The 144,179-nt window shown below is 36.7% G+C and overlaps 1 long non-coding RNA gene across 2 annotated transcripts; it reads left to right on the plus strand.

The window, feature by feature from the left end:
* Positions 1-6,524: 6,524 nt before the first annotated feature.
* LOC109276559 (uncharacterized) lies at positions 6,525-101,625 on the plus strand. 2 transcript variants are annotated; one of them, XR_008424549.1, is made up of 5 exons: positions 6,525-6,629; positions 26,417-26,515; positions 68,130-68,282; positions 98,377-98,548; positions 99,926-101,625. It is a non-coding gene; the product is annotated as an uncharacterized LOC109276559 (long non-coding RNA). The 2 variants fall into 2 exon arrangements; XR_002084725.2 differs by lacking the exon at positions 68,130-68,282.
* Positions 101,626-144,179: the final 42,554 nt, after the last annotated feature.

Consider the following 144,179-nt stretch of genomic DNA (forward strand, 5'->3'; position numbering starts at 1 on the left):
CACAATTCAACCTATAACAGGTATGGCCCTCTTTTGAAAGGAAAAATACGCTAACAGATAACCAACATTGACAAATTACTTTTATGTTAGTGTTATCTAAATAAGGAACCGAATAAATATGTATTTTATACTTCACATAATACTAAATAGCCAAAAACAAAATTTTAAATGTTATACAAATAAAATAAATTTAAATTAACACTAATTTATCATAATAGAAGTGCCATTTGCTGCAGCCATATCGCACTTCAGAATATGAATGTGCTTTGGAAAGCTGCAGTATTAGTTCTTTTGATTTCAATATGTGCCATGGATAACTCCATTTTTCCACTAACTTCTTCTATTTGAACCTCCAAAACAGAAGTGGTCTCAGTAGTACATGGCTTCCCCTTTTTGGACATCTGGTATGTTAGAATTAAGAGACAGTATTATCTCTTGCTCCGAATCTCGTTTGAGTTATCAATGTAATATGGTATCAAATATATCAAAATCTTATTTCTCTCATTACATAATCCACTCATTCGTTCCTTTGCCCTCAACTACTATTCCTACTTTTCTTCATTTATGCCCCAACTTTTCCACTTTTGGAAGGGACACTAGGTTCAGCCACTGTGCTGGTCTAGATTGCTAGTCTAGTAAATACCTTCAGTCCCCTTCCATTCATGTTAGGGTAAGGTCACATGGGTACAGAACTGGTGGGCTCTCTTGACCAGCAGGCATTACTGCTGTAGTCACTGTTAGTCCCACTTTTGCCAGATGGGTAAGGCAGAGCCCACCCCCTCAGGCCCTTAGGAATTCCGACATAAAAGTTTAAAAATATCATTAGACTGTCTTGTTTGGGAGTCATCCCTGTTCCCAACACTTATATTTGAAGCCCTGGTCCTCACTGCATGAGGAGGAAAAAGAAAACTGAGTGATGTGGGAAGGAAGGAAGGAAGGAAGGAAGGAAGGAAGGAAGGAAGGAAGAAGGGAGGAGGAAAGGAAAGGAAAGAAAGAAAAAAGAAAAAGAAAGAAAGAAAGAAAGAAGAAAGAAAGAAAAAAGAAAGAAAAAAAGAAAGAAGGAAAGAAAAAGAAAAAGAAAAAAGGAAAAAGGGAGGGAGGAAGGAAGGGGGAGAGAGAGAGAGAGAGAGAGAGAGAGAGAGAGAGAGATGAGAAGGAAAGAAAGAAAAAGTATAGTCATACCTGTGTTCTCCTCAACCCCCTCTGCTACAGACCCACCAGAAAAACAGAGGAATCTATCCAGGGGATACTCCTTTGGTCCCCATTATGTTGAATGTGAGCTCACACCAGTGAAGGTGTGTAAGCCAGTCCTTCATGCCAATATCTCTTCCTGTTTTAGACAACCAATGTTCCAACTGCCCATTCCAATTTCCTATCAAACTATTATTCTGAGAATCTCGCTCTGCCCACTGTTGGACTCTGGGCTGCAGAGTGTGTTCCTTGTTCTCAGGAAATGACAGAACCCGCAGCTGCAGCTCACTTTATAGCACAGAAGTAACTGTAGAACTGCACTAGTAGAACTTGCTGGAACTGTGTCCTTTAGGATGCCAGGTAAAGCTGTTCTCGAGGAGACCTCTTACCAGACCCATTCTGCTGTAAAACTTCCTACAATGGTGCCAAGGGGAAGCTGCTGGCCGCCCTGCAGGGTAGGAACCAGGCAAGTAGGAACTGAGGCAAGTATGCACCATCGACTGGCAATAATTCAGTGCCAGCTGGCAAAGGAAAAATATTTAAAGGGCCCCTGTCTATTTTCACAGATCAGACAAAAAGGATTAATTTAGAGTGTAGAGGCAATAAATCAATGAGCACCATACACTCTCTATCATTAACACCATCATTGAGTGCACAGGTCATTTGTATATTAAGATTACTCAGTTCTTTTTTTTTAAATATTTATTTATTTTTGAGAGAGAGAGAGAGACAGAGATAGAGACAGAGCACGAGTGGGGCAGGGGCAGAGAGAGAGGGAGACACAGAATCCAAAGCAGGTTCATTTTATTGCTTTAGCATTTGAAAAGAATTTTTTTTTAATTTTTTTTTAACATTTATTTATTTTTGAGACAGAGAGAGAGAGCATGAACAGGGGAGGGTCAGAGAAAGAGGGAGACACAGAATCCGAAGCAGGCTCCAGGCTCCGAGCTGTCAGCACAGAGCCCGATGTGGGGCTCGAACTCACAAACCACGAGCTCATAACCTGAGCCAAAGTCAGATGCTTAACCAACTCAGCCACCCAGGCGCCCCACGATCACTCAATTCTTTTCCCATTTGCCAGTGAAAACAAAGTACCACTGGTTTACAATCATTATCCTCACTTTCCACTCTTGAAATGATTTGAAAACCAAATGATGATAACTCATGTGATGGCAAAATCTGACCTGACCCAACAGGAAGAGAATATTTATAGTCTTTATCTTCCACTTACTCGAATATGCAAATTTGTCATTGTAGAAATGTGAGTGTGTCGATTTCACGGTCCTGCTCCACACTCTCTGGGGAAATGACACGGCACCGCATTACCTTTCTCAACGCTAAAAATATGAAAAACGTCTGGCCTCAAGGGTTTCAGGTAAGGGATTGTAGACCTTACCCCTTAGAACCAGTTTTGATCTTAAATACAGAAGCAGATACAGGGAGGTGACATCAATAATTTAGCAGAATAGGAAGCCCTTGACCTCATTCTCCAACAGAAACACCAACTCAACAACAATATACAGTCCAAGAAGACTTTACAACTCCAGAAACCAGTTAGGAAGTTGCAATACTCTAAGCAAGCTCAAAGCCAAGACCAGTCACACTGAAATGGGCAGGAAAAGCCATTTCATGTCAACTATCCCTAAGCTGTCACAGCTGTAGATAGGAGGAAAAGCCACACTCTCCTTCCCAAGGAGGGAAGGAGAAGAGTGGACAGGGGGTCTAGCATTTCAGCTTTTGGTGGGGGAGGGGGACAGAGAGGACTGTCCTAAGGACTGGTTTCTGACTCAGAGCACTGATGAAATCAGCGTAGCTGGAAATCTGGGGGTCAAGGAGAACAGAAGAGCCTTCAGCAGCTTGATGCACTGGAGGAACTGCAGTACCACAGAGCGACACCAGAGGGAGCAAGAGGCCACAAACTCCTAAAAAAGAACCGAGCAAATCCCTCCTGTGGAAAATCCTAAAACAAGTGCAGTGAGGACACGTAGCCATAAAAGGTTTGAGAGGTCCCCAGAATCTGTAGCCACACTGATTGGTGGGAGTTTTCCTCTGTCTGAGGCCAGTCCATAAGTACGAGAAGTGTCTTTTTTTTTCCGACTGCAAAATTCACAACAATAACAAAAATAACAACGCATGTAAGGAAAAAAGGAACATGTTCCAATCAAAGAAACAAACTAAATCCCCTAAAGAAAACTGAGATCTATAAATTACCTCAAAAAGAATTTAAAATAACCATTTTAAAGAAGCTCAAGTACAACAACACAAGTAGCTAAATGAAATCAGTAAAAGAATGCATATACAAAATGAGAATACCTTCAAAGAAATAGAAACCGTAGAAAAGAATGAAACAGAAGTCTAGAGCTGAAAAATTCAGTAACTGAACTGAAAAATTCACTGAAAGGAATTAACAACAGACCTGGTCAAGGAGAAAAATCATCGAACTTAAAAAAAAAAGTCAACATGCTAGAACCTGGATGAAACTTGAGGGCATTTGTATGGTGAGTGAAGTCAGCCAGTCACAAAAACACAGATACTGCCTGATTCCACTGCTCTGAGCTATCGAGAGTCAAACTCACAGACACAGCAAGTAGAACCCTGGTTACCAGGACCTGGGAGGAAGGAAGAGAAGGGGAGTTGCTCAATGGACACAGGGTTTCAGTTTTGTAAGATGAAAAAGTTCTAGAAATGTTGCACCATGTGCATATAGTTAACACTACCTTGCCTTACACCTGTATATTTTATGTTATGTGTTTTTGACCATAATAAAAAGTAATAAAACAGATGTGAGGTCTGAAATGATCTAACTGTGCTCAGTTATAGTATGTTCATTCAGGTGATTCAGAATATGCTTGCATTATTTTGTAGGTATCTGTATAAATTTAAATTTTTTTTTAATTTTCTCATGAAGAGCCAGAGTCCTTTCTGCAATAGGGGAATTGAGGAGGGGTTGTGTGAAGGAGATGGAGGGGGCACCTTCATACCCCAGTTTGAGAAACCGAGTGCATGTGGTTAATTTGTACTTTATATATGAAAGAGTAGAGCTTTATACACTGCTACATTGTCCTTCCAAATGTCACATCACCAGGAGGAAGCAAATCTAGGGTGTCAGCTTCAATAGTTAACCCTAACCTGATCCTAACCTTAGCTGAAGTGAATTCTTAATATTTTGATAGTAATAAACTTTATTTTTAAATGATAACCTTGCCGTAAATGGAAGCGATGATAAATAAAGCCATTTCTATTTTTTTAACGTTTATTTATTTTTTGTGAGAGAGAAGGGGAGAGACAGAGAAGGGCAGAGGATTTGAAGCAGGCTGACAGCAGAGAGCCCCATGGGCCCTTGAACTTGCAACCGGGAGATCATGACCTGAGCTGAAGTCAGACGCTTAACTGACTGAGCCACCCAGGCGCCCCTAAAGCCATTTCTAATAACAAGAAATTCAACTGCTCTTACATTAATTTCTACCACTATCTAAAAATTTCTAAGCATTAAACAGTCTGCTAATATTTTCCGTGTTTTATTTTCTTCGGTTGCCACTCATTTTTTTTAATATACTAAATGCCAATGTAGTTACTTCATAATTCCTGTGAATTTTAATTGAAATTAAGAGTGTAAAGCAATCCCATACAGTTCATAAGTTCAGAGCACTACCATTTTACCACAAACTTAGTGCAGAGCAGACGTTGTTCATTTCCTTTATATATATTTTATCAAGTCCATGGCTCCACTATTTCCCGTAACTGCTGTTATAGAAAAGTATAACATCAAGTGTAACCTCTTGTGCTAAGGGAACCTGATAGATCGATTCAACAACACCGAAATCGTTCAAGTCACACCAAACCTCCACTAAATAGTGAGCATGCAACATGATGCCTCACAACTTTAATTCAATAATTTCATTAAAATGCCATATGGAATAAAATAGTGGCCACAAACTTGGAAATAATGGAACATTAAAGAAAAGGTTTAACCACCATCTAAAGCGAGAACTTCTCTATCATACATTTGGCAGGCAAACAAAGACAGTGACATCCCCAGCTAATGGCCAAATATCGGCATTGTTAGCACACTGATGCCTGCAAAGATGGCTCAGATAATTGTTATAAACCTCTGAGAGCACATAATGTCAAGCATTCACGTACTTGACCCCTAGCCATTAGAATGATTTTCTGCTCTTTGAAAATGTAACTGGCTAAGGTTGTGTCCACCTGTAACAAAAGTACAAGTATGCTATTTGAAAATTAAAATACAGCCCACACTTTGCTATAAATTACTTTTAACGCATTTCATGAGAAAGTTTGAAATAATGGAAACCTCAAATAATTTTAACATTCAGTCGATAATGTTAAATTTGCAAAATTGGCAACCCACATGGATTATCAAGTCTGCTGAAACCTATGCCTCCCGTGGAGGTAGCACTTTTGCTGCTAAACAGAAATACCCACTTCTAAACTTTTACAGTGTCTTGTGATCCAAGCTGTTGTTTATACACATAGGAATTTTTACAGATGATTTTGGTTACCACTGTGCTATTATTTTAACATGAAATAACATAATCTTTTTTAATTCTAATAATATCATGTAAGCATTCGTCAAGTTTAAAATCAATAACTTTGGAATGCAAGTTAATATTAAAAAAAACAAAAGAAAAGAAGACATAATGAGGATAGCCAAAGAGCCAGCACGTCTCACTGTGCTATTAACTTGGAAAATTGTATTCTGTGATATTTTAGAGAGTAAAGCTGAGAAAATAAATATACTATCAAGGCAGGCACACTTTTAAGATAGCCAGAATCACATTCCAGGCAAGAAAAATAGGGAATATCTAAGCAAATTGTTGGAAACATGATTGTAAGATGAACCACTCCTTATAAAGTGCCCCTAAGTTTAGTCTTAAGGGAAATTAAAACATGTTTGGTCTCTTAACATTCCCCTCAGTTTGACTTAACTTTAGAATCCAGGCCCCTGACCTCCCTTTTCTTAGAGCATTTACTTGAGAAATCTTGTAATTATAACTGCAGTCTCTAGAAGTAACTGGTTTTTAAAAGCCTCTTGTCAGTTTTACAACCAGGAATGTCTTTCTCAAGGACCAGAGAGTCATTCCTTTGAAATGTAATCATCATGGTAAGATTGCACTCTGATCTCCCAGTCTCTATGGAAAGTAGGATATTAACTTTGGTGGACATCTTCCTTCAAGTTGTGACACTACCCCTTGTCATGAAGATAGGAGAAAGTTGACTTTTCCTTTGGCTAAGGTCAACTAGCAAACACAGAAGGCCTGCGTTCCTTCACCCCAGCTCTTAAAAACTCCTGCCCTTTGATTCAGTGGAGATGGTATTCAGAATTGGTCTTGCTGTCTCTCCTATTGCTGGAAACAGGGTTGGAAACAATCAGCTTCTGTCTTCATCTTCTTCAGTTCAATTTTCTTCTTTGGCAGGTGAGTTTTGAGGAATGTTCTTCCTCCATAGAATGTGGCTATACAGTAGTGGTGGGAGTTGGCAGCTGAGCAGATAAAACAAGGGCTCAGAAAGTGGTTCTGGAAGAAAGTGGAACTTCTCAAGGATTTAACTGTCAGCCCCAGAACTAAAAAGCAAAAAACAAAAAGAGAGAAAGAGAGAGAGGGGGGACAGGGAGATGATGTACTACTGAGGAAAGGTTGTGGTGAAATGTTCCAGTTCCATGATACTCTGGAAGCTATCAGGTCTCCACATTCCTCAGCAGAAGAAGCACATTCAAAGGTAAACAAGATTTAAATACCAAAAGGGGAGAAGGAGGGGCATTTGGGTGGATTTCAACTCAGGATTTCAGCTCAGGTCATGATCTCCTGTTCATGACTTCAAGCCCTGCCTCGGGCTCTGTGCTGACAGCTCAAAGCCTGGAGCCTGCTTCAGATTCTGTGTCTCCCTCTTTCTCTGTCTCTCCCCCCACTCTCTCTTTCTCTGTCTCTCTCTCAAGAATAAAAAAAAAAAAACATTAAAAAAAATTTTTTTAAAGCGGGAGGTGGAGAGAAAGAGCACAGAAGAGAAGAGGAACAGAGTCTTATTCATTGGAACACAAAGTCTTTAAGGAGGGTGCCTGCATAATGGACAGATTCAGAGGGATCTCAGGGCAGGACCTCAGGTTCACATGGTACCCCTTTGGTTTTATTAAAAGGAAAGGTGGAGAATAAATTGCTGTTCACGTTAGAGGATATTGGATACTTCTTCATTTATGTTCAATATGAGGAATTAATGGTATAAGAATATTTGAATCAGATGTTTTTTGAAGCCAAAAAATAGGAAATTTAGAGAATAAAATAAAACACTTGTTCCAGGTACATAGCTCCCCTCAAGCCTTGTTAAGTTTTAGAATCCCAGCAGATTTCCACTGCCACATTGAGGGCACCATCAGCCAGCATGTCTTGGGCCTGCTGACGGGATTAGCAGTCCCTCTGGGCAGCTTCCCTGTATCCTTTGAAGGAGAAAGAGTTCATACAAGTCTGATGAAACTTATTTTTCTCTTTTTATCCAGTGGTGCTCCTTCTCGGTAGACATGAGGTAATTTCTTATTCAAAACTTTTGTTAAGAATCCTATACAGAAATCTGAATACACAAGCATCACATTTTTAATTTATTCCTTGTTGACTAGAATCTCAAGCTGCCTCCATTCTACACTGAGTCTGAGTGGAGAAAACTTAAATTTGGTCTCTCAACAAACTAAGCAAGAGCAGGAGGAGGAAGAGGAGGAGGAGGAGGAGGAGGAGAAGTAGTTAGCATTCAACTCTCAGTTGAGAGAAAAATGTCCTCAGAACGTCCTGAAGAAATCTGAACCTCCCAGTCTCAGTGGTGGGAGATTCGTGTTTGACCAGAGGAGGGAGACTTTCCCACAACTTAGACAATGCAAATGTAACACCACAACCAGCTTGCACTAGAAATTAATTCACCTAGAAAATATTTACTGAGCACTTAGTAAGCCAAAGCACCTGAGTAGATAGAGAAGATACAGAAGTGAAGACTAACCAGGGAGAAACAATCAATACAACAAACAAGAAAATACAAGTCAGTGATAATTGCTGGCGGAAAATTAAAATTGGGTGATTTGCTAGGAAAGATTTTTATAATTTTATAATTAGATTGGATGCTCACTCGGGACATCCTAACAGAGGGGGAGGTATGTAAGCTAAGAACACAAGAAGAGATCACTCATTTGAAAGTCAAGGATGCGCTGGTATAAAGACCCGGAGGCAAAGAACTCAACTATAGGAGGAATGGAAACACCAGTGGCTCATCCACTGGGGATGAAGTGAGGGACAGTATAAAATGGGATGATGGAGGAATATGGGAGGGTTTCAAGGATAGGAAGAATCCTGATTCAAGGCATCTGTATTGTGGAGTAGGTCTGGACAGCCAGCTCCTGGGGTACTGGGTCCTTAGGAGACCTGGCTAAGTAACAGTTACAACAACTTGATTAACAGATCAAGGAATTCTTCCATAAATGTTTTTGCTAAGCCTGCAATTACCCAACAATTCACAATTAATCCCTTTTACAGCTTGAAAACCAAAACCTAGGTTACATGACCTTATCGAGGCCTCAAAGCAAGTGATTGGCAGAATCAGAATTTGCAATATTTTATGAATTTCCTGGATTTGATTCCTTGGTGAAAATATGGGGAGACCCAAGAAGGGTTTAGGAGACACTTCCTGTTTCCTAGGTTCCTTTTTCTCTTTCTCTCCTCCTACCCCAGGAATGAGCTCCCATTCCAGATTCCTTGACGCTTTCTTACCTGAGTCTGCTCTGTGTTATGATTTGGTCATCGCACGGATTGAGCTGTAACTCACAGTGAGACATCTGCTCCTTCAAACAATTGCTGGAACGCACCCCAGGGAACTCATCCTCAGAGGGGCAACTCTTTATGAGTTTACTTTTTGAAATTTGCTCCGTAATCATTAATTTACACATATCAAAAGGAATAGAAACTTTAAATATAAGTACATTTTCAATATAACCTAAATCTATCACATGTAATATTTTGCATATAAGTATGGTAAAAAAAAAAAAAAAGTAATCAGAATATTTGATTAGAACATCTTAACACTCCCAGTTTACCGGAAAGCCTTTTCGAAGCATAAACTATCCTGCCCATTAGTCCACTTATCCGGGTCATTACTGCTTTTTCATACTAAACACAAAATGTAGCCTCATAAATGCTACAGGACACACTAAAAGCAAGATTGCAAGTTTAGCACATTAAAGATGGAAAACATTGCAAAGTAACTTTCAAACTGCAAGAGTTTCTTTAAAACCAAAGCAAGCTTATTAAAGTCAACTCCTACTTATGATGAGACTGTGTAAGAAAAAAATAAATTGCTCTACTTTCCTTCTGAATAGGAAAAACTCATTTTATATAAGGAACATTCCACAGAGTTTTATTTAACCACATGCATTTGACTGAGTGTGTCTGAAGTACTTCAGCACCTCTTGGTATGTCATCATTCTGAACTCGTTTAGAATTCAGTGAAACATCACAGAGCATAATATATTCATTTGGTAACCATTTGGATGTCACATTTATTCCCATAGGTGTTCAATTGCAATTTGACGTTACTGGGCACTCAGGGAAAGCGTAGCCTTAATTTCTATAGTTGCCCCACTGTTAGAACCCATCCCTCTGCATCCAAATCAGCACATTTGCATGTACAATTTATTCTTAATCTGAGTTTTATATTTTAAAGAATCTCTTTTTCCTGATTATCACGTTTAAATGCAAATTGTTTGATACACAGCTAGTCTGTTACAGCTGTGGAGAAATCTTATAAAGCAAGATACCATAGGTTAGATATAGCAGCAAACTTTATATAAGCTTGTGTTGTTTTCTTTTTTTAAAAAAAAAGTTACATTGTACCTAAATAACATGAGCCTATTTTTGCCATTTTTCCCCCAGCTCAACCCGACCAGGCTGTGTTAAAATATAAATATCCCATAGGAATGGGTCTTAAATTTTGTGAGTTTTGAGGAATGCTATCCTTCACATAGAATGTGACCTCTTCATATTTTAGTGAAAGGAGCTGAGCAATAATACAAGGGTCAGAAAATGTTTCTGGAAGGGTAAAATGCCTCTGGTCTCTGATTCTCAGAGACTGAGCTGCCAGCACAAGAACTGAAAAGTAGGAATGAGGAAGCTGCGGATGAAAATGCTCTCATTCTAAAGATAGATATTAACAGATATCCAATCAGAATTGCAATTATAATCTGTCAAATTAATTCTACAGGGTCATAGTAAAATATGTGTGTATGAGATTAAAATGTTTCCATTATTTATCAGGTAGCAATATTTTTAAAAATCATAATAATTATGACTTATTGTAAATGACAATGTAAATTTCAATCTACATGAACTAAATTAAAAAATACATGTAAAATATATGTAAGTGTGTATATGTGTGTGTTTTATGTAGCTAGAGTGGAATTATTTATTATTAGTTATATAGCAATATTATTCTTAATTATAAAATAACCAACTGTAACTAAGATCTAAAATAAAATCTCAAAAATAAAATCTCACACAGCACTTCAATATAACACTTCTTCAAAGATATTAGATCAAGTTTAAACCCCATTTTAGGGGTACCTAGGTGGCTCAATCGGTTAAGTGTCCGGCTAGTGATTTTGGCTCAGGTCATGATCTCATGGTTCATGAGTTAGAGCCCTGCATCTGGCTCTGAGCTGACAGCCCAAAGCCTGCTTAGGGTCCTTTGTCCCCCTCTCTCTTTGCCCCTCCCCCACTCACTCTATCTCTCTCTCAAAATAAATAAATTAAAAAAAAATAAACCCCATTTTATAGAAGACAAAATAGAGGTAGATTTGGGGGGGTTGTAATGAGGTAAGCCCATAGTGAATAAGCAAGGGCTGACTCTAGGGGGTCTGGGTGACTCAGTCCTTTGAGTGGCCAACCGCTCAGGTCTTGATCTCACCGTAGGTGAGATTGGGCTCACTACTGTCGGTGCAGAGCCCACTTTGGATTCTCCGTCCCTCCCTCTCTCTCTCAGAAATAAACATTAAAAATTTTTTTTTGGAAGAAAGGGCTGACTTCTCATATAATTTTCTTTGGGTTTTAAATATGTTTGGTTGTCCCCAATTCTCAAAGGCAATATATTTTCTACTGAGAAAACAGAATGAAAGACAGTAAATCATTGCTGAATCAAATTAATTTATTCATGTTTTTGTTGGTTTTGTAAAGGCTGAATCGTGAGTGAATAAATGAAGTGTAAACAGATGAAGGCATTGGTAATTACATAGCTCTGGTTTCAGATTCTGGCAGAGTCATCAACACATGTGGAAGGACCCACAGTGCCCTGGTCAACCCTTGACCATTCCCCCTGAGGGAACCTCAGCTTTTATTAACTGACCCTCACCTTAAACCTGAGAAATGCTACTTCCTGAGAATACCGAAAAAGGTCTTAACTAACAAGCAACTGACGTGGCAAATTGTCCGTTTTTAATAGCTTATCAGTCATATAATATAGAAAACAAATGTATGATCATTTAGACTGTATAATTACACCCACTGAGACAAAATATTTTTGGAAAGAAGGTTTGATTTAAGAGAAGTGGTAAGAATAGACTCTTAAAGAATCATGGATTCTTGGGGAGTCTGGGTGGCTCAGTTGGTTGAGCGTCTGACTTCAGCTCAGGTCATGATCTCACAGTTCGTGAGTTCGAGCCCCACGTTGGGCCCTGTGCTGACAGCTCAGAGCCTGGAGCCTGTTTCAGATTCTGTGTCTCCCTCGCTCTCTCTGCTCCTCCCCTGCTCACACACTGTCTCTCTGTCTCAAAAATAAATAAAGATTAAATTTTTTTTTAAATAAAAAAAAGAATCGTGGATTCTTTTTACGTCTACTATTCCTAACCAAAATGTCTGTTTTACCATATGTTTGCAGATCTAATTTTTAATTCTTTTACACTGTAAATCCACCAAATGGTATACAGTTATCACAAGTTCACATCATTCAATACATGAAAGAAAATTTTCTGTTTCACATTTTTCAATGAGAGATATTCAGGATTCTGCCATGCAGTTTTTCATTTGGAATTTTTCTTGACAAACAGTACCCAACAGTATTCCTAAGTAACAGAAGAAGAAATACATTTCAGTGAATTTTATGTCATTTGGAATTTGTTATGACATATAAGCATCTCTGAGTAACTAAATAATAAGCCGACTGTAGAGATAAAAAACATTTTTTCTTGTCTTTCAAGGAGGAATTTTATTCTTTGACCTCGAGATGACTGTCATACCATACTAAAACTTCCAACCTTATCAAATATAATGTTATTGGCCTTAGATGCTATTTAAAACCACTAAAACTTCCTTCAGGTGGGGTAGAAGAAACAGCATTTCTAGCAAGCAGATATTAACCCCTTGCTTAATGAGATTAATTTGTTTCTCTGTGGGTTGGAGATATCTATCCAGAACAATTTCTTTTCAGAGGATTTCTGCTTTATCGGAGATGGCAGACAAATATTTAATCACCCCCTCATCTCTTCTCTTTTTTCCTGACCTGCTTCCTAAGAGGGAAGGACTAGTTGCTGAGCAACAGACATCTCTGAACAGCATACAGCTCCCCACCTCCTTTAGTTGGTAAAATGAAGGTGGCTGAAACCTAACTGAGACATGGGCACCAGGAAGGGGTTTTGGCTGAGCCACCTTCCTCAGGCTGTGACAACATTGCAATCAGTCATGGAGTTTGGCAGCCATATACTTTCACAGCTGCAGAATATCAAATGTCTTGTAATAACGGTTACTAAATTAGAGTGAACTAAACGTTTGGGAGCTAAAAAGAATCAGCCTAAGTCAGAACATTGAATATCTCAAAGAAGTGTTGTTTAGTTGCAAGACAACTTGTGTGCTCTCATGTGGGCTAGACTGGAAAACAGAGCAACATCTAATTTATACATGTTATGTATTTACTTATTTACCTATGTGTCTATTTGTTCATCTATGTCAGGGAGGATATTTTGGTTTGTTAATAAACACATATAACAAATTTCACCTGAACATTATTTATTAGATTTTCCCTGACTTCAATTGTGCTGTCCTGCAATTTATATAATTGATTTTAAATTGAAAGTTCACTTAGGGTTCTAGTAATTAAGATATTTCTTGTTGTTCTCTATGAACAGGAGAGTAGCCTTGTCTGTACTACCCCTAAAATGTATAGAACTTTAGCATTTTTTTTTTTTTTTTTTTTGTCATCAGAAGTAAGTTCCCAGTTCTTAGTTCTCTGGTAAAGTTGCTACTCCACCCAAACTTTAAAACAAATCAGCAACACTCAATAAACTTGTTTTTGCTTGGTTTCAGCACTTAAATAAGTCAAGATTTCATTAAAAAAAAAAGATTTAGGGGCGCCTGGGTGGCTCAGTCATTTGAGCGACTGACTTTGGCTCAGGTCATGATCTCACGGTTCATGGGTTCGAGTGCCGCATCGGGTTCTGTGCTGACAGCTCAGAGCCTGGAGCCTGCTTCAGATTCTGTGTCTTCTCTCTCTGCCCCTCCCCACTCACACTCTTGTCTCTCTCTTGCTCTCAAAAATAAATATAAAAAACATTAAAAAAAATTTTAAAAAAAAGGTTTAGTTTCTTTGTTGAAAGCAAAAAATATGGTAAGAATCTTGCAAAAGTGCTATATTCAAAGCACCTAAAAAAGTGAAGTCTTTGCACACTATTTGCTGAGGCATGAAGCATTTCTCTGAATCACTGGAATCAACACAATAGGAATAGGCACAATAGGCACAATCTGGCCTTCATGGGTCACATAGTCTAGTAAAGCTGACGAGCATTTCTAAAAAATTATCATGTGCTTATTTTTCCTGCATTGTCTGGGTGCTGAGGATACAGCAGTAAAGAAAACAGCCATAATCATAGCTCCCAGGAGCTTACAGTTGCAGCTGGAAAAGACAAACAATAAACAGTCACACTCATATGTCAGATTGGGACCAGTTCCATGAAAGGGAAGGAAGGAAGGAAGGAAGGAAGGAAGGAAGGAAGGAAGGAAGGAACCAATGGAGGGAGGGAGGGAAGAAGGTAACAGCGATAGACAGATGACAGTGCAAGTGGAGTGAGGGACATTATAAGGGTCTGATTTAAAAAGGTAGTTTTCACCGCTGTTGTAATCAAGAGTTTGACTACATTTTTCATGTTTAACCACTGACAGCTTTTAAACCCCATATCTTTCTCTTTCCTGCTTACCCTACATCTGGGCAACCAGTAAGGAAACCCTGTGCATTCCTTCCCTTAGCACTAGTGGCAAGTTCAAGCGAAGTCCCTTCCTCCCACGCCCTCTTCACCATAAACCCGCACCTCACCGTCTAACTGCCCCCCTGGCCCCCACCCCTGCAACAAAGCCATGTGCCTCTCCTTTCCCTCGAGTCATTTTCAGACCACTTTAAGAGAGTTCCCTGCTTTCCCCAAAAATCCTCTTTATGTAAGTAACACATGTCTTCACATCCTCATAATGTTCAAGTTTTGGGTGGGGAGGGGATCCCAGCCTCCAAGGGCAACAGCAGAGTAGCCACTTAGATATTTCAGTTATTCCACATTGTAGGAATTTACAACGTTTAGAGAAATGATTTGGTCCCTGTACATGAACTAATTGAGTCATTACCTGTTTAGTAGTTACTAGTGTTTTAGTAGCTACCAAATATTTTTTTTTTTTAATTTTTTTTTTTTCAACATTTATTTATTTTTGGGACAGAGAGAGACAGAGCATGAACGGGGGAGGGGCAGAGAGAGAGGGAGACACAGAATCGGAAACAGGCTCCAGGCTCTGAGCCATCAGCCCAGAGCCTGACGCGGGGCTCGAACTCACGGACTGCGAGATCGTGACCTGGCTGAAGTCGGACGCCCAACCGACTGCGCCACCCAGGCGCCCCAGTAGCTACCAAATATTAACATTAAAAAAAGACACAGAGAAGTCTAGAATTTCCCCTGAGCACAGCTAGTATGTCCTAAACTCTACCTTCCTGTCTTCACGTTTGTTGTACTACTTTCTTGTAAGTCTCTTAAAGTTTTCATGAAATGAGACTAAATAAGTAGTTTTCCTGGCTTATTCAAACAAAACATCCCTATAGAATACTTGCCCTCATGTCAAGAGATGCCTGAGGAGAGAGAACAAAATCGCAAATATTTATTCCAGATGCAAAACATTCCAGACAAGGGCCCACTGTTCATGTTTTGTTTTTCTCTCCAAACTTTTCTCTTGAATTTTAATTCTTCTGATTACATAAAGAAGAAAGCCTAATGTAGGTGCTAATCTAACTTTAGCCTCTGAGTTCTATAAAGTGTGTGAATCTCACGTTGACAAGGAAGGCACGCTGCCCAATCCACTTCGGAGTCAAGAGTGGTGTTTTGGAGCAGTGGGACTGAAATTCCGAGGGAAGATGGGAAGAGCAAGGGAGAGAATGGTGAGCAGGGGACCCACAGCAGTAAAGGTTCCAGGAATAGGTGGCAGTTAAATCCACGGGGCCTTCTGAGGCAAAGAGCAAATATTTGAAACCTCAAGTCCTGAATCTAAAAATCAAGGGTATTTCCTGAATACTATCCCATTACATAAAACAAATTGACCTCTTTATCTGTAGAAGCTGTAAAGTGCAGCTGTTTCAATAGGAGACACATGGAGTGAGAGAGTTTGCCCTGAGGTAGGCATTTCATGCATTTTTAAAGCAAAATCAAAGTTCTAAAATAAGAACTATAATAAGAGAGAAATGTGGCAGGGCCACTGGGAATTTCTCATGATCCCTCATGTAATTGAACAGCATGAATACAAAACCAGCTGCATATTAGTTGTCCTGACATGACTGTCTTAGCGCCTTTCAAAACAAAATGAATATTCCCCATTATTACTTTACCCTTTTCTGCCGGTTTTATTCTGATTTAACACTTTCACAGTATTTTTTTCAGGTGTCTTCTCTGTATTCAGAATTTTTCTTAACTTCAAAGCAAGTTCTAAGCATTACAGTGTTCCAAGGAGGTTTCAATATTGAAAACATCCTTGCCCTAAACCATAATTATGTAATATATGATCATTGTAAAAACAGAAATTTGTATTAAAATTGGAATCTCCTGCTTGGCTACACAAGCTAAGTGTGAATTTATTTCTTTTTTCCCCATACTCATGATCTAAAAGGAACCCCCAAATTATATCAATTCCAAGGAGTCTTAAGGGACCTAGAAACAGAATAGGCTTTGGACCTCAGTATAATTGTATTACCTGCAAATAAGAAAAAGTACAAGATTATGAACTTATAATTTCTTTTCTTTTTTTGTTAATTTATAATTTCCTGTGTGAACCGAGATAATATGCTCCTATACATGACCACGTCAAACTCTATTCGCTTTTTTGTCCAAACAGAAAAAGAAGCACAGTAAAAGCGATTAGTTTAACATATGAAATCGTGTCAAAGAAAAAACCATATGAAACCTCCCTGTCTCCTTTACCACACTTGTGCGCATAGCTGGATGTACAAGACAATTAAAACCTAAATAGGGATGTTGATATTATGGGGAATTGTCCCTGTCTCCACAGTGAAGCCACTAGAATGGTTTTGTCTTATTGTTACCTTTTTTAACTCTGAAAATCCTGACGTAGGCTCTAATGTTTCATAATGCCTTTTCCATTGAATGTTGTGCCTTTCAAGGAAATAATTAGAATTTTCTGTTGAAACTTTAATTCGCCACTCTTATTCTGACCCCAAAGAATAATCAATTTTGCTTTCTTTGTTTCATATAAATATTCTCAACATTGTACATTCTAATTCCTAGGCCATACGATCTCCCGAGAGATTTTAGAGGAGATTTTTCCTTTTAATGTTGGAGAATACGATATGAATTTAAAAAGAAAAACTAAGGCAAGAATTTTTAGAACAAAGAGTAGAAATTAACTTTGTGGTAGTTTTCAGTGAGTCTCACCCGTATTTTGATTCTCTTCCCTGAGCACCTAAGTCATCAATCAACACTGACAAAATTCTCATGAAATTAGTCATATCTGTGAAATAATGCATATAAATATAAAACAATGAATGGAGATATAAATATATCTTTTTAAAATTTTTTTAATGTTTACTTATTTTTGAGAGAGAGAGAGAGACAGAGTGTGAGCGGGGAAAGGGCAGAGAGAGAGGGAGACACAGAATTTGAAGCAGCTCCAGACTGAGCTGTCAGCACAGAGCCCAACATGGGGCTTGAATTCACAAACTGTGAGATCATGACCTGAGCCAAAGTTGGACACAACCGACTGAGCCACCCAGGCGCCCCGAGATATAAATATATCTTGATAATTATTGCTATGACTTCTACTAGTACTACTATTATGAACCCTCAAATTGTCTAATAATTTACATATCAAACGAGTTTGGTTTGTTTGTAGATGACTACCAAATACCACTCCAAACACAGTCTTTCCGAATGGAAAGCTCCCACAGTGTTTCCACCAGACAAATACATCTACACAGAGGGTCTCCATCGTTATCTCAAGCATGTCTTATACACACTAAATTTGACAACTGCATAAAAGATTATTGCAAATGAGACACACAAAAGGAAGGTGTAGCATCATAGAACACTGCTATATGTGTTCTGTATGTATCAAAAAATCATCTATTTGATGAGAATAGATATCAATTAATAAAGTATGCAAAACTCAGCCAATGTGAGTCTATGTCAATAAGTGCTCAAGGACTAAATCTTGCTCCCCATTATCATTTAGTATGCTGAATTGCCATAAATTTCCTTTACCTTGCAATTAGAATGCAATCTACTACTAAGGTGGTTGACGAAGCAGAATGCAGTGTTGTATGGCCATGAACTGTAAGAATATTAAGATCAAGAGTTTTTTCCCCAGAATGCCAAAAATCTCTCAAGTAGAAATTCAGAATGGTATTTTTTTTAATTCTCTTTCTTTTCTTAAGTTAAAGGATTATATAACAACAACAGCAAATCTGAGTTTGCCAGAAAATGAATTTTTCACTAGCAGTATTTTAATTGGAGGCTGTCACAGTCTATAGACACAGGGCATCCACGATCAAAAGTAGTTGTCTCTCAGGCATGATCACATTCAGCACATAACAGTCATTACATAATTATTTAAAACTAATTTTGGAAATTAAACTAGAAAGGCAACATTACAAGTCATTTTCTCCTGTTCTGATATCTATTGTACTTTAGACAGATATTAATATTACCTACTGTCTTCTTATTATTTTAGAGTTTCACATTTCTGCTTGAATTTTCTATAATATAAAAATATGCCATCAATAAACGTATTCAACTCTAACAGGTCACACCTATTCACCCTACACTTCAAACTTTTCCATATTGTATATACAAAAAAGAAATGTGATATCTCTAATGGGGTATTTAATTACCTACTCTTTAGTTGGTTATTTTTATACACACACACACACACTCACACACACATACACCCCACATAAATACACAAATTAGGATGTCAGAAAAAGCAACATTTTTTAATGTGAAAAACTGAGAGCACTGTTAATACCCAACCATTTCCCAGACCTTTTAGAATTCCTCTAAGACAATTTTGACGGAGATTTTAATCTTAATGACATAAACAAAGCTGCTATTCAATAATTTATTTCATAAAACCAGAAGGAAAGAGAGCAACTGCATGACAGTAAATCACTGCTTGGATCTTAAGTACTACTCACAATAACTAGCCTGGCCATTCTTTATGAGTGCATGATTTCCTTTGAGAGATGCAAATTTTAATTTCACTGGCCTGGCGATCCTATCTTTATAAATCTGCAGATCCCTTGGAAAGATACACATTTTAATTTTAGATGTATGGAGAAAGAAAGCTGTGTACATATTTACTCAAACTCTTGAAGACTTGTAAGACCTTTTAGAACATAAGCTCTATTAATTCAAAATTTATGGTAATAACCTGGATAGAGAATGAACTAAAATTCATCTATGTTCAATCTAGAAAGAAAACAATGTTAAATAAAATATCTATGAATAAAATTTCACCAGTTGATGGATTCAATTGTTTTCCAAAACCTTTAAGTATTTACATTTCATATTCAATACATTTCATAACATGTTTGTAACAATACCAATTCATATGTGAATATCAGGCCTAGAAGTTAATTAATAATCATTCTTAGCTAACATACTAAAGATAATGATGTGAATTTTAGTTGAAATACACATGAAATAATATTTCCTCTGGCTCATTGTTTATAGCACTCATTTCACAATTAATCATGTCCTAACTTAAAAAAAAACAATTTTTATTTCTAACAAAATTTTCTGTTACTTTTTAACTTTTTGGTTTTTTTTATTACTTTTTGAGGCAGGAACTAATTTTTTTTTTTTTAATTTTAACAGGAACTAATTTTTGTATATACACTCCACAACACTTACAAAGAACAAATGTTTGATGCGTCTCGGTGGCTCAGTCGATTAAGCAACGGACTCTTGGTTTTTGGCTCAGTTCCTGATCTCTTGGTTCATGGGTTTAAGCCTCTCATGAGGGTCTGTGCCGTCCCTGCTTGGGATTTTCTCTCTCTCTCTTTCTCCTCCCATTCCCCGCTCATGCTCTCTCTCTCAAAGAAAGAAAAAGAAAGAAAGAAAGAAAAGAACAAGTGCTTATTGATTTAAATTTGTTCCCTTAAATTTTATTAAAATACATAATTATATAATAATTATAATTTAATTTTTATAATTATCATTTACATAATTATATTGTTTTGTATCTAAAGGTTTTTTTTCCTATACATACCACATATACACGGTTTATCTACATATACAATGACTCACTAAAGTTAGCTTTTTGGTTCATTTTTCTTGTAAAAAACTGGAGTATCTTGACTGTTTCATTTGTAAACGAAAAGTATATAATGACTAAATGGACTCTCATTGAATGCTAACCGACTGTCATTGCTAACTAAACTCCATTTTAAATGGAAAGATGGTGAGTGTTAAGCTAACAGCCCAGTGCCAGTAAAATCAGGAACCAAACATAACCCTTCCGATGATCTCACTTCCTGCAACTTTGTATTGGTTGTTCTCCAGTCCAACAATAAGCACGTGAGTTTCTGTTGTTTATGCCTTACACCGGAGCAAATCAACAATGTTGACAATTTAAAGTCATTTGCAGCCATATTACATGTAAATAAAATAGGGGCGCCTGGGTGGCTCAGTCGGTTAAGACTCCGACCTCAGCTCAGGTCATGATCTCGAGGTCCTCGAGTTCGAGACCCGCCTCGGGCTCTGGGCTGATGGCTCAGAGCCTGGAGCTTGCTTCCGATTCTGTGTCTCCCTCTCTCTCTCTGCCCCTCCCCCGTTCATGCTGTGTCTCTCTCTGTCTCAAAAATAAATAAACGTTAAAAAAAATTTTTTTTTTTAAATAAATAAAATAACCAGTCCTTCTAATGTTGACAATGAACTCTAATTTTTCAGACAAGCACTTAATTGGTTGTTTCTGCCTTTCTATATTTCTCAACATGTGTAGCAAAAGGCAACTTCAGGTCTGATAGACAATACCCTCCCCATTTGAACAGTAGTTTCCTAACAGTACTATCAAGCACTGATGATGTCATTTAAAAATAAGCAATTTCTGTTACCTTTTGATCAAGATATTATCTTGGTTTGTTTTATGCAAAATGACCCAAGACAATAACCACAGTCAGGTCCTGTCTACACAAGAAAAAAACAGGTATAATTTGAGATTCGTCTAAAACCAGATTCCATCTACAGCACAGTAAAACTAATGAGAAGTAATTTTAATGAAATAATTACAAATTTTCAAAAAGAAAAGAAAATTTAATGGCACCTGGGTGGCTCAGTCAGTTGAGTGCCTGACTCTTGATTTTGGCTCTGGTTAGGGCAGAGCATGGAGTCTGCTTGAGATTTTCTCTTTCCCTGTATCCCTCCCCACCATTCATGTGCTCTTTCTCTAAAACAAACAAAAAAACCCAAAAAACAAAACAACTACAACAACGACCCAAATTTAACAATTATTGATTGTCCACTATGCAGTCATTATAGAATATGTAAAGGACTATAAAAATTATTGTTTGAACTCAAGAAAAATTAAACAACTTTAAAGTTGGTAGAAAAGCTTGCTAGCAGTAAAAAAATTATAAAAGAGATGTCACAAAATAGCATAAGATTAAATTCAAAAGAGGAAGCATAAGCAATGAGTCAAAAGAGATATTCTTTCATATATGTTCCATAATTAAAATTCATGACCTTAATGTTAGCTGAAAATGATTAATAATAATAAGTCAGGTATTCACATATGAATGGACCCAGAAATGTTTAAAGTTTTCTGAAAACTAAAATATATATTTATATATAGTTATATACTTTTATAATAAATATTATATAACTTTGTCTTTTATATATATAAAATGAATAAATAGAATGAATAATTTTTAACAGCATATTTTGTTACTGAGATTATTTAGTTTTTGGTGAACACTGATACTTTTGGTGAGTTTTTTCTGCAGGGTTTAAATCAAATAATTTTTTATTTAATATTTATTTAAATTATTTCTCCTTAAAAAACTTATTTTGTGGGGGCACCTGGGTGGCTCAGTCAGTTGAGCATCCAACTTTGGCTCAAGTCATGATCTCACAGCCCATGGGTTTGAGCCCCGTGTTGGGCTGTGTGCTGACAGCTCAGAGCCTGGAGCCTGCTTCAGATTGTGTGTCTCCCTTTCTGTCTGTCCCTCCCCTCTCTTGCACCCTGTGTCTTTCTCACTCTCAAAACTAAACATTTAAAAAAACCTTATTTTGTGGAACTTAATTCCATTTATTTCAGCATTTTTTTCCAAACAATCCAAACAGGAATTGTTATATTTAGCCTTCTGGTGGATTATACATTTATTTGCATTTTGGGGCACTAAAAGTAACACTGTAGAATATGGTGTTCTCCTTGACAACAAATCACAGATTCTGTAATAAGTTATATGTGAGGGGGTTTTTTTGACAGAAAAAATCTTTAACCCTTTTTAACAAACTTTATTCTCTATGTTAACCCTGGGATTCCTTCAATTCTGTTATTTATTGTAGTAAGTAAAATTTCCCTCTTTTTTTCATTGCTAAAGGTTTAAAATATGTGCATTTATTCTAGCATTTCAAGATTTTTGTAGGAAAAGTTGTTTGTTTCATCCATGTCATTCATGGTTTTGTATATCAAAATTTGATTTCTATTCAGTTTGGGTTTTTTAGACTTCTGAGCCTAAAAGTTGATAACACCTCTGTTCGTTTTATTGCTTTAGCATTTGAAAAGAATTTTTTTTTAATTTTTTTTAACATTTATTTATTTTTGAGACAGAGAGAGAGAGAGAGAGCATGAACAGGGGAGGGTCAGAGAAAGGGGGAGACACAGAATCTGAAACAGGCTCCAGGCTCTGAGCTGTCAGCACGGAGCCTGAGCGGGACTCGAATCCACAGACCGCGAGATCGTGACCTGAGCCGAAGTCGGATGCTTAACCGACTGAGCCACCCAGGCGCCCCTGAAAAGAATCTTTCTGAGTAAATGATTTTTTGTTTGTTTTTAAGAATTACACTAGCTCTATTGGTTGCTGTCACTGTAAATTAATACCTTAGGACACCATCTCTGAATCTACGATGCTTTCCACTGCCGACATCAATAGCTATTAAATATTTACTTTTAAAAATCTGTAGTTGTACCATTTTACCAAACATAAAACGAACCTGACGCCTTTCTACTGCTGCAAATGTTGGTGTGTCTCTCTCATAGAATAACAGTGTCTTTGCCCTTTATTTTCCAGCTGTGGGCTGTTATCTCAAAAAATATATATATTTATGTTACACCGATATAATATATTAAACCCTAGTTCTTTGTGGAACTCCAAAGTTACTCTTTGGAAATTCAAGTAGATTACTTAAAGTGAGTTCTGCTTTATTTATATAATTAACTTAAACTAGCATGATTTGTCATTGGAGTGAAAAATCACATAATCTATTTTTTCTAATTTGTCTTTTTTTTTAACATTCAGGGTTTTTTTTTAATTTTTAGTTTATCCACTGTGAAGATGATGCTAAGTACTTTCTTATATTGACTTAAATTGATGATAAAGTTTGAGATATGTCATTCAGCTTTGTATAAATGCAAATTACACATGTTGTCTTATAAAGCCTGTTTTCTCCTTGGATGGCTTTTCAGAAAGACACCATCCAGATATATTGATTTTCTATTTGGATTTTGTTAGATTGGCTTAAAAGCATCTTGTGAACTGGCCACACCAAGCCAATTTAAAAAATAATTTTGAAAAGAGGCTCCATCTATTACACACAACAAATGTAGATATATTTCAGGTAATTATGGCTCTAGGTCTGTTCTTTCTCAAGAATGCAAACTTTATTCTCATTTCTAATTCCAGTTTTATGTCAGTTATTAACATAATGAAGATTCCTTCTCTCATCTCTAGATTTCTAGATTATTCCTGAACAAAATGACTGATTCAAAGTTTATAATAATATGATGCCTGGGATGACTTTAAACTAGTATACAATCATCTCTCAATTGTGTTTAATTTAAAATTCCACTGTCTCTTTAGATGAAAACGTTCCTTCCAATCTTTTTAAGAGCTTCAAGATTTTTCCATCTAAGCATTTCAGGTTCCTCCAACACAGCCTCTGTAATTAGTGGCTCCAGGCCAGTAAATTCATCCTGCCTGTCAGTGCCTCTGTTTCTGCTAGCTTCAGCCCATGATGTGAAAGTAAATCATTACAACTGGCTTCCCAGACTTGAAATTGAATTTGACAAACAGTCTTTGGGAGTTATATAGGATGAGAATGTGAGATACAGATAGCAATCACACCTGTGTAACCTCATTACACATATTCAATTCCCACTGACTTCAAAGAGAGTCATGAGTATATAAGAAAAAGCAAAAGTTGTCACTGGATTCCTAGATTCCTAATATGTCTCTAATGGCATACAGAAGGCATCATGCTTCTCATTGAGCACTGGGAGTTCCAGGTTCCAAGTAATGAATATCTTTTATTTGCTATTTAAATAATGTCCACTGCGGTATATTATTCCAAATAGATCTCATTTCAGTCCACAATGCCTCAAGAGTGTAATTTCAAAAGCGTAATTATGAGAGATAAAACGTTCATGAATTTACGGTACATTGCGAAAGTTAGAAGTAAAGTCAGCAGAAAATGATGAAACAAACTCAGAAGATATTAGAACAAAGAAAATTAGAGATCTTTTAATACCATGCCTTCATTTTACCTACGAGAAAGCTCAGGTTGCAGGAAGAAAACGAAAGCCTAGGTCAAAGAACTAGTCACTGACTGACCTGGAATAAAAATCAAGTCTTGTGATTTTCATTTTAATGTTGTCCATCTCATATTAGTGATTTTCAGGGGAAACAAACATATAAATTAAAATTTTATAATTTCTAATTTCCTCTAGTATAAATCCCAAGATACACAAATTTAGGATTTTTTTCCCAAGATCGTTATTTTATCAACAATGTTTTCCTTCTTTACAATTATAAATTCCAAATGATTGGCATGTTAATGTGGATTTTGAAGTCCAAGTTAGTTACTTTGAAAAAGTAACCCTATTAATATGTTTATTAGTTTACTAAAAGTTACTGCAATGATCACTTTATAAGTCCTGTTTAGAATATTTTTAGCCTCCTCTTGTTCTTTCAGAGTCGCTTTTAAAATTCAAAAAATTACAGGCAGAAATGCGCTTCACTTGCAAAAGAATGATAAGCTCGGCCGTATGTTCCCCTCAAGCTTCCTTGTCATGGTGTCCTCAAGTGTGCTATAGCCAGAAGAAGACACTGGGGCAGTGTAGCCTTTGGTCTCTAATTAGTTTCATGCTTATCATTCCAGCATTCAAATACAAATGAATTTTCAAACTTCTTTTAAAACTGAAGACACTGATTGACTTTTGGCTGTTGCTTAAAAAAAAACATCCCGAGGAAATGCATCCTTTTTACCTGCACATTCCTGACCTCATAAAAGAACGAGTACTCACAATGGCTTGCAGGTGTTATTACTTGTAAGGAGAATAAAGCATCTTGAAAATGCACACACCCCCATAATATCAGTACTTCCAGTGATATAAAATGAAATGAATGAATGAATAACAAACAAAATATCACAAATGTATTTTCCTTGTCTTCTCATATAAATTAAGACGGGATAACAAAAGTCTCATAATAAATTCAAATATTTAAAAATCAGTGTTAAAAAATATGGATGCTTAGAGAGGGCTACTTCTAGAAATGCAAGGATTATTTCAGATCAGCATCTGTAAGGATTCATTGATTAATTTCGCCTATGACTACATCAATACAAATGGGTTTTATGGCACCTGATATATTTATTTTCACTCTTTTGCAGTTGAAACTCCTACTTCTAATAACGGTTGAAAACTTGGTAGCCACAATGTTTGGATTCCAGAAGCAGAACAAAAATGGTGACTTCATATCTCAAAGAGTCACAGATTTGTCTTAATTTGGAAACTGGAGCTAAATAATTTACGAAATGTGAAAGAGTAGTATCATGTCAATGACACTGCTTCAGATGATCTTTCCTAAGCAGCTATTGATAATTTACATGTAAAAGGCCAAATGCTAGGCGCTTTCTTTAATATCCTGTTTACTCTTTACAGCAACTGTATGAATAGAGGTTAGTTATACCTATTTTATAGTTTATTTTATTAAAAAAAAAAAAAAAACCTTAGAGCCCGTAGGATTAACTAACATGACCAAGGTAACACAACTAGTGAGAGTAGAGATATTTTTTTCAAACAAAATTGTCTATTATTTATTTATTCTTCAGCAAAGATAATAGAATATGTTGGAAATTCAGTCATGAATTCAATCTTTCAAAAACTATAATTTTTATTGTTCTATAACTGAATGGGATTTGATCTACAATATATATATTTTTAAGCAGAAGAATTTATCTTCCCAATTCAAAGTAACACAGAACTTTCCAATATAAAATGGAATCAAATCAAGTTGTCTCTTTCCCTCTCTCTCTCTCTCTCTCTCTCTCTGTCTCTCTCCCTGTTTCCCTTTCCTGTCTTCCTTTCCTGGCTCTTTCTTTTCCTTTCCTTGAAGTAACATAAATTCCAAGTGGCCTTATTTTCCTGGAACTGAGGCAAGGACATCTTAGCCATGTAATGTCATGTCCCCTGAGTCTAACTGACCCTTCTTTGCCTAGGTATTATCTTCTGTTTCTGTTGCATCTGTTCTGGATGTCTCTGATCCACCATGACCTCCAGTTGACTGATCCATAGTCTACATATCCATTCTTCCAATGGTAAGGCCCTCACTCACACTATTTCCTACCTTTCTTGTAGACAGAGTAAATTTATAAATCTCAACATGCTTAGCCTGGATGTGCAGAACTCTATAATATTGCTATGGTTCAAGCTAGTCCAAAAAGTATCTCAAGCAACCATTGATAACCTGAGACATTTACCATCTTGCTTATCTGTGTCCTGAGACTCATAAGTCATGGCATGTTCAGCTCTGAGATACCTCCAAACTTATCTGGTGTCTCCAGAGACATTTATTCTCCCTAGACTCAGCTAAAAGCATATAGCAAAGACTAAATCTCTTTCCAAAGACCCAGCAACCACTAAAAAGAATGCACTTTTCCTCCAGTCTCTTTCCTGCCTTGTAGTTGAACCCATCTCCAAAAATGGCTCCTGGGGAGAAATCATAAAGCAGGTTGTCTGCAATCCATAGTCTCCCTGGTGGCAGGAGGAGGGAGATAGGGGAGACACCCTGAGAAACTAAGAAGTTCCTTTAGCCAAATCTCCTTGTAATCATGCTGATGACAGTTCTGGTACACAAACTAACAATATTCACTCTCAAGAGAGTCCATATCTGTGAAAATATTTTGGTATGCTATGCTTGGTTTGTCTAGGAATGTTTGTACTAAACAAACATGGAGTCTATGAAATTATAGCACATGTCTCTCTGGAAAATGTCAGATAAACTATGCAACCATCTGGGAACGTGACAATGTATCATAGCAAAATGGTCCTCTTCTGTGTCATTTATGTAGCCACGAATATCACACAGAGTCCCATACAGTAATCTGAGCCGGAGCACATCCTGACTGACAAGAAGTCACCCAGGCAACTACATTGAAGGTTCTGGTCTCTCACTTTCACCTATGCTTCATGATTACTTATCTTCCTGAAATTATTGGTAAAGTTTGCTATTAGGTAAGATTTCTTATTTGAGTGAGTCTGATTTGACAGTACAGTCCTTGTGTTATCTCAATCCATTACCATCTTCTCTCACTGGTATAAACCCTAGGTTCTGAGTCATCCAGATCTGGTCTTTGGTATTTTTAAATAAGATTATAGATTTCACTAAAATGCTTTTCTCTTTAAGGCACCTCAGTCTTACAATTAAAAGTAGGAATATCTGTGACTATTGTATGCTTGAGGCCGTGGACATAAAAGACCCTTATTGATTCTTGAATGATGACGACAACAGTAAGGATAATGCAATATTAAGATATGAACTACTGCTTTTATTTGAGATGTTTACTGTGGCAGCACCACAACATCATCTTTGGTACATTACAGTCACAATTTTGTTACTCTTCTCTCCTGAAATCTTAAGTGAAATGAGTACTTAACTATTTTAGCTAGATGCCAAGGAAGTATTAATAAAAATTATATTGATAATTTTTGTTAATAATAGTGTGAATAGTTTGATAAATTCCTATGTCATCTTATTTTTTCAAGTATTGTTTTAAAAACAAACACAAAGGATTAGCAACCTCTGCAATTGTGCCTCTGATACGTACAGACAGATTGAGCAAAATATTCAATTATAACAATCAAATTGTGAGAATTGAATTTGTTGAACTCTTATTAAAAAGGTTCTAAAACACTTTATCAGATATTATTTGAGTACCAGGAAAGCCACGTGCGCAAATATATTGCTAAATATGCCACAAAATGATTGACTATTTTATAAACAAAATATGTCATATTCAGTGATTAAAGTCCAACAAATGTAAGATTCTAAGGTTTACATAGGACAAAATTTAATACAAAAAACTCCTTAGTAATCTACACAAATTAGGTACTTGCCTTATGATATAAATAATATTTTCAACTATAACTGAAATTAACTATAAATGAATAAAAAACATTATTATTACAGAAGAAAAAGACAAAACATTTTGAGTTTTCCAAATGAATCTACTATTATGGACCAAACTATATGGCACTATACATAAGAATTAAATTATTTTCCTATTAAAATTAAGTATATTTCAACTGATAACTATTAGTCTATTTTTAATGTGTCTTTTTGGTATCTTTATCAGTGATATAAAAGAACTAAAAAAATTTTATGAGTATGGAAAGAGAAAAATACAAATAATTTATTTTAAGGTAAGAGTTAATGAAAATAGTTACTATTATTTTCTATTATTGAAAATTTTTCCAATTTAAAACTTAGAATTTCTGTGAATTCAGTTCTGCAAATATGCATTGCTTATGAAAAATGGAATTTTTATTACTAGAAGAAAATTTCAGAATATAAAATTTTAAAATCTAGAGCTTCCTACGGGACCTTGAGGAGACGTATTATGATAGTGTTTCCTAAGGCAATATATTTTAGGAAGTAAAAGTGACAGTGTGGCTCTTGGGCAAATCTATACATTTAAATGAAAACTGCATTGATGGTGTTTCTATACAAAACATTTTTTGTACCAATGATGTTTTATTATATGGTGCCAAGTGGACCTTGTATAATATTTATCTTCATGACTCAGATCTAACTATAAAGAACCAAACCAGCAACTGCTCAAATTTACGTTACTTTGTGTCATATCATTAGAGAACACAAAGTACTCCAAGCGTCATTTAGACAAGATACTTTGCTAGATAGAACCTGTTCTGCTTTTAAGGCAGAGCTGCCCAGGCAAAAACCTCCTCAAGTGAAATAATAAACCAAATGTGTGTGTTACTAGAATGATGTTTTGTGTAAATATATCACACAGTGTAGTGTACAATTTAGAATAACTTCAATATAGTGTTATCGGTCACACTATGGCATATATTAGGCTTTTGGCTCTTTTTTTTAATGTTTACTTATTTTTGAAGGAGGAGAGAGAGAGAGAAAGAAAGAATCTGAAGCAGGATCCAAACTCTGAGCTGTCAGCACAGAGGCCTGTATGGGGCTCAAACCCACGAACCGTGAGATCGTGACCTGAGCCGAAGTCAGATACTTAACCAACTGAGCCACTCAGGCGCCCCTAGGCTTTTGGCTCTTTTATACGTGATCTTATTTACCAAGAATTTTTATATTGTATATATGACTATAAAAAAAACACACAGAAAAGTTTCTATTCTTTATTACAGTTGGTTACATAGTCCAAATGCATGCAGCATCCTTTGGCTATAGAAAAACGAACTTACAGCTATTAATATAAAAAATAAAAAGAAAACACTGCTGAAAATTAAAAAGAAAAGTGATTTCTGGATAAAATAATGACAATTCCAAAAGAAAAAATGTGTTTTCCAGTCTGTGGTATCCCTACATGGAAAAGTTTTCTGTGTATTAGGCAGCAAATAAGCCTTTTTCCCTGATGAATCTTTGTCAGTTTACTGTCAGAACAGAATGGGGCAAATTAGTTTGAATTAACCACTTAGACCACATATGCACAATGCCTAATAGTCTGTGACTTGTCTGATAAACATTGAAAATTTTATTTTACAAATTCTTGTTTGACCAATTTTAATTTTTTTCTAAATTAAAATTCAGTTTAATGAGTTTATGAGTTTAGATCAATGGTTTTCAATCTAGAACCTTGGACCCCTAAGTTCACACCAAAATGGACTCAAAACTAACAATAATGATGCTAATGACGATATTGATAAAATAATCAGAAACAACATTTATTGTGTGCCTACTGTACTCCAGGAACTGTTCCATATGTTTTACGTGTATTCAATATTTAATCTTTACAACACAGCTGTGAAATTAGTATTTTCATTTTACAGATGAAGCGATTAATGCAAAGGTAGATGAGGTAGCTTTTCCCAAGATCATTTAGTTAGTAACTGGCTAGTTAAGATTCGAACCCAAGCAACCTAAATATTTTAATCATTATGCATATTATCTTCCAAGATAGTCATGGGAAGTCCATGAACTATTTTCAATTCTAAACTATCTTATAAATATTGCATATTTTTCTATTTTGGATAAATTAACTTAATTGCTATTTCTTTTACTTTGGTCAAAATTGTGTGAAATCAGAGTGATAACACTAATTGATTACAAATAATAATCAGACGTCCACAGACATCTTGGGACATAAGGAAGATTATGACTTTTGTGTTGTCTCACAACCATTTGATAAGAAAGTTAAAACAAGAAAACCCAGATTTCTTGGTTTCTTTCCAATATGTTTCTGAACCTCTATCTCTCTAATATAATACTATATCAGAATTTCCTTCACACAATGTTTTATATTTTTCCTGCACTTTCTAACCTTAGCACATTTAAAATATCTGGAGCTAATGCTTTAAAGACTTGCAAACTTTTAAAGTGGCTTCTATGCTCAAAAAATATGAAACAAGGTATAAAACCCACTTTTTATCCAGTCAGCACATCCTTTGGTAACATATTCTATTTCTTCTATCTAATTTTAAGGTGCCCAGTTGCAATGGTGTATAACAACCTGATAAGGTTTCATTGCAAAATTCAGTCACAGGGTAGGTCAATCTGAAAAAAATAATGTTCACATAAATCCAACCTGGATCAAAATTTTTATTGCAGACATGAAAGTAAGCTAGGGTTGGGGTAGAAATGAAAGAGCTATAGAAATGTAGCACACTCATAATCTTTCATTTCTGCCCTGGAGAGGCTTGAAATGTTGAAGCCAGGAAATAGAATATGATCAAACAGCCCTGCTTGTATGTGACTAAATTGATAAAAGCCATGAAAACCTCAATCTAAATTATAAAGCACATTTATGAAGTCCTATCAAACTGAATTGTTATCTTTATGTGTTTTAAACAAATTCTGAACACTGAATAATGGACCAATAAATGCTTAATGAAAGAATGAATATATGGTTCTACCAATCCACACTTTATTTTTTGAGATACTTACTTTCACATCTCTAAAATCCACATGAAGCCAAGACTTGAAATTTTTTCTGAGTGATTTGTGGGAGAAAGAAAAGGTGCTGTATTACCAGTAGAGAAAATCCTATGCATTTTGAATATTAATAAGTTCTTTAAATGTGAATACAAATTATGTCATAACATTTGTTTATAGTAGTGAATTGTCATGACATCCCCTAAATTATCCACTAATCACAATTGGCAAGGCAAAAAAAAAAAATAAAATGGTGACAGATTTGACATGCAAGCGATTAAGTTAATTTTAAACTCAAACTCATCTGCTAGGTTTTAAAAAGTGGAGACATAAATTCTAAATGGAATGGCCAATGTGAATAGCCATTTCGAGTTTAAATGCCCAACTTGAGAACGGGTTATACAGTACAGAAAATTGTTCAGATTTTGAGAATCTGGAAATTTTGTCACATATAGATAAGGAGAGAAAAAAGAAAGAATGTAATCTCTTATCTTCACACACTTGAAATTTTATGTCTGGCATTGTTTGAAGAAGATTGGAAATCTAGAACTATATCCATAATGACAGTTTTAAGTTACAGATGTTAGCTTGCAAATTCATGCACAAATTATACACCGATTGATCAACACTCCCTTAAATTACCTAATTAATGAAATGAAACACTTTGCATGTACTTATCATGGCAACATATCATAACACTTTTAGCTCTATGTTTTTACTATGAATAAACAAGCAAATTGATAAATGCATGTGTATCTCCAAATGTCCTTTCTGTTACTACTATTTGACATAAAAAGTTAAAATTAATTATCATCCAATAAATATATCTTTTAATAAACAATTTACAGTAAAAGTTAAAGATTCAACATTGGTTGTTGTTAAAAAGGAACACCACGTGGATATTTTTTGAATTGAGGAAGTGAAGGGAATGAAGTGAGAATATCCATCCATGTGTGCTGAAGGTAGCTCTTCCATAGCTGCTAGAGAAGTAAGTGACTCTTAACACAATTCCTGTTTTTTTGCCTTTAATTTGAGCCAGAGTGCCAACAATAACAGCAAAATAAGTAGCAGAAAAAGCATTCTCTACGTTGGGAAAAAAATGGATTTAATGTAATGATAAATTGAAAAGTTTTTAGAGACTGCTATATGAGAATAAGCTTGAGCAATGCTACTCAAAGTATCCTGTATGGAGCAGTGTTGGACAGAAAACTCTTCCCAGTACATGGTGAGATAAGGAGCTTATGACATCATATAAGTCAACTCTATAGTCACTAAACAATATTTAATTCAACTGATATATTTTTTATAATAATACTTCCTCAATGAAGAAAGCACTGTGTAGATTTATATTTGAGTACAAGCTCCTGATCTTATTCTAGACTGGTAATAACTATGAATAGTAATGAGCCAGCACAGGGGTCAGCAAATTAAGGCCTGCAAACCAAATCTCACCCACCACATTTTTTTGTAAACAAAGTTTTATTGGAACACAGTTATGAGCATTCTTTTCTTTTTCCATGACCCAACTACAAGACATAGTTGAGTGCTTGCAGCAGAGACCATCTGGTCCTTCAGAATTTTGAACATCTGGCCCTTTAAAGAAAATATTTGCTGACCCCTGAGCTTGAGCATCCATATGATCTTGAAAGCTTTTGAAAAGAGAAGTTGAAAATCAAAAACAAGGGCTCCTGGATGGTTCAGTCAGTGAACATCTGACTCTTGATTTCAGCTCAGGTCATGATCTCACAGTTCATGAGTCTGAACCAGTGTCAAACTCTGCACTGACAGTGCAGATCCTGATTGAGATTCTTTCTGTTTTCTTTTCTCTCTGCCTCTCCCCAACTCTCTCTCTTTTTCTCAAAATAAATAAATAAACTTAAAAAAAAAGAAAATCAATAGAGCATATCTAAATGTGCATGTTAAGGCACATATTATTCATTGTGTGCCATTCTATGGGAAGAGGTGGGACCTCATGAATCCTGACAATGTAAGCCGATTACGATTACAACTACGATTTGAGAACTGTGTATTCTAACCAGACTCTGACTTGGATGGCAAGAATAATTAAATATTCCCAAGGAAAACATGATGATTGTTCAGGTTTTAACCTGAATATTAGTCAGTCTGGAATTTTATAGAAAATAGGGAATTTCTATTCCGTATTCAGTGAGTGGTAAATACATTCTACACCTAATATTTTTACTCCTGTTTAGAAAGGCAGAATATCTTCCAACACTAAAGGGATATTTTTAAAATGTAAAAAAATAAGGTTATACCATGGATATACAAAACCATATTTTGAGGATAGGTAAATTTACAAAGGTATAAATAAGAATGAACAGGCCACAAATACCATTTCCCCATTAATTTGAAATGTTACTTAAATTATGAGATATTTTTGCTTTCAAGCCATATTACAATATGTGGTTCTTTCTATTTCTTACCTAAAAGGAAAAATATACTCTGAGAAAATTTTTTTAATTGTATTTAATTTGAAGAAACAGCTATTTATGTACATAAACATTCATATGTATATACAAATGTATCTAGAAAAATAGACAAAAAGAAAAAAACTTCATATCTTGATTAGTCAAAATAAATGGAAAAGAAAACTTAACACAATTTCTCACATACAGAATAATTGAATATGTTAAATGAGCACCAATTTACATATAACATCTGCTAAATGTTTAAACAATTTAAACAGTTTGATTATATTTATAGATGTGACTTTTAAATATATAGGCCAAAGCAATTATAGCAAGGTTGCAGGTATAAAGCTAATATACCAAAGTTCAACTGCTTTCTTATATAACAGCAATGAACAAGTGGAATTAGAAATTAAAAATGCAGTACAATTTACATTAGCATCAAAACACTGAAATACTTAGGTATACATTTAACAAAATCTGTACAAGATCTCTATGATGAAGACTATAAAACTTTAATGAAAGGAACCATAGAACTAAAGAAATGAAAAGATATTTCATGTGCATGGATAAGACCCAATATTGTCAAGATGTCAATTCTTCTCAATTTGATCTATAGATTCAATGGAATCTGAATCAAAATCCCAGCAACTTATTGTGTGGATATTGACAAACTGATTCTAAAGTTTATTTGGAAGGCAAAAGACCCAGAATAGTCAAGACAATATTGAAGAAGAACAATTAAGATTGATACTATTTGACTTCAAGACTTACAATAAAGCTAGAGCAATAAAAAAAGTGTGGTATTGGGACGCCTGGGTGGCTCAGTCGGTTGAGCGTCCGACTTCGGCTCAGGTCGTGATCTCACAGTTCGTGAGTTTGAGCCCCGCATCGGGCTCTGTGCTGACAGCCTGGAGCCTGCTTCGGATTCTGCGTCTCCCTCTCTCTCTCTGCCCCTTCCCCGCTCGCATTCTGTCTCCGTATCTCTCAAAAATAAACGTTTAAAAAAAAAAAAAAGTGTGGTATTGACAAAAGAACAGGCAAATAGATCAATAAGACTGAATAAATAGCCCAGAAATAGACCCACAGAAATATAGTCAACTGATCTCTGATAAAAGAGCAAAAGCAATACAATGAAGCAAAGATAGTCTTTTCAACAAATGGTGCTGAACAATGGGACATTCACATGAAAAAAGAAATCTAGACACAGACCTAATATCTTTCACAAATGTAAACTCAGAATGGATCACAGATATTGGTATAAAATGCAAAACTCTAAACTTCTAGAAGATAACACAGGAGATAAATCTAAGTGATCTTAAGTTTTGGCAATGGCTTTTAGATGCAACACCAAAAGCATGATTCATGAAGGAGATAAGATTAATAAGCTGGGCTACATTAAAATTAAAATTTTTGTTCTGCAGGAGACACTGGCAAAAAAAATTTAAAAAAAACAAGCCACAGACTGAAGGAAATATTTGCAAAAGATATGATTGATAAATAATTGGTGCATAAAATATCAAAGAACACTTAAAACTCAACAATAAGAAAACCACCCAATTATAAAATGGACCAAAGACCTTAATAGATGCCTCACAAAAGAAGATAAACAGGTGGTAAATCAGCACATAAAAAGATGCTTCTCATTCTATGTCATCAGAAAAATGCAAATTAAAATGAGATACCATTGCACACCTGTTAAAATGGCCAAAACCTAGAACATTGACAACACCAAATGCTGACAAGGATGTGGAGCAACAGAAACTCATTGCTGGTGGGAATACAAAATGGCACGGCCACTTTGGAAGCCAGTTTGTCAGTTTCTTCCAAAAACTAAACATATTCTTGCTATAGAATCCAGCAGTCATGCTCCTTGGTATTTACCTAAAGAAGTTGAAAACATGTCTACACAGAAACCTGCACATGGATGTCTGGGAGAGCTTTACTCATAACTGTAAAAACTAGGAAGCAACTAAGATGTCCTTCAGTAGGTGAATGGATGGACTATGTTCAGTGCAGACAATAAAATATTAAGCACTAAAAAGAAATGAGCTATCAAGCCATGAAAAGACGTGAAGTAAAATGAAATGTATATTACTAAGTGAAAGTAGTATGATTCCAGCTATATGAAATTCTGGAAAAGGCAAAACTATAGAAACCTTAAAAAGATCAATGATTGGGGCGCCTGGGTGGCTCAGTCGGTTAAGTGTCCAACTTCAGCTCAGGTCATGATCTCACAGTTTGTGAGTTCAAGCCCCGCATCGGGCTCTGTGCTGACAGCTCAAGAGCCTGGAGCCTGCTTCAGATTCTGCGTCTCCCTCTCTCTCTGCCCCTCCCATGCTTGCACTCTGTCTCTCTCTCTCTCAAAAATAAATAAACATTAGGAAATTAAAAAAAAAAAAAAAGATCAATGGTTGCCAGGGGCTGGGGAGAGAGATGAATAGGCAGAGGACAGAGGATTTTTAGGACAGTAATTCTACTCTGTAGGATACGATAATGATGTATACCATTATACATTTGTCCAAACCCATAGAATGTACTACACCAGGACTCAACCCTAACTAAACTGTGGGTTTGGGTGATAATGTGTCAATTTAGGTTCATAGGTTATAACAAATGTACCACTCTGATGGAGGAACGTTGATAATGAAGAAGGTTTTGCATGTGTGGAGGCAGAGGTATATGGGAAATCTCTGTACCTTCCTCTCAATTTTGCTTTAAAAATTAAAGTCTATTTAAAAATATGTAGGCCATTAGAAACCACTAGTTACTGTTACGAAATGCAGATGCTCTGACAAGTCAAAGACCTTTCTTTCAAATCACCAGAGAATGGTATGACTCAGTAATCAATATTTAAAAAGAAAAATATCCTACTTTGTTTTAAAGCTTACTTTTGAATATTAGAGATGACCAGTGTATTGTAGGAAAGAACATTTTGCACTAAAACAATGTGGGGTCAAAGAGCAAGAAGCAAGGACCCCTCCAGGGAATTGTAGGGTAATATAAATACCACCATGTTCACTGTTTCAGTTTTGAACGTACTCTTCCAAATGGTTGGAAAAGTAAATATGATTAATTTAAACAGACCAGTCTTGCAGAAGACACCCTCTGTAACCAGAGGCATATGGAAGATGGAAGCTAGGTATTGACATTGAAGGGATCCATGACATATTCTGGAGTAAAAATAATAATTTGAAGAATGAGTGGAATAGCATGAATATATCTTACACACACTTACTCTCTCACATCTGAAAAAATATAACCCAAAAGGTTAACAGTTACCACTCACGGAAATAATAGTAGAGGAACAATGGAAACTTTCGTTTTGTTTTATGTTGTTCAGTGGTGTTGGAAAATACACACACATACACACATATATACACATATATACATTTTACAAACACTACTTCTGTAATTTAAAAACAAACTAAAATTACTATGAGAAAGGCTTAGAATCATATGTCACTATTGAGAGGGAAAAGGGGGGCCTGTTCACTAGTTTTTTTTAATGTTTTATTTATTATTTATTTATTTATTTGAGAAAGAGAGAGACAGAGACAGAGAGCATGATTAGGGCAGAGGCAGAGAGAGAGGGAAACACAGAATCCAAAGCAGGCTCCAGGCTCTGTGCTGTCAGCACAAAGCCTGACATGGGGCTCAAACTCACGAACCATGAGATCATGACCCTAGTCAAAGTTGGACACATAACTGACTGAGCCATCCAGGTGCCCCATGTTCACCAGTTTTTAATATGCCCTAACCTTTAAGACCTGGTCATAACCTCCAGTGACTTATTGTATCTAATCATCAAGCAGAACACAGGGAACTGGAAAGATAGAAAAAATATTGGTCAAGATACAAGCAGTAATTAGCTCATGACTTCCCCTTAATTTCAGTAAGAATCTGTTTTCTCATAGATCATTCATGCTGATAGAATGACTCTCGGGAAGAATTAAGGATATTTTATATATCAAGAATTCTGAAGAGAATGAAGTAAATCAATATTTAAAAAATTTATATAGGCAAACATATAAAGATTATCATCACTCTTTATTTTGGTCAGCAGAGTTGTCCCTGAATATACATGGATGGTTTTACCAATTTCTTTGTAAACTAGTGAGTTGCTGGTTCTCATGTGAAAACAGAAAGACAAACTTATGCATCCAAGAATGACCTTGGGCTGGCCACCCTCAGCAATGTCTCTGGTACTGGGATGGAGACAGGATTTGATCTTCAATCTGCTGGAGGTAACTCAAAGTCCCAGAGTGGTGAAAATTTCTGTTGACAACCTCAGATCAATTACTGATAATCAGATAGTATTAAGAAAATTTGCTACATATGCCACTTGTATTTAGTTTATAAAAATACTGGTTGAGCCATGTGCTTGGGTGCCTAGGGACCAAACACACATGGGCCCCAGGCAAGAAAGGCAGTACATCAGGATCACCAAGTTATACCTGAGCACATAATCCAAAAGAGAGCTTGGATTGGCTAGATGCAAACTGGAAAAAAAGGCTTTTTTTCCATACAAGTATAACTTGTCTTATTAAGTACAATATATATGTAACTGAACCCTTCATCTCTATTCACTAATTAAACATAGCTGAAGGAATAAAAAGTGTTGGGAAATTTTTAAATTAAATTAAGACAAGGGGACCCTGGGTGGCTCAGTTGGTTGAACATCAGACTCTTGATTTTGGCTCAAGTCATGATCTCCTGGTCATGAGATCGAGCTCTGCGTGGGGCTCCGTACTGAGCGTGGAGCCTGGTTGGGATTCTCTCCCTCCCTCTCTTTCTGCCCCTCACATGCTTGTGCATGTGCTCTCTCTCTCTCTCTCTCTCTTACTCTCTCTCTCTCAAAATAAATAAATACACATTTAAATTAAGAGAAGCCCCCTAATTCAAGGAATTTATATTCTAAAAGAGAATGAATATGCTATAACAAAAATAATGTTTAAAATGTACATCAGAATTGAATAAGCACATAATTCTACACTAGAACAGGCACAGCACTGCAAGGATTCAGAAGAAACGCATATGTCTCTGCACTAGACTTGGAGCCAGAAGGTTTTGCATTACAGCCCTGCCCCTGAAAAAGAAGTGAGCCTTAGATAAATACTTAAATGATCTAATTTAATTTGCTCATTTGCAAAACAGATGTACTATTACCTATTTCAAAGGATTGCTTTAAAAGTTAAAGAATATAATAAATGCATAAAATTTTTGTGAACTATTAAGAAAATCTACACATATGAAGACATTACCAAAGATAAAAAATATTTTACTAGGAAAAACAGCACTTGAGCTATATGAAAGGACAGGAACAACAGAAAGTGGAAAAGGATAGCATCCCAGAGGAGAGAAGAAGTGAAATGCGTAGAAGATAAACTGGCAGCGATGCTTAGAGAATACATCTTCCTGTTAACTCACTAGTAAAACATGTGTGGTAAATAGTTAAATATTTGACTGAAAGGTGAAAAAAATATAATGTAGCACGAATGCCAGATTAAGGAGTTACAACTTTATTTGGTAGACTCTAAGGAAACACTGAAAGGCTTAAGGTTATTTTTTTATATGATCAGAAATATGTTAATGAAACACTAAAACTTTGTGGGATGGATGAGTGAGCAAAACCTAGAGATGACACGATCTCTTAAAAATTATTGAAACAGCTCAGACAAGAGATGAAAATGAAAGGCCCCACTTTTACTCTAGCAACTCCATGTCTAGGATCCATTTTATGCTAATATTGATAAATTTACATTTAAAAATGTGTGTAAAGAATAAATTGTATAATTGTTTCATAACAGTGATATTGTTTTTAAAAATGGAAACTCCTGGGACACCTGGGTGGTTCAGTCAGTTAAGCGTCCCACTTCAGCTTAGGTCATGATCTCATGAGTTTGAGTTCATGAGTTTGAGCCCTGTGTCAGGCTCTGTGCTGACAGCGTGGAGCCTGGACCCTGCTTCGGATTCTGTGTCTGTGTCTCCCTCTGTCTCTGCCTCTCTCCTTCTCATGCTCTGTCTCTGTCTCTCTCTCTCTCAAAAATAAACTTTTAAAAGAGTGGAAACTACCTAAATGTTATCAAGGAAATATTAGATAAATTACAGTGCATCCATTGTACACAATGCTATTCAGGAAATTAAGACAAAATTAAAACTACGTAAAGTGACATGGAAATATTTCTAAAACAAGTTAAACGGAACAGCAAGTCAAAGAATGAGGCATAAAGTAAAATCACATTGAAGTGTCTTAATGTACATATTTTGATATGTATACACCTTAATGAATGACATTAGAATGGATGGAGCATATCAGAATATGAACAAAAGTGAATGCTGAAGAAAGGAGTCGGGGCAGAAAGAAGTATGAAGGAGAATTCTCACGTATTTTTTTGTACATTTCTACATGTCACTCAACACTGCTCTACACACTGGGAACAAAACTGTAAATAAGACAAACAAGGTTACTGTCTCCCTGTTGCTTCCATTTTGGTTATGAGAAATGGATAATGTGTAGATAAACAAGATATCCTATGAATTTAAGTATTACACAGAGAATTAAAACAGAGAGATGTGATAGGGAATAATTTAATGTATACTTCAGATTGCATGATTTTTTTTAGTTTTCTATTTCCACAAATTTAGTGACTTAAAACTATATCCACTTATTATCTTGGTTTCCATGGGTCAGGTTTTCTGGGTCCTCTGCCCAAGTCTCACCAAGCCACATGCAGGCAAGGTGTTGGCCAAGATGAATTCTTTTGGGCATTCAGGGCCCTTGTCCAAGTTCACCAGATTGTTAGAAGGACCCATTTTCTCAAGGTTCCATGACTGGGAGACCTCGCTTCTTAGTGGATATCAGCTGCTGGAGATGATAGCACTTCTGTGCCTCATGGACATCTCCATAGGCAGTTCACAGCAAGACTGTTTGTTTCTTCCAGACTAGCAAGAGTCTTTTACACTCCAGTCTGCTAAGATGAAATCTTATAGAACCTAATGTGGTTATGGGAGTGGCATCCCATCACTTTGCCATTTTCTATTGATGAGAAACAAATCAAGGATTCCATCCACACTTAAAGGGATAGGATGATACAAGAGGGTGATTCAGTGGGCATCACCTTGGGGCATGCCTGCCACAGCCCTTTTGCACAGGTGACATTTGGGTTGAGCTCTGAACAACCAGAAGTAGGCAGCTGGATTGGAATCTGTAATGGACCACCCAGAGTTCCCTGAGGACAGACAGATATTTTCCCAGCTGCTAGAAGTGTTGCTGGTTGAGAGCTTTTATTTGGGTTAAGTTAATTAAACAAGGAGACCATTAGACAGGTAGCTCTAATGTGGCAGCCTATGAAAACAAACCATAATCAAATCTATAAATGCCTCAAAATTACAATTAAACTTAAGAACAACCAATCACAAATAGTCAACTAGGCTTTAAGCTATAGCCAATTAATAATTTTGTTACATTGCTTCTGCCTTTTCTTTATAGAAGCCCTTCCCCAACTCCTATCAGTAGAGCACTCCTAATCACTTCCAGTTTGGAACTACTTGATTCAAATTGACTCTTGCTCAAATAAATTCAAAAATTTTAATATGCTTCAGCTTATCTTTTAAGAGCAGTTAGCCCTCTCCAGACATCTCCCTCACTGGAGAGAGCAGCTTTGCCCAAGATCACAGCCCTTCCAAGAACAGCTTTCATTCAATAACTGTTAATAAAGGAGAATAAAGGCCAGATCCTCTCAACCCAACTCTAGACATTCTGGAAGAGCCAACCCAGCCTCAAATTTCCTGATAGGGTCACCTAAGGCCTTGATTAGTGCTGTGTAGCAACCCAACTTCTCTCTCTGCCTACCTTGCTTTCCTCCCTTGCACAATCTTGATCCCAAGAGCATTCCCTAATAAACTCCCTCCATCCTAATTTCCCCCTCAGAGTCTGTTTCCTGGGAAACTGAACCCCCAGCCCTAGCTCTGACACAATTAGCGTGATAATTATTCCAGGAAGAGGACACTGGGAGGACTACTGGTCTTCAGACTTCTCAAGTAAGAAGGACAGGCAAAAAACCTAAAAAAAGTGATTGAAGTTGGAGTTTAACTGATCAAAAAAATGGCTCAAGTTGAGGTCATAAAATTAGGCCAGAAGGAGAAGCCAGTGTTAGATCATGCAGGGCTGTGCAAGCGAGGGTATGGAGGTTTGATTTTTGAATGTGATGGAAAGCCATATTTATTGTATTTGTAAATTAAAATTTTAAAAGCCAATAAAAATCAATCCAAAGTGATGATTAAAATATGCAAATAATGAGAGAATAGATGATAGATGAATTTGATAATAGATCAATTAAAGAAAAGAAAAAAGAAACCTTGGAAATAAAATATGGAAGTTTCTCATCAATACAATGGACAAATAAGAGGGATAATTAGGTTATTTATTACCAGTTCTGATTTAATTTTTTAAGTTTTTTTATTTATTTTTAGAAGGGGGAAGGGCAGAGAGAGAAAGGGAGAGAGAGAATCCCTAGCAGATATTGTGGAGCCTGACACTGGGCTCGATCCCACAAAGAGTGAGATCATGACCTGAGCTGAAATCAAAAGTCAGATGCTCAACTGAATGAGCCACCCAGGGACCCCACTTCTGATTTAGTTTTAGTAAAGAGTAATTGAGGCAATGATTTTGATAAACCTGTATTTGAAAAATTCTTATTGATGTCTCCATGTATCTTTAAATTCAGCTCTTTTGAATGAACATATCCTTTGCAAACAATGCCAAGACTGCTGACCCACTAAATATGGCACCCTATCAGGAAATAACACTTAAATAGACCCTAAAATCTATACTGTTCAATTCTCTCAAGCTGTCAATGTATGCCTGCAAAGAATAAGTCTTTTCTCTGCCATACACAAGACGAAGAAAGGTCTGCACTAGAAAGTTCAGATGGCTTTATCAACAATGGGGTCCATTCAAAAGCAGAGGAATCTGACAGAAAAGATGTTTGAGAAGCGAATTTGAAGAATTTCATAAATTCCCCTTTCCATTTCTTTCCACTTAAAGACAATTCGAATAGCTTGCTTCGACCCTATAAGACAAGATAGTATTGAGCTTTTAACCTTGACAGAGAGAAAAACTGCAATCTCATTGTGTAGGAGGCTTCCTGCTGAGTGCCACCAGCAACTTAAAATTCTTTCTCAAGTGGAAAGATGAAAATTCTTGGCAAATTTTATCAGTAAGAGTCAAACATTAGATTTCTGAGACTTGAAGATAGAATTATATTAAAATTCCAATAAATTCCCTCCATGCACTACTAATATTAAGATTTCAGTCATTCGAGTGATGCAAAAATGTATTTCAAATGGATACTAATTACTTTCAACCCACGTAGCTAATGAGCCACAGAGTCTATAAACACACAGATGAAAAATAGTTTTCCTTATTTATTCATCAACTCAGTTTTAGGGTTTTGGCAAAATGAGTTAACTGTAGACACAGTTGGCCTTAACTGTATTAATTAATAATGAGGGAGGAAATTAACCTCTGTGTAGGATTTTTTATCTACAAGGTGCTTTCATAGGCACTCCTTCACTGTTATAACAATACTGTGAAGTGATAAACAAAAAGTAAATATTATTCTCACTTTACAAATGAGAAAAGAAGTTCAGTGACATCAAATATCCAATATCACACAGTCAGTAAATGACAGGAAAGAGATAAAATCCATTTCTGTCCATTTTACATACTCATGAAGCCTTCATAACAATCCATACTGGTATTATTACTGTGGAGGTTGCATCCTCCTTAGCATTACTGATACCCCTTAGATGTCAGGCAACGAGCAAAAGGTACCCCCTAGATATCATCAGAAAAACTCTGACATTAGACACTTTTATAGCTGTAGTACTGTGAAACATTTTAAAAGAGTGAGTCACTGCTATCCAATTTCAGCCTCTTTCGTTAATGACCATTGATTTTCTGAATATCGCCTCTTTAATATCTGAAACCTTTTTTAAAAAATAGGATATATGTAATTATTAGTGAAAGATGTAGCATCTGTGCTTAAATGTATATTGCTGAACAGAACATGTGCCTGTAAACAGGCACAAAGGAACTTTGGGAGAAACAGAAATGTTTTAAAAACTAGAACTTAATGAAGTTTGCATGACTCTATAAATTTATTAAAATTATTGAGTTGCACACTTACAATGTGAATTTCGTGGTATGTAACTTACACATCAGTAAAGCTGCTTTAAAAACAGTAAGAAAAAATGAGGGGAATGTGTATTACTGTTAAATATTAAAATACGAATATATTAATATAAATAAATTAATATCACATTTGGAGGAAAGAAGACTACAAAGTCACTGAGTACCCGAATTTAAGAGAATGAGCATGTGGGGCCTAAAGAAAGAACACAAAGGGGAAATAATAACATCAAGCATTCTGTAGCACTTTCCCTCTTACACTGCCCCGTGGCAAAATTACTATCTAATTTGATCATCACAAAGCCTCCATTTTATATCTCCATGAGGAAAAAGAAGTATGGAGAGGGAAGGTGATTTGACCAAGATCACAGAACTAGTGTCAGAGCTAGATTTCACACTCAGCCTCTAGAATGTAAACCTTACGTTCCAAAGAAGTTGGATTTGTTCAGGCTCATTCTGGTACTGTTCTATCTGTTCTAACTACTCATTCAATCCACTTTGCCAGACATGGCTAGCCATTTCATTGTCATGTATAATCTGATGAGGCAGAAATTGTCATTGTGATTTTGGTGTCATGTGAGTCTCTCCGGGCCTGACCAAACTATGGGAATAAACAAGGGTCTTCTGAACATCAACCCAAATTCTCCTGGCACTTACTGACACTGACCTCATGGGATCCTAAACACTTGAAAAAGTTTACCTCTTCAAAATGTTTCTGAGAATCCCAAGGATTACATTCAAATTGAAGCTCTGAGAGGCTGCTTGGTCATTCTCCTGGGACAGCAATGTCTCCATCTAGGCTTTTCAGCGCCAGACAAAGATGTGCAGGGGTCTCTTGAATGTCTCAATGCCCCTCATCCTCTTTGTGTAAGGAATCCCAACATAATGTTGCTTGTCCATCAATATTTTTAAATATCATTAGTAAAACAAGCGGTTCCATTTTTTTTGTTGTTGTTCTTCTAGTTCCAGACACAAGCCACTGGCCTTGCATGAACTCACGTGCCAGTCACCAATTGGAACTCAGGACCACTGCTTTCCTAAAATGTCCAAGGTTTTGTTGCTGAGTGCAGCTCACCATGCCTGCCTTCGTCTTGGCTTATTATAAGCCAAGAGCTTTCACTCACTGGGACTCTTGGTAATCCATTCACCCCCATCACTTCCCCAACTATGTTTATACAGTTTGAATCCCTGTTAGACTGTGTTGCAGCTCTGCTACATGAGATATTCTGCTGTGCTGGAGCCCATCATGTGCCTAAAGAACAATACACTGAACAGGGCATAATCACTTTGAAGTAGCATTTCTTTTGTTACACTGACCCTGTTAAATACATCACTTAAAAAAAATGTTTATTTATTTATTTTGAGAGAGAGATTGTGTGCAAGCAGAGGAGGGGCAGAGAGAGGGGGGGAGTGGGAATCCCAAGCAGGCTCCATGCTGCCAGCACAGAGCCCAATATAGGGTTAGAACTCATGAACTGTGAGAACATAACCAGAGCCAAAATCAAGAGTCAGATGTTCAACCAATGAGCCCCCAGGTACCCCTAAATACATCATTTTAAAGTACTTTTTTAACATCACAAAAAAATATTATTTGTTAAATTCTATAAATATCCATCCATATACAATTCTATAATGTAAGCTTTGTGATTATAAATAAATGAGTCAATAAATGTTTACTCACTTCTCCATATTCCTAATTTTTTAACCCTTCATGTTTAAAAACTCAAATTTAAATTTAGCTTTTTCAAATAATATATTGCAAATTTGATGACTACATTGAAAGTCAAGCAAAAGTGATAGAATCAAATATATGTCTTTTAAATATAGCAGAACAGTTCACCTTTGAAATAAAATGTATTTTTTTAATCTTTTCTCTGGCCGTTAGGAGAAATCTAGAGAAATAAAGTAACTCATTTGTTGGAGACCTCAGTAAACAACAGCAATATTTACATGATTCTCCAAATAAGCCTCAAAAAAACTGAGCACATAGACAAACTACCCAGCTAAATTTCAGGATGCACATAATTCCCAATTGTTAATTTATATTTTTGATCTCATTTTTATGCCTGAAGAATCAACTTATGCTTGGCCATGTATTTTTGCACTAAACATATTTAAGAATAGAACATTTATAATTTGATACTATTGACTAAAATTTTAATCTGGATTGGTCTGCATTTGTCTTACAGTCGAAATCACTAAACTTTCCTGTATTTGTTTAAAATAACTTACAAAATAGTATCCTAAAAATGCATTGTAATATCTCCCATAATGATACAGGGAGTTTTTTTTAAGAATAATATATTTAAAATGAAGATTCAAACCTAGCCAGATTCTCTTAGGATCTCAAATGACTTCTCATGTGTGAACTATTTCACTAGAGAAGCTGTATGGATGCACACAAAGCAGTTAATAAAGGACCTTCAGCCTGCTGAGGCTCTTGGAGAAGCAGAATAACCTGAAATAAACTTTAGGTAACTGGGAAAATATAGTTAATGAAAAAAAAAAAAAAACATATTGAGTGTTCTTGAAAGGGATTATTATATATTTTAATTAAAGTATAGTTGATATACAATGTTATATTAGTTTCAGATGTACAACATAGTGATTTGATAATTCTATATGTTATGCTATGCTCATCACAAGTGTAGCTACCATCTGTTGCCATACAATACTATTTAATACTAATACCATTGACCTTATTCCCTATGCTGTACCTTTTATCCCCATGACTTATACTTTCCATAATTGGAAGCCCATATTCTCCAACCCCCCTTCACCTACTTTGCCCATCCCTTTGCCACTCTCCCCTCTGATGATCACTAGTTTGTTCTCTGTGGTTATCGATCTGTTTCTGCTTTTTTTGTTTGTTCATTTGTTTTTTGAATTCTACATACAAGTGAAATCATATGGTCTTTGTCCTTCTGGTATTGTTTTTGATAAATGCCTTATAAATAGTAAATTATTTTAACTTTATTTTACTTTAATATAAACATATTGTAATATTTATACATTATTAATGTATTCACTGTTTCAACAAATATTTCCTGAGTGCCTGGGAGAGGCACTTAGCTATGAGCTGGCAGGAAATAAGAAAAAAAAAAAAGGCCCTTGTCTTCATAGAATTTGCTTTACAAAGAAAAAATAGAGAAATAAACAAAACAAGTGAATAGTGTGTCAGATGGTGAAGAAGTGCTGTGGAAAAAAAAAATAAGAATAGAGGAATTATGGGAGTCAATGGAGTAGTTGTAATTTAAAAGGATGGTCATTGAAAAGGTGACATTGGTACAATGGCCTGAAGATGAGCAAACCAGTCTTGTAGCTATATAGAAAGAGAGAAATTGAGGACAAGGGAACAGCAACTGTTAAGGTCTTATAGCAGGAACATGCCTGGTAGGAAGACAGTATAGATATGGTGAAGAGAACAGGGAGAAAAAACTAGAAAGGAAGTCAGCTGTGTGAGTATGCACATGCATATATGTTAGTGCTTATGGGACGCTTTAGGCCATTATAAGAACTTTGACTTTTGTCTGAGTAAGATAGGAAGACACTGAGTAAGACAGGAGAGTTTTGAACAAAGAAGAAACATGAACTACTTTATATTCTTAAAACAATTATCCTATTTTGTTGAAAATAGACTCAAGAAAGTCACACATACAAAAGTAATAGACCAGGGAGGAGGCTATGCGAATATAATGCAGGAGAGATGATAATGGAATGAATCAGGGCCATAGAAATGGTGATAATGCATTTTAAAGCAAAGCCAAGAGAATGGTCTTCCATATTGGATTAGATGGTAGGAGAAAGAGGGGGAAGAGAACTAATTTTTAACCTGAGAAACTGAGTGAATGGATAATACTAAAAGGGTATTTGACAGATCAAAAGGGTAACAGAATGTCAGGAATTTAGTCTGGGTCATGTTAAGTTTGAGCTAGCTGTTGGACAGTCAAGTGGAGATGTAGAGTAGGTGGCCTGGACCAGAAATGTTGTGTATGTGAGGCTTTAGATAGATAATAGATAACAGATAGATGTTTTTTAAGACCATGGCACTGGATGAGCTCACTAACAGCAGACAGTTTAGGTAGAAAACACACCAGGTACAAGAATTGAGTGCTGGGGTACTCCAGTTGGAAGTTGAGAAGAGAGGAACCAGCAAAAGCATTGGAGTTGCCTTACACGCATATTAAAAAATTGTCTAAACAAGGACATTCTGTTTTTCTCAATCCCAATTCCACAATGTTTTTGTGAGGAGAAGGGAGAACACACAGCCAAGAACCAGTTACCATTTATAGTCACTCTCTATGAGAATCATGAATCTATAGTCATCTTCGTGGTCAAACTCTTGTAGCTCATTCCAGGAAAAACTGTCAGGAAGCAGTGGAGGTCAAGAATTGAAAAGTATAATCAGAAGGTAGAACTAGCTCAGTCATCAAATCCTTCATATTCATTCAGCTAATAATGATTGAGAGCCAACCTTGTGAGTTACTGTCCCAGGTGCTGAACTCAGAGTGCTCACTAAATCAGAGACCATTGCTAATCCTACAAATGCAAAAATATTATAAGTATACATCATAATGATATAATACCTTTTACAATAATGGCAAAATTTTTTGATCAAAAAATGTATATGTCAAGCACTATATAGACAGATTGCATTAAATAAAGATGACAGCAATAACATTTTCTATCCCATAAGCTCTCCTGCAATGTGATTTTGCCCATTCCCAAGTGGACTCTTATTCATCTTTTCTTGGTATCTAGTTTGGACTTAATGGCCGGGTTTTTTTTTGGCCGGTTTTTAACCAAAAGAACATGAGGAAGTGACTTTGTGTGACAACTAAAGCTAAGTAAGAAAAATTAACTATCTTCCACATGGTTCTCTTAGAACACTTGCTTTCCAGACATTCCTCTTAAGACTCTCCCTCTTGAGGGGCACCTGGGTGGCTCAGTCGGTTATGTGTTTGACTTTGGCTCAGGCACAATCTCACAGTTTATGGGTTCAAGCTCTGCCTGGGGCTCTGTGTTGACAGGTCAGAGCCTGTTTAGTATCCTTTGTCCCCCTCTTTCTGCCCCTATCCCACTCTCTATCTCTCTCAAATAAATAAATAAACTTTAAAAAACCATTTTATAGAAGACAAAGTAGAGGAGCCTGCTTCACTCTGTCTCCTTTTCTCTCTGCCCCTCCCCACTTGCGCTCTATCTCTGTGTCTCTTAAAAATGAATAAATGTTTAAAAAAAAAGTTAAAAAGACTCTCCCTCTTGAAACCCAGTCACCACACTCCAAGAAGCACAAGTCACATAGAGAAGCTATATGAAGGAGCTCCAGTGAACAACCACAGGGGAGCCTGTTCTTCAGGTCATTACAATCAGATATGTCAGTAAAGTATGCTCCATATTATTCTACCCTCAGCATTTGATGCATTCTCAGCTATCTGAGTCTTCCAAGCTCAGGCTGCTGGTTTCAATATTCTCCATCCAAATTTATAAACATAATAAAATATTTCCCATTTTGTGTCAATGAGTTCTAAGGGTGGTGTATCAAGCAGAAATAAATGGCAGGAAGAGTAATGTTAAGTATTTTTGTCACATTATCTCATTTAATTATCAAAAGAAATCTATTAGCTGGATATCATTATTGTCTGCATTTTACAATGGGAAAATGGGGACTGAATCTTAAAGAACTGTTAATGCAGCTAATAAATGGTACTGCCACAATTACAGAACTAGACATTTTGAAAACAGCACTATGATATATGCTACAGGTAAAAAACTCTGCTAAGCGCTGAAATAAGATATAAATACATGAAATAACCTCTGTTTTTGAAACTTCTATAAGCAAAATAAGGAGTCAAGACACGTATATGTAGCAATTGCTTTCTTCTCAAAATCTGTAATTCAAAGGCAAATGGTGCATTCATTCATTAATCAAGCATTCAATAAGTGGCCACTGGGTGCCTAACATTGTATTAATCAGAAAACCAGGGAATGGTATAGGCAGAAAGAACAATAAGTAGTGAAATGAAAGAGAGGACACCTTTATAAATCACCCATTTGTATTCTATCCTACAAGTAAGATATCTACAACACCTTGCTAATAAAAGAAAAAAACATAGAAGGATTGAAAATTTGTGAACATAGTTCATCAAAGTGATCCATGAATCATGCACAGAAAACAGATTCTAAAAGATTACATAAAGTATGGAAGAAATAAATAAAATAAGTATATATGTTCTTATGTGGGAGAAGGAAGAGGAAGATACAGAAGAAAGCATGCATAGGGTTGCTACTAAAATAAATTGAAATTGATATGAAATATGTCACACTTGAAGTTATCCATATTTAGAGGAATGGTTTACATGCATAGTTTTAAGGTTCTGCTATATAATTTTTAATTTTATCTACAAATTTTACATTTGAAGTTCTGAGGAATAAAAAACAGGTTTTGTCCATAGTACTAGGGAAAATACGGATGGCATTTTAAAAGAAAATATTGTTATCTCTTCTAGATTTTCTACCTCAAAAAGCTCACATTTACTTTTTTTTTAATCTGAAAAGAATAGAAAAAAATCTAAGAAAATGACAGAGTTAGAGCACTAGTCCCCAGATTCTACGCTACTTCAGTTTGCCCAGTGAACATCTTGGGAGACCTTTGTGTTTGGTCAGAATGCATCATTATCACATATCTTTAATCTCAAATCACTAAAGATCTTAATTAGTGAAGACTGAGGTGTGTGTGTGTGTGTGAATGCGCATGTGTGTCTTTAGTGTACTGGTATGTAGCAGAAATGAGATCTTGGTCAACTCCATTTTCCACTATTAAAAACAGAAATTAAAATGCTGTGTGTGTGTGTGTGTGTGTGTGTGTGTGTGTGTGTGTGTGTTTCACCAAACATTGCCATTGAAAATGCTATTCCAGTTTTATATAATGCAAACTTAATTATTTTAAACTCTTTTCTTCAAAGACATTAAACTACTCACAAAGGTATTCATTAATCCACATATCTCCAAGATACTGTATCTTTATTTAGCTGAACATTTGGTTCTGAAAATTAAGTCTTGTTGGCTCAGGATTTTAGCATTGCTGCATTATTTGAAAATAAGCAGAAGGTTTGTAAACAGGGGGTTTAAAAAAAATTAGAAATCTAAACTCCTAGCTGCTGAAGGAGTGCCAACCAGCATATGGAAGGATCAATGTTGAGTCTAGTTTTAATTGATCTGGTTTATAGATGCAGTGAATAGAGAGGTAAGAAAGTTTCATGGCACAAGTTAATGTGCAAAATGGCTGACATAAACAGTGATCTGTCTAGTCTTCATATCTATTCAATTTAGCTTTGTGGGGTAGGAAAAATAATTTTCCCTCTACCCTTCTAGGTTCTTGGCTGAGACTCTCCCCCCCCCCCATAATAAAAGACAGACTAACAGAAGAAAAATAAACAGAAATTTAATAACATATATGTCTGGACTACATGGGAGACCCCAAGAAAACTGAGTAACTCTCCTAAATGGCCCAAGCCAGCACCTTAAATGCCATTTGAAGCTGAAGACTAAAGAAGACTGGGGAAGGTGGTGAGCCAGTCATCTAAGTTTCTAGAGACTTACTCATCCTCCTCTTCCTGGTACAGAAAGAGAGACACCATTAAAAATGGAAATTTCCCTTATAAATGTAAATGTCTCTTTCAAAGGGTAACTTCTACTTGGTTTTTCAGTTTGTCCTGTGTGTAGTATTTCTGAAAAATAATAAGTTCAAAATAATCTTTATGCCAAAGAGACATATTTTGAGGTGATAAATACTGCTCCCCTTCAGTATCTTCAACCCCATACTCCAAAATACAGGAAGAATAGTTACCATTTAACAATAATTTTTATATTAATATTAGTAAAATAATGTGAATTTAAAAATTCATGATCACTGTTATTGATTAAATGTGATTGTCAGCAGAAAATGTTGACATTTTAAACCACAATTTAAAGTATAGTCTCTGTTCTGTGCATTTTTTTTGCATCACATTTTCTCACCATAAAATGTCTGACATTTGTTCATGAAGCATTTCTTAAGCTTCTATTATGTGCCAGGCTCTGGGGGCGAAAACCAAATGAGATACAATTCTTCTCTTAAATGAGTCACAATTAAAAAAAAAAAATACAGTAGGTAGTAAAGTAAATAAACGTGCTTACAAGGCACAGATACTGATATAAAATTGTGTACTGAAACTATGGGGCACAAACGATAAAGCAAGTAACAAGTTTTCCTTGGGAGTGATGTTGGGAAGTGCTTTATAAAGGAAGGGGTTTCTGCATGGAGTCTAGAAAAGAACATGAGACAGAGAACAGTTCGAGAAAGGGCACTATGGCACAAAACAGCCCAGCCTACTTCCTTTGAAAAAAATATTCTGCTTTGATAAATAGATACATAGAAGTTAGCTCAAATAGATAAAGTAGACACACATGTATAATACACACCATATGTTATGTATAATGTATACATACATATACACAACATATATATAATATGAATATACATAATAAATGGTATGTGTGTATATATGTATATATACATATCTATAGATACTTCTATGTATTTTGCATGCTTTAGAGCAAAGTAGCCATTTTTGCCAGCCCATGGAATGCTCTTTATTACATATACCTTCTCTGGCCTTCCATTTCTGACTTGATCCACAGTTTTGTTTCTTAAAATGCTTACTCAGTGAGCTCTCACATTTAAGAACAAAATAGTACCCAGAAAATATTTTAAATTTTAAATTTTAATCATGTTTTTATTGAGTCATTTACATAAAAATCTAAAAATATTTTTTTAAAAGAACAGTAGCCCCATCATTGTTTTGTAATAGGTACAACGTAATGCACTTACTTTCAAGTACTCTGGTGCCACCCTGTGGTTCATTTCCATATGACATCCTACTAATAAATTGATCATTTTTTTTATTTCATTGTAGGAAACTTTTTAAATACTATACTTAAGCATCTGTTTAACAACTACTATTAAGCATTATATTAGTATCATAAATATAATTAGTCACTATGCTTAAAAAACAAATAGTGTTTATTTTTTCAAGGGGTTTAATTTTGGGGCTTTTTTTTGAGGGAGAGACTAGAATAGACATGGAAATAAGTATAATACAGTGCCTTTAATAAATGTGGACCCATGTCTGTATCTTTATCATCTTTTCTGTCATAATTAAATAAAAGATTGTGTAGGTGACCCTTTGAATGATTTCATCTGTTTGGGAAAACTGTAGAGATATATCCTGAAGAAAGTGTTTATTATTACAATAAACCATTTTTCTTGCCTAATATGTGTAAATTTTCTGATTCCCATTATCAAAACTGGCACTACCCTGTTAGGAGGCAGATAATTTATGTGCATTCCAGACCTTGGGAGTTTGATGGCACGTAGAAGCACACCACTGGACTCCACATCCCACTTCTCATAAAGCTCAAGAAAACAGCTTCCTCTTACAGAAGGAGAGAAATAATAAACTCCTTAGAAATAGCCAGCTTCGGGTCATAGAGTGGTTTTACTAAATGACTTGACCATGGAGAATAACAGTTGCCTTGAGCTTGGAAAGAGTCATAATGAATGGGTAAGAAATGGTCCCATAAGAACCCCCATAGTAAATATGCAGGTCTGACAAGGGTTGGTAAGCAACTCTAAAACAGATCATGACTCTCTATTAAATAATCTATGACCCTACCCAAGTTAAGGCAACTTATGAAGTGAAAAACTTTTTTTTTTTCTTTTTTTGCTTTGCTTTGGCTCTTCAGGATCATCTGACATGAGTGCTATTCAATTTTGTCACAGCAAAAATATATAAAATAATTATATGTCATAAGGATACAACACAATTTTAGTAAGAAAACATTTCTTTGGGACAGATTACTCTTTTGGGGACATTAAAAATTATACTGACCACCACTGCATGCAATTGTCAAGGGATTAAGAATCTAAATATGTAGCTGATTATTGTGAAATCTCTAGAACAGTCTTTTCTAATATTTGATCAAATTGTGCTATTTACATTTGAGGGGGGAAAAAGAGCATTCTGGTTTAATTTAATAAGTAATAGTGTCAAAAGAAGAGCTCGGTTTACTTAGAACCCCCTATTCCACCTCCCCTCTATCCTTTTCTCTCTTGCCCCACGGTGCTTGAAAACAACTTCAGACATGATCTTGCCCCTCAGGTTGGGATCCTTCACCCATTCAGTAGCCATACTTGCTAGTAGCTACTATTTGCTTAGCACTGTTTAGGTCAGTGTTTATAGTGGTGCCCCTTTAGACATTTGGGAAAGAAACAGTTACTCACTGTAAACAGCATCCCACACATTGCAGCATATTTAGCATTCCTGAGATTTAGGCACCAAATACCAGCAGTGCTCACCAGCCTTTGCTACAAAGCATACCACTTCTATACATTTTCTGATCCTCCCTAGAGGCTTACAGCATATAGATGAGTATTGAAGTAGACACAAGAGAAATACTTATTCACTTATTCAACAAGAGTTTATCAAACATCTGTAATTAATCACATAACATAATGGGAACTCACTAATCAGAGAGACAAAATAAACATAAAATCACAATTCAGCTTAAATTTCTATAAAAATATAGACACGGTGTTAATAGAACACAAAAGAATAAAAAGACTGGGAGAATGGGGAAGGCTATAAAGAGGAGGAAAAAGAAGTGATCTGTTTGGAAGGGAACATAAGAGTAGCCAGGGAGAAAGGAAGAACATTCTAGTGAGTGGAAACAATATGCAAAATCTCAAGTGTGTGAAAGAGAATGAGGGATAGTGATTGCCCGTCCCTGTGACTGAAACAACAGGCTTTTGAGATAGTTTGACGGGAGGAAAGTTGACTCTTGAACAACATGGGAATGAGGGGGTATATATTAATAGCCAGCTTGACTAGAAGCCATACCAATAACATATATAGTTGATTAACACATGTTTTGTATGTGTATTGTATGCTGTATTTTTATAATAAAGAGAGAAAAAAGAACATGTTTTAAGAAAATCGTAAGAAAGAAAAGATACATTTACAGTACTATTCTGTGTTTATTAAAAAAAAAAACTTGCATATGAGTGAATCTGTGCAGTTCAAACTCATGTTGTTCAGAGGTCAACTGTAGTTGGAAAGGGAAATGGAGAATGGGAAGGGGGTGCTGGTAGTTGTAAAGGTGAATTTTAATCACTTATGGAATTTGAACAATCTTCTGCCCCTCTAATTTTACAATCCTCTTTTGAGATCTCAGCTATTCTCACACCATCAATTATGACTTCTCCATGAGTGACTATCAAACTCCATTGTCATATTTGACCCCTGTCCTGATATCCATATTACATTTTCAATTCTCTGCTCCCCTTTTTTTTAATGGTTCTACCCTAACTCCAGACTGAAAAGGTGTAAAATGAACTCCTCCTCTTTTCTTCCAAACTAGGTATTGGCTCCTCTGTCACTATTTCAAGCTTAAAGTCACTTTGACTATTTTTTTTTCTTTCAGATTTCCCTGCTGTCCTAGAAATCAAATCAGTTTCTGTTCTGTAGTCTCTACTCATTTTTTTGAACAATATCTCTTTCATAAATTTTTCTCATAAATTCCAACTGCTATAACCTAGGAGCCTCCTTGGGTTAGAGTACACCTCCCCTAACCAGTCTCCTAGCCCCAGCTTTCCACTCTCTTCCATCATTCCAGCACATTGCCACGATACACATCTAACACATTATTTTAGTTGCTTTGGTCCTGTGCTCAAAAACTGAAGCTCCAATAACAGGAAAAAAGAAAAGTCTGTTCATCTTGGAATTCAAGGCCTTCCGCAATCTGGGCCCAACCTGATTCCCTAAGGCAATCGAGTGGCAGTCTTCAACTTTCAATGCTATCTGTTGGTAATAAGGATGATGGTAATGGTCAACAAAGATTAAGAGTTTTCTATAACTTGATATTGAGAGAAGTGCTTTAATTTTCTCATGTAGACTCTATTAAACCTCATCAGTGGGCCCTTTTCTTTTTCATTTTGCTGATGAAGAAACAGAGATTTATCTGATTAAGTTGGCCATATTTTCACAGGTAATAAATGATAAAGCCCAAATTTGACATGTGAAGTAATTTCTGATTCATAATGCCACTTTATACTTATTTTCTCCTCTCTTTCTCTTTTTCTATCTCCATTCACTCCTATTTATTCTCTGAAATGAATATGATTATATCACCTAAATTCCTCCATTTTTTCCATCAAAATTTAGCCCATCTGTCAAATCATACTCAGAGCCTACTTTCTCCATACACACTTCCCTATCAACTTAAGTCAAAGTCACCTCTCCCTCCTGCCAAGCCAGTGGTTTCCAACTTTGGCTGCACATTGGAATCACCTGTGGAGACTTGATATAATTGGTTTGGGGAACCACCTGGGCTTTCAAGATTTTTAGATCTCTCAAGGTGATTGCAATGTGCAGCCAAGGTTGAAAACATTGTTCTAAGATCTTGACTATATATATATTTTTTTCTTTACTCTACAGCTCTTTTAGCAATTAGAATCACAGGCAAACATGATTTGGAGATCAGTGATTGTATCTATAAATGAGGGTGTTGATTATCATTAGTGATCTTCAAACATTTTTTGGCAAAATATTTTAAAATCTTTTGGAAACACACCAAAAATATATAAAAAACAAAGCTGAACTTCTTTTATGGAAACAGAGGAGGGAAATATCAAATCCCATTAAATTGCCTCCTTCCTCCATTACATCTCTGGTCCCCCAAGGACCTACATGAAACCTCTGAGACACCTAGGTTCTAATCCTAAATATACTATATTATATCAACCCCTTCTGTCTGTAATAGTCTGATGTTCTATAGTACCATAAATGAAAGATGAGTTATCTATATGTTAGCTGTATTATTGGGCTATTTCTCTCCCAATAATGTATTATTCAGCTAATGGAGCTTCTATTTCTTAGGGAATTATATTTATCCAAAAAATAATAATAATAGTATTTTCAAATGACTTAGAAATGGCAAAATGTACCAAACATCATATTAATATTTAAAATTCACAGCCACCTCTGAGGACAAATAGTAGTATAACCCTTTTGCCGGTGCAGAAACAGAGGGTTGAGGGGTTAAGTGACTCACCTCAAGTTGTGGTGCATTTGAGTGCCATACTTCCCACTCTGAATCTAGTTTATTCTATTTTTTTATAAATATTTTATGAGTCTCTCCTTCACCTACCACCATGGGCTTAAAAACATTTCCACTAATGAGTAGCACAGAGCTATCTCTAAGCTACTTGGAACCAAAGTTAAGCCAGAATTTAGTATAATAGACAATTCACAACACATATCCAGAGATCGGCGGGGGAATAAAACCACACAATAGGGTTTTGCATTCACAAAAGGTAAAATATGCTGGAGAATTTTTTAATGACAGATATAAAATAAAATTATTTGTAGCAAAAAAATAACATATTGAGCTTCAATTCCAACTATCAAGTAAAGATTAAAGAAGAAGAAAATCAATGAAGAAAACCCATTAAAGGGAAGAAATAAAAGATCAGAGTAGAAATAAATGAAACAGAGACTAAAAAGATAACAAAAAAGGTCAATGAAACTAAGGGCTGGTTCTTTGTAAAGATAAACAAAACTAGCAGACTTTTAGCTAGACTCCAAGAAAAAGAGAAAGGGTTCAAATAAATAAAATCATAAATTAAAAAGAAGTTGCAAGTGATACCACAGAAATACAAAAGATCATAAGAGACTACTGCAAACAATTATACACCACCAACCTGGAAAACCTAGAAAAAAATGGATAAATTCCTAGAAACATACAATCTTCTAAAACTGAATCATAAATAGAAAATCCAAATAGACCAATTGCTAGCAATGAATTTGAATCAGTAATCAAATATCTCCCAATAAACAAAAGTCCAGGACCAGACAGCATCACAGGTAAATTCTACCAAATATTCAAACATGTAATACCTATCCTTATCAAACTCTTCCAAAAAATTGGAGAAGAGAGAATGCTTTCAAACTCAATTTATGAGTCCAGCATTACCCTAATAATAAAACCAGACAAAGACACCATACACAAAGAAAAACTTATAAGCCAATATCCCTGATTAACATAGATGTAAAAATTCTCAATAAAACTAACAATACAAGTTCAATAATACATTAGAAGGATCATACATCATGATCAAGTGGGATTTATTCCAGGGATGCAGTGGTGGTTTAACATACACAAATCAATTAATGTGATACACCACATGGACAAAATGAATAATAAACATCATATGATCATCTCAATAGAAGCAGAAAAAATATTTCACAAAATTCAACATCCATTTACCAGAAAAACTCTTCACAAAATGGGTATAGAGGGAATATACCTCAATATAATGAAGGCCACAAATGAGAAACCCACACAGAATATCAAACTCAACCTGTTTATACTCTTAGAAGCAAGATGCCTACTCTCATCACTTTATTCAACGCAGTACTTGAAGTCCTAGAAATTAGTCAAGAAAAAGAAATAAATGGTATCCAAATGGAAAGCAAGAAGTAAAACTGTCATTATTTGTAGATGACATGATTTTATACATAGAAAGCCCTAAAGACTCCACCAAAAGACTGTCAGAACTAACAAGTGAATTCAATAAACTTGCAGGATGCAAAATCAATATACAGAAATCTGTTACATTTCTATACTCTAATAATAAACTACTGGAAAGAGAAATTAAGAAAACAATCCCATTTACAATTGCATCAAAAAGAATAAAATACCTAGGAATACATTTAACCAAGGAGGTCTAAGACCCATACATTGAAAACTATAAAGCAGAGATGAAAGGAATTGAAGAAGACACAAATAAATGGAGAGATAGTCTGGTCTCATGGATTGCAAGAACACTGTTTAAATGTCCATTTTAGTCAAATTCAATCTACAGATCCAATGCAACATCTATCAAAATCCCAATGGCATTTTTCACAGAAATAGAACAAATGATCCCAAACTTCATATGGAACCACTTAAGACCCCAAATAGTCAAAGCAATCTTGAGAAAGAGGAACAAAGCTGGAGGTGTCACATTCTCTAATTTCAAAATGTTCTATAAACCTATGGTAATCAAAACAGTGTGATACTATATTTAGAACAGACACACCGATCAATGGAACAGAATAGAGAGTCCAGAAATTTACCCACACATATATGGTCAATTAATTTACAACAAAGGAGCCAAGAGTATACAATAGGGTAAGGACCGTCTCTTCAATAAATGGTGCTCAGAAAACTGGACAGTCACATGTAAAAGAATGAAACTAGACCACTGTCTTACACCATTCACAAAAATGAAATGCAAATGGGTTACAGACTTGAATCTAAGATCTGAAACGATAAGACTCCTAGAAGAAAACATAGGCAGTAAGCTCCTTGACATCAGTCCTAGTGACGTTTTTCTGGATCTGATGCCAAAGGCAAGGGTGATAAAAAGCAAAATTAAACAAATGGGACTACATCGAAGTAAAAAGCATCTTCACAGTGAAGGAAACCATCAACAAAATGAAACAACAGGCTACTGAATAGGAGATGTTTGCAACTCATATATTCAATAAGGGGTTAATATCCAAAATATATAAGGAACTCATGCATCTTAACAACAAAAACAACAACCAAACAACCCAATTAAAAAATGTATAGAGGATCTGTATAGACATTTTTCCAAAGAAGACATACAGATAGCCAACAGGCATATGAAAAGATGTTCAATGTCACTAATCATCAAGGAAATACAAATCAAAATCACAATGAGGTATCACCTGACACCTATTAGACTGGCTGGCTATTATCAAAAAGACAGAAAATAACCAGTGTTGGAGAGTATATAGAGAAAAAGGAACTCTTGCTCCCTGCTGGTGGGAATGTAAATTGGTGCAGCCACTATGATAAACAATATGGAGATTCTCTCCCAAATTAAAAATAGAACTAGGGGTGCCTGGGTGGCTCAGTTGGATAAGCATCCGACTTTTGATTTTGGCTCAGGTCACGATCTCACAATTTGTAAGTTTGAGCCCCACATGGAGTTCCATGATGACAATGCAGAGACTGCTTGGGATTCTCTCTCTTCCTCTCTCTCTCTCTCTCAAAATAAATAAATAAAAACTTTAAAAAATAAATTAATTAACAAAATAAAAGCTTTAAAAATAAATAAAAATAAAAATTAGAACTATGTGATCCAATAATTCTACTTCTGGGTATTTATACAAAGAAAATGAAAACACAAATTTGAAAAAATATCTGCACCCTTATGTTTATAGCAGCACGGTGTACAATTAATTGCCAAGATATGGAAACAATCTAAGTGTCCAAAGATGGATGAATGGATAGAAGATGTGATAGATGATAGATAGATACATAGATACATAGATATACACACACAATGGAACACTACTCAGCCATAAAAAAAGAAGGAAATCTTGCTGTTCACAATAACCTGGATGAAACTTGAAGATATTACGCTAAGTAAAATAAGTCAGATGGAGAAAGACAAATACCAGATGATTTCACTTACATGTGAAATCTAAAAAAACAAAACAAATTAACAAACACAACAAAATGAAAATAAGCTCATAAATACAGAGAATAGATTGGTGGTTCCCAGAGGAGGAGGGGTTTTGGGGTGGTTAAAACCAGTGAAGGGGCTCAACTGAATGGTGATGGATAGTGATTAGACTTACAGTGATCATCACTTGGTAGTATATACAAACATCGGGTTGTAATGTTGTATGCCTGAAGTTTATGTAACATTATAGACCAATTTTACCTCAAGAATAATAATAATAAAAGAAAACCTGTTATTTCAAAACAGATCATCCTGTAGCAAAAGAAAGAAAATTTTTTAAATGTTCAGACATGGGTGTCTCAGTTTTCTGAGAAAGCTCAGCTCACTACAACTCGCTTTTATTCTCATTTTAGTTCCTTCTCTCTTCCCAACAGAACTTTTACTGTCTGAGGATCAGTGCAGAGGTCTGCCATATTAAACTGTCACAAGAATACAGGGATAAAAGATTCCTGATAGTGGGGAAAGCTTAGGTGAATAATCCATCAGCGAAGTGCCATCACTAAGTCAAGCTAATAACACACATAGAAGGACACATATTCATCCACAGGAACAGAATCCTTTCAGTGTAATATATCTTATTACTTGTACCAACAGTCTTTAAGTTTGAAAGGCACATGCTACCCAAGAAATTACAGAGTAATTGCTTTTTTTTTAAAAAAAAATTTTTTTCAATGTTTTTTTATTTATTTTTGGGACAGAGAGAGACAGAGCATGAACAGGGGAGAGGCAGAGAGAGAGGGAGACACAGAATCGGAAACAGGCTCCAGGCTCCGAGCCATCAGCCCAGAGCCTGACGCGGGGCTCGAACTCACGGACCGCGAGATCGTGACCTGGCTGAAGTCGGACGCTTAACCGACTGCGCCACCCAGGCGCCCCAGTAATTGCTTTTTTTTATTAACAGTGAAATAAAAAGAAACTGATAGCAACAGAACCAAACGACTGAAGACTTATTTAAAAGAATTTATTTCAATATTAAACTTCTAGTTCATCAATGAAAGATACATCTGCTCTCAATTCTTCAATCTCTGTAAGAAAAAAGTATAAGGATTAGGAAGTTGGTCATGTATATTTAAATTTATATGGATTTGTATAATATTTCTTCAAATTGAACTTACCTAATAATTTTTCCTTAATTATGTTTAGAAAATACTACTTTAATCCATTTTAAACAAAAACTTTATTAAATATAATGGATATTTAGCTTCATTGGGGAAAGTTTTTAGGCTAACATTTACATAATTTAGGGGAAAATACACAGAGTTATGATTTGGACACAATGTGTTGAATGTTTGCCGTTAGCTCTCTTTAGAGGGAATCGGCCTAGGAATTTCATATGCATACATTTCAGTCTTGGGCACAGCTGTTTGGAGCAGGGGTGGGTGTTGGACCCTAAGGCAGCCATCCCTAGGTCACAGGATTTTGTCCATAAGAAATGCTTCTATACTGGATGGTGACAATTCAACTAACACAAATGCTCTCTCTTGAAGAGTTCGAACGTGAAACATGCAAAGCTAGAGTCAGCAGCTGAAGTAAAAGCAGTTGAAACAGAGATGAACTGGGACATAAAATAGCAAAGCTCAGGAAGAAAGAATAATGGACCTTTCTGGAGGCAGCACAGAGAACCAGGTTGCTACCAGAGCGGTGTTGAATGCTGAGCAAAGTTCCACTTCTCCCTAGAGCATGACTGCAGAATTAGTGTTTATTTTGAATGTGGGCCTGAATATGCAGCTGTTCAAGCTATTTTCTGTTTCCCCCCTCCAACCCCCAGGTCTGGTCAACCCAGTACTTCCTATTCTTTCTTTTTTTTTTTTAATGTTTATTTATTTATTGAGAGAGAGAGAGAAAGAGAGAGAGAGAAAGAGAGAGAGAGAGAGAATAGAAAAGGGGCAGAGAGAGAAGGAGAGAATCCAAGCAGGCTCTGGGTTGTTAGCCCACGACCCGACACGGAGCTTGGAGCTTGAACTCACAAAAACTCTTGACCTGAGCTGAAACCAAGAATAGGATGCTTAGATGCCCCTTCCTATTCTTTCTTAATCAAAAGCCTCTTTACTTAGCATAACCGAGCACATCTCTATAGTCCTCATAGCCTCAAGAAACCATAAGGTCAAGTGCATTAAACATGTTTAATTAAGCATAATCAATAATAGAGTTAAATATCAATAGATTTCAATACCAATTGCTGTTTTTAGTAATTACACATTTTTTCTTTTTTTTTTTAGTTTTTTTTTTTTTGAGGGGGAGCACAAGTGAGCAAAGGGCAGAGAGAGAGGGAGAGGAATCCCACGAGGGGCAGAAAGCGGCGGGGGGGGGGGGGGGGGAGGGGGGGAGGAGAGAGAAAGAGAAAAGCAGGGCTCACCCAAAATGGGGCTCCTGGGGTTTTTTCTATTTTTACTGGAAGCGGGGCTCTTGCTCACCTGAAGCAGGGTTGGAGCTCACCCGATATGGGACTCGATCTCAGGAACCGTGAGATCACGACTTGAGCCAAAGTCAGATGTTAACCGATTGAGCCACCCAGGCTCCCAGAAACAAGCATTTTTAAATCTTTCCTCTATGTTACCACATAGTTGATCAGCAACACTAAATAATCCTAATTCATATTATAAATTTTTGAGAGGTATTACAGCATAGTGCTGAAGAGTATAGATAGATTCTGGGGCATTGGTTCAAATCTGTAAAACAGAGATATTAGTTGTCTTTATGTCATAGAATTTTTGTGAAAATTAAATGAATTATTAGATGTAAAACATTTAGAACTTCAGCTGAAAATAAACATTATATTAAAACTAGTTATTAATTATTGTTATTAATTAAATGCAAAATTTAAACTCTACAAGGTTGAATATCAATTTTTAAACAGCATCACCTACTTTAAAAAAGGAATTCATTTGGGGCATCTGTCTGTCTCAGCGTGTAGAGCATATGACTCTTGATCTCAGGGTTGTGAGTTCAAGCCCCATGTTGGGCATAGAGATTACTTAAAAAAAAAAAGGACCAATTTTAGTAGAAACTGGTGGTATGCTTTAGCCCCACTGTGCTTTCATTGGTATTATTCTACTGAAATATAAAGGTGAAAATGAAGGCAACTATCAAAAGAATCCAATTGGGCCCATCACTTCATTGCACTTAACTCTGGATATGAGATTTGGCAAGGAAAATATGTTTAGCCAAAACATTAGAAATTCTTCCATTACAGGGGCACCTGGGTGGCTCAGTCAGTCGAGCTTCCAACTTCGGCTCAGGTCATGATCTCACAGTTCGTGGGTTCGAGCCCCGCATCAGGTTCTGTGCTGACAGCTCAGAGCCTGGAGCCTGCTTCAGATTCTGTGTCTCCTCTCTCTGCCCTTGCCCCCCACACACACTTTGTCTCACTCTGTTTCTCAAAAATAAATAAATGTAAAAAAATTTTTTTGAAGAAATTCTTCTAGTACATAGACAAGCACCCTATGCTATTCATAAAAATTCCAGGCCCTAGGATATTCACTGGAGCTATTCATCAAATGATTCAAACAGCTGATAAAGAGTTGACCAAAACAGAAATGACTGAATTCCTCTCTGAGGAGCCAGAGTGAGTCTCTGGCAAGAACAAGAAGCTATTATGTCATGTCCAATTTACTTGGTCTAGTGATTCAAAGAGCACTGTTGCATCCATTATCATCATTTCCCTTTCTAAGGTTCTTATATTCATTAGGAAATGTCCTTAGCTACCCTAAAGATTTCATGTTCATTGTCTATGTTAGATTGAATAAACTGGATATGGCCTAGCAGAGTGATAAAACAGTATTAGCAAACAGATGCTGGACATTAGTGCCCTAAAGTAGCTTTCAGAGACACTCTCACTGCCCCTGGCCTCCTCCCCACCTGAGGCTCCCAGCAGCGAGCGGGCTCTGCCTCCCTCCCCTCCACGTGTGCACTCAGGCCTGGATAGTTTTTATAAGCAAGAGGATTAATAGGCCCAGGAGCAGATGCTCTTTTACAGTAAGTACGATTGCAATCTCCAATTGTGCTTTACATGCCGTTGATAGCAATCACTCCCCAAAGAGACATTTCTTAAATACCTCTCTATTTTAAAATCCACATTTTGGTAATTTTATTAAGTTAGAAGTTAAACACTTGCTGGCTAAAGTGCATCACTGACTGTGAACAAAACTGTGCTTAGAGATTCTTTTAAAGTACATCTTCTCTGCATTGTGCAATGCTGACTTTGCCCGACTAAATCCAAATCGTGGCCAAAAGGAATTGGAGCCATCTGTAAAAGAGTTAGAGAACTCCAGTGCCACAGTTTAGGTCCTCAAAACCGTGTTTGTGGAACCCATCACTAAAGTTTTCATGATGAAAATGCTAGATTTTCTCCGCCCCTTCTAACAGAGAATATAATCTAAGCGTTTTGTCTATGTACCTATGAAGCGCGGAAAGCATTAAATCTCGAATCGCATTACATTGGAGCTGTTTTAGTTCTGACTTAGTTCTAAGGTAATATATGTGCCCATGATGAGTGATGAGAAGACATTAATGAAATTAATTGTGCTTAGTGCATCTCTTGTTAACATTGACATAACCATTTACTGATAGTCATTTTGGGAAAAGCAAACCAAGGAGGAAAATCAAGAAAATGAAAAGAAAAATTAAATTATACAAAGGATCTTGATGTTATTCATTCTTTCATGTGTTTCGACTTTACTACAAAACATCTCTGTATCTCTTTTTCTTTCCCTAAGCAATTTATCACCCTGGTGACCTCTGTTATGATCTATGTTTCCTTAGAATGAAATGTTCAATATATTCAGCATCTTCTTTTTGTAAAACCTTTGATCATTTCTAAATGTCAATAACTTTAAGTGTTGGTGTATATTATATGCATATGTGTAAATATTGTAAGCATGTATATGTTTGTATGTATTTATATGTATTCACACATATATAGATGCACATATATACTTACATTATAAATATAGTTGGTAAGATATATCTATATTTTTATCTATAGCTATATCTATATATTTCTATATACAGAGATATGCAATTCTTAATCCTTTCCAGATCTTCAATTCCCTGTGCAATCTGATAAAATCGCCTAAGAAAACCACACTTGCTCACATATACAAAAACTGATGTTACCAGCAAGGAATGCATTTATATCCAAGTCCATGGGTTGCAAATTGGGAACCCTGCTTAACCCTTAATTTGATCCACAGAAGTGTTCAGTTTAGAAAAAGTATTAAAGAGAGGCGCCTGGGTGGCTTAGTCGGTTAAGTGTCCGACTTCAGCTTGGGTGATGATCTCACAGCTTGTGAGTTGAAGCCCTGCATCAGGCTGTCTGCAGTCAGTGAGGAGCCCACTTTGGATCCTCTGTCTCCTTCTCTCTCTGCCCCTCCCTTACTTGTTCTCTCTCTTTCTCAAAAATAAGCATTAAAAAAAAATAAAGAAGCGCTATAATATGTCCTTATTTCAAATATTGTACTAAATAAAAAAGAACTATCAATCTTCCTCTGATTTTATTTTCAAGTCTGGCTGAAGAACTGTGAGGAAATGCCGTAAGACGGTGGCCATCAGGCCAGCCTTTTGATTCTTTGGTTTGTTCGTTTTGCTTGTTTTTTTCTTTGCAACTTTCACATGCAACACAATAAAAGGCATCACGTGTCTCTTTTCCTTCAGTCTTTCTCAAGAGGACAGGGAGAAAGGACATGTGGCCCCGGAGAATGGACGGTGGTATTATCAGAGTATCTGGTAGGAGTGGAGATTGGGATGAGATGTGGATCACTGAATTATAAATTACCCACTTGAACAAGAAAGCATTTTATGGGTACTGATCAAGCTATATAGCATTTCTGTGTTTTCTTTCTAACGTCTAGAAAGGCATTAGAAGAGGGGTTTTCCTTGACTTTGAGATTATTAATGATTAAATGTTGGAAAAGTCTTAATAATTAAGGTCCAGCCCCAGGAATAAAGGCAGAAAGAGCTCTCCGTTTGTGGCTACACACACCTGTCAACCCCACCCCTTTTTTTATTGTAGTCATCATGGCCTTTTGTGACTGGCGTAATTTCAAAAAAGGAAGCAGTCACCATGACTGAAAGAATGTTAAAATATTTTATCGGCTATCGGACATCCTCTGTGTCCTCGGAGTCAGGCAATATAATTTAACTCAGAGAGCACAGCTTTCATAAAATCTTATGAGCCAAACTAGTACACTGCGTTCTCCAGGATGCTTCCTGTTGGTAGCCCTTCCAGTCTTTATGATAAAACAAAAGGAGTGGGAGTGACTGGTGTCTCATTTAGGAGACTATTGTGTCGTTCAATGGTCTAAGATTTATAACACCATCAATATATTCTGTGCCATGCTCAGAACATACCAAATTCCCTTTTAAGTAAAGTTGGTTCCATTCAGAATATGAGGATTTCAAGAATAGTAGTGTCAATAAAAAAAAGAAAAGTAAAGCCTTTACACAAATTTCTGGCCTTTTACCATTATTACCCTTGAGAGGAATTAAGTCTAACTACAGACAAAAAAAATGGAGAAGCAATTCAGCAAGTTCAAAAGTGCACTGACCATTTAATTACTCTTAAATTATATTTTACACAAGGATTAACATTAAGCCTCTGTAGCATCAAATCTCTACTTTGTTAACTTTCTAAATATATCTTACAAATTGTAACAGAGCCTCAGGATAATATGTAAGCCAGTAAGTAGTCGAGACAACAATTTTAAAATATCTCTAACACTTTCAGCTTTTCTTGTTATTTTTCCTTAAGCTTTATGTCTATTTCTCTTTATTCAGTGAAGAAATGGTCATTGAATACCTACTATATCCCAAAGCACTGTGCACAGTATCAAAGACACGGTAATAAATAGGATAAATATAGGTTTCCTGCCCTGAGAGAGCTTGCAGTATTTTGGAGACACAGAGGAGCAATGAGGCAATTCCAACGTGACATGTGCTTTGTTTGACAGGGAGGAGCAGTTTGCTAAAGGATGACATGAAAAAAAAAAAAAAAAAAAAAAAAAAAAAAAAAAAAAAAGGCATCTAAACCAGATTGCAGGAATTATGGAAGGATTTCTAGATTAATCTTGAGTTGTGAGCCATTAGCCAAATGCAGGAAAGTGAATGGTTTGAAGAAAGAGAGAAGGCACAATAATGAGAGACAAAGCAATAGCTTTATCTTAAAATATGAGAGAAATCTGTCTAGGTCTAAAGGTTAATGGGAAATATGCAGCATGGAGGAAGAATATGAAGTTAGAGGAGATAAGTAAGTATAACTAATAGAGCAAGGACCTCATGAAGGCAGAGTGCAGCTGAGGAATGAGTTTGAGGAAGGACTTATTACACTGTAATGGAAGGAAAGAATAAACAAAAATATGAACAATTTTAAAGGTGCAGTGGCAAGAAGCTGAGAGAATTCCAGCAAAGTGGTTTCCATTTCTTAATATGAACAAATATAGTAATCAATATTTATTGATTATATTTTATATCTCAACCAGGGTGGTCAGAGGTCATCTAACACTCAGAATTTCCTGTGACATTGATAATATCCTCCCAGTTTGCAGGTACAAAAACAATGCCTCAGAGAAGACAGTTTGTCCGGCATCACATAACCAGCAAGTGTCAGAGTTAAAGACATGATCCAGAATCTCCATATTATGTGTTTCTTTGCAGTCCCTCCAGTAAAGTAGAAGAAGCAATTCTCCTCTGTGTGAGTAAGGGCGGGGAGGGGGGAGGGGGGAGGGGGGAGGGGGGAGGTGGAGACAAAAGTTTGAAATGACTAAAAAAGAATCACAATTGCCACGAACTTCTCCTGTTCTGACTAGAGGGCTGCTGGAGAGTGCTAAAATAAGGAGAAATAAATTGTGTTACCAGTCCTTTAGAAATCTCAGTTTGCTCAACAGCTCCATCAAGTGTGGACATGGAAAAAGTAGGCAGTTGAATTGATCTCAGATAGAAATTTTTCCAGGTAGATGGTGTTTCAGTCAGCTCAGGCTGCCATAACAAAATGTCATAGCCTGGTTTGACCCAACAGAAATTTATCTTTTCACTGTTCTATAGGTTGGAAATCTGAGATTAGGGTGCCAGCATGAGAAGACTTTGGTGAAAACTCTCTTTCTGGATGGCTGACAGCTGGCCACTCTCTCTCTGTGTCTTCACATTGTGGAGAGAGAGCAAGTTCTCTGGTATCTCTTCATAAGGATAGTAATCCCATCATGGGGCCCCACCCTTACGACTCCATCTAAACCTCATTACCTTCCAAATGCCCCACCTCCAAATACCATCACATTGGGAGTTAAGGCTTCAAAATATGGATTTTAGGGGGATCAGGTGGGAGGGGGACACAATACAGTCCATAGCAGATGGAAAAAATGGAAGGTAATTAAATGTGTGATTTAAAAAATGTTCAAGACCTGAACCGGAAAAATCTAAAATGAAGGGTAAAGGCAGTGAATACCAGTTGGGCTTACTATGGAGAAATAGTGGTAGAACCCAGGTGACAGAACATATGTAACGGAAACAATTCAGCTCAAATAAGACAGAAGGAAGACGGGATGATTGAATTGACTTTTCAATTCTTAATATCTTCCATATCGAGTTTTAGTTAATATATAAAAATAAATAAGGGTCTGTAGGCTTATTTTCTACAAGCAGAAGAGAACAAGAGAGATTTGAGTGCTCTGCAAACACACCTGAGGAGAAACCGGAGGGTCGGAAGGAAGCTGGCAGCTTCAAAGAATGAATAGCCAATGGACTTTCCAGGAAAGAAGAAAAGGTGAACAAATTTGCTAAAAGAGATCTTCCTGGGCACCCCAGTAAAATCCTTCCCTGTGGCTAGTAAGGGAGAAACACAGGTGACTATTTAGGAAAAAAATCATGGAGTGCCTGAGTGGCTCAGTCAGTTAAGTGTTGGACTCTTGGTTTTGGTTCAAGTCATGGTCTCATGGCTCCACATCAGGCTCTGTGCTGACAGTGCAAAGGCTGCTTGGGATTCTTTCTCTGCCCCTCCTCTGTGTTCTTTCTCTCTGTCTCTGTCTCTCTCTCTCTTTCTCTGTCTCCCTTTCTCTCAAAACAGATAAATAAATTTTTTTAAAAAATCCAATTCCTACTCTATGTAAGATATACTCACTGCACAAAAATAATCTATCTCACCAGATAATGAGGTCTAACTCAATAAATAATTGAAACACTTTTTTTAAAGGAATAAGAATTCAGAAATCAATGAAGAAAATTTGATAAACATTAAGATATCATTATAAATAGTATATTAAATGACAACTTTTATTTTTGTCTGATCCCACTATCTTTCACCAAATGGAGCTCAGAGAGTGCGGTCTTCTGTCTGTTGCTCTATGAATTATATTCACCGTGGAAATGGATTTTCAGGAAAGGGATAAAATTAGGCATTCAATCACTTAATGGACATTTTTAACCATCAAAATACAATTTTGTCCAATAAGCTATTTTTTTGAGATTAAGAATACAAAACTATCAACTTTCAAGGATCTCAAAAATTGAACTGAGCACTAAAATGTGATTAGGTGCTGGTTATGTCAAACGTATCATTGAATGCTTTAGCCGTTTTCAATATGTGGTCTGCAGACCCTAAGGATCCCCAAGACCCTTTCAGTGGGTCCAATCGAGGTCACAGCCATTTCAATAACAAGACTAAGAGCTTATTTACCATTTTCACTGTGTTGACCTTAGTACTGAGTGTGCAGAACAGTGAGGGATCTAACAGCTGGCAATTTAGAATGAATCAAGGCAGTGGTACCAAGCTGTATAATGGTCATTTTGTTCAATGCCAATACATCCATTTTCATTTAAAAATATCCTCACAGAAGCACAAAAAAATTTTATTATTAAATCTAAACTTCTGAGTACATAATACTCTGTGAGACCAAATGGGAAGTACACATAAAGCATTTCTGTTGTACAGCAAAGTATGATGGTTGTCATGAGGAAAACATTTGTGCCACTGTTTGAGTTCTGAGCTGAACTATACCATGTTCAGGAAACATCACTTCTGAAAAGAGTAACTGGAAATCTAACATCAATACTTAAACTTGGATATATGGCTGACATTTCCTCAAAAATGGTCAAAGTGAGCCTGTCACATAAAACAACTGACGGTATTCATTGCCAATAACACAGTTTAAGCTTCAAGCGAAAGCTTCAATTAGCTTGCCAGCTTTCCAATATACAGACTTTTCTGATGAATTTGGGAGTAGTATCAGTGAAATTTCATGACATAGTATAATGAAATTCATCCACATTTGGAAGATCTGCACAATTCATAATATTTTCCAAATGCCCCATGCATCATTACAGGATCATGCATGGGTAAAAACTGCATTTAAGTTACATAATAGACCAATGGGTACACCAATGGATTTCAATGTAATGAAAAGTTTATTGATATAGTTTCAGATTCCACATTACAGTTAACCTTGAAGTAATTACTCTTTACTGAGTTTAGGTATAGTGTCAAAGAAAACTATTCAAAATTATTTATAAAGTCTCCTCCCTTTTCAGCTACTTATATATGTGCAAACCTGGATTTTTTTTCATTTTCTTCAACCAGAGAAACACATCACAAATGATAGAATGCAGAAATGGATATGACAACCCAACTGTCCTCTATTAGGCCAGTATTAGAGAGATTTGCAAAATGTAAAACACTGCCACTCTTTTCACTAAATTTTTATCTGGGAAATACAGTTATTTCATTAAAGTATATTATTTATGTTAATATGCAATGAGATTTTTTTAAGGAGGTTATTTTTATTGTTTTAAAATTTAAATATACGTAGTAGGGTCTATATGGATGGTTAATAGCCAAAGGAGTGACTGTATTGCATATTATTTTTTTGAGAACAACCAATGTGCACCTTTATTTTTTTTCTTGCTTTCCTCGTATCAAAGTGACTGGAGGTCTAGGAAAATGCATTTCCAAGAATCCCCTGAAATCAGATTTCTGGGTTAGAGTTTACTAAGCAGAGGTCACAAAGTTTGAAAGAAGTAGAAATCATTATTTTTTGTCCAGTAAGGAGACTTCATGGGCTCCAATGGAAGTGATTCTTTGTAGCTTCTTCAGACCCTTGGTAAGTGATTTATCTGGTGCAGTGGTGAGCTGAGATCATTAGTGGGAGATCCCTGTGATTCCTGGACCTTCCTAATCCTTTCATGGTTAGTGATAAAACTGAGTAACAGTGAGTGTTTCCCATAATCACTGCTCCTCCAAGCCCTCCTACATTTTTTTTTTCAGAGAGAGAGAGACTGAGACAGCGAGAGCAATGGAGGGGCAGAGAGGGAGAAAGAGGGAATCCTAAACAGGCTCCACGCTGTCAGCACACAGTCCAAAGCAGGGCTTGATCTTACGGCCATGAGATCATGACCTAAGCCAAAATCAATAGCTAGATGCTCAAACGCCTGAGCCACCCAGGTGCCCCACTATGTATTTTGAAGTCACTAGTTCACTGTATTAAATTTATTCCTTTCTGAAACACCATCATCATTTATTTTTCTGACTGAACCTTGACTCATACCAGGAAATTGCTTAAGTCAATCCTGAAAATGTGAGATTTGGCAACGCTTCTTGTTTTAGCCTAAACTTTTTCAATGAAAATTTGATCAACTGTTATCACACTGAGAAAAATACTTAAACCGGTTTTATAGCAAAAGAAATGAGAGAACACATTGATTTTTTGAGGAAGAACATAAAAATCCATGATACTCTATAGCATAATTATGTGGAGCTAATACTTCCTTTTTTACCAAAGTATAGTTGGCACACAATGTTAAATCGGTTCCATGTGTACAACACAGTGATTCAACAAGTCTCTACAATACGCTATGTTCATAAATGTTGCTACCATCTGTCACCACACAACACAACTACAATACTATTAACTAGATTCCCTACATTGAGCTTTTTGTCCCTGTGACATATTCATTCCATAACTGGAAGTTTATCTCTCCCACTCCCCTGCACCCATTCTACTCATCTCCCCACTCCCCTCTCTTCTGGCAACCATCAGTTTGTTCTCTGTATTTATGGTTTGTTTCTGCTTTTTGTTTGTTTATTTGCTTTGTTTTTTTTAGATTTCACATTTAAGTGAAATCATGGTATTTGTCTTTCTCTGTCTGACTTACTTCATTTATTATAATATCTAGGTCCATCTATGCTATTGCAAATGGCAAGATCTCATTTTTTTTAATGACTGGGTAATATTCTAGTGTGTGTGTGTGTGTGTGTGTGTGTGTGTGTGTGTGTGTGTGTGTGTATCACATCTTCTTTCTCCATTCACCTATCAATGAACACTTGGGTTGTTTCTATATATTGGCTGTTGTAAATAATGCTGCAATAAACATGTTTTATTGTTCTGTTTCTTTTCTGAGCCAGTCCACTTTATGGTTTGGTTCTCCACTGTGGACTGAGTCATCCAGCAATGGTTCCCAGATGACCCACTTGCCCCTTCCTGCTGGATTTCATCTTTCTGTAGCAGAAACACCTCCTTGCCTTCCAACCACACATTCTCATCTTGTCTCTCAAAATAAAAGAATATTCATTTTTACCTAGAAAAACTGCTGAAAGTTTTGGTTTCCCAGCCTTCCTTGTCTCTAAGTACTGGTAAGTAAAATCTGTAGAAATTTCTGTGTAAATAAAGGTGTTATGTGGAACTTCCAGAAATCTTTAAGGAAAAAGGAAATATGCTCTTCTTCCTCCCTTTCTCCATACTGCCTCTGGAATGCAGTAATAATGCAGATTCGATGTGCTGCTGTAGCAACTGCATCCAAGTGCAAGGATAAGGGCTATACCCTCAGGGTAGCAGGATGGACATGTAGGAGCACAGGTCCCTGATGACCATGGAGTCCACATACCTGCTTAGACCGCCTTCCTCTAGAATTCTTTATGTGTGAAGTAAACAAATTTCCCATCATATTTCAGCTATCTTCTTTCAAGTTTTCTGCCACACAGAACCTTATCCAGTCCTGACCAAACCCAGTACTAGCCTGTAATCTTCAAATTATAAATAACACAGGGCTGTGCTACACAAAAAACTTTCCATAGAAACTTGGCAGTAATGGATGGGGATGTATGGAATGGAAATGAAACACTACATACAGTGGAAGACATCGCCATTTCTAGACATTTGTTATCACTACTCTGCTGCAGAAATATTCATCATTGTCCATAACTAACCATAAATCCCCTGCTTCCCATCACTTTTTGAGGTTTTCATCCCTTTTAGTTCAACTTGTCTCTTAAATGACCTCTTCTTGTTCACTCCCAGTAAGTCAAAATTCCTCTCATTTATATTGTCAACAGTTCATGTCTGTCTTTCTCTCGCCTACTGAATCCAAACCACATGCATAGCATCACATTTCTAAGTAAAAATGCGGTAAGAGTCTATCTTAGTGTCTTTTCATCAGCAAAAGAACTATCTACCCCAGAGATAACCTCAGCAATTCCATTAGAAAGAAGCAGCGGCCACAATTAGTTTCTAATCATATTTTTTTCTTACTCTGTAATTACTTAGGAAGCAGCAAAAATATAACTGTGAAGATTTAATGAAATCAGAAATTCCCCCCAACAGATTTTAGCAGTTTCTTTGTATCATGAAAAATGCCCGGAAAGGCAGAAGCCCAGACACTGCTGATGCTCCCTGTGACTGATGGAAAAGCAGAAGCCATTTCTTTTAACAGAGATACACCTCCAGCAATCTGTCATCCTCCCAGCTTCCAGCCGGCTCTTGCTGATGCATGCAGACATTGCCACCCTAAGCCTGTCCTTGCTTACTACATCTGTTATGTGATTTTTCTCTCAAACTGTCATAGGATGTAGCTTCTCTCTTAAACACAGCATAAAATGTTTGCACGTTTACTCATTTCCTGTCCCATAGCTTTCAAGTCAGACACCTTCTCTAAGAACTTCATTATATAATGCACAGCCTCTTGAACCCCAATTACTGGAATTATTCTTCAACTCTCATATGGAAGATGAAATCAATGCCCCAGCTTGACAATTTCCTTACCTTTTCATCTCCATTGTTTTTCATCTCCACTCTACCTCTGATACAATAAGTATATTTGAATTTGTCACCATCTAAAACTTCACCTCTTAAATCTTAAACTCTAATATTCTATCACTAACAATTTTTAAAACAATTCCAGGTTTTTCTCCCTCAGTCTCATCACAACTACTTTGCTTAAGTTTTTATTTGTTCATTTTAAGTCATCTCTACACCTAACATGGGGTTCGAACTCACAAGCCCAAGACCAAGAGTCACATGTTCTACCAAATGAGCCAGCCGGGTGCCCCTTATCACAACTATATTTTAAGCCTTCTAAGAGAATTTTAGGAAGAGAAGGCAGAGCAAAAGGTTCTTTGCCCCTCTCCTTCTTAGAAACTATCCAAAAATAACAAAGAAAACAGCCAAAAGACCACTTCATTTTCAATAAACAGTAATGAAAGTCCATACCCCTGGATGAAAACAAATAAAGACAAGCTCCAAACTGCAATGAAAATTAGTCCAAGGAGGGCGCCTGCGTGGCTCAGTTAAATGACTCACTCTTGGTTTTGGCTCAGGTCATGAACTCCCGGTTTGTGGGTTCCAGCACAGAGCCCGCTTGACAGTCTCTCTTTTTCTCCCTCTGCCCCTCCCCCCACTGTGTGAGCTTGCTGTCTCACTCTTTCTCTCAAAATACATAAGTAAACTTAATTTAAAATATAAACAAAAATTAGACCAAAGCATTGAAAGTTTGGACAATATCTCTCCAAAATCCAGGCAGCGTACTCAGCCTTGAGTTCATCCTCTGGGGGCAAAAAATGGCCTCCTTGTTAAAACAGCAAGGTTCCAGTGGGCGATGGTCAGTAGGAGCTTTGTTTCCAACAAGTGTCCAGGAAGATGGAACTGAAAGAGGAAATATGTAGAAAAGCTGTCTTTGCATTAGGAGTAACAGCATAGAGAATAAAATATGGGTAATACACAACCCTAAAGCTTCTGATCTTGGACAGCTGGAAAGGAAAAAAAGATCTTCTATGTGGGCCCGTGTAGACAAACACACAGATGCACGCACATGCATCTACACACACACACACACACACACACCATACCATACTAAAACAGAAATATATTAGATTTCCCAGAGCCCCAGGGGACCTTCTTACTACCTTAGAACACAGGAGACTGAGAAAACATTTGGAAAAGGCTGTTCGAATTTCAATAAACTGCAAGCCCACCCTCCTCTCTGATGCCTCTTCCAACTCTTCAGAACTGTTTGTCTTTCCAGAATAAACAATACTAAGAACAATAAGGGTGGGGAAAAAAAAGAACTAAGAGAAGGAGGAAGATGTGGAGAGGAACACACTAACAAAATACAGATAAAAATCACTTGTCAAAAACTAAATATAGACGACAAGATAGGTGATTATTATTTACAGTCTTGGCTCTCTGCACCAGACTCTAGACTATTGTTCTTTGCATTCACCACACCTAGCAGAGTGGCTTGCACATAATAAATATTTCATCCACATTTGATGAGTAAATAAGCAATGTTCTGAGGCAGAATCTCAGATATTATTGGTCTCCATATGAAAATGATTTGCAGTAATTGGGCCTTCCTGGGTTTCCTGAAATGAAACAAATATATGTAGTTTTTGTACTAAGTTTAATCAAGGCAGGTCCTTTTGAAAAATCTAATTAAATTAAACAAATATTTGCTGAGTCCTTACTATGTACAGATTGTTCTGCCAGTTTCCACCATGGATTTAAAAATGAGACCTTGAGTAGTTAAATATCTACTATTTAATTAATTAGAATATTAATTTTAAAAAGTAAGGTTTTTAATTCATCTAGGGAAGGGAAAATGCAATTTCCTTCCCACCACCCAATTCCAGAATCTATTCTAACAGTAAAACCATTGCTACCATTCCAATATAGTAGTAGATTGAATAGGTAGATAATTCAAACTATTCTAAATACTGCAAGTGAACTGGATTTCTTTATATTTAATAATACATGGTCACAGTTAATGGAACCTCATGCATTTATTTACTCATTCAGTAAAGTATTTGTGAAATGCCTTCTATCAGGAAGATGCTACAGTATATTAGGCAGTTTGAGAGTTCCTAAATCTTACTATATTCAAAGCATAGGTGACATTTGATTGTGATGCATTTTTATTTCTCTTTGTAAACAAAGGGATTTTCATTCACAGTTTTGTATCATATATAAGAAAAAGAAAGGGTGAGACTCTGGTTTTTAGTTCCACGTGTAAGGAACTTGGAAGTTTCCATGCCATCCTAACAACAAGTGAAACTATGAACAGAGTGAAAAATTAACAACTGTTCTTGGATCTATGAGAGAGATGAGGACACAGGGCAAATCACTGCACCCAAGACTGAAGAGACAAAAGTCAAATAAAGGGAACCGAGGCAGAAGCCCAAGAGCTGAAACACCTATGGGAACAAGTGCAGGGGCAGGATCCCTGCACATTAATTAACAAATTGCTGGAGACTCAGTAGGAACAATTGTGAGAGTTAAAAATGCCAGGTAGACACAGTCATAGGGAGCCCCACAATTTTGTGACATTTATCTCCAGGAGCTCAACCAGGTTCCCGTAATAAATATCAGAGAAAAATCCCCTTGGGTTTCCAGCAGAGGGCAGGGATAGGGAACCATCTTGCATTCTGTTCTCCTTAACAAGGCTGCACTCAGGGGAAACTAGTTAACCAGTGCCTAACCTGATGGGACATTATCAGAGTCTAACTGGTCTAGGAGAGGAAAATACCCAACTCCAGCCCACTCTAGCCATCCTGTCCCACCTAAGAGAGGAAGGAAAAAAAACAGAAATTCTTGTGAAGTTCACAGTCTAGAGGCACAGTCTCAATAAAAACTGAGGTGTAGTCACAGGACTAGAGAAATATTCCTCTCCTCTCACACCTCAACACTACATTCCTAGCATCCTGTTTACAGCAGTTCCTTATACCCAGTACACCATGACCAGTTGTCAAGAAAAAAATTACAAAGCATACGAAAAGGCGAAAAGAACAATTTGAAGAGACGGAGCAAACATCAGAGCCAGACATGGCAGGGTGTTGAAATTATCAGACTGGGAATTTAAAACAATTAGGGTTAATATGCAAAGGTCTCTAATGACCTTTGAATATCATTCATAATGACCTTATGAATAAAATAGACATCATGTAAGAAGAGATGGGCAATGTAAGAAGCAAGATGGAAATCCTACAAAATAGCCAAAAAGAAATGCTAGAGATTAAAAACACTGTAATAGAAATGAAGAATGCCTTCAATGGACTTATAAGTTGACTGGACACAGATGAAGACAAATCTCTGAGCTTGAGGATATCTCAGTACAAACCTTCAAAACTGAAAAGCAAAAAGAAGGTTTTCTGAAGAAAACAGAACAGAATATCCAAGGTCGTGGGACAGCTACAAAAGGTTTAATATACATGTAACGGGAACATCAAAAGGAAAAGAAAGACAGAAAGAAACAGGAAAAAACCTCAAACAATAATGACTGACAATTCCCCAAATTAAAGTCAGACACCTACCCACAAACTGAGAAAGCTCAGAGAACACAAGTAGGATAAAAACCTACACCTAGAGGTGTCTGGGTGACTCAGTCTGTGGAGTTTCTGACTCTTGATTTAGGCTCAGGTCATGATCTCACTGTTTGTGAGATCAAGCCCAATGTTGGGTTCTGCACTGTTAGTGCATAGCCTGCTTGGGATTCTCTCTCCCTCTCTCTCTGCCCCTTCCTGGCTCATACATGCACATGCATATGTGTGTGCATTCTCTCTCTCAAAATAAATAAATAAACTTAAAAAAAACCCTACACCTAGGCATATCATTTTAAACTACAAAAACTCAAAGATAAGGAAAAAATTTTGAAAGAAATCAGGGAATAAGACTTTACCTATAGAAGAAAAAAGACAAGAATTACATCCAACATGCAAGAAGAAAGTGGAGTGAAATAAAATGTTGAGAGAAAAAAGCCACCAACCTAGAATTCTATACCCTGCAAAATTATTCTTCAAGAATGAAGGATAGAGACTTTCTCAAATAAACAAAAATTGAGGGAATTTGTTGCCAGCAGATCTGCCTTGCAAGAAATGCCAAAAAAAAAAAAAAATTCTTTGGAGAGTAGGAAAATAATATGGGTCAGAAACTCATCTACATAAAGAAAGGAAGAGCATTGAAGAAGGAATAAGTGAAGGCAAACACAAAAATTATTTCTCTTGGGAGTCTGGGTGACCCAGTTCATTAAGTGTCCAACTGTTGATCTCAGCTCAGGTCTTGATCTGGGATTGTGAATTCAAGACCTGCATTGGGCTCTGCACTGGGTGTGAAGCCTACTTAAAAAAATTATTTCTGTTATTCTTTTTTTTTTTAATTTTTTTTAACATTTATTTATTTTTGAGACAGAGAGAGACAGAGCATGAACGGGGGAGGGTCAGAGAGAGAGGGAGACACAGAATCTGAAACAGGCTCCAGGCTCTGAGCTGTCAGCACAGAGCCCGATGCAGGGCTTGAACTCACGGACCTTGAGATCATGACCTGAGCCGAAGTCAGACGCTTAACCGACTGAGACACCCAGGCACCCCATGTTATTCTTAATTAATCTAAAAAGTAACAGTTTGTTCAAAATAATAGCAACAATGTATCAAGGACACGTGCTTATGTATATATCTTATGTACATACACATTTAAGATGTTTATGTGTAAGAGAAGTGAATAGCGGCAATGATGCAAGGGACAGGAGGGAAAAATCAGGAATTGTTTTATTATATGGTATTCACATTAGCTATGAAGTGATCTAGTGTTACTTAAAAGTAGGCTAGGATTTATTACAAATGTATATTGAGAACTCTAGGGCAACGATTAAAAATTTTTTAAAGAGGTATAACTGATAGGCTAAAAAGGAGAGAAAATGGACTTTCATAGAATGCTCAGTTAAGACCACAAAAGGCAGAAAAAGAGTTGAAAACAAAAATAAGAACAAATAATAAGGGCAACGTGTTGCAAACAAATACAAAACAGTAACAAAAAGCAATAGATATTAATCAAACTATATCAGGTAAAAAGTCATGCTTACATTGCTAGGGTTTTGTTTATTAAGAAAAAGTCAAGGAATAGCTAAAAATAACATGTGTCCACATATTTACCATATAATCTCCTTCTTCCTTTTATTTGAGTGCTAGAAAAATGGGTTTTATGAAAAAGAATATAAAGAAAAAAAGACCTTTTTAAAAATCAGTTTTAGTAAAAAAACAAAACAAAACTCTAGTCCTTTTGATTATTCAGAATCCCCTGAAGTATGTTCCTTAGAAAACTTCTTCCTGGACATAAAGAGTGGTTCATGAGAAAGGACTTATATGTCAAATCAGTTTGGGATTTGTTGCAATCTATAAACTCTTTACAATACAGATGAGCAGATCAAAGAGTCTGAAAAGTCCCACAGTACAGAAAGTTCATTTAGCCAAATATTTCCCAAATTTTGGAAAGTGTAAAAAATTTTTGGCAAAGAATGTGATCTCATAGCTCAGAAGTACCAGACTTTTAAAGATGGTCGAGCAGAATTTGTTAAAGGTAAATACGATACATGTCTAAAGCCATGGTCTCTGTCTCTCCTGCCTCTCTTACATAAAAGGACTGGTCCCTCCTTCCATGTGACTTTGGTTGATATCCCCTTTTACTTTCTTAAGGACTTCATTTCTACGTCGTCTACTTTCAGTGGATGTTTTTCTCTGTTGGGGTGCTGACCCATTAACTGCAAAAACATACTTTTGTAACTACCATTTGAGAAAAAAAACTACTTGAAAAATCTTAAGTTGCCACCTATTTCTTTGCTCCCTATTACAGGAAAATTCTTGAAGGTTTCTGCTTGATATCTCTTTCTATATTACATCTTCACTCTCGAATCTATTCTAATCTGGCTTTCCTCCACATCACTCATTGACATCGTTCTTTTTTTTCTATTGACATCGTTCTTATAAAGGTCTCACAATTCCATGTAGCCAAATTCTGTAGACATTTCTCAATTCTTGTCTTAGTTGACACACAACTTCTGTGTAATTGGCCACTCACTCATTCCTGAACACTATCCTTTATTTCTGCAACATCATACTCTTCTGCTTTTCACCATAACTCATCTTAGTCACCATTGATGACTTCACTTCATCCACCTGACCTAAAAAGTTATAATTCTCCAGGTTCAATTCAGGTTACTTTTGATTTTCTAACTTCTTACTGGAACATTTCATTCACTTCCATGGCTTTAAATAACACATATGCTTAGATTAGTATTGCCAAATGGATAGCCCCAGTTCTCAATGCTGTTCTGAGTGCTAACTTTTGTAGGTAGCTGCCTACTGACACTTCAGCATATACACCACATGCATCTAAAAGGTAACAAGTCCAAGACAGAAAATTTTCTTTCCTACCCTATCCCAGGCTCTGCTTCTGTATTATGTATCACAATAAAGGGCAAGTCCCTCCACACGGTTACTCAAGACAAATATTACAGAGCAATCTTCATTCTGTCCTTCCTTTATCCTTCACACCTAGGTCATTAACAAGATCTGTCAGATTTGCCCCTCAGATATTTATCTTGCATGTGTCCACTTCACTCCATCTTAGTTCAAGCCAGCATCTTCTCCTGCTTGGTCTACTGCAATAGCTTCCTAGCTGATGTCTTTGTTTCACTTGCTGCCCCTCTTTAAGCAATACTCCCCACAGCACAAGAGTTATTTTTTAATGCAAATCCAGTTGACTTATTTCACACCCCACTGTTCAAAATCCTTCAATGGTTTCCCAGTGAACTTGGAATAAAGTCCGGTGAACAAGATCTGGTTCGTGTCTGCCTCATATTGACCCATTTGCCCCATTTCTCATGTGTGTCGGCTGTAAACATGCTCAGTTCTTTCCCTCCTGCTCTTTCCCTATTTTCCATAGAAGTCACTTTTCTTTATTCATATCTTGACTCAAACAACAACTCTAACAGTCTGTCACTGCCAATCCCATCAAAAGTTGCCAGTACTCCCACCAGATTCTATCGCATGTCCAAGTTTCTTTCTGAGAACTTCAAATAACCTGTATTTATTTATTTACATTTTGAGAGAGAGACTGCGGATGGGGGAAGGGCAGAGAGAGAGGAAGAGAGAGAGAATTCTAAGCAGGCTCCATGCTGTCAGCAGGAGCCTGACGTGGAACTCAGTCTCACAACTGTGAAATCATGACCAGAGCCAACTCAAGAGTTGGAGACTTAACCAACGGAGCCACCCAGGTGCCCTGGTATCGTTTGTCTTCTCTTCACATATACACCACATACATCTCTGAGGGCAGAGATCTTTTTCATTTAGTTGAATCTTGTGATCCCAATGATCCCAATGCCCAAAGCAATTATGGCACAAAATAGCTGCTGAATTAATATTTATTGGCTAAAGCAATAAATAGTTTTCATTATTAACAAATAAAGACTCATAAAATGTGTAATTATTTTTCAGTGTCCCCTAAAGGTATAATCCTTGTGAATTTCAATGTCAAGTAAGTCTAAGGAGGTCATTCCAGATTCCAAGAAGAAAACCTAATTAAAGGTGGAACATGGACCTTAGAAGGTGATGTATGTCCCTAGCACACCTGAGGTTTGAGTATGAAAATAATTCATCACCAATTTTTGCAGGCAATTTCAGTTAAAAGACACATCTCATTGTATACATATCTCCTTTTCAAACTGCAGTTCCTAACATCTTCAATTAAAATCCTAGACTCCAAAAAACTCTTTCCTCTCTGCTCAGTTTTTAAATGTGTATCTTATTTTCAATAAAATGTAATATAGACTTTGGCCACTTGGAGGCACTTTCGCTGTTTTGTAGACACCCCTTTTTTAAATGCCAGGTGCCCTTCAAAAGGACTAGAATTAATTTCCTTAAGAATATAACATTCTTGATTCTGACATTTTTAACTCTCCAACTCCTAAAATTTAAATAAGCTATTTCTAATCCAGGAAACTGACATTACTAACTCATGACATTATCTTATTCAATTTGCTATTACAACGCTGTCTTCTGTCAGCTCTCTCATAAAGAGATCACAGCACAATCCACTCTAGGCTAATTCACAACTAGGGTGAGGTTTAGAATCACTCCAGAGAATTTTCAAAATACGCCTTTTTGAGCCCCACTGTATCCATTCAGGTGCATTAAATCACAACTGCCAGGGGTATAGCCTTAGGTTATGAGTTTTTATAAAGCCTTTTGAGTGCTTCTAATACACTCTTGGATGAGAACAAGCCCAATATTTCAAACTGCCTTGCAAATACAAGCCAGCATCTTCTGGCTTGTGTATATATATATATATATATATATATATATATATACCAGAAAAACTACCTCAGAAGATATACAAATCGGCAATCTCCATAGGAATCATGGGCATTTCTTTGAGGTGTAGTCATCAAAAGACTGCGTCAAACATTGCCACCAAATTTTTTCAGTTATAACTGTCTTCTGTCCCTATATGTCTATTGTCAAGGTTCTCATTCCCAACAAGAGAAATCAGACTGGCCTGATGTGGATCCATATCCACCTCAGAAGCTGGAGAACCTTGTCTGGTGAGCACATGGAGTGGAGAGGTGACTTGGTGAGAGACAGGAACAGCATCTATTACTTTGCTATCTCCTGTCTCCACCCCATAACATTCTTCTGCTTAAGTAGATAATACCCCTCAATTCCTCCAAATATGCCAACCACAGTCACCTTCTAGTGCCAGCAATGCCATTAGCTCCCTTTGCCTAGAAAATTTGTAAGTATTAACGAACATAGTTCTTTTTCCTGAAAGAATATGAGCAGGAGAGTTGTATTTTGATTTTGCATCTTTTTATCCCAAGCCCAGGAAACCCACTCAACTCAGGAGACACTAAAGGCACTAAATCACTTCTCTTTGAATCTGATTCTCATCCTGATAAAAAGTGTGAGGAAAAGTGTGTGTGTGTGTGTGTGTGTGTGTGTGTGTGTGTGTGTGTGTAGGTTCCCTGTTATTCCAACATAGAGTTAATGATGACGTAGTACGATCATATCAAGATAGTGGGATGTGCTGTGCTTTGGAATAAAAGTGATATCATTTTCTATTCTGACTTTCCAGAATATTATTTCACTTGCTAGTGCCTCTATTTCCTCATCTACAAAATGGAGAAACAAAAATACTTATCTCCGTGGGGACTACACAGGATAACATGTTGTGCCTGATGTGGTCAATTGTCCCCAGCGCCCAACCCCACCCTTTTCTATGCCTCTTTCTGGTCCATAAGCTTCCCATATGGGAAGCTTAACACTACATTTCCTCGACTCCTTGGCAGCGAGGATTCTGGATGTGAACTGTATTCTACCAATCAGAGACAGAAGTTGGATGTCAGCAAGAAGCTGGGGATCTCTGCTGGCAGAAAGGCATTAGAAATAGGAAGCTTTTATGCTGCAGGAAATGAGTCCGTTTTCCAGATTTTTCAGTGTTGTGAGATTTGAGGCATTACAACAGTGACAGCCTCAGAGGTGGAACTTCCTAGTGAATTGGTTTTGTATTGTTTCAACAGTCATCCCAGACGGTCCACCCAAAAACCTACTCCTCCTGTCCTCCCTCTGATTGTAGGGACCTCATTACCCGTCTTAACCTACTTCCACTTTAACTTTCCAGAGTGGTTTCTATTTCCTACTCTAAACCCTAACACAGACATAAAAACTGCTTAACAATGTTTCTGATACTTAAAAATTGCTTTTAAAATATTAGACATTATCAGTATTTATATTTGACTTTAATCATGTTGCTTAAATACATTAAGCCTGAGTTTCCCTACCTGTAAAATGATAACCTGCTTCTGGAACTACTATGTAGATAAAATGAGATGATGTGTGGAAAGTGCATACCACAATGAGTAAGTGCTCAATAAATTTTATCTGTGTTGTTATTTGTGTTTAATGCCATTGTTATTTTTTGTTATTTTTATCAATTTTTGCATCATTTTGGTATTAGTCTTTTAGCTTAGGAGTAAGCTAAAATATCTTACCTACTTTACAATACCACCTGTAACAGCATTGAACAGGTGTATGTTAATGTCTATGCTATTGACATGTAGTAGATTTCTAAATTTAATAACATGTTACACAGAGAATTAGGCTAAACTTAAAAATAATAATAATAGTTTCTCAAAAATGAATCATCTGATTCTTGACTGTGGAATCTTATTTTGGACTTTGCTGTTCAACCACTAGAGGGTAGACAAGTACAGTGGAAAATCAGTACCAGGAAAAGCAGTATATTCTTGGTTTGCTTTTTGAATGCCCATGAGTAGAAGCCATATTTTTTTAACATGTTTCTTCTGTTGCAGCAACCAATGAAGAGGGTAGAATAAATATGCTTAACATATAAGCACACAAATGTCAGATAAAATATCATGTGCTTATTTTAACTTCATAGTTTCCTAAAATTAATAGGCACAATTCTCCACCCTCTACCGATATGCATTTTAAAGCAAACAACTCAACAACACACGCATAATTTTTTTTTAATTTAGAAGAGAATTAAACAGTCCATGAGTCTCTACAACAGAGGCAGAAGTACACAGTAGTATCCTAGTGAGAATACCATGAGCCTGGGATCATAAAAGGGGACTTTTTACTCATTAGGTGCTATAGACACAGTGCTTGAGGCTTATAAATTTTTCAAGTATTAGAAAAAATATATGAGACTCATGAAAAAAGTTGACTCCCAACCTTGAAATAAAAACTGCTTTTTAATTTATACCTACACACATGCACACAAGCTAACAAACCAAACCCCTGAAACAACAAAAATCTGCTAGGATTTAGACTGAAAAGCATTAACAAACTTCCTTAAAATTGCCAATTTTACAAAACTGAATCTTAGAATCCATGAATTCAGTACTGATGGGTTTCATTTAATTCCACTAAAAGATATTTTACAATTTTCTACATAGACTTCTTGCACATATTTAGAGTTAGGTATTTGGATTTTTTGTATTCCTTTAAATAGTATCTTTTTCTTAAATTTTTTCTGTGTTACTGATATATATAAATGCAATGATTTCTATACCCTGGATGGAGTCAGCAAACTTGCTAAGTTCTTTTCTTAGTTGTTAGTAATTATGTGTAAAATCTCTTGAATTTTCTATACATATAATTTTGTCTTCTGCAAATAATATCAATTTCATGTCTTACTTTGCTAACATTAATTTTTTTTTTCTTTGTCTTACTGCATTGCTTGGAGCCTCCATTATACTAGAAAATAAAGTAGTGACAACATCATGCTAGCCTTGTTCCTGATGTGAATGGAGAAGTTTTTAATATTTCACCATTACATATAACATCTGCTAAAGATTTAACAATTTTATTGATCTTTCTAACATAGCTACTTAGACTTTATTAATCCCTTGTGTGTTCTTCTATTCATCATTTTTCTGCTATTCTATCATTTTCTTCCTTTTATATTCTTTAGATTTAATTTTCTAGGTTTTTTCTAATATCTAACATTGAAATGAAGGCATCGCTGATTTTTATATTTTCTTTTTAAATATATGCATATATGACTTTCAATATAAATTTCCAATAAGTATGGAAAGTGAGTTGGAAATAATCAATTTTAATTATTTAAACTTATCTCCCCAGCATCTTCTTTCTGAAATTAAATTCTTTAATAATTTTTTATAATATTGTGTAGATTAAAATAATTCTTATAAACCCATAGATCTTGTCTTTCCTAATCCTCCATGTCTACTCTCCTCTTTAGTGTGTGACATGCCATCTTAAAACACACTGGATTCACTTGCTACAATTCTAGCTTTGGAATACTCCATAGTATGGCCATGTCTGGGGTCAACCCCATGCTCTGTAGTGAACAGAACACTTGATCATCTGTTCGCTTCTGAAATTCCATCATGTCAATGAAAACTTTCCTCACAATTATGGGTCTTGTTTTAGGGTTTTTGTTTTGAATTTCTCTGTGTCACACCTTAGGGAAGATCAGGATTCTGAGTGTTTTAAAGAAATAAATTCCATATCTACCTTCCAATCAATTCCTCTTTGGTTATCAGATTTATACTGTAATGGGAACCATGATTTCAATTTACAATAATGCCAATTTTGCTTCAATGTTGTGGCTGCATTATTTCAACCCAGTCAAATAGTGAGATGAATTTTCTGTTAATGTTAACTTCCCCACCACAGAAAGTAGAACCAGATGAAGTAAACTGCTAACTTTCTTACAAAATGGTGGATATATTATTTAGAGTGTGGCATTTCCACAGCCAAGTTTTTAGCTTGTGAAACATTTAATTTGGTTTTGTTTCATGGTTATAGTTTGGCACTGACCTGACTAGTCCTGTTGAAAATTCATGCTCAAGATCACGGTGCAGACAGGATATGAGAGGGTGAATGAGTCAGTGCACGCCCACAAACGCCGTTAAGAAAAACAACTACTAGCATTTTGATCTGGTATTAATCATCTTAGTAGATGGAAAGCCTATAAAAAGTGACTCCTTCCAGATGCCAGCAGAGAGCAGGTTACCAAAGAGCTGCAATGGCCAACACTTTTGACAGAATGATTAAAGGGAAGGCCCTTACTACAACTCTAAATAAGGAGAATTATCCATAGCTGGCAGTTTCTAGAAGCCATAATTCCTTGGGAACAACTCAAATCTTTGACCTCAATGCAATTTATCCAAGTTTCTTTCTCCAATCTCAACTTGTTATAAATTCACACCACGTTTCTCATCATTCCTAGGGCAGATGAAAATCATCATCCCATCATTGCCCAACATTTGCTGGAGTAAACCAGCCAGTCATATATTCCTTGAGGGAAAGAACTACACCTGGTCAAGTTGTAGGCATATAATACATACACAGATAGTCCTGACTTACCATGGTTTTCAATTTTACAATGATATGCACTCAGTAGAAACCATACTTCAAATTTCAAATTCTGATATTTTTCCAGGTTCATGATGTTTGGTAGATACTCTCTCGGAGTACTCTCTCCCAGCAAAGAGCCCGAACTACTAGTCAGCTACACAATCACGAAGGTCAACAACCAATACATTTACAACCATTCTGTACCCTTACAAGCATTCTTTGTTTTTTTTTTTTTCATTTTCAATACATGAGTCAATAAATTACACGAGATAGTCAACACTTTGTTACAAAATAGGCTTTGTGTTAGATGGTTTTGCTCAACTGTAGACTAATGAAAGTGTCTGAGCATGTTTAAGATAGGATAGGCTAAGCTATGATGTTTGGTAGGTTAGGTGTATGAAATGCATTTTCTTTTCTTAATATATATATTTCTTAAACTTTTTTTGTTTTGAGAGAGAGAGAGAGCACAAGTGGGGAGAGACAGAGAGAGAAACAGACAGACAGACAGACAGAATGTGAAGCAGGCTCCAGGCTCTGAGCTGTCAATGCAGAGTCTCAAGTGGGGCTTGAAACCACAAACTGTGAGATCATGACCTGAGCTGAAGTTGGACACTTAACCAACTGAGCCACCCAGGCACCCCACGCATTTTCAACTTATAATGGTTTTATTAAGATTCAACCTCATGGTAAATCGAAGAAAATGTGTATAACAAAATATGTATTGAATTATGCATTTCATAACAAATTAATCTACACTATTTTGTGAACACTTAAAAATAAAAGTGAAATATTTACAAGAAAATATTTTATAATGGTAGTAAACGTTAGAACCATTTTAAAAGACTACTTATGTTGCATGAGACTATTACTCAAGGAAAAAAATTGGCACACAGTTATCCATAGTAGTTATTTTCTTCTTCTTCCAATTTTTTAAATGTTTATTTATTTTTGAGAGAGCTCAAGCAGGGGAGAGGCAAAGAGAAGGGGACAGAGGATCCAAAGTGGGCTCTGCGCTGAGAGTAGCGAGCCCACTGTGGGGCTTGAACTCATGAACTGTGAGATCATGACCTGAATCAAAGTCAGATGCTGAACCAACTAATCCACCCAGGTGCCCCCCCCCCATAGTAGTTAATTTCTACAATGAGATCACACTATGATAATAAATTTCTTAATGATGATTATAAAGCAAATATTTCCACAAAAATGATCACAATAAACTCAGAATGATATAACCATGAGGTCATTTACAACAGTTGTTCAATGAGTATCAAGTAAATAAAAGAAGTTGTAAAACAAAAAATTGTGAACATCCAAATGTTAACAGAAATTTTATTTTACTTCTCTTTTTTACTTTGAAAATTTTCACAATCAAGGATCACACCTTGCAGTTAATTGTCATGTCTCTTTAATCTGAAGCTGTTCCCAGTCATTTTTGTTGTTCATGATATTGACATTTTTTAAGGTCCAGACCAATTGTTTTCCAGAATGTTCTGCAATCTAGATTTTCAAATGGCTAGATTAAGTTTAAATATTCTGAACATTAGTGCTCTACAGATGAAATTGTGTCCTTCTTATGCATCAACAATTGATGTCAGTTTTTCTCCTCATACTTTTGTGCCCTATAGTCAAACTCTGTTATTACTCATCTCCTGAACCAACTTGATGGGTATTTTCTCCTGATCTCTGCTAACACCGTCAGTCTTCCTTTACAGGAAGCTCTCTCTGTTCTTTTCCAACTACCTGAGGTTTTCATAATAGCATCACTTACCACAAAACTTTTCTATAATTCTCCAGCCTTCATATATATATATATATACACACAGACACACACACACACACACACACACACACACACACACACACACACATATGTATTCAAAATTCCTATAGTTTTCTGAAATCCACTCAGTGTTTCATCATGAAGAATTACTTTGCAGCTCCCCTTATATTAATACTATCTTATCACAATCATATATCTTGTAATCCTGCTAGATCACCATTCCATTGCCAATAGCAAGCATGGACCTTGAATTCTCCACATTTGGATTTTATGTCCCACAGAGCCTATCAGGATCCAGAGCAATTAATAAACCATAATTGTGTGGTCCTTGGGGAATGAATGAATTAAAATTACCTTTGGAAAAATCCATCTTACAATTAATTGCTCCACTGTTATAAAGAACTCACCCAAGAAAACAGTATTTTCAATTTACTCTCCCCCCCACACACCCTGAAGGTCTTATAAATCCCCAGAGATTATCTCTACCTCTGTATGTAACTATGCTCTTTCAAAAGTTTAAACTCTCAATGAAAATTTTCAGAAATTTACTGGAGAAAAAAATCCAGTTTAAAAAGAGTCTCCTCTTTCTTCAAAATAGTATTTCCTATTTAAAAAAAAATAAGTCAGTTGACTTGAAATAATCATAATAAAAATAACAAAAAATGGAGACAATAAGAATACCATATAAGCTATCTCAAGTAATCGTAGTATTTATTTTTTATTACTTTGTACATAAATTTACAGAAAACTCAAGGCTTTACAGCTCCGCATATTATATTCTGTTTGCCTTTATTTTTTTGTCTCTGTTTTAGTGTAGAGCACATTTTCCAATGGTAAATACTTCTTTATATCTTCAGGCTCATGAACGTCCAGCATCAATGTACGTCATCACAGATGAGAAAATGCAGAAGGCTCTGGTTTCAGGCCTTGCTCTGTCATGGTTTCTTGTTGCTAGGAACACACAGAAACACTGCTAGCTGCTGAAAATTCTCGTTAGTGTATTAACTAAATATAGGTGAATTTTTTATGAGAAAAATATTCCCAATGTTTATTTTTTTTCATTGTCACCTGATTGTCAAGTTGCTAAAAGATTGACTGAATCAAATTATAATACAAATGATCTTCAAACTTTGGCTCTGAAAAGCCATAAATGTTTATCAAAACCAAGTATAATTCTGGAGCATGGTTTATATCAAGAAAACAATTGCTGATTGAACCTGCCAGTAAGTGGATTAACCCACACTTTTAACAGTAACAAGTCTTATGGCTTCGACACATTTTCAGGCTTATTGTGGGTGGGAGGATGTTCTGCGGTCTTGTAAAATCAGGAAACATTAAGAAATACAACACTAAACAGATTTTTAAAATACAGAAATTTTCAGAGACTTTACTTAATGTTATTTTGTATTGTGAATCTATAAAATGGGAATAGAGGATTTCCTACTCCTAAAACTTATTTGGAGTAATGTATGATGACTACAGAAGACATGGGTTAAAACACAAGAGTTCCATATGTGTTTGCAAGTAATTTGAGAGTCCGTGTCATTATAATGCAGAGCTGGAGGCAGACAACCTGAATTCTCCTCTTACCTCTGTCAGTAATTAGCTGTGCAAACTCAGCAAATCCTGGGGCAAAGGAATTTTGTCCCCATGCCTCAGTTTCCAGTTTGTAAAATAGAGAGAAAAACATAAGTTTATTGTGAAAATCGAATTAATAAATTCACAGTATAGAATTGTTGTATAGAATTGTTGAATCATTATATTCCAATAGAATATAACACCTTATGTTAATTATACTTTAATTAATTAATTAATTAACAGTAAAATTGCCATATAAACTGAAAAGCACTATATGAATATGAATTGATATTCTATTTTTATTATATCCCACATATGTTTCCTTTTGGATTTATAACCCTTGCTTTCTCAGATTAGAAGTTCTATTCTCAGGGCACCTGGGTGGCTCAGTTAGTTGAGCGTCTGACTTCAGCTCAAGTCATGATCTCACAGTCTGTGAGCTCGAGCCCGGCGTCGGGGTCTGTGCTGACAGCTCAGAGCCTGAAGCCTGCTTCAGATTCTGTGTCTCCCTCTCTTTCTGCCCCTCTCCCGCTCATGCTCTGTCTCTCTCTCTCTCTCTCTCTCTCTCTCTCTCTCTCTGTCAAAAATAAACATTAAAAAAATTTTTTTTAAAGAAGTTCTATTCTCTACACTAGTACAAGATGAAGCAAGCTTCTATCTGATACAGTTTAACTACAGGACCAGGCCATGCTACTAACTATATGACTATGTTTGAAAATCCTTCTAATTTTCAATTTTAAAGAAATGCTTTCAGATAAGGAGTACAAATACAAATTGACTAATGTTTTGACATGATGGGCAGATAAACCATAAGCTATTTTTAAATGGTACTATGGGGAAAGAGACAGGAACAGAAACTGGATGTTTATATATATATATATTTACATGGGAACCCTGTAAATGTCTTTTGTAATGAAAAATATAATTATTTCAGAAATAAAAAAGCTAAGAATTTCTTAAAAGTAGTAAATAGAAGGAAAAAAAGAATCTAATTGTATAACTAACTTTTGACATAAATACACAGAGAAGAATTATTTCAAGTGACTTTAAACTGAAATATTTTTCGTGTCCATCACTAGTGAGATATATCCTACGGATAAAATTTACCACAAATAAATCATAAGCTGCAGTCAGTAGCCTTATTGTTAATGATAACATTGGTATTATTATTTTGAAACTATTGTATATTTATGGTATAGGATAATCAAATAAGAAATGCTGTACATATCATGTCACCAACACTTTCAATATAAGAAAATATGAGAAGTATAACACCAAGTAAATTAATACATAGTAATCACATATTTGAAATATAAGTATCATTATGAATTCATGATTTTTTTCTTTTTCTAAAAAAAATTTATATTCTCATTGTTATGGACTAAATGTTTCCCCCCCAAATTCCTATGTTGAAGTCCTAATCTCCAAAGTGATGGTAATTGGAGGTGGAAACTTTGAAAGGTGGTTAGGTTATAAGAGTGGAGCCCTCATAAGAAGAGACAGGAGAGAAATGATCTCTTTCTCTTCCATGTGAGGACACAGTGAGATGATGGCTGTCTACAAGCCAGGAAGCAGGTTCTCACCAAACATTAAATCTACTGGCACCTTAATCTTGTACTTCCCAGTCTCCAGAACAGTAAGGAATAAATGTTGTTGCTTAAGCCATCAAGTCTATGGCTTGTAGCCTGAGCTGGCTAAGACACCTACATTTATTTATCTTTTTAAAAACGCGTATTATATAAATACCTGTCCACTGAAAAGTTCCAGAAGCTGAGACACACCAGTAGCAATGACCACCTCTGGGTCCCTGATTCTGGTCTCTGAACTATATTTTCCTCCTTGGGAAACTGATTGATTCCAGGTCTGAGTGGAAAATCTGTCAGATAAAACTGCAACATCTTGTGCTGAAAAACAAGATAGCAGTCAAAGCTTACAGAGGTCATAACAAAGAGGCAGAGAAAGCTACTAAAGAGGCTCTTTCCAATTTAAGAAACAGTTTGAGCATCAATAGAAATGACTGGAAAGGCCTGAAATTGATCTTATATATTTATAAAATCATGAGTCAGTAATTATACCAAAAGAAAATTTTGTAAACATTCATTGGTCACCTTCAATAGTTACTAAAAGTTTCCCCAAAAAATTGATTTTAAAAAAGGGAAGGGATTATGCATGATCTATTCTGTTTTTTCTGTGTATATTTCATGCTATACACTTTTCCAGGGCAACTATTGTATAAAATCTGTGGCTTCAACTTGGGACAACTCAAAAAGCCATCAAAGCTCTAAATCTCTCCATAGCACCAGTTGGAGGCATTGTTGAGACTTCACTCCTGCTCTTTATTCTCCAAAGAGGACTCACTAAATAAATGCCCTGGATGTTAATATCCATCACATAGTTTGCTTCCCAAAAGTCCCAACCCGCTGCAAGCAGTTATTGCCATGTGTGGTGTAAGGAAGCAAATACTAACAGAGGATTGTAGACCTGAATCATTTGTTTTCCATTTGGCACGGGAACTTGTTTACTGAAGGCAGGTGGAACACAGATTATGGCACAAGGTAGCAGTGGAATTGATGACATTTTCACTGGTTTGGTGTACTGATGAAAGAAAATACATTTGGTCATGCAATGTGTCAGACATTTGAGAAACATGGGAGAAATAGTAATGATAAGGAAAAGAAGTGGGTGAGCTCAAGTGACATGCTGAAAAAAAATAAAAACTGAGAATGATTAATCTGCAGTTAAAAGCTAGCTGTAACAGCTATAGGCCTCCCTGGTGATAGATGATAGATGACTGATATAGATTAGATAGATAGATAGATGATAGATAGATAGATGATTGATTATGGATAGATAGACAATAGATGATAGATATAGATAGATGATAGATAAATAGATGGATAGAAAATAAATGATAGATAGATAGATGACAGATAGATAGATAGAAACATGTCTCGTCTTCTACAGTGGGAAGACAGAAGCAAAAGAAGCCAAAAATAAGGTCCATAAAAGTAGCCAAACTTCCAAAGATTAAAATCATAAACAACACAAATCTGCACCACCAATGTCAGTTTTCTATATGGGAGAGAATGTGATTCTCACACATATGATGGGGTATCTAGCTTGTTGTACCTGGAAATTTTAAATTCCCTTCCAAAGATACTGATTCCAAAAGCAATGCCTAATAAATGCCCTGCATATTAATCTCCAGCTTAGTGTTTCCCTCCCAAGAAAATCAACCTACAATAGTAACCAAATGGTTGATTAGTGTGAGAATTTTCTTTATCAAAGAATTCTTATAAATACGGAAGGAATTATAAATTTAGCAAATCACCAATGGCAGCTTGTAATGAAATAATAGATCTAGGCCGCCCACCACTATAACTGATGGTTAAAATCATTGAGTCAAAGTTTGATGGGGAAACTTTATCAGGCTAGCAGTACATTAGCCCACTGATCAATCTTAATATCACTACAAATGGGATACCTACTATTAATGCTCCTGATGTGACAGAAGATGCTATACCTATAGCAACATTTATGAAGTATTTTTTTCCCCAAAAGTTGACTTCAATCTAATCAAAGCTATACATTGTTGATTTACAAGAGATACGGGGAAAAGAAGAATAAGTAAATATAATCAGCCACATCAAGAACGTGAGAAATGCTTCAGGACAAATGAACCAATATCTCAATAAATATATAGCATTATAAAAGGGTGTTTAGAGGCATATTGACCAAAAACAAAGCATGGCTTTTGATTGGATCCTAATTCAAATAACTAAAAAGACATTTTTTTAGACAAGAAAATAGAACACAGATTAGTAGATGATATGATTATTTGTAATGTTATTTTTCATTATTTGTAACATTATTTGCAATGAAATATTACTAAGTAATGTTTTTTAAAAGTTGTTATCTACTAGAGATTCATATTGGAATACTTATAGGTGAAATGATACTATATCTGCTATTTGCTTTGTAATAACCTACAGAAAAATCACATAGGTTGGAGGGGGAATAGACAAAATAAGAATGGGAAATTGTTGGTAATTATTTGAGCTGGGTAGTGGGTAGGTAGGGATTCATTGTGATATTTCAATTTTAAAATATGTTCAATTTTTTTCTAAATAAAAAGTTTTAAAAATTATTTACATCATTAATGTTAGTTTATATTTGATAGCAAATCAATGCATTCAATTAAGAAGTCATGAGGTAATACAGTTTAATGGAAATTTGTGAAATATTAATCACTTGATGATAAGTTACTTTTAAAAATATGAATTAATATTTTTAGGGAAATTATAATAATCTCATACTAAGTCTTTAACAAATGACTTATATATAATACTTTAACATATTCACAATTAATTAAGAATTATAAGTACATATATAACTGATCATAAAATATCTACTTTATCTCTTTACATAAAAATGACTAATTCCCCCCAAAAAAGACTAATTCCCTTTAAGAATGCAATGATATTATTTGATTTTTTTTAAATGTCTGATAGAAATTTATTAGAATGAAAATGTACTAACAGCAAGTTGATTAATTTGACACTTAGCTATAAGAATAGTTTGGTGAAAAAGTTATTCCCAAACATTTATGTTTCAAATATTTTTAATTTTAGTTCATTATAGAAAGTTTTGTGACACTTTTTGCATAAACACTATTGATAATTTTTAATTTTTTTTAAATATAGGTGATAAATTATTAATAGATTGTTAAGAATTTAACCTACCAGTTTGGCATATTTCAATTTTTTTCAACTTTTGGCATTTCAGAGAGTATAATAATATAAAAATGATAATCGAAATATTAACTATCATTATAAAACAAATATTAAATAAAATTTAAAAATTTACAAGATGAATAAAATGTAGGAAAAGTACTCAAAATGTTGCAAGTCTACCCATTGCTCACCAAAGTTATCAATACCACAACACAATTTTTTTGATCATCATGTCTAACTTAATTTTTCAGTTAGACTTGAGTCAAACTGCTTTTGGTTAAATTGCTATTAACTCAATTGTTTTCTGCTAGTCATATAACAATCTCTCCATTTTGAAGATTATTGGTTTTTAAATAGCTAGAAAATGTCATTTATTATGCATTTTTCATGTGAATTGAATAAAAAACAAATTATTTCTAATCAATAGAGAAACGGTAGCCTCCAGAAATGTTATTTCTTTTTTTTTTTTAATTTTTTTAACGTTTATTTATTTTTGAGACAGAGAGAGCATGAACGGGGGAGGGTCAGAGAGAGGGAGACACAGAATCTGAAACAGGCTCCGGACTCTGAGCTGTCAGCACAGAACCCGACGCGGGGCTCAAACTCACGGACCACGAGATCATGATCTGAGCCGAAGTCGGCCACTTAACCTACTGAGCCACCCAGGCGCCCCCAGAAATGTTATTTCTGCTTACAATGCCAAACTCTGGAAATGAGTTAACTGGTTTGGAAATATTATGTAATCTCTCTCTGTCCACCCTCCCGCCCTTCACCTACCCAATCTTTGACACCCACCACTAGAATAACCAAGATTCATTTGGTCTCCGTCTCACTAAAGGAGTAAGTGACTCATGAGTATATTCCATATTCACCAATGCTGGAAGGTAAAACTAGATCTAGCACTTAACTGCCAGAATCTTGGAGTGATGCTGTCACATTCACCACGTGTGGTGCATTGTTTAATAAATATCCAAAACTGGGACGTCTGGTTGGCTCAGTCCATTAAGCATCCAACTCTTGATTTTGGCTCAGGTCGGGATCCCAGGGTTGTGAGATTGAGCTCCATGTTGAGCTCCGTGCTATGCATGGAGCCTACTTGGAATTCTCTCTCTCCCTCTGCCTGCCGCTCCCCCACTCACCCAGGTGTCTGCTGTCTCTCTTGCTCTCTCGCTCTCTCTCTCTCTCTCTCAAAAAAAAAAAAAATCCAATACTAAGTTGTTTGTATAGCTCATGTTTATAAGTATGCATATATATTGACAGATAATTTTCAGGTACAAATACTCTGTACTCTTAAATTTGTTTTGTCAATGTTCACACTCTAATCTTTCAGATATCCATGAAGATCAAAACATTACATAAGTCCTTGTTTCTCTTCAAAGTTTCATTCTTTTATATTGACTGTAAACAATCAATTTTGTAACTTACAGTTCTTGTAATATCAGACTGTTTTGCTTTTCTTTCAGTTTAATACAAACATCCTAACTTGTCTGAATTTAATTAACATGCCTTCCTCAGATTTAATTAAATCTGCCTTCCTCACTGATATATGAAAAATTATTTAGGGCAAAACACAATTATTTTTAAAATCATTTACATATTCAAGTTTTATTTTTAATTTTGCTTAACACATGTACTTAGGCATGCTTTTTGTGAAAATAATTGGTTAGGAAAGTGCATAATAGAGTATTATCTTTCCATATATAACAATTAAAATAGATCATGTCATACAATTCTTAACATGATCTCTATTTTGTTTTTAAAAATCTAGATAGTTCTGTATATGGACAATTTAAAAATATAGAAATATACATACCAAGAAAGTCACAACGATCATCTTTAAAGGTAACATTAAGGAAATACTCACTTTCTATTTTTATCTTTTGAATTTTTTTTTAAGTAGGCTTCATGCCCAAAGCAGAGACCATTGAGGGGCTTGAACTCATGACCCTAAGATCAAGACCTTGAGATCAAAACCTGAGTTGAGATTGAAAGTCCCAAGCTTAACTGACTGAGCTATGCAGACACCCCTGTCTTTTGACTTTTTAATAATGAATATATCTTACTGGAGATGAAGTATAAATATACCTTTTAAAAGAATTTAATATATAGAATTATATATATATTAGAATTATATATATATATAAGAATTATATATATATAAGAATTATATATATAAGAATTATATATATATGAATTATATATATATAAGAATTATATATATATAATATGCACATTCTATATATAATATATGCACCTATATATACTTAAGTATGAGTATATATACATAATTGAATGTATTTTTTTATTTAATGAGATAAAGTATAAATATTTATTTCAAAAAAGGATGTCATTGATGGTTTTGTAAGTTCTCATAATCTGTTCTATCATCTTTTTCTCTCTATCAAAAAAAATTTTAGCAGTGCCTGGGTGGTTGGTTGAGCATCCCACTCTTGATTTTGGCCTAGATGGTGGGATTGAGACCCTCATTGGGTCTGAACGTGGAGTCTGCTCAAGATTCTCTCTCTCTCCCTCTGCCCCCTCCCGCTTGCCCTCTCTCTGTCTTTCTCTAGAAACAAAAAAAAAATGTTTTTCAAATGTTTAAAAAATATATTTTTAATTCTGCACCAAGCTATAAGGTTTTCAAAAATATGTTCTGTGACCATAAAGAACTTCTGTAAAATTAACCTTCATCTTTCAAAGATTTGTACAAAACATCCTTTACCTTCACTCCACTCAAGTAAAAGTATTTATTAAATTTTTCTGTAAGGACCATGAAATTGAATTGGGACCTGTGCTGTAAGAAATCGCCCAGAAAGTCACAGGAGACTGGCACACACCCTCTAATGAGAAAAAATTTCACAAGCAACAAAAACTACGGTCAAAAATAATCAGAGAGTTGACGATGGAAAGAAACCTAAAGGAGCATAATCCAAAAAGCGGTGAGTCCTTCTTAGAAGAGAAGTAAACCAAATTCTGCTTTCTTCCCTGACAGAATGGTGAAGAAAGAGCAGGAATCTACCATATGTTAGCATAAGAAAAAAACTATTTAAATCCTTAATTATCTATTAATGACTACATGAGGGTTGGCATAATGAATTAGAATCCCTAGGAGCCCTGACCTGGGAGCAAGTCTGCTCCACCACCCATTTGCCTACAAACCTTCAAGGTATATGGGCTTAAATATGGGAATAAGAGAACTAAGAGACCCTCCTTGAGGCACAGATGGCCTTCCCTGAAAGAAGCAGTGCACTGAAGACTGGGACAAGCCAAGAAAAATCCTTCCAAGGCTTTTCAGGCTCTCAATGGATATAAACAATTGCTACTGAAGGCTGGTGCTGAGGCAAGAGGGAAGGAAAGAGATCTCCCCAAAGTCAGAAAGCTGAGAGTGTGAACACATAACAAAAAGTACTGTGAGCAACTTAAAAAGCTCACAGCCAGTCTTTGGAACCAAAAAAAGAACTGCGAGGGTACAGAAAATAATGGTTGCCCATATTTGCTCCTGAGTCAACACTCCAAGTATTTATAGACAGAAGCCCAGAAGGGAAGATGAAGGACACAGGACTTGCTAGTTATAAAACTTCAAAAAGTCATTGTTCTAGTTTCATAGAAGAGATGGGACCAGGAAGATCAGACAAAGTACCAGAGAAGTTCCTATGTCTATTAAGAAGTCCCACTTGAGGGATGCTTGGGTGGGTCAGTCAGCCAAGCATCTGATTTCAGCTCAGGTCATGATCTCACTGAGTTCAAGTTTGGAAGTTTGAGCCCCACATCCAGCTCTGTGCTGACAGCTCAGTGCCTGGGGCCTGCTTCGGATTCTGTGTCTCCTTCTCTCTCTGCCCTTCCCCTACATGTGCTCTCTCTCTCAAAAATAAAAATAAATATGCATTTAAAAAAAGAAAAGAAACCCCACTTGGGCTCTGGGGAACTGTTTAACCATTAGGGGGACCCCTCAGTTCACACAGGCAGTATGACTCTACTCTTAGACATCAACTTCAGTTTGGTGATCAATTCAGCCTGATTAGGCACATTAAAGTCAATACTTGGATAACACAGGGAACTTTCACTTAAGTGAAAGTCATAATTGATGTCATCATTTTAATATCAATACAGTTAAAGTTTAACACATTAATTATATCCACCTGCTATCATATATTGCTAACTAATTAGTTCATATTTCCCAGTTAGATTATAAATTCCTCATAGGCTAAGATCATGTTTTAATATTTTTCTGTGTCTCCCAAAAGATGTAAGACAGCCTAGATATATATGATTTAATTAATGAATAATCAGCTATTCTTTTTTTTTTTTTTGCCCAGGAAAAAGTTAATCCTCTCCATCCACCCAGGATTAGCCTGCCCATCCAACAGATCCATGACTTTGATATTAGCTCTCTGGAAGCATTAAATTAATTGTGAAATTTTTTTCCTAAGGAGAAAGGATGAATATTTGTTTTAAAAATAAAACAAAATTAAGACTATATACAGTCGGAAGAAGACAGAAATGGTAGAAGAAAGAAGAAAATGAAGAGCAGAAAGCAGAGGAGAAGTAGAAGGAGAAGGAAGAGAAGAAGGGGAAGGAGAAGAAGAAGAAAAGTAGAAATGGCAATTACATAAAATCAAAAATTTTTTTTAAATTTCATTTTCATCCTCCAAATTCTTACACATAACCATTTATCTCTCCAAATGGCTTTTAAAAATCAGGATAAAAGTTGGTACTATATTTATTGATTTTTTATATCAATAATCACCTCTAATTAGGGTTTTTCCTTTGAGTTTCTAAACAAAGATAAAAATGATAATTGTTTAAAAGTACTACTTCATCTTCAATCCAGTAGAGGCCATTCCATATATTGAGTAAATTTCAATAGCACATACATAGCATCTGTACATACACTTGAAGATTACATGAAATAATATATACACATAAGAACAATTAAGCACCCACTGTATATATGAGAAATGAAAATGGGCTGGGTGAGGAAAAGCTTCCAGAAGTAAGAAAACTCAACCTGGATTCATACACAAAGAGACATGAAAAGCTTGATGACTGTCTGTAGTACTTCTAGTTTTGTGCTAATAATGTAAATGTTTTTAAAACAGTATCACATAGGGGGCACCCGGATGGCTCAGTCTGTTAAACATCTGACTCTTGGTTTCGGCTCAGGTCATGATCTCACAGTTTCATGAGTTCAAGCCCCACATCAGGCTCTGAGCTGGCGGTGCAGAGCCTGCTTGAGATTCTCTCTCTCTCCCTTGCTCTCTGCCCCTCCCTCACTTATTCTGTCTCTGTTTCTCTCAAAGTAAATAAATAAACTTAAAAAAACCCCTTAAATACATATTATATGGAAACAGGCAATTGATAAAAAACATAAAAATATATAATATGCTATATGTTGAGAAATACTAAGGAGAAGCATAACACAGGGAAAGTAGGTAGAAATTATGTGCAGGGGGGTTATTATTTAAATTAGGTGGTCAGAGAGAGCCTCACTAAACAGATGGTATTTGAGCTAAGATTTGGGTGATAAGGAAGGAAGCCATGTAAATATTTGGAGGAACAGCATTCCATGTAGAAGGAACAACATGAGCAGCACTTCCCAGGGCAGAAAATGCCTTGTATGTTTAGGAAATAGCAAGGCGAGCTGTGCACCTAGAAGAGAGAGAGGAGAGTAACGGGAGATGAAGTCACAGAGTTGAGGGCATAGGTGGACATGGGCTTGCCCATGCTTCTAATGACTGTCTTTACTGTTAGTGAAGTGAGAACACTGGAGGATTGTTACCAGGAAAGTGCAATTATCTGTTTATGGTGGAGTATTTCGTGGCTAGTGTGTCGCAGCGAGAACAACACCGATGTGGAGAAAGTAATTAGCAATCATCATTGCAATAGGCGAGATGGTGGCTTAGACAAGGGTGAGCATAGCAAGAAATGTTTGGATTCTTGACTCTATCATCAAATTGTTAACTGCTCAGTTAGGAGAAAAAGTCTGGAAAACATCAAAATTATTTTCTAAACAAAGGTTGGGGGTGGGGTGGGGAATAAATCATTTGTTTTTTAAACTCTAGCTTAGAACAATGTGAAAGCTTTTAGCAACTATTTTGTTAAAGTCATTAAGATTAAATTTCATTCACAGCCCATGGTACCATGTTTGAAACAGAGAAGATGCTCAAAAATATATCGTGAATTGAACTGAATTGAATTAAGAAATTATCAGAGAAAAAGAATGAATTCCAGTCTCATGCCTGCAGCTGGCTAAAGCCTGAATATCAGAAAGAAAATGTTCAGAATTTCTCCCTATTTTTCTACTGTCTTGTTCAATTTCCCAGCCAGACTTATTCCAAGCGTGGCCCCCTGGACCAGAGCATCAGCACAAGTGAGAGCTTGTTGGCTATGCAAACCTTAGGTGCCATTTGCAGACATCCTGGACCAGCATCTTGGGAGGTAGCCCAAGAATCTGTGTTTTAACAACCTTGCAGGTGATTCTTAGGAACACTGAAGTTTAAGAAGAACAGTTCCCAACTATCCTTAAAATCAAATTCAGTTATTTATTACTACCCAGAATAGGATCCTAGACTTAAAACCAGAGTTTTTATTAAGGTATTTTTAAATCCAAAGATCACTAAATAATTTATATATAATATAATCATGCAATTTATAAATACACATATGTGTATGTGTATGAGTGTATAATCACCCCAGGTATACTTTCAGACTGGCCGTCACCTGACAGCCTTGGTTAGCAAAGCTATACCTATGACACTTGTTCTTCTAAGACCTTTTGAGCCATCCCAGATACCCTGCACTCTAAGAATGACTTCAAGAAGCAAAAGACAGAAGCAGCTCTATTGGGAAAGCTTTGCTTTTTATCTCTTTCTAAGCAAGCTATTATACAAAGTGAAACAATATAAACAAGATTTGTTCATTTGCTTATTTGATTGTTTTAACCAGGAAAGATGATCGTGTGTAAAGGCTTTGCTTCTCAGCTCTTGGATGTTCAGAGTAATGAAGTGGAGAGGTTGTATGCAGGCTTTGGGAGCTGACAGATCCTAGTTCGAATCCTGGTTCTGCTTATTCTAGCCACGCAAACTCGGTCAAGTTGCCTAATCTCTCTGAGTCTCATTCCTCAACTAAAAAGTAAGCTGGAGGGTAGTCTCTGTGGTGCAATTGCAATTGGCTAGCGAATTGGGCTGTGAACTGAAATGCTGGTGGTTCAATCCCACCCGTGCAAGTCTGGAATTATACAGTCTTGGGGTAAATGGCTGGCTCAGTCGGTTGAGCATCAGACTCTTGATTTCGGTTCAGGTCATGATCTCAAGGTTCTGGGATGAGCCCTGCCTCAGACTCCACACTGGGCATGGATCCTGCTTCAGATTCTCTCTCTCCCTCTGCCCCTCCCCTGCTCCTGGTCTCTCTCTCTCTCTAAAGTAAACAAACAAACAAACAAATAATAAGAAGTAAACAAGACACTATGGTAATAGATTGGTGTGTGACACAAATGAAGTACTCAACAAATTTGCATTCCCTTCTTCTATCTCTAATCTGTCAGTAATTTTTATTTCCAGACCTTTTCCCTACATGCTAGAACTGATGTAAAAAATAACCTTCCCTCCACCCACCCACAATGTGATGCATTGTTGAAATACTGATTTGGGGAAATGTGTAGCTTAAATGTCTTTAATGCTGGATTTCCAGATTCTCTTCCCCCAGAACCACCCATGGGGAAAAGGAAGAGAAACCACTTCCCACAGCTGGGGCTTTCCTCATTTCCAAAGCTGCAGAATAATCACAATTCCCAAAGGAAACATGCCAGGCTTGGAGGCTCTCTTTTCTACCAAGAGAGCATTTAATAGCTCTTTCAACAGGACAAGCCTTCAGCCCTTCTCCATATTATTTGTCTGTAACCTATTACTTTTAAGTAAAATCTTACCGTTTTACAAAATAAAGAACATTAATCTTCTACACTCCATATTCCTACTTTCTCAATTTGTATTTTGCTTGAATGATAAGAATGGAGGAGGTAGAGGGAACAACTCTACTTCTTAATGGTTAGTCTAGAAAGAGCCACTTGCAATAGCATTTTCTCTGAACAGAATTCATCATTGTGCTGTCAGGATCAACTTTCTTATCTGAACTTGAGAAATCTGCTTTTTTGTCTCCCTATCTTAGAACACTGTGAATGGGAAAGCTGACAACCAAACGCGGCCACAGAGTTGATGTGTGGGAGGGTGAATCTAACAATTAACTGCCAAAATTCATTTTTTTTAAGTCTCTTTGACACTGTTTACAATAAGCTTCTACAGTTCTCTAGTTTGTGACCATATCAGGCTTATAAAGTGAAGAATTATAGAAATTATAGGAGTAAAAAAAATTTGTTCAAAAGCTTTGTGATACCCATACTGTGTGAGAAATACTCTTGTTTGAATAGTAAAATATTTTAGATCTCTAGTTCAGTTAACACACATATTTTCCAAAAGGAAAAAGAAGTCTGTATATATGTATGTGTGTTGGTGGGTGGGTGGAGGGCACAGGGGTGGTTTTGCATTGATCATGGGGCTTCAATAGATTTAAGAAATGACGATGAAGAAGAAGAAGAAGAAGAAGAAGAAGAAGAAGAAGAAGAAGAAGAAGAAGAAGAAGAAGGGGAAGGAGAAGGTGGAGGAGGAGGAGGAGAAGGAGAAAGGGAAGAAGAAATATAGCTAACTTCATTTTACTTTCAGGCTAAATGAAATACAAAAATAAAGCCATATGCATTTCTCTCTAAGCATTAACATACAGGCACAGAGGTGAAGTATTATCAAATTTGATGCTATCTAATTTTAAATTATTTAAAGTTATAGAAAAAGTTCATTTTCTTGATATTTGTCCTTTATAAATTTTAAGAACTCTTCTTACATTATAGGACAAAAAAATAGAAGCAGGTGATGACAACAAGAGGCCTCTTGTTTTTGAATTTATTCTGTACAGGCTGCTTTCAGTATAAAGTAAGCTGCTGACTGCCACTCCCATACTGCTCCTTCCTAACATCCACAAAGCAGGGAGCTTGGCTCTTGGGCTGGTTCAGACCCTTCTCAATATGGAAGTAGGACCACACACTCGACATCAAACCAATTAAAGTAATCTTTTCTACTTGTCTTTTTCTTCCCATTTCATCCCAGAGCCTATCATCAATTCAAGTTTATTCATTATCATGAAATACGAAACTTTTTTTTTCTGTTTCTGAGTATTTTTATTAACCACTAATAATTAATTCACTTTGGCTATGTGGCTGCCAGAATAAAATAAAATATGTGTTTCATGATTCCCAAAATAGGCTAAATGATAGGGTTGAGCTGGTGTTATTTGAGTTAATTTTATTTGGCAACAGTTTGGGCTTGATCAGCTTACAGAGATTTTTTTTTTTTTTTTCCAGGATTCCCCAAGACATTTCTGGTTTCCAAGAACAGAAAAGTTTGTTATTTCAGTCTGTGTTAGCACCTTGGAAACAAAAGAGATTTGTTATATTACTCTTTACAAATACATTTAGTAACCACCATGCCAAGATTTACATTAGATTTTCTTTGTTATGGTAATTCCTTCTGATATACATATGATCGAGGTTGATTCCTGACAATGACTATGAAATAATAACTATATTACTTAAGTAAGCTATGCTCCCAACTCAGTTCAACTGAGATCGAACAGATAGATCGACTCTTGTAGATACATGTGAACTATATGGCTATAAGTGAACATTTTACTATCTATAAGGAAAGAACTCATATTTTATTGCTATAAACTTTTTCAATCTGTAAGTGTTTAAGGTTGTGAATTCACTCAAATATGCAAATATAATGATATTTTAAGGCAATCAAAAAGGGATGGGATTTCTATTTATTGTGTATTATTTACCTGGTTTCATGCCAGGTACTTTATATCTGTCATATCATTTAAGATTTCACAGCATTCTAAATCTAACCATATAATTCAGAGTTGGGGTAAAACTCTTACATCACCAATCCAGTTTTCTAAGGAAGAAAAGGCACCCAAATCAACAGGGCCAGTTGGAAGCAACCAAAATTTAAGATCAAAGAAACCAGGACACATTTTTTGCCTCTATAGTGTGCTCTTGAACTCCAAATCCTTGTTTTTTACCCATATCATGGAGATAATACAACTACCTCATGATACGTTAGTGAAGATTAAAAGAGACAATGCAATTGGGGCGTGTGGGTGGCTCAGTGGGTTGAGCGTCCTACTTCAGCTCATGTCTCACGGTTTGTGGGTTCAAGCCCCACATCGGTCTCTGTGCTGACAGCTCAGAGCCTGGAGCCTACTTTGGATTCTGGGTCTCCCTCTCTCTCTGCCCCTCCCCCGCTGGCATTCTGTGTGTCTCTCTCTCAAAAATAAACAAACATTAAACGATTAAAAAAAAAAGATACAATGCAAAACAGTAGCTGGGAAATAGGGACTAGATGTCAGTTTGCTTCCTCTAAGTTCTACTTCTTTCTCTCCCTACACGTGTTGTACTCTACTTCCATTGGATAGTTAACTAAAGTATCAGAAAATGGTAAAACTGAGAGCAGCTTTAGTGAGCACCAAGTGACATCATTAAACAAATGAAGAGAATAAGTTCCAGAATGTGTCAAGACGTAGACACAGCTAAGCAGGGACAAATTTTGTTTACAAAAAATTCTTAATTCAATGTCTTTTCCATTATACCTACCTAAAGTACATAACTTACTTAAAAATCAGCTAATGTGTTACTGTCTATGCCCCCCTCCCATCCTAACTTAATCAGTACTTCTGAAACGCCCACGTGCGATGCCAACTCCAATTGTATAGCTCTACGTGTCTCAAACATACATATACAGTGACTGACCGCAATAGTGTCTGTGTGTCCTGTTTGTCAGTGGCAGCCATTCAGAGACAAGTATGGCTGTGCAGAAGTCCTCCCTGTTGCTCGATACTTTTCAAGAATAGACATACGTGTCAATATTGATGTAAGTTTTTCTATTTTTTAAAACGTAAGAAGGCTAAACAAACCTGTTTGTGCTTTCTATAATAACGCATAAAGTGAAGAAACAAGCATTCATAGCATTCCATACAGCTTACTATACAAGGTCTGCACTCAGTAAAGGAATTAGGGGAGAATAAACAATTCTTTTCCTCCTACTTCCTCTTTCCACTTGCTTTCATTTTAAATTAGGTAAAAAGTGAGCTTTTTTTTTTTTTAATTTTTTTTAACGTTTATTTATTTTTGAGACAGAGAGAGACAGAGCATGAACGGGGGAGGGTCAGAGAGAGCGGGAGACACAGAATCGGAAGCGGCTCCAGGCTCTGAGCCATCAGCCCAGAGCCCGATGCGGGGCTCGAACTCACGGACCGCGAGATAGTGACCTGAGCCGAAGTTGGCCGCTTAACCGACTGAGCCACCCAGGCGCCCCTAAAAAGTGAGCTTTAATGACTGTTCTATCATATTTCCCTTTGTACTCTGAAGTTCACAGCTCACAAACAGGAGCTTGGCAAACATTTGTGAATTGATTCACTGCCTGTGGGGCTGCTATCAATTTCTTCCACCTTCTATGGACACTAACTCGATCCCTTTATTCCTTCCTCAAACATTTATCAATAAACATTCACTGAACACCTGCAATTTTTCAGGCCCTGTGCTGGAGATGAGAAAGAAATAAGAAACAATTCCTCCCTTCCAAGAACTCCAAGTCTAAAGTAAGGAAGTGGATATGTAACAAAGTAACTCTTTTTGATGGTATATAAAAGTGATATAGGAGATGATCCCCTTTAAAGTGGCATTCTTTACTCATTACCCACCACGTCCATATTGCCACAAAAGAGCACAGCAGTTTAAAAAAAAAGTGCAGCTGTCACCAATGATTAACACAATGGCGAGACATGGTGTATGAGAACGGATATAGGTGGTTTTATAAGGACCATGTGGTTGTGTGGGACACGCATGCTGAACACAGACTGCAGACACTGCCCAAAACTTCCTTTTGCAGGGTGCGGATGTAACCGAGCCTTGCGTGGAAGTCTTCGCTTCCGGAATAGGAAGATTGACTAACCAGTGAAGCTGTATTACTCATTTCAGCAGTCATTTGCTTTTCTTGATGCAGCACATAAAACTTGTACAAGATACAGCAAAGGAACTTAGGTCACCCACATTAATTTAGGACATGTTTCTGTTGACTGATTATACAGACTCTACCTGTTAAAGTTTATAACAAAGTCAAAGATGTTGGGCTCAAACGGAATCTCAGATCTAAAATTACAATCTTATGGCAGGTGGGGGAAAATGATTCAGCAATTTTTTATTTAAATTAAACTTCCAAAATGATTATAGAAGAAATTATATTCTGAATACCTGCTATTTGCTTGGCACTCTCGTAGATGCTGTAGAGATTAAAAGACATGTAAAATATGCTTCTGATGCTCAGGAATTTGCAATCCAATTGGGGGAAGAAACTTTAAGTGCAAAAAGGAACAGCCAAACAAGGCAACACGCAATATATTGCTAAATGACTGATGTTGATAATCAGAGATATGTACACAGTGAGATAACAATATCTTTGAGGTAAAGCAATCTAGAGAGAAATTGTACTTGGTGTGAGCTTTGGAAAGGATAAAATGGAAGAATGAGGTGTTGTAAGAGAAAACCAGAAGTGGAACAAAGGCACAGAGTAGGAAAACTTTAGGGAAGTTAAGGAAATAGGGGTTGGATTCACTTGGCTGTGCAGAGATAGCCTGGGAGAAGAGTGGAGCCAGGGCTGAGAATGTAGGTTGAAATCAGAACATAAATGCAAACCCAAGGAGTTCAAGCCCCCTTCCATGGTAATGTTGAGCCATTGAATTTTTTTTTTCATCAGCGAAGTGATATAATAAACCTGGAAATTATGTTTAGGGTAAAAACCAGGAGTCCAAGTTAAGACCAGGTATATTAGGAGAAGCGTGAGAGCCCCATTTGGTTCATAATATGGCATTTCTTCAAGTGAATATATTCTTTAAGTCATATTTTCAGTATGTATTTAGTAAGCTGTGAAGAAACTTTCTATTAGGGTAGAGTATATGCCACTTAATATTAAAAATAGATTTGTTACATTTACTAAGTAGAATATCTTCACTGCTTTGGAATTTTCTGGTTTTCAAATCAACAATTGTTTCTCATATTTCAGAATTCATGTTTTACTGTGTTTCCCTCTGTGATTCCTTGTAACATTCTTGGCATGGGTTTAAATACGTAGGCAATAAAGCCCATCTTGTACCCCATTAAATAGTGCTATATGGTGCTTTATATTCAGAATCAGTGCACTGAACTGCCTCCCCAGAGTGACTCTCAGCTGACTGGCTTCAGAGCTAGTGGGGTGGCTTTTTTTGCACTGGGCCATTTCCTGTGTATAATTCATCAAAATACCAAACCAAGGTGGATCAATGTGAGGACAAGTTTGTTCAATATCCATGCTTGGAATTGGCTCTTTTGGCAGGAGTAAAACCAAGATTCATTCTGCCAGTTGGAGAAACTGAAAATTGGAGAACTCAGTGACCTGACACTTCATTTTGTTTGTTTTTATTTTTGACAGAGAGTGGAGGAGGGGCAGAGAGAGAGGGAGACACAGAATCCGAAGCAGGCTCCAGGCTCTGAGCTGTCAGCACAGAGCCCGAAGTGGGGCTTGAACTCATGCAGGATCATGACCCGAGCCGAAGTTGGAGGCTTAACTGACTGAGCCACCCAGGCGCCCTGACACTTCATTTTTATTTATTACATAGATACTGCAATATCACATAGATAGGTAGCCAGGTAGCTGCCTTACTAGTTTATGATTAAGATCAACCAAACTTTCCCTCTTAACTGTATGATTTCAAAAAGTCATTTTTATAGCTCTAAAATGATTGCCATACATCTAGTCAGAAACCAGGTGGGGCCATGCACCAGAGTTCATATTTGCATGATCACAGACCCTAATTCACCCAGGGACAGGGTTAAATTTGAGTGTATGTCATCTTTTCTGAACTGGTCCAGAACTTCATAAGTTTGCTCTGGAGTAATTTCTTCAATTCTTACTCTTACCTGCTAAAAAAGTGGGTGCTTTTATATGGTGCTTTATATTCAGAATCAATGTGCTGAACTGGGATCAGAATACTCTTTCTTGGATTTAATATTAAATCACATGGATGCATCACATGAAATTTATTTGGCTATAAAATTCAACCTTTAACCATCGGAAGAGAAATGAAATCCATATGTAATAAGGTAACATTAGTTTGTAGTATTGCTTTTCAATCTTGTCTTTAATGTAGACTACTGTAGTAGATCAGAGACCTTGAAAGACCCCTACTCGTTTCCTCATGACCATGCCAAACAAAAAATTTTCTAAAAAATAACATTTACAAAACAAAACTCTAAACAGAAAGACTAATAGAGGCTTTGGTAACATTGTGTTTTGTTAAATATTTTAATCAAGAATTCTTATTCGAGGCCATATAATATACAGAAATTATCATAATTAGAAATTTTAGTTCCCTTAGAGATGTTCACAAATGACCTAGAAAACTACTCTGTTTCAAAACTCATCACAGTGCATGCATAGAGTATTGTGATAAACAAGTTGACAGAGGTTAACAATTTCGTCTGAATGTTGTTCTGTCGGTTGTGAAGAATGAATCAATTATTTTGTTCACATATACACCAGAGGTGAATATGAGAAACCCACACTACTACGTACCTAGCGTAGACTTGGGGTAGTGTCAGTAAGAAGTACTTCTCACAGCCTGCTAGTTAATAGAAACATTAATTCTATTTGAGTATGTCCTCTCATTCTGCTCTACTTTTCTAACCAAAGATTAAACTCTGCCCACACGATCCTAGGTATATAGGAGAAGGAAAGCAGAAAGAGTCTCCCTTCACTGCTTTGTCGGAGAGTCAACAGAAGCACCACACTGTGCAGCCTACTGTCGGCAGCACCAAAATGCATAATGTAGACACAACGCATACATTATGGATTTTCCCAACGCATGGTTCCAGAAATGTGGAGTTTGTGAGATAATGATCCTGAGATGCTTTCCTTGATTCTAGAGAAATAGAGACTATCCTGCAATAGCAGGGTTGATTACCTTGCATTTAGAATGTACTATAAAAGAGCTCACACTGGATTTGGAGACAGAAAATGTGAGACACTGCCACTTGCTACTTGTAATTGACTCTGTTAGGCGTTTGCCTCTTGATTTCGGCTCAGGTCATGATCTCACAGTTCATGAAATCGAGCCCCGAGTCAGGCTCTGCACTGACAGCACACTTTCTCTCTCACTCTCTCTCTCTCAAAATAAAAATAAACTTAAAAAAAAAGGATAATGATATCTACCTTATCAACAGAGTAACCAAATAAAATAGCACGCACCAAAACAAACTACACAACAACATGCATTCTCAAAAGCTTTGGTTTTCAGAATCAATGTTTAAAAAAAGTTATCCATATAACATATGGATGGCCAAATGGATCACTCATTCATTCCTTTATCTGTTTCTTAAATGTTGCCAAAACCTACAAGATGCTAATGGTATTACACATTGCAGGTAAGTTACTGATTAAATAAACAAAGTTAGACAGACAATAAGTGACTACACACACACACATACATTTGTGTAGGTGTATTGTGTGTATGTGTATTTACAAAAATTACAGCTGCAGTAAGTGCTGCCACATAGTAAGGGCTGAGAAAAGGACCGGGTTCTTAAAGTGTTTAAAGAAGTTAGGGAAAGTCTCTGAGGAAGTGACATTTTGGCCAAAATTTGAAAGAGAACAAAGAGTGAAGAAAGCAAATGGGGGTGGGAGTGAAGAGGTGTATTAACTGTGCGAATGGGTGACTTTGCACTGACGAACATTTTGAACTTTACCACTTCAGAAGCAATATTCAACAGCATGTGTAACTAAGAGAGCCAGTAATTATTACAGGAAACAAAATTAAATCACATCTCTTGAATTTCTTTGCTCTTTCTTCTATTTACTCCCCAGGCATCAGTAATCACTTGGTATGTGTCTTTTGAGCTCTTACTGATGACTCTAGTGTTTTCCAAAGTATAATCATTATCCCCAGAGAGAACTGGTTTTAAAAAAGATATGTTCTGGGGCGCCTGGGTGGCTCAGTCAGTTAAGCATCTGACTCTTGATTTTGGCTCAGGTCTTGATCTCATGGTACATGAGATGCAGCCCTGAGTCGAGCTTCAGGCTGACAGCATGGATCCTGCTTGGGATTCTCTCTCTCTCTCTCTCTCTCTCTCTCTGCACCTCCCCTGTGTGCACTTGTGTGCACTCGCACATGTGTGCATGCACTCAGTCCCTCTCTGGCCTTCCCCTGCTTGAGCTCGCACATGCACTCTCTCTCTCTCTCAAAATAAACTTTAAAAAAATATATATGTTCCGGGGCTCCACCCTGGAATTACTAAATCACAGCACCTTGGAGAGGAATCCTGGAATGTGCATTTGTAATGATTTTCTCAGGTGACTTTCGTGGGCAATAGAATGTGAAAACTGCTGGACCCGGCACGAAAGTATTGCACACAATATCAAAACGGACATTTGTGTTCCCTGACACAAAGACCTCACAACATCTTCAACAGACAACCTGGGAAACAGAGGCGCATAAAGCAAAACACAAGCAGACAGAGCACAGGAGTCAGGACTGCATCTCAAACCCCACTGGAAAAACTGATGCAGAAAAGGTGATCTGAGTCACTGCAAACTCATAATCTAAAAATTCTGCCTATCTCTTGAGACCCTGTTCTCCCATTTCTGTAAAACATAAATAAGCCTTTACTTACAAAATGAGAATTGTTTACCCTTAAGGCAGCTCTTGCCATAGAAATGAGGTATGCTACATCCTATACCAGGAAAGGCTTCGGTCTAGCATTTATTTATTTATTTATTTATTTATTTATTTATTTATTTATTTAGATTCTTTTAGTGTTTATTTATTTTTGAGAGAGAGAGAGAGAGAGTAGCAGAGACAGGGAGAGACATAGAATCTGAAGCAAATTCCAGGCTCCAAACTGTCAGCACAGACCCTGATGCGGGGCTCGAACTCACAAACTAAGGTAAGATCATGACCTGAACCAAAGTTGGACACTCAATGACTGAGCCACCCAGGCACCCTAATTTATTTTTATTTTAGTAATCTCTGCACCCAAAGTGGGGCTCAAGCTCATGACCCAGAGATCAAGAGTCACATGCTCTTCTGACTGAGCCAGCCAAGCACCCTTTGGTTCAGTATTAAACCACATTACTGAACTACCATTATTTAGCCCTGTTTCCCAAATTGATGCCTGGACTGAGGTACTTTGCTAAGGAGATTTTTTACCTGGATGTTTCTTTCTTGTTTTAATCTGCAAGGTCAGTTTGCACTTGGTTTGGATTTTTAATCCACTTGGAATGGATTTTATGATCTCTGACAACTACAATACTCTACTGTAGTTCTACAACACTCTTGCTGACTTGACTTCAGGTCTTCAATTAATAATACTTTTCTAATGTTATATTATAAAAGTAATCAATATTGGCAAAAGAGATATTTATAATAAGTGCAGAATTGAAGAGAAGACCCCCCACCCTTACTGCCTGCCCTCTTTCTCCATATTCTACTCTTGGCCCTCTAAATAATTCAATATCCCAGTATTGTTTTTAATTTTTTTAATGTTTATTTATTTTTGAGAGAGTGGGAGACACAGAGTGTGAGCAGGGGAGGAGCAGAGAGAGAGGGAGACACAGAATCCGAAGCAGGCTCCAGGCTCTGAGCTGTCAGCACAGAGCCCAACATGGGGCTTGAACCCATGAACTGTGAGATCACGAGCTGAGCGGAAGACGGACGCTTAACTGACTGAGCCACCCGGGCATCTCTGATAGCCCAGGGTTTTGAGGCACTTTCCTAAGGCATGTTTCCAACTGTCCTTCTGCTGCTGATTGTTCAGGTAAGCTGCTAGGTAGGCATGCCAATACCAACTTCCATCACTACCAACATATGTCCAATGCCAAAGAGTATGAATGAATTCTTGAATACAGAGACTTGCTACTCTACCTCAGAAAGGTTTTCAACAGCTAGTTTATTAGTTCATTGAGATATATAGCATGCAGCTACAAACATCATCATTTTTATGATTTTATGCCTTTTCTTGTTTCTCCAAAAGTCAGGAATGCCATAATCTCTCATGCTAATCTGTTAAGAGCCAATAGAAAATATACTTCTATGGCCCTAACAAAAAATCATTCCTGTTCCTGCCAATATTTATGAGACTATCTGCTGGTTAGCTGTATATGTGCATCTGTTTATCTAGCACTTATGTTGTCAGGAGGTTAGACATAGATTTTGAATTCAGAGAGTCTGGGATCCATCATTTACTTCCTGTGTGTCTTTAATAAAACTACTTAAACATGGTTAGTATTAGAATTTTCTTCTATATAATGTCATTAGTAATATCTACTAGGGTGCCTGGGTGGCTCAGTTGGTTGAGCATCTGACTCTTGGTTTAGGCTCAGGTCATGATCTTGCAGTTTCATGGGTTCAAGCCCCGCATCAGGCTCTGCGCTGGCAGTGTGAAGCCTGCTTGGGACTCTCTCTCTCTCTCTCTCTCTCTCTCTCTCTCTCTCACTCTCTCTCTCTCTCTCTCTCTCCCTCTCTCTCTCTGCCCCTCCGCCACTTGCACTGTCTCTCTCAAAATAAATAAATAAACTTAAAAAAAAGTAATATCTACTTAATGGGCTTGTTAGGAAAATTAAGTGAGAAAATTAACAAAGAAGGTCTCATACATGCTAAGCACAGATTAAGTGCACAAAATATCAGCTGAGCTGGTTAATCAGAATGACCAGTTGCCGCTGGCATTGTCACTTCTGGCAGAACTGGCGCCACAGCAGTGGCTGCTTTTTTTTATCATGTACCGAAAAGAGCTCTCATTTCTCAAAATTCCATCCCAGAAAGAAAAAAAAAAATGACAACGTGTGTTCTGATTTCAGTGCCCTGAAAGCTCCCATATAAAAATACAACATGAGCTATAAACCCCCAAATCCTCAAAGTCGTTCTACCAACTACCAACTAAAACACAGAATTTTCCCAATTCCTCTCCTGTATTCCAGACAGTTAGTGAGAAGGTGCTGGTAAAAATAGTAGTTCCCCCTAACACAAATTCGTTGACCTTCTGCCCTTTCTAAATGTGTTTCCCTCTTCTACATTTGAAGAACTATAATATTTCATCTTTCCCACTGAATAACCAGTGACTACGTAGGCAAGCCATTATCTGAAATGATGGGAAAGAAAAAAGAACATTCCCTAGGAAATATTGCCCACATCACTAATTTAGCTGGAACACTGTTGATTCACTAAGAGACCTATCTACCTCTGCTAGAGAAACTGGTGCTTCTGAAACACTAAGAGCCCAAGGAACAAGCACATAGCTGGAACAACACTGGCAAGTGGTCATAATCAAAAGTTTGAAATAAAATACTATTAGGATATTACTGTAGACAGACAAATTGAATTTGCTTTTCAAAAGTTAGCCTACAATTTTTAACACATAGACCACAGAGAGTGAGCTGGAAAAAAATGTTTGGAAGTGTGACAATAAACTGCCTAAAATCTGAATTTTGAGAAATGACATGAGAGGAAGAAGCCCTTTTAGTTAAGAAAGAAAAAGAAAAAGAAAAAGAAATAATGTTGCAACTTAGATGAACATAGGACTTTGACTACTGAGAAAGACAGGAAAATATTAACAGATAATGGAGAATAGGGATGCAAAAAAAGGGAATCTTTTAGAAACTTAACCATATTACCACACCGTGATAACGATCCAAGGATCTTCACATTTCAAATTCCAGGAGTTGTTTGTCATTCCTTTGCTTACTTGATCTATCAGCTGCATTTAACACATATAGACCTCCTCCCCATGATAATATCTACTTTCTTCACTTGGTTCCATGAGATCTCACTTCCCACTCCTCTGACTCTTTACTGGATCACCCCCTTCTTCCCAATTTCTCAATATTGAGGTTCTTCTCTATCTGCACTTTGTAGGTGCTCTCACCAAGTCCCGCTTATGTACTAATGTCCTCCAAGTTTCTATCTCCAGCCCTCACTTCTCTCCTTCAGTCCAGACTCCTGCATCCAACTCTGTTCAGTCTCTTCTCCTGGATACCTAATGGGGCCTTGATGATAAATTTAAATTTAAATGATAAATTTAACATTTATCAAACTGAACAGTTGATCTTCCACCCACCTACCCAAACCTATTCCTCCTTCCAAAGCCTTCTGCATGTCACTTAGAGCCACCATCATTCACCTGTTGCTCAGCCAAAAGCCTTAAAGTTATCCACGACTCCTCTCTTTCTCTCACATCCTACATCAAACTCCTTCATAAATCCCTGACAACTCTATGTCCATTTAGTATTGTGAAGCAAGCTGTGTCTTATCACCTCCTTTTGTCTAGCATTCTTCACTTTTTATATTTTCTATTTTTTTAATGTTTATATATTTATTTTGAGAGAGAGAGCATGAGTATGAGAGGGGCAGAGAGAGAGGGAGAGAGAGAATCCCAACCAAGCTCCACATTGTCAGTGCCTTGTCCTCCACTTTTTAAAATCGCATGGCTCGTATGTCGCTATTAAGCATTATATTGTTAATTTCTATATTTGCTTATGGTCTGCACTACCATTCCCACTAGAATGTAGGCTCCATGAGGGCAGGAAATTGTCTGTTTTGTTTTCTGCTACACTTCTAGTATTTAGAACAATTTCCAAAACATGATGGGAACTAATAAACAGTTTTTGAATAAAACAAATTACTAATTGAACATGTATAAATTATTTATTTAGTCATTTACAAGTGACTTATAATATGGATGTAGTCAATCTCAATGAAATCTCTTGATTTTATAAAATCTCCAGCAGAATTCCCTACACACCTGGCTGGTGATAATGGACAGTGTTCTGGAGTCCACTTCTATTTGTATGAGCAACATATCACTTACATACAAATGCAAATGTAACTTACATCAATAGTAACTAAACATGAACTCTCACCAGCTCATTTTGAACTATAAATTAATAAAATATTTCCTATAAATATGGAGGTACATAGACAAAGAAACCACACAAGGAAAAAACAAGTGGTTAGTATTCACACATGTGGTTATCAGCCTGGGATCACAAAACCAAGATAAGAAAAGATTAAGGCCAAATCCTTTGATTCACCTCCACATGACCAACCTACACAGTTTCCACAGAAAACAGAGAACTTACTGGAGGCACCTATTGTCTTTCCTCTAGTGTTTTCATTGGATGATATGAGGTCTGCTCACTAAACTTTTCAGTGAATAAGTCCTGGAAGAAACACTTTGGGGGATTTGCTGAATGACAACATAATGAATCCATTCTTCCTCACATACCTTAAAAGGAGTGTAAGTGTCTTAAAAAAAAAGAAAGTCATCCATAAATATCAAGTTAGTTGTCCTTAAAAATTCCAGGAACTAAAAGATTCTCACCATTAGTCACTTTCCCAGGAGCTCTATGCCATTTACTTCTGGTCAAAGATCAGGAGAGTCATGGAGGGAAGGCAGATGCTCAGCTTCAAAGACAAATCCTGGGGATTTCTCAAGGACAATCCCCTTCTCTTGAGCAGTTTCAAGTACATTTAAAAAGTAGGCACATGCGCAGAGATACACACACACACACACACACACACATACACACACACACACACATTTAGAATCATGCTAACTTGGATATACCACAAGAGATTACAGGAAACACATGTATCATTCATGCATTCCCCTAAGTTTTTTCTTTCTGATTTATCATTTTCATGTTTTGGAATGGATAATTAAACTAAATATCTGAAAATTTGAGTGTTTGCACATATGGGAAAGATTTAATCATAGAAAAGCAGGTTGTTAAATTACAACAAGGATTTTTCCTTTTTCCTTTATTTTTCATTCATATTTCACACTCTGAGGGAGAGCAGAGTCAGAATGTCCTCCTCTTTAGCATGGGCTTTTTGGGTGCCCAATACCAAAGAGTTGCTACTGGCCCAGGCAAACTCTTAAGCTGAAAATATCTATAATAAAATAATTATTAAACAACCACAAGGCCACTTTTTACTTACTTAAAAAATATTTATCGAACACCTACTTACTTAAAAAATATTTATTGAATACCTACTCATGCAGGCACCAGGTGAACAGCAATAGACAAAAAGACAAAAATACCTGTTCTTGTGGTAATTATATTCTAGTGTTAGCAAACAATTTTAAAAAGTAACAAGTAAATATATAGAATGTTAGGTGATTATAATTGCTGTAGATGAGAATAAAGGAGGGAAGGAAAATAAAGTGTTTTGAAGAGTCACAATATAAATATCATAGTCAGGCAAGACTTCATTGAGAAACCAAGATATAAACAAAATTTAAAAGAAGTAAGGGATGGGGTGCCTGGGTGGCTCAGTCGGTTGAGTGACCAGCTTTAGCTCAGGTCATGATCTCATGGTTTGTGAGTTTGAGCCCTATGTTGGGCTCTGTGCTCACAGCTCAGAGCCTGGAGCCTGTTTCAGATTCGGTGTCTCCCTCTCTCTCTGCTCCTCCCCTGCTCGTTCTCTCTCGTTCTCTCTCTCTCTCTCTCTCTCTCTCAAAACTAAATAAACATTAAAAAAAAATTTTAAAGAAATAAGGGACCAAGTCATCCAGATATTCAAGAAATATTATTCTAAGTGGAGAAAACAATAGTCAAGGAAAAAATGTTAGTGGAATGAAGTATTCAAGAAGGACATAGAGTTAGAGACATTATAGAAGGTCGGACTGCTTACAGCCCTGTAGGGCATCATGGTGACTTTGGTTTTGCTATGGGTAAAATACAAAGTCAGTGGAGGATTTTGAGCAGAGGAGTAAATAATCAGATTTTTTTAAAATTCTCATTCTGACTGCTATATTGAGAATAGACTAAAGGTGAGAGATGAGATGGGGGAGAAAAAAGGAAGCTTGGATAAGAGGTTACTGATATAATACAAGTACAGGGAAATGAAAGCTTACACCAGGTTAGTAGCAGTGGAATTGATATGAAGGAATCAGATTCTGAATATTTTAAAGACAAAGCTGACAGGATGTACTACAGACTTGATATGAGAGGTATGGAGATTTACTCTAAAGATTGTCTCTAAAGGAGCACCAACAAAATGGAATTTTTATATGTCCATGGAAAGCAAAAGGAATTTGACAAACATAAGGTAAGAGTGATGGGAAATACGGACATCCTAATTTTGAAACACCAATTAAACATTCAAGTTAAAGGGAAGATATTCAGGGAAAGATGGAAATTTAGGAGATATACAACATATGAATGGCATTAAAACCATAAGGATGAATGAGATGACTCAAGAATTAAATCAGAACAGAATAGATTTGAGGACCCCTCCAAACTTAAGAAGTCAGGAGATGAAGAGGAACCAGCAATGGGAAATGAAAAGAAATGGCCAGTGAAGTAAAAGGAAAACCAGACTCGTCCTGGAAGACAAGTGAAAACATATTTCAAGGAGGAAGTGATAATCAACCATGTCTGATTTTGCTCTTTGTTCAGGTAAGAAGGGGATTGAGCATAGATCTTGGTTTCAATGACAGAAGATTTCAGTGACATAGACAAGAGCAGTCTGTGGAATAATGAAAGCAAAAGCTTGAGTCAGAATAAAATGGAAATGAAGAAATTAGAGATAGTGAGCACAGTTTATGCTATTATGGAAATTTACCAGAAGAGAGAGAAAAATCAGGGCAGTAGTTGAAAGGGGATAATGAGATCAAGAAATGTAACTTTTCTTAGTAGGAAAAGAGAATTAAGGACTCAATCCATATTTACATCCTGATGAAAAAGATCACATTAGCAGAGAGAAAATTCCGGAGAAAAGAGAATTTCTGTAGCAATATCCTTCTAGAAAAGGAAGAGTTAGCTCTGGCCTTCACCAGGGTCGATTCCTCCATGGTAACAGCAGAGAAAATAGAATAAGTAGGCCCAGAGGCCAAAGGTTGAATAGATGAGGTAGTGGGAATTTGCAGAAATTCTCCTTTAATTGCCTCTATTTTCTCAGGAAAATGAGAAACAAGATTATCACCTGATAGTAAAGGTTCAAAGAGTAGAACTCATAACATGATTCAAGAGAAAAACAACAATAATGTCCAGAGAGAAAGATCTGAGACCTGCTTGTAACCTGCCATCTGTTTAAAGACAAACATCTGAAAAATAAATAAATAAATAAATAAATAAATAAATAAATAAATAAATAAATAAAGACAAACATCTGTATCGGGGCTCAAGACAGGATAAGATGTGTTGATGTACCAGAGTATCCATCTGCAACACAGCCGTGAAGAGACGAAGAGGGCCGTGTACTTAGAGCTGCACTTAAAGGAAATGAAACTCAGTAAAGACAAGTCAAATCTGGCTGATAACTTCTGCCTCCAGTTCTGTCCAGACTCAACCATTAACACCAACAGGTTTCAGTTTTACCACCAAATACTTCTTGTGTATTTACACATATTTATTTGTCAGGGGGAGGCATGTGAGGAATGGAGGAGTATTACTTTGTTTTATTTGTTGCTTTTTAAAAATTTTTTTAATGTTTATTTATTTTTGAGAGACAGAGAGACAGAGAGACAGAAACCAAAGTGGGCTCCAGGCTCTAAGCTGTCAGCACAGAGCCTGATGCAGGGCTCAAACCCACAAGCCATGAGATCATGACCTGAGCCAAAGTCAGACACTTAACCAACTGAGTCACCCAGGCACCCTGTTTTATTTGTTTTTAATGAAGAATCCCAATTTACTAGGCTTTTATATTTCTGTTATAAAAACTTCTGTTTTATATTTCTTCACAAAATATGTTGTATTTCAAAATTGGCCTAAAGTTGACCGTTTTTACATAAACTACACTGGATTTCTTTCATACTTCAGTGGATAAAACTGACATGTTCCTTTTTGAATTAGAACAAACCAGCTGCATATCAACACAACAAAAAGATTTGGTGTGAATGAAATGAGTCACATTCTGTAATGAAAACTATATGTATGAAGCTTATTGTTCCATATTCTACATATTAACTATAGACGTTATATCTTGAACTTTGATAATCTCCAATGCTTATTCATTCATTCAGCAAACATTTATTAAGTACCTACTATGTATCAGGCACAAAGTTTATAACAGTGAAGAAATAAAGATCCTTGCTTCATGAAGCTTATTATAGTCAAGAGAGAGAAATATAGATAATAGATAATCAACAAAATGTTAAAAATATAAGAAGGTCATGAGGTGCCTGGGTGGCTCAGCTGGTTGAGCATCTTACTTAGGCTCAGGTCATGATCTCGAGGTTCACGAGTTTGAGCCCCATATTGGGCTCTGTGCTGAATGCTTAGAGCCTGGAACCTGCTTTGCATTCTGTGTCTCCCTCTCTCTCTGCCCCTCCCCTCTCCTGCTCTCTCTCTCTCTCTCTCTCTCAAAACTAAATAAAAACATTATTTTATATATATATATATATATGTATATATATACATATATATATATATATATATATATATATATATATATATATATAGTGTGTGTGTGTGTGTATATGTGTGTGTCATAAGTACAATGAAAAAAAATACATCAGAGTAAGAAAAATGGGAAGACAGTCTGCAATATACATGGTGTGGTCAAAGTGAGTCTCACTGAAAAATTAACATTAGCACAAAGATTGTAGCCGATGAAGGTGAAGTCATAAAAACTCTAGGGAAGAGAAAGCCAAGCAGAGGGAACAATAAATACAAAGGTTCCGAGAAGAGAGAGTGCCTGGATTGTTCCCAGCAGTATGAGGGGTCAGCTTGAGAGATGTGAGTGAGGAAAAGAGAAGTTGAAAAAAGGACTGGTTACATTAACTGGGGGGTCCTGTGCAACATTTAAATGTAGAGCTCTCTGCTCAAGATTATTAAAAATTTCATACTATCTACTGTGGAGCATTAAACCATTCATGGGCACCTTCTAATTACAGGACATTGTGTGACTGCACAGGTCAGACATCCACGAAGTTGAATTTGGCAGGACTTAAGTTGAGGTCAAATAGTAGGAAAGTGAGGGAACATATTCTGGAGGGTTTTCCAGGTCCTCCAAAGAACTTTGACTTTGACTCTGAGAGAAATGGCACATCATTGGAGGGTTTTAAGCAAACTTACAGCATCTGAGTTAAATTAGTTTAGGGCCCAAAGTGGAAGCAACAGCCTGGCTAGGAGACTACTGCCATAATTCAGGTGAGAGATGATGGTGACTTGGTCCAAGGACAGTGCTCATGGAGGTAGTGAAAATTTCCAGACTCTGGACACACCTTGAAGACGAAGCTGACAAGGTCAGTGATGGGTTTTATGTAAGGAGAAAGAGAAACTTAAAGAGGCATGAATAGGGATGACTCCAAGGTTTGTGGCCTGAGGAACAGGAAAACAACGGGAGTTGTCGTGAACTTAGACAAGGAAGTGTGACAGAGACAGAGGGGATGGTGGTGGAGACAGACATCAGGAGTTCAGTTCTCAGCACAGAAGTTTGAGATTCCTCTTAGACACTTGACTAGTGGAAACAGTGAGTTGGCCGTTGGATACATGAATGTGGTATTTAGAAGAGTGGTCAAGCTGGAGATATAAATGTGGAAGTAATCAGAAAGGCCTTAATTCTTCAGTGCAACCAAAAGTAAAAGTCTCAACTGCTCTAGATTCTTCAAAAGTTCTAGATTAATTGAAATTCTCCTTTGTGTGCTACATTGATCTTGGCTAATGACATCTTGTACTATTTACTTTATACTCCATTTCCATTTTATTAAAAAGGTTCCCCCCCCCCCTCATTTAACAGCATGACTTGGCTGAAACTGAACAGCAAAGAGTTGGGGAAAACTGTTTCTAAATATCACAATTGGTTTTCTGTACCAGTTGCTGACTTTCCTATTTGATTTTGGAACACACTATTTTTTTTTCTAATCTCCCAAATGGCCCTTCTATTTCATAAATGTAAAGAAAATTTTCATCTATTATATTTATAATGTCATCATTAATGTAAATGCAGAAAATAAATATTCTGTCTTAGGAATGTTAACTGGTAGGTTAAGCAAAGGTTGCATATTATTTTTGTTAGTCAAAGAGGAAAAGAAATTGTCAGGGATGGGTGAGACTAACAATGGATGGTGTCTGGACTTTCGCTTGTACCTAGTAAAAGAGTTGGGTTTTTTGTTAGTTTTAGGAGTTGCTTGTGGGAAATATGGAATAGAAGGAACTGTCTTACAAAGAAAAGGCATCGTGAATCTGTACATTCAAACAATGCTGTGCAAGGACCTGGGTGTCAAAAAGAGGCAAGAGATTCGAGAGAGAGGCATTTTTTCCTAAACCTGTTCAGAACCAAATCCACAATTCCAGCACATCTGGGAGAGGCTATAGAGACACCCCCCTTAGCAGGATCCCTCTCAATTCCTGAGAGATGCCCTCAAGAAAAGAGATGCCCAAAGAAAAGGGGCTGCGGGGGATGGCTGAAGACAGGAAACACCAGCAACAGGAAGCAACACAAGAGAGAGGAGGAAATGAGGGGCCATATGGTGGCTGTTTGTGAGGCCCCCTTTGAGGAGCTCAGAAATAATCTGAGAATGATTTATAGGAGAGGTTATTCAATAATTATAATGAGGGAGGGTCAGAGTCATTGTAGTTTACTTCACTGTGTATTGATACGAGAGGTCATTTTTACCCCCAGCTTTTTAAAAGATGCATGAACATATATATATTCTAGTTCCATATGGAACCTGAGGTACTATGTACTTACCAGCTGATTTCTTTGAAATTGGTTTCCTGGCAATATGTTCTGCTGGCTAAGTAATGCAGCACCACATCTTTTCTCTAAGCTGAGTGAACTGCATCCATTATTTTTTCCAGTCTTCTCCACATCTCCTTTTTCCTGCCCTATGTCACAGTGGGAGCAGTGGATAGAAAGAGAATTTTCATAATCGTAATCCAAAATGAATACAGATTTCCCCTGTGTAAATATTTTATACCTCACTCTACTCTTATATTTTAACAAGATGAAGAAAACCTAGAGGCGTTACTATTTAATAGCTCAGTATAATGTGGGTTATAATAATGTTGACAGTGCTTATAACTTCAATGTAAAATAAAACTTTTTTTTTCCAGAAATTTGCATTAAACTTATTCTCAGGTTTGAAGATGGCCTCTATGCTAGGGTTTATGAATGAGTGGGAAAAAGCAGATTGATACTAACACACAAACAGAAGAGGAAATACATCTTTTCTGTGTGCTTCAAAATATAATTTTGTCCTCCAGGCTCAAGGTGAGTATAACATGACTAATTGTTTTCTGTGTTTGATAACGAAACTCTGAAAATATGTAGAAAAACACTGTAATGTAAAATTGGTAATGTGAAAAGAACAAAAATACTTCTGGATCATGTCATGTACATGTTAGGTAAGTTGTTTCTGATCATTCATGCAAAATAGAATCTCTCCATCTTGGCCCCGTAGACACAGGAGCTGGATAATTTTTTGTTGTGGGAGGCCATCCTATGCATTGTACCATGTTCACCATCATCCTGGACCTCTCACGACTCCCTGCTCAGTCATGAAAATCAAAAATATCTCCTAAAGATGTAAAATGTTCCCTGGGTGGCAAAATCACCCTTGGCGGAGAACCACTGATACAAACTCTACTAGTTTGCAGTCTACAATAGAGAACTGAATTCATTTTCATAAAATATTTTGTTATTCTTTCATTCTGAGCAACCATTTTGAAGTTATCAGTCAATGGAAAACAACAAAAGTGTGCCAAAAAGATAATGTAAAAACATCCTATCTCCTAAAATTATTAAATGACGCCATGCACACTGTCATTTGATGAGGCATACAAAGTATCAGTTATACTGGTGTCATAGTCCTGCCACTCATAGATGACACAGTTGACTAATCTACTTCCTTCTTCAGAAATTTAGCCTAGAAACAGCAAGTATCAGGCCGTTTTTTTGTCCACTCAGTAGGATCTATGTCTCATTAAGCTGGGCAAAAGGCAGGAAGACCACAGAATTATACTATAGGTTTGTTTGGTTTTTTTTAATCTGTTGGTTGTTAATCTGTTTACTGATAAAAGCTGAACTTTGAGCATGCCTTACCACTGACATCTTTTTAATGCAATTAACTTTCAGGTCAGACTTTTAAAAAGCTTTGCCAGTTGCTTACATTTCCATTTCTTATGGAAAAAGTCACAGTTGGAAACTTCTAACTGAATCATAAGTAAATCCGAACTACTTTTCTCTTTTGTCCACTGCATTCTTATCTTTTGTTTTGTGCTTGTAGAAAAACGAAGCTGTACAGACTTCATGCACATAAAGCATTTCTTATGAGGAATATGAGAGTCTCTGTAGCAAAACCTGTTTTCAAGACCAGACGAACATGCCTCTTATTTTGAATAATATTTGGTACAATAGCAATAATGTCACAGAATTTGATTAGTTCTTACAACTCCTATATTTACACTTGTTGTAGTTGAACTTTGACCCTGTTTTGCTAACTTTCATGTGATTGAGGGAGCTTACGGCAAGCTGTTGGCAAAGCACAAGCTAACAACAGCACCCTTCCACCCCTACCCCAGGGCGGGATAGGCCTGAGGTTCCTTAGGCACTCCTGACTGCCCAAGAACAAAGGAATCGAGAAAACAAATGGTAGCTGATAGAGATCACAGTCATACAAGACAAGAGTCTCCATCAGTTTACAAATGTCTTAGTAAGTTACGAGAAAAAGGCAATCTTATCAATAGCCTAATCTCCAGAAACTTATAGACTCTATTTCCAGGATCCTCATTCATAATGACGTGGGGAACAAAGACAAGAAGGAAATGGCAGGTAAAATAAAAAATTTCCTTATAACCTGCAGCACATTGACAAATCCTTGAGGCAAATACAGAGTAGAACATTTCTCCAGGAATCCCCTACTCTCTTGATGCCTTACTAAAGGGTAAACAACCTTAGCTTGACAATAGCAAGGCCTCCAGTATTTTAGGAGTCTTCTTTAGCACATGAAAGCCCTTTTAGAGGCCTCTGTTTTGCCTTTACCTCCCCCAACTCCATAGTATATAACCAGTCACCCTTCACAACCCAGTGCAGCTCTTCCTGCCCATGGACCCTGCTCCTGTGCTTTAATAAAATCACCTTTTTACACCAAAGATGTCTCAAGAATTCTTTTTTGGCTGTCAATTCTGGACCCCCACCCTATCAATTGTATATGAATGGCTCAAAAAAAGAAAAGAAAAGAATATTGGACAATTCGATGCTTGGAATTAATTCTGAGACAATATTTCATTCAACAGATATCTTTTAACTTCCTCTACTTATTATGCATTTTTTCTATACCTCCCACACTTTTTAAGGTATATTCCATACAGGAACATCCAGGTGGTGATAGTTCTAAGAAAATTGATATAAACAGGAAAAAAAATTTTTTTAATTTATTTTCTTCTTGTTTTAATGAGGAACAAGAAAAAAAGAAAAAAGAGAGAAAGCATTCTTTCTCTCTTCATAGGCAGGGCAGATGAGAAAACAGAAAAACAGTGAGAAGTAGATACTCTCTACTGTTAGGGAAACAACCAGATAGTGAGACAAATGGAGTTTTCTGTGTTCTGCAAAGTGAAACTTCTTCATTCTCTTGAAAGTTTTCAACTTTTTAATTTGATTTTTTTTGGTGCAGGCAAAGGATTTATAAAAACACATTTCTCCCTCTTTAATTAAAAAAATAAAAAGTATTCAATAGCAACAGTCTGAAGAGGAGGAAAAAAAAGGAAAGAAAACAAGAGAAGCCACAAAGCCCCAGCTGCACTTAGTTCCTGTTCACTCAGTGCAGCTTGTGACGTAGGCTTGTTGTATTTTGAATTCACAGGTTAGAACAGTTCATTCAAAGAGGAAACTGGCTTCAGCATAATCTGCAGAAGAAAATAGCATTCACAGAACTGTTATTTGAAAAGGTGCACAGAAAGCTGTATTTCTTATTTAAATGAACTTCACCTTAGCTTTAAAGGGGAGGGAGGGGCTAGATACATTTTATGATAGGTAACTTCTGATTTTAAATTTGAACAAAGTTGCATAAACAATTATTGGAATCTGAGAGTCAAACACCAAAACCAGAGTAGCTGAGAGTGTGGGGTCTCACTGCTCAAAGGAGGGGTCTGGAAGAAGGGGTCATTGCTTTGCCTTGGCCTTGCTTTGATTTCCCAGAGCTGGGAGATGAGCCATCTTGTTTACTTCCAACCACACCTCTGGGGTGAGACTTAAGCAGCTCTAGTTGTAACATTGATATTAAACTGAGGTCCCTGAGGCTAATGTTGGGGAGAAAACATTTTTAATCTATCCTTCTGGATTTCTTTGGCTGGTATATTGATATAAGACAAATTAACAGGAGAAAAACAAATTTAATTGCATACAGACAGAAGCCCCACAAGAATATGACACCCAAAGACGATTTGGGTAATTGAGGTTTATAAGCCATCCTGAGTTAAGAAATGAGGTAGGGGTCTAGGACTTCAAAGGGGAGGGTAATTCACAGGACAATAAGAAAAGCAGATGTTTGGTAATTAGATGTTTGTCCTGCTAGATAGGTAGGTCATTCAGATAAGACTCCATCTCTGATAATAGCTTTCTTTCTGGGCAAGTCCCCCTATCTAAATTCATTTACGTAGTTAAGGAAGAGGTCAAAAGTTTTTTTGAGTCTGCTGGGGCTTGATTGCCTTCAACTCAAAATAATCCACATGATGCTAAAGTGGCATATTTCGGAGTCTGTTACTTTGCTGTTCCTCAGTCACACCTTTGAAACTTCCCCAAGAAGTTTCACAGTCCATAAATGCAGTTGGTAGATTGCTTCATCTCACTGAACCAGTCTCTTAGTCCTGAGAATAGGTCAGTTCAGTTAAACAGTGTGTCTCATTTCAGGAGGTGGTGATGCAGGTAAGTTTCCAAAATGAGACCTATCATGCAAGGTTGTTTTTTTTTTTTTTTTTAAGTTTATTTATTTATTTTAAGAGAGAGGGAGGGAAAAAGCATGAGAGCAGGAGAGAGACAGAGAGAAGGAGAGACAGAGAGAATCCCAAGCAGACTCTACACTGTCAGTGCAGAGCCTCACACAGGGCTTGAACTCACAAACTGAGAGATCACGACCTGAACCAAAATTAAAAGTCAGAGGCTAACCCAGATGAGCCACCCAGGCACCCCAGTCCAGTATTTAATAAGAGGTGTTTCTCTGCAACAAGAGAAACATAGTGGTTAATGATTAGAACAGACTATAATCCTGGTTTCTGAGTTCTGAAGGCAATCAGTTGAGATTTCTAGATGTCTGCCTTGAAGCATCTCAGATGGAATGAAGACAGGCATTGGCAGTCTGACAGATTTTCCTGGTTCACAGTTTGAATGTCTCTGGTGGTCTTTCTGAGTGACCACACAGCAACAATCCATGCATGAGCTATTGTGGTGATTTCTCATGAGTTTGTAACAAGTTGCTCACCCTTAGTTTTGAAGGACTTGATGGGGTGGGGGAAGGCAGCTTTTGTTTAGTGATTCCAAGCCAAAAAGGTAGGAGAAAATTGGGAATGTTAGTTTGGAGAGTTGTAGCCAGATATGAGGAAACAGAAGATTTCAAAATCCAGTCTAAAACCTCAAAGACAATGAACAGCACTAGAATGTAAGACCCAAAAGTGTATATAATAATTTCCACTGAAACATATTTTTTCTCTCAAATCATCCCATTTCTATCAAAGATAGCCAACTTAAGACTAATGTGTTTGCAAATTAAGTCTAGTTTCAAGAATCTTGGCATGATTATTTATATAAGTGCAGCAAGAGTAGTGATTGACCATATAGGCTTTATTAAATCTGCTTTGATGGAATTTTTTATGAGAAACTTTAAATTTTTCTTTTTTATGTTTATTTATTTTTGAGAGAAAGAGAGAGACAGACTGCGAACAGGGGAGGGGCAGAGGGAGAGGGAGACACAGAATCTGAAACAGACTCCAGGCCCCGAGCTGTCAGCACAGAGGCCAACTCGGGGCTTGAACTCTTGAACTGTGAGATCATGACCTGAGCCAAAGTCAGACGATTAACCGACTGAGCCACCCAGGCGCCTCTTTATAAAAAACTTTAGACTGACCTTGTAAAAGACTGTGAAGCTAAGAAGCCATGCCAAGGACCCACCATCAGACCTTGCATTCAATGTCTATGAATTTGGGTGAATTCCTCTCTTCTTAAAGTCTTCCAAATATCTTAAGTTTCCTGAGCCTGTCAGGAAGTGACTTTCCTTACTCAACTGATAAGGCTCCTAAGAACTCTGTAAGCAAGGTACCAAGCCAATTTTTCCCAGAGGCTTTATTGGCTCCACAAAGTCAACCTTACTTCCTTAAAGTTGTCTGGTCATATCTCTGAGGATACAAGTATGTCTCTCAAATATGACATTCCAGTCAATGCCTATGTGATATAACCAGTGTTTCCAATTGTGAGCTTTTACAAGAAGAATTCTTACTGAAGTTATATAAATAACTATATTGCCATGAGAATAAGAATACAAAGTTTTCCAAATTCTGGACGGATCAGGTAGAGAAAAAAGGTGATTGTTTCACCATTGCTCACAAAGGTATATCTTACCAAATTGTTGATAGCCTAAGAGAAAAGAAAAAATTTCCTTAAATCTGGAAAAATAAAAAAGAACTGGCAATGTTTCAAACAAAAGTCATAAAAATTATAGTCATCCTCGTCAGTTTATTCAGGCCCATGTAATTAACACTTGTTCTGCTTGAATCCAGTTTTCCTCTAGTTCTGGAAATTCTTACCCAGCTCAGTTTCAGTTTCATAACTTGAAGTTATCAGAAACCTGTACTTGTCAAAAGCTGTTTCCTTGAATCTTCTTGAAGGCAAAGTACTTTTGCAGGAAGACTTTTACAAAACACCAATGTAGAGTAATAACTGTAAATGACCAAACCAAAGATTTTAAATAACCCATTCTTTTTTTTTTTTTTTTTTAGAGAGAGAATGTGTGTGTCATTGGGAGAGAGGGACAAAAGAAATGAGAGAGAGAGAGAGAGAGAGAGAGAGAGAGAGAGGGAGAATCTTAAGCAGGCTCCAGGCTCAGTGCAGAACCTGACGTGGGGTTTATCCCATGATCCTGGGATCATGACCTGAGCTGAAATTAAGAGTCATATGTTCAACTGAGTCACCCAGGCTCCCCTAAATGCCTGTTCCTAAAGATCTGAGGAGTTCATTGTAATGGAATTGACAACAGAATTTGGTTATTTTTATAACACATAACAGTTTAAGGTAATAACTAGAATTGTGACTGATAACACTGTACCAGGACATATCAGAATTTTAGAAATTTCAGACCAAATTTCATATATTTACATTAAAAACATTTATCCACATAATAACCTAAAAAGGTTTGTCATCACTTATTTGACAACACTCCCCATGTAACTTAACATACCAAATAAGCCCAAGTTGTGTAACATATCTCTTTTTATAAGGAGAGAGAACAAATCTTTTAAAATGTTTCAGGGACCATCTGAAAATTCTCAAATTTAGTTTGAAGTCAAAAAAGGCTTATTTAGAATTTGATTTCAGGAAACATGTCAAAAAATAATAAAAGAGGTAGACACTTGGCTAAATAGATTCATAGTTCATTATGAGCTAATACTTAGTTATCCATTTAATGAAAGTGAGAAAAGATTTTAAGGGCAAATGCAAGGAATGACATAGTTATGAGCAAAACCAATAAAAGACCTGATAAAGCACAGAGAATTATTTTGATAAAAGATAGAATTTTTGCTTTCTAGGCAGATTACTTAAAAGGTAAAGACATTTTCACAATCTATTATCAAAAACAGACCAAAAGCCCAAGAAAATATTATCATCTTTAAAAGAGAGAAAAACAATTCTAATTTTACACCAGCTTACTTTGACATTAAAAAAACTTAAATTTATTCTGACCTTAGTCAGCCTGACTACACTTTAAAATTCCTTTGCAAAGATTTCTTCTCCACAAACCTTCTACAGCTTTCTTTTTCTTCAACAGAAATATATCTCCATTCCTCATAGCTTCTTTAGCTAAAAGTACTACTTTCCTTGCATGGGGAGATTTTTACCTTATTGTTTCTAGTAACTTTAACCAGACATACTAATTAGAATTCATAGCACTCAGAAATCCTAATTTCTAGTGAAAACTAAGAATTAAGCAATTGTGAACTGTCTGTTATGATGAGGAAGCAAAGGCAACCTGATACCCCACAAACATCCTCCCCCCACACACCCAAGGTGGGATATATGTGATGATATTCCACAGACACACTTGACTGCTCAAGAGGAAAGGAAAGAAAACAAATGATTAACTGATAGAGATCACTGTCACGCAGGACAAGAGTCTCCATCAGTTTACAAATGTTTTAGTAAATTACAAGAAAAAGGCAATCTTATCAATAGCCTCATCTCTAGAAACCTATAGACTCCAGTTTCCTGGAGCCCCAACATCACCCTCCCCTCCATAGTGATGTGGGGAACAAAGGCAAGAAGGAAACAGTAGGTAAAATTAAATTTCCTTATAACCTGCAGCCCACTGACCAATCCTTGAGTTAGGCAGAGTATAACCTTTCTCCAGGAACTCCCTACTATCTTAATGTTAATCCCTTACTAGAGGGAAAACAACCTTAGTTTGACAATAGCAAGACCTCCAGTATCTTAAGAGTCTTCTTTAGCATGTGAGAGTCCTTCTGGAAGCCTCCCTTTTGCCTTTGCCTCTTCCAACTCCATAGTATATAATCAGTCACTCCTCACAACCCCACTGCAGCTCTTTCTGCTCACAGGTCCTTTCCCTGTGCTTTAATAAAATCACCTTTTGGGGCATCTGGGTGGCTCAGTAGGTTAAGCAACCCATTCGGTTCAGGTCATGATCTCATAGTTCATTAGTTCGAGCCCCACGTAGGGCTCTATGCTGACAGCTCAGAGCATGGAGCCTGCTTCAGATTCTGCGTCTCCCTCTTTCACTGCCCCTTCCCTGCTCATGCTCTGTCTTTCCCTCTCTCTCAAAAATAAATAAACATTTTTAAAAAGCACAATTTTACACTAAAGATGTCTTAAGAATTCTTTCTTGGCTGTTGGCTTTGGACCCCCACCACCCCAAAACTTCATCACATTATGCCAGCATTCTTTAGATTGGCAGAATTATGAATACATTTCAGAAGTTCTAGAGACATATGCTTTTCACAGTACAAAGGTTTTTTTTTTTAATGTAGCACAAAAACATGTTTACTAAAATATTCAAATGTTTTATTTCCTCTGTAAAAGGAAGCTCCCCAAATGGATAAATCTATGTTTTGTGATTATTTCAGATTTTATCTTATTTGGAAATGATCTAAATATTTAATGACTATCTATCATATAATTTAACTCAGCAATACTTTAAGGTTTCAAGTTACCAAGAGATTTGGGGAAACTATTTCAAAAATTGACCTAAAAGCTCTTATCACACTTACATCCATTTCATTCATTTGGTCTTAACAATCATACTCAGACTTTTCCTGAAGCTTTCATGAGCCATTAGAGCAGTCAGCCACCATCTTAAATTCTTTTTCTTGCTGATAAATTTTGTAAGAGATAACATGAGCTTATTTGACTAATAACACAGGTAGAATAAAAGTATACTTAATGCTAAAAACTCTAAAGACATATCTGTATTAATGAAACCACCAAATTTAAACTTGCTTCAACACCAATATTTTCCTAAGCAACATGATCCTGAAAAGCATTTAGGTTAGTTTCTATTTCATTTTTTGAGAATTTTTATAAATAATAAATTTATATAAGTGCTTGCTTGTTTAAGCCAATTAAATAGAGCTATTTTAAAAATTAAGTTTGGCAATCCCATCCAGAGGTAGGAAAATATCACACATCTACAACATACATATATAACATACATAAACATAAACATACAGACACACAGAGACCCTATAATTTGTGGAGAAGACCTTTCATTTGTCCAATTTCCAAATACATCTCTCCATTTTTTTTTTTTTTTTTCTGATAAGAAACCTCTCCCTAAAAGTTTGCATTTGAAGAAATGGTTCTTGGGTCCTGGAGAAGATAAGGGTAGAAAATCTATATCACACGGGAAAAGTATCCAGAGTACTCCAAGAAGGACTTTGGTTTCTTAAGGACAATACTTACAAGCCAAAGATAAAGAGGAGAGGTTTTTGGTTTGGTAAAAAGGGCAAGTTGACTTTGAATTCCTTCTAGATCCACATTTCTGGTTTTGTAGAGATTTGCAAGGCAAAGACAATTTTTCCAATACCCCAAAGAACTTGATTCTAGCTGGCATGTCAAGGGAAGGACCCATCTATCCAACTGTGTTATATCCAATTTGATTCTTTCCCTGTGGGCACATAGCTTTATTTTAGCTTAAGGAAAAAGACAAAAAAAAAAAAAAAAAAAAAAAAAAAAAAAAAAAAAAAAATCCTATTAGGCTCTGAATATCTCAAGTTCAACCAGACCAGTAGCCTCTCATCTTATTTTCTGTATCCACTGATCTCAGAAGTAGTTCATTTACAAAAACTTTTGAGGATCCTCTCTGGGTTTAAGAAATTCTTTAACTATGGCCCTTAGTTCAGCTTTGACCAAGGAGTAAAAGATACCTGAAGAAAATTGCCTATAGCTTCTGGTGGTTTTACTTATTTATTTTTATTTCTTTTAAAGTTTATTTTTCAGAGAGAGAGACAGAGCATGAGCAGGGAAGGGGCAGAGAGAGAGGGAGACACAGAACCCAAAGCAGGCTCCAGGTTCTAAGCTGTCAGCACAAAGCCTGATACAGGGCTTGAACTCACGAACTGTGAGATCATGACCTGAGCTGAAATTGGAGGCTCAACTGACAGAGCCACCCAGGTGCCCCTGGTGGTTTTATTTTAAAAGGTAATGGTGTAATAGTCTCTTCAGAGTGGAAGAGCAAGTTAAACAAAGGATTATTAAAATGAACATTCAGAGGAAGATAGAGAGGAGCAGTATGAGTTACATCAATCTTACAGTCTTTTGTTTTAGGTACCTCTTATATCTCTAATTTTTTATTAGCAGTTTTACAGAAAATCTTTCAGTGAAGCTATTTTGGAATTTTGAAGAATTTTGGAGGATTCTGCATACCAATTAAAATAGATATTCCAATACGTTCATTTGATTTGGAAGCTTTTTTTTTTAATGTTTGTTTATTTTGAGAGAGAGTATGCACAGGCCAGTGGGGGAGGGGCAGAGAGAGAGAGAGAGAGAGAGAGAGAGAGAGAGAGAATCCTAAGCAGACTCTTCCCTGCTGATTCCAAAACTGATCTGATATCAAGAGTCAAGGACACTTAACTGACTGAGCCACTCAGGCACCTCTTAAGTGCCCTTCTTAAATGATCTTATCTCATTGGAAAGTTTCTCATAATGGTCATCATTGTTCTAGGTTGTAATTCCCCCAAGGGCTGGCAGAAGTTTGATAGGACCTAGCCACAAGAGTTCAGTTCAAATTTTCTATCCAGCTATATCTAGCTGCAAATGGAACACAACCCACATTTCTGTCTGGTCATATTTTGGAGTCCTCAACCTGAGAGTTAACAAGCCAAATTCTCAGAACATTAAACAAGCTTAGTAAGTTTTTGTCATTTTTATCAATATATATGGCTTCCAGGACTACAGTTCTTAGACATAAAATAAGCAGATGGTGTGCTTAACTCAAAATTTTAAGGGGTGAGAAGAATGATTTACATTGGATGTGGACTTTAATTTTTGGTCTAAGTTTAATTTCTGGACTTTCATTTTGTAAAGGGTGTCCCTAAAGCTAGCTATTATATTTCTTTGTATCCACTTTTCAATTTGATCTTTTCATAGGTGCTGAAAATTATTTTTTTCTTTCAAATATAGCCAATTCAAAGGATCCATCTTCTGGCCACTTGATGAGCAGGATCTCATTAACCTTAATAGTGTCTCAAACCAATAAGCCTTTTCATGGTTTAACCAAAGGTGTGAAAGGCATCATCAAAGAAGCATGCAAAGGATGCAGCCTTCATAAGATCCAGAAAGTTCACTCCCAAAGATAGTCTAAGAAAGTAAAAGCTCTTTATTGTTACAGGTGGTAAGAAAGGTGTAATGAAAATGGTATTATTCTCTGGTTTCCCACACGAACATGACACCTCCAGTCACAGACCCACTCATCTGTGACACCAGGCAGATACCCTGGGAATTGGATTTTTCCAGCACTACCAAAGCAAGAAGGTTGAGACAACAAAAGCCCCTAATAGACTGGGGCCCTCGATGACATGTCTCCGAGAGCAGGCACAGTCAGACAAAGAGTGTTCCTTGTAATTTTCTCTCTTGGAACCCCAGTCTATTCGACTGGCCACCAAGATACACACTGGTATGTGCACCTTTCAGCTGGGAGACCAAAAAGAATGTTCTCACTGGTCACCAGACCAAGCTCTAAAGACACAGAACAAGACAAAAAGAAAACCTCGTCCAGTTTTTCTTATATGCACTTTAATATCTTTAGTTAAGGCTTGGTTCTCTTAGTGCCAAACTAATACCTAAGAGGGATGTGCTGCTGAATTGAGAATTGTGTAGCGTTTCATAGTGTACCTCATTGCACAAAATTTTTTTGAGGTTGGCAAGTGACCAACTGTCAGTCCAACCAACTCTGTGACCAACTTATCCCAGCCTGGGAGTCTTTTGAGTTAGGTGGTGAGTGCTCTATGTACTGAACCCATGCCCACCAACTTTGTGGCTTTGGCTTCCAAGTTGTTCTTTAGCAACAGCCCTTACTTCATGTGCACATTAACCCACAACAAAGTTTGTTTAAGTAGATGCTGGTCTGGTGAGAATCACAACCTCACCAAGTCTGTGAGACTGACTAAACCCCAGGCTTCTAGGACCCATGCCTGCCTCTGTCCTATGGTTTCCCTCCTAAGACAAACCCAAGAGGCAGAGACAAAGAAAAACAGCGACCATGCCTGGAAGGAAAAGTATCAATAAAAATCAATAGCTCATAATAATACATCTTTACCAGAGTCACTATATCCAAGAAACAACCTCCACAAACATTTCTGCCAATTTTAAAATTAGAAAAGGGAATAAAAAGGACTCTCGCCACTCTCTCTTCCAGCAGACCCTTGTAGGCAGAGGTCCAGGAGACCGACGTGGTAAAAATTCTTACCTTCTGTCTGCGCTTGTCAGAGGGGCCAGGATCTCCCTGCAGCGGAACCCTGGAGCGTGTGGTGTCCAGCCAGCAAAGTATCCTGCCAACTACACTAACTGTTGGAAAAGAAAGCTTTTTTCTCTACCCTTTCTTGGTTCTTTGGCTGGTAAATTGATATAAGATGCATTAACAAGAGTAAAACAAATTTTATTATGTATGTATGGGAGGGGGTGGTTCTATAAGAAGACAAGACCCAGGGACAATTTGGGAAATTGAGGCTTATATGCCATCCTGAGCTAAAGAACGGGATGGAGATCTGAGGCTCCAAAAGGGGGAGAGGTTAACTCCCAAGACAATAACAAGAGTAGATGTTAGGTAACTAGATGTTTGCCCTGCCATATAGGTAGGTCATTCAGATAAAAAGTTCATCTCTGATAATATCTTTTTTTTTCTGGCCCAAGCCCCTATCTAAATTATTTTAAGTAGTTATAGAAGAAAAAGGTTTTTTTTCTTAAGTTGGCTGGGTCTCGATTGCCTTCAGCCCAAAATAACCCACATGCCAAAGTGGCATATTTTGGGGTCACATATTGCGCTACCCCTCACTACCAAGCTCTTTATTGAACCCACCTTCACTAGGCCTTCCCTGGCGTGCTTGTGCCTTTCCTTGTTTAGGGTCCACACAACTCTCCCTGCACTCAAGCTCCTTTGAAGTCTGAGACTTTATATCTCCCACCTAAGATCTAATTTAGTGCTTAAAGGATAATTCATTTATTAAAGGCACTGGTGCCATTTTTAAACTGGAAGCTTACCTTTCAGAGATATGAAAATGATTTCTAGTTGCCATAATTTCACGACGTTGGACCATTGTATGTCAAATACTACTGCTCTGTTCATAATATTTAGACAGTTCCATAGCAACACATAAAATATTACCTCCAGAGGTCTGCATTCCTGCCACCGTGTATCAGGATTGGTGGCATTCCTGAGAAGAGAGCATTACAGAGCATTACATCTGAAATTCTCCCTTTATGGTAGTGATTGCAGGAACCTGGAGCAGAAACGTACCCTAGGATTGTGTACCCAGGACTCACTACAATTTCTAGAAGTGTCCCCTTTGCACTTGTATTTCTTGGACTTTATTTGCAAGGCATCAAGAAATCTTCTTCTTGGGGGCACCTGGGTGGCTCAGTCAGTTAAGCATCTGACTGTTGGTTTTGGCTCAGGTCAGGATGTCACAGTTTCATGGGTTTGGGCCCCGCAGTGGGCTTTGTGCTGATAGTGTGGAGCCTGCTTGGGATTCTCTCTGTCCCTCTCCGCCTACCCCTTTCCCACTTGCACTATGTCTGTCTCTCTCAAAATAAATAAAGAAACTTAAAAAAAAAACACGGAAATCCTCTTTCAATCCCGAAAAGGGCTGATAAAATTTGACTGCTTCATAATTGATCTTTTTTTCTCCACAGTAGAAAAAATAGATTGTCATCTTTTTGTTATCTAAAATGTTTTGTATTAAAATATTGCTAGAGATTACAGAGATGCAAATATCTTTCTAAAATCTTGTTCTCTTTGCATATGCTTGAAATTAAAAAATAAATTTCTCATTCTGGCTTGATTCTGAACCCGACAACAAAAAACTTGGTTTACTGTACTATTCGTTTGCATTAAAATCGGTTTTCTGCAGTGTCCAGCACAGAGGTTTTATTTTATTTTATATTATTTTATTTTATTTTATTTTATTTTTATTTTTATTTTTATTTTTATTTTACTTTATTTTTATTTTGTTTTGTTTTGTTTTGTTTTTAGCAGTTTAAAACAACAAGTATTTATTTTCTCAGAGTTTCCCCAGAAGTAGCTTAGCCCAGTGGTTCTGACTCAGGGTCTCTCATGAGATTGCAGTTGAGCTGTTTGCTGGAGCTGTGGTCATCACTTTTCACATTGGTGGCTTTGTCACATCATGTTCAACAGATTCTTTTTCTCTCTTTTTCTTTTTAAGTGTAAATTCTCTGCGCCACTTGTCCTCAAAGTATCATCAACATTTCTCTGGTTGAAGTTAACAGCATTTTATCTGCCTGGCTTCCTCAGAAAGCAGAGCATTGTTTGAAATAATCCCCCTGTTTTATTGACTAGGAAAAAGTCTCAAATCAGTTTCAGTTGTCACTCTGAGGCACAAGGACCATTCAGTCTCTGGCCTTCCATCAGCATTAGTCGATTAGCGACTGTTATGATGACACAACATTCAGTTTTGGTATCTTCTAGCACAGTGGGTCTTAGACGTCAACGTTTACACAAATTACTTGGACATCTTGTTAAGGCTCATATTCTAATTCCCTAGGTCTAGGATGAGCCTGAGATCCTGCATCAAGCACAAAGATTGTAAAGATATGTTAACTACCTCTCTTTTCATTATTAGCAGCTCACCACCTCCACCTCATCTTCTTGTCCATAAACCCTGTAAGTCACTATTTTCTATCTGCATTTCCTTCAAAGTACCTTCATATATGTTTGTTGTTATTGTCTATTTGCATAGCATTACTTACGTCCAGATCATGTCTTCTCACACAGGATTACTATACGGTATGCTACTTTACCTCTTTTAAAATGCGTCCTGTAACACTTTATAGAATACACAATATTTAAATTTTTCTTAACATTTATTTATTTTTGAGAGACAGAGTGCTAGCAGGGGAGGGGCAGAGAGAGAAGGAGACACAGAATGTAAAGCAGACTCCAGGCTCTGAGCAAGCGTTCAGCACAGATCCCTACGTGGGGCTTGAACCTATGAACTCTGAGATCCTGACCTGAGCCTAAGTAGGACATTTACCCCACTGAGCCACCCAGGCGCCCCCACAATATTTTATATAGTCATCACATTTGATCCTCAAACAACCTTAGTGGTGGGTAAGGCGAACCTTATCCTAGCTCTGCAGATAAGGAAATAGACTCAGAAAAAGTCCATTACTTTCTCAAGGTCATGAAACTAGCAAACGCAGAGCTGAAATCCCAGTTCCCCAAATTTAATTTTACCTTCTTAAGGCTAAATAACAATAGCACCCACAATAAAATCCACTAGAAATTTCAACACGTCTTAAAGCCATGTAGCCATTTAGAACTGAAAGTGGCTTACTTCTCTAGCTACTCCCTTAAATGTGCTTTGGCATTTTTAGCTTTCCATTATATGGGCCAGTAACATGGCCAACAGTAATTTCTGCCAGTCTCAAAGATGTGCCTCTGCTAAAGACGAGCTCTATTTCCTGCTCTCCAGTAGTTGGACCACACTAATATTATCTCCAGAGAGAGAGTAGTTCACATCACTCGCCAAATCTGGAACAAAGTCCTTCCAAATCCAAGTTTTAATCAAATTCCACCCCTTGTTGGACTTCCCAACAAGTCCTTGTTGCCTTCCCTGGGCCTCAGGAAACCTCTCCTCTCCAGGAGCTCATGCAGTTTCTACTACACAATTTCTGCTATACCTTTGAATGCAGTGTTTGACCTGTCTTATGTATCTGCATATCATCACGTGCCATTCCAATCCCACACTGGCCTTCTCCCGGTAGCCAGCTTCTTCTCACTGAGGACAGTTGATATATGAAAAGCATCTCCTTAGAACATCCTTCCATCTCCATATATTAAACCATCTAGAAAATTCCTACTCAGTCTTCACTTCTCAGTTCAAATACTGTTTCTGTCAGGAAGCCTCTGCTGATGTTTCCATGTGACTATGGAGAGCCCTCATCTGGGTTCCTGGAGCATTCTGTACACATTATTCCTTCAGAGCAGTAGTCCACTTATATAGCTAATGTCTACACATCTGTATCTTGACTAAAGATTCTTCATCACAGACATAAGCATCTGCTTTTCTTCTGTACTGTGTATGCCACACAGCACAAAATTGGCAATTATTATTTGTTAAATGAATCAGAAAATGACATGTGTATGCCCATAATAATGAGGCATTCTGTGTTCTTCCAAGCTTAAGAAATAAACACAGAGTTAGGAGGTTAGAGGGAAAATATTTGTTCATCAGGGAATCACGTTTTGGGTATCACAGGCCCAGACCTAATGCCTACACCAACTGTGAAGCAAGGTTGGAAAAAGGTCAGTGGCATCCTGTTTAGATATTATTGTGCTTTGAGAAATTATAGCCTCATGCTGAGAGGTAAGGTCTTGTCTTCAACTATTCTCTTCTAGAGTTAGAGCCGCTATCCTTATATCAGAACTATATTAAACGATTTGCTATTCCATTAGCTCACCAGACTTCCTTAACTATGATTTCTCTAAAGAGACCCCCCGACAATGGACAACTTTGTAGTCATTTTTTCATAGACAACATTAGGATCATTTTTGTAACAACATCTCTGGTACCATCAAGAGACAACCTCTCCTATATTTCCGGAGCCCTGCACCCACAATTCTATTCCAGCACTCACCTGTGGGACAGCAACTCCTCATCTATCTCCCTGCCAGACTGCAAACTACATAAAAGCATGAGATTCACCTGTTGTGTGTAATTTTCATAGCTCAGCAAAGTTTAGCACTTTTGGTGGGATAAGTACATACTCATACATTTGAAAGATGGGGGTGGAGAGAAAAAGAGGGGCAAAATGAAAAGAAACAAAGGCACTTTTGTAGCTAGTGTTCTGGATACAAATTAGTTTCTGTTGATGAAAGATTCGGAAGTACAGCAGAGTCAAAGCTATCTTTTTATTTCTGCTTGCCAGCAAGGTTGTGGAAACATGAGGTATTCCTGCAGCCAACTTCTAGCATCTTTCCTATAGCTCCTTGAATGTCAAGAGTCAATGCCCAACTTCTAGCTATGGGAATCCGCTTTCTAGTGTCCTTAATATTGCAAGGCACACACAGGGGTTGCAGTGACAGCTTCTTCATTTTAGCGTTCCAACACCTGCATTACAGCTCAGGGAATTATTCTTAAACTTACCGTTCTAGTAAAGACCTCAGAGATCGCAGCTTCCCAGTGGGGTCAATCTGGGATCAGTCCTGAAGGCCCAGCCTAGAATCTTTTCTCTTATAATTTCCAATATTTGTGTAAGCACATAATTTCCTGTATTAAAACTCATCTTGCTTAAAATACCTACAGCGATAGTTTCTGTTTTCTATAGTTCATCCTGTCAGATAACAATAAGAAGGAATAAGAGAGAGGAGAGAGAGAGAGAAAGACAGGGAGGGGGGAGGGAGAGAGAGAGAGAGAGAGAGGTCTTTTTTCTGAAAAAGCTCAGTCAGAACTGTCAAAAGAATTTACTGCTTGTTGTAGGCAGCTCCTGATGATAGGCCTCTGACTCCCTTTCTTAGAGCATTGACTAAAAAAGGGCTTACAACTATGAATCCTTCCTCTGTCCCTTTGAGATATATTTGTATCTCCTCAAGGACCTGAAAACCGTTCCTTGAAAAGTGATCATCAGGAAGGAAAGGGCCTCTGTCTCTCAGTCTCTGTGGGAGGACACAATCCTAACTTGCATAACTGTTGCTAACAGACACAGCTGGCTGATCCTTTACCCTGAACAACCCTTCGTAGGTTTTCACTCCCTGGACTCTACTCAAGCCCCTCACTGCTCCTCCTCCCTCTCTCACTCTCCCTTTCAAAAGCCACAGTGCTTCCATGCAAATGTAAATGGGGTTCAGCCCTTTCCCCTACCATCAGTAGTTAATGAATAAAATCTTCTTTAACCACTTTACCTAATGTTTTCTTTATCTTTGAGAAGAGAAGGCCTTACCCTTTTTTTCCTTTTTCTTCTACTCTTGTTAAATCTGCTTGCTAGTCAATTAAATCATAAAAATACAATTTACTTTATCTATAAAAACTTCATAATGATTTATTTTAAATTATAAAGGTTATGAAATGTCATAACAACTTGCCATGGATGGTTATGAAAGCACGTTTTCTCTATATCTTTTAACAAAGGAAATGTTTTTCAGAATTCCAAATGAATTCTAAAAATTCTCTTTAGAATATTTTCTTCTGTGATTTTACCTAAAGTCCGTTGGATTAGGGTAATACCTCAAGTACAACTCACCATTATGAAACAAACCCATGAATGTTAGAAATTTCTAGCGTACTTACAGTTTCAGGCTAAATGCTAATGAACAGCGTTCCTTGAAATTTCACCTGTACAACTATGATTTAGTGTAGGAACTGTGAACTACAAAATAAGCAACATGAATAGGGTCTTTTTTGCCAGCTGGTGGCAGAAAGAAATTCCCATTGGTGGTTTGCATGGGAAATTTCCTGGAGTAGAGACAGACTTAGAGAACTTCTCTTTGTCTGGCCTTTAATTAAACAGAAATATTTTGGAGGAGCTCTAATTCTTTGCAACAAATTTATAATACACAACTTGTTGCTATTCTCATTTCATGTGAACTGTTAGCTTTTGCATTTGCAGGAAATGAGTAATCAGTCAGACATGCAGAGTTCCATTATTTGGCTTCTCTTCTTTTAAGGGGATGAAAACAGTTAGTTTAAGAGGGAGTTAGAGATGCTTAACATCTCAGGCTCCAGTTGTAAATGTGTCTGACCTGAAAGACAGATACTGCTGACAGATGCTGTCCTGGGTGGAGCTTTAAGAATGTTTGAGAAATTCCCCTGTTGACTAAGAATCAATACACTGTAGTCTCAGAGAGTTATCCTCTGGACATCCCCTTTGAACATTTTTTTTTCTTCAAAGGGGTTTATGCAAGGAACTGTGATTCATCGAATATTCTTTCCTAAAAAGAAAGCACCTCCATGGACAACTTGAAAATTCCCAGTGACAATAATCTTATCACCATTGTTCTCATTTTTCCTAGTCATTTCTAATGAGGAACCCATAAAAAATGAGACTAACCCACGAGCTGAGAATCAATAAGTTTCATTTCATCCCTACCTCATTAACTCCTGGTAGGGCCTACAAAATTTCTCCATTTCTAAAAGAAAATAAATTTTTTATCACTTCTAACTTCATAAGAATAGCACAAAGATGAAAAAAATCTGTACCAAACTATGTGAAGTCTTTGGTAGAGATTAATATTTATGGCTATAATGTTGGGATTATAATAGAAATTATTAGGGATAATAATATTAAGACACTTAATAATTTATAGCTCTTATGGTAGGGGAAAGAAGGCAGACTTTTGGAACTATAAATATTATTTCCAGTGGTACAAAATCTTTCTTGACATAAATATTTCTTTTATTTCTATGAGAACACAAGTTAGTCTTAATAAAACAATAGAGCTGGACAGTAGTAAAGGCAGTAAAAATTGATTTTATTTTTTTAATTTTTTAGCTTATTTTTATTTATTTTGAGAAAGAGAAAGAGAGGGCACATAGGAGTGGGGGAGGGACAGAGAGAGAGAGAGAGAGAGAGAGAGAGAGAGAGAGAAAGAGAATCCCAAGCAGGCTTGCACTGTCAGCACAGAGCCCCATGTGGGGCTCAAACCCATGAACCATGAGATCATGATTTGAGCTGAAATCAAGAGTCAGATGCTTAACTGACTAGGTGCCCCCAAATAGATTTTATTCAAGAGTAACACAAAAGAAGAAAAGGGATCTCACTATAGAATTGGGCTCAACTCTGAATATAACATGGGCACTTGGGAATTTATAACCAAGGAGCAGAGTGGGGGTTAGTGGATGAAAAATTACTAAGAGGAGCATAACGGGTAAGAGGGTTGTGGTCAAACTAACCAAGCAAGATTCTTGCCAAAGACAGGGCACAGTGATCAGACATCACCTGGGACTGATGGAGGATGAAGACCTCATCATCCTTAGATACTGAGAATGATCAGATATGGAAGACGGGAGGGTTTTGCTAAACTGATTTAGCAAGGGTCTGGCTAAAATTGGATTTTTCAAGGAAGTGCACAGATGGACCTAGGAGAAGGTTCAGGAGCCTTGACTAAAGTTGGCCAAGTAAAGAATCTTTGCGATTAGAGACTGTATTACTGAGAAATTTTTCTGTACCAAGAAATGTAGCTAAAATGACATTTTGTCCCCACTTTTTAGGAATATTTCACTGAGAATGCTGTCTGTATTTCACACCATCGCTTGCTTTTTTTTTCCATTTTCTTTTAATGTTTATTTATTTTTGAGAGAGAAAGAGAGAAACAGAGTGCAAGCAGGGGAAGGGCAGAGAGAGAGGGAGACACTGGATCTGGAGCAGGCTCCAGGCTCTAAGGTGTCAGCACAGAGCCCGACGTGGGGCTCAAACTCATGAACCTCGAGACCATGACCTGAGCTGAAGTCGGATGCTTAACTGACTGAGCCACCCAGGTGCCCTATAATTCCTCTTTTTAAAGTAGTGGCAATTGAAGGAAACGCGAATTTACAAAAAATATGTTAAAAA

The sequence above is a fragment of the Panthera pardus genome, unplaced genomic scaffold, assembly GCF_024362965.1.
Source record: "Panthera pardus isolate Hobbes unplaced genomic scaffold, ASM2436296v1 HiC_scaffold_21, whole genome shotgun sequence".
Taxonomy (NCBI): Eukaryota; Metazoa; Chordata; class Mammalia; order Carnivora; family Felidae; genus Panthera; species Panthera pardus.